The following is a 144179-nucleotide window of genomic DNA, read 5'->3' on the forward strand; positions in this document are numbered from 1 at the left end:
TTTGGCTGTCAACATTAAATGAGTTATATTTTTAATGTTTACCATCAAATATGAATTTATTTATTTTTTATCAAAAATCGTGAACCAGTCCCTTTAAGGTGACTCCATACTCGCAGTTTTATCTGATACAAGTTTGAAAAGTGTATTTGACTTAAAAATATATCGCATAATAGACTTGATAAATAAATCAATAGAAACAGAGTTATTGCCCTTGGATTCAATATTTTGACATGTATCATTGATTATTCCTCTATAACTTAGACTTTTGAAATAGTTTATTTCTAACAAGATTTTTTACATTAAGTATCGGAAAATACTCCAACAAAATTTATGTTCCTATCATGCATAAATCTAAAGAAATAATTGATTTGGCAAAATCTGATGACATCACCGGAGGGTGGAATTACTTTAAAGACCCAACTTTAAGTTAACGCCCCCAAATTTTACCTGCGTCGCGATCAATGATAAGCCGCTGGTCAATCAAACTTTTAACAATAGAGCTTAGATTGATTGACGTTTGCAGAGACCGTGGTCTACAGCTACCTGAGAAAGATGTTTTGATAACAATCATGGCTAATGATGATCGGTAGTCTTCAGATCTCGAGGAAAGCCCCAGTATACCTGAGTTTTGATAGCATTGACTCGCACCTAGAATATTTTAATTTCTAACGTCCCCTATACAATGCAATTTATCATCGTATTTTCTCTCCATCTTTATACATGTATTATAGATTAAACAATCAGAAATCAAACAATAATAATAATAATAAAAAAAAACACCCAAACAAACATAAGTTATTGGAATATTTTCTATTAATGATTTATTGTGGCTTTATATTTATAAAAACATGAACAATTCTTTATTGGCGCAGCCCATCAACATGTATAATGGTTATATTGCCCATGCGTAAAACTGTTACAGTAGTTTAAAAAATGCTTCTGTTTGAGATACCACATGGATTATAAATTACACAATCAGAAATCAAACAACAGTGATAAAGCATAAATAAGTTATTGAGATATTTCTATTTATAATTTATCACGGCTTTATATTGAGAGAGAGAGAGAGTGTGAGAGAGAGAGTTACTGAGATATTTCTATTTATAATTTATCACGGCTTTATATTTATATATAGAGAGAGAGTTATTTCTATTTATAATTTATCACGGTTTTATATCTATAAAGATAAAGAGAGAGAGAGAGAGAGAGAGTTAGTTGTTGAGCTATTTATAATTTATCACGGTTTTATGTTTATAAAGAGAGAGAGAGAGAGAGAGATGTGTAAAACTGTAGCAATAATATAGATGAAATAATATGGCATGGCAATAGTGTTGCATACGTATGACAATAATTACTCATTTAGTCAATGATTGAGAGTAAGGGAGAAAGAGAGAGAGAGAGAGAAAGGGGGGGGTAGACTAGCTACGTGTCAGCTTTTGTTTGGGATACCATCGTTACACAAACACTACGTCCACAGAAACCCTAAAGAGAGAGAGAGGAGGGGGTGTATACTTCGTGTCAGCTTCTGTTTGGGATGCCATCGTTACACAAACACTACGTCCACAGAACCCCTAGAGAGAGAGAGAGAGAGAGAAAGAGAGAGAGAGAGAGAGAGAGAGAGAGAGAGAGAGAGAGAGAGAGAGAGAGAGAGGAGGGGGGGGAGACTTCGTGTCAGCTTCTCTGTTTGGGATACCACCATTACGCAAACACTACAGCTACAGAAACCCTACAGACAGCCCATATTTAGGGGTATCTTGACCATTCTTCATTTGGTTGTACATGTACACAGATCTACTTGGATTTATTCATTCTCTCGAAACATGGATATTTTACGTACTACACCCACGACACCGCGAACTCCCAGGACACGCCGGGTAATATTATATTTAGGAAATTATTTATATACGATATATAACAATTTAATTAGAAGTTTTAAAAAGCAAATGTTTAGAAATGGGTTAAACCTGTCATTTGCAATGCATAAATATGACCAAGTTTGAAGGTTTACGGGAAATAGAAATGCGGTATGCATGTAGGTAGAACTTTTAATTATTTTTTTTGCACAAATCAAGACACTAAGCATAATTTGTAATAACCTGAGAAATTTCCTGTGTATATCATAAAAATATACACAACAACTGATCTCTTGGCCAGGTAAATTCCAGGTAAATAACATTGACCATGGATAAGCTCCGCCCACATTCAGTCATCCGTGGAGCAACCGTACGGTGGTTTTTTTTGGGTCTTTAAAGGCAAAATCAACTTTTCTAGGCATCGAATGGTCGAGGTGCATGAATTTACGTTGTCCGAGACGAGAAGCTTCGTTTTCATTCTGCAACACGTGGAGCCGAGATACAGACGCCATGCTCGAGAGTGCATGTTCATACCGTGATGCGTCTAACAGTTTCAGTGGTTCGGTTTTTACAGTTATTAGCTTTGAAACTTTCTAAATAATGCTTTTTAAATATATTCGATCAGTGCATACTATCTATTCAAGATATATTACTGGATTCAGGTACTCTTCACACAATTGCTCTGAAAAAAATATAGTTCCATTCATGATCAGCAGACAAATGTATAGAATATCGATGTGTATGTAATACGTGGGAGAAAACAAAATTAAAGTCAAATGTTATTAAGAAAAATCACTTTCCCCCCAGAAATGTATATAAGAAGTGTTCATATTCCTACGCTAGCTGCCTCCTCAGTGTATTGCACGAAAATATATAGGTCATTCTTCGATTGAAAATCTTTTCACGATTGATTATACTATTGCAACAATTATATTACTTTGATGAATATTGTTCGTTAAATATCATACAATTTCTTCTGAGAGAGACTGTTAATCAGTAATTTATGTGGGGTTTTCCCGTTGTTTAATGACGGAATGCGTATACAACACTCAACACCTGGATTCGGACCACGATTAAAAGGTGAAGGTCACCAGTCTGAAGATATTTGCAATGTATTCAGTGTGACATATGCATGTATATTTATTTTTTAAGGGTTTCTTTGCTGTTAAGGTTATACCATACACAAAATTTGGAGAAAGTGTAGATTACATCAATCCTTCTTGTTTTTGTCATTCTAAAGTTCACATTAATTTGTTACATGGTAAAAATTAGAGTACAATTGTATTTATTCCGAGAGATTTCAATTTTTTCATGTCTTTGCTTTGAATTTCCATACAGATATTAAAGGAAAAATTTGGGAAGAATGATGAAATAAGACTGGTTTGATAGGGAAATTTTGTGATAAAAATTATAATTTTTAGCAAAAATTAAGCCTGCACAAAGTATATGCCCCAATAAGTTGAATTAATAGGTATACACATTCTCATGTAGTATTTTTAAAGCTATACTTTTCTGCTGTATTTTAATAAATTTGCTAATCCCCAACTTCCTTGATTTCCTTCTTTATCATTCGACAAAAAAGCATAAATATCTTTGTACCGTATTTGTGCCATCTATCCATTTTTTCATATGTCTTGCAAGCACCGGTGTATGCACTGTTTGCTAGTGACAAAAGACTGGTGACGGTATTTGCTACGGACATGAAGGACTATACACCAGTTTCATAACAAGTGCAGTCTTTTCTTAGAGATCAGCTGAGCATAATGAAAATTCAAGTAAATTAAAAGTCGAATATCTTGGATATGGGGTAACCCATATCTATTCTTGTTATTAAAGGATTAAAAGTAAATTTAAATATTTGCATATGAATAACGAGAATATCGAATATAAATCAAGATTTTCGTGTATAAATCAAGATTTGTATAATGTTGCAACGTTGTACACGCCATAGCCGATTTAAATAATGTATCCAAAGGCACCTGAAGTGTGGACACTATTACTACCCCCCCCTTCTGATTTTTTTTTTTTGCAGCGAACATTTCTCCGAAATATGTGGATTCTCTGTCTATCTCATCCCAATTTCGATTTATGTAATCGGTTTTATGCTTTTTGTAAGCTTTAGAGATTGGCCTTCTACTGGTATTTATAAAATAAACCGATAGAAGGCCATGACTGTTCAAATTATAGGAGAATTAAAAAGTCTTAGAAAAGGGGATAAAAAGTCGTAATAAAATATAAACAGTCGTAATAAAATATAAACAGTCTTAATACATGTAAAACAGTTTAATTAAACATACATATTGAGTAGATTCCGAGGACCACAGGTCCACCCCTGTCAGCTGCAGATCTACGTCTCTCTGAGAAAATATTAAGACATATCAGAGTCTCTGGTCTGTCTCATTATTTCCCCCTGAGAGCTACAGATCTGCAGATACAATAGTATAAGAGAGTGCAACACATTAAACGGGGCACGGTTCACCGAACGATATTGTGCGTGGAATATTAAACGGCACTTTTCAGTACGCATCTGTCTCGAAATAAGTTTAAAAATAAATTTTCCTCATTGCGGTTAAAAATAATTTTAACGGAAATAATTGTCTGTGACATCAATAGATCTGTGATAACAATGAGATACGTATATCATCACCGTGTTAAAGAAGATTCTATATAATATTGAAATGAAACCAGCTGGTTTTTGGCCCATCCCCCGTCCTAAGGACCCTTACACTGCAATTCCTATATCCCTACCTAAATATTTGGACGTCTGTTGTTGCTTTTACGAGAAATTTAAAGGAGCGAATCTACATTTTACATTTGACAAATTGTAGTTTTGATGTTCTTGATGAGAATTGAAGAATGTTTTAGATTTTCCCTGTATATACACATACACGTATTACGTAATATAATGCTTTGTACTTTTGTTAAGTCTTAAAGATATTCTGGGGTCATGATTTGGAGAGAAAAACAACAAAACAATTTCAACGATTGAATAATGTTTGTGCATTGTTTTTCTACAATTTGTTGTGACTAATATTGCTCTTGGTAAGATTTTGAAAGACTTTTTCAATTCAAATTCATGAAAAATATCAACAACTTGGAGGTCCTGTTGTAACCCCATTTCCCGTAAAGACGTGAATAAATTTGTATCTCCTCTATCTAAGAAGCTGGGACACACGAGTAGTTCTTAACGAATTTAAACGGTCATGGACACGAATCTGAATGTCAGTAGTCAAGGTACATGGGAGATAGGGAGGTCACAAGTCCTTGTTATGTAAACAAGGATCGTACCATGTTTTTGTTTACATGTACATAGGTTAAATAAACTAATAAAAGTTTCAATTAAAGCAGATTTTTTCAATTTATAAGTGTATTCTTAACACAATTAAATAGTTTCTAGTGTTTGGCTCATCTCATTTTGTTTTAAACACTCTATTTTCTATTAAACAGACTAATGTAAACGAAAACACGGCACGAGCCTTGTTTACATCACAAAGAATTGTGAGTGCTGCATCTCACTTATAACAACTGATATTCAAAGTTTGGTTGACCATTCTAGAAATACTTTAATTAAGCATTGTAATGGAACAATAAAAATGGAAAAATAAAATTTGAAAAATTTCAGCTCAAATCGTGTCCATGCCCCTTTAAGGTTTCCAATTTGGTCCTGCCTTGTTTTACTACTTCCTAATTATCTCCCTTTGACGATGACGGACAAATTTTTCTTTATCCTCCATGTACCTACGACTCAGATGAGCTAAACAAGCTAAAACCAAATCAAACCAACAAAAACAAAAAAGGGCGGTAACCTAAAAAAGACAGACAACAACATATATAGAGGGCGGTGACTTCAAAACAGACAACAAAAAACAAAATATAGAGGGCGATAACCTAAAAAACACAGACAACAAAAACAAAATATAGAGGGCGATAACCTAAAAACACAGACAACAAAAACAAAATATAGAGGGCGATAACCCACAAAACCACAGGCAATCAAAACAAAATATAGAGGGCGGTAACACCCAGAAACACAGACAACAAAAACTAAATATAGAGGGCGATAACCTAAAAAACACAGACAACAAAAACAAAATATAGAGGGCGATAACCTAAAAACACAGACAACAAAAACAAAACATAGAGGGCGATAACCCACAAAACCACAGGCAATCAAAACAAAATATAGAGGGCGGTAACTTCAAACAGACGACAAAAACTAAATATAGAGGGCGATAACCTAAAAACACAGACAACAAAAACAAAACATAGAGGGCGATAACCTAAAAAACACAGACAACAAAAACAAAATATATATAGAGGGCGGTAACCCAGAAAAACACAGACAACAAAAACAAAATATAGAGGGCGGTAACCCAAAAAAACCACAGGCAATCAAAACAAAATATAGAGGGCGGTAACCCACAAAAACACAGGCAACAAAAACAAAATATAGAGGGCGGTAACCCATAAAACACAGGCAACAAAAACAAAATGTAGATGGTTGTAAATCCAAAACAGACAACATAAACGAAACATTATGGAGGGTTGTAACTTCACAACAAACAACAAAAACAAAATATTATAGAGGTTTGTAACCTCAAAACATAGACAGATAAAACAACAAAATGCAGAGGGTGGTAACCCAAAACACAATCAACAAAACCTAAATAAAGACGGTGATAACCTTAAAACAGACAACAAAAATCAATATACAGGGCGGTCTCCTCCAAAACACAGACAACAAAAACCAATATACAGGGCGGTCTCCTCCAAAACACAGACAACAAAAACCAATATACAGAGCGGTCTCCTCCAAAACACAGACAACAAAAACCAATATACAGAGCGGTCTCCTCCAAAACACAGACAACAAAAACCAATATACAGGGCGGTCTCCTCCAATACACAGACAACAAAAACCAATATACAGGGCGGTCTCCTCCAATACACAGACAACAAAAACCAATATACAGGGCGGTCCCCTCCAATACACAGACAACAAAAACCAATATACAGGGCGGTGTATGGAGAATGGTAACCCAAACAAAAAACTTTTTGCGACAATTATAGTACAATTTCATAAGAAAACACATGTACGTGGTATCAATCATTGAAAGTTTACCATATTCTCTAACAAAGTGTGTTTACAGTGGTAAAAGTACTGGTAATAATATTAGATGTTTTTGTAGTTAATTTTCAAAGGCCACACAGGAAAAGGGGATTTGCAAGGAACATGGTAGAAACCAAACTTCTACCATCCGGTAATTCAGCTGATTAAAAATCACCAAAATGTATAAGATTTACTTAGAAAACTTTTGCAATCCCAATTCATAACGAAATTATAATATTGTCATTGTCTGGTCAAGTCATCATTTACAAGCTCCAATATAGAACAACAACAGACATCAGAATTCCTGATATGACAAGCATGCATTTTATTCATTTAAAAAAAATGGTGTCAGAATATCATCTTGAAAAGTGCACTAGTTGCATTTTTGAAATGTTTTCTTCTGTTAGCAGTAAACTCTTGAGAGCACAGCCTACACTCCCGCGAACGTAGGTACCTCTCGTAACTGTCATGTGTTTGACAGGACTTAATTAATTCCTTACAGATGGTAATTACAAGTAATAATCACTTCTTTTGAACAAGCGAGAAAATACGTCGTCCCACAAGATGTATACAGGAAACGACGGTTTACTGGAAATACATCAGCGCTCACGTAGAGGCGACCCCTCACCAAAATTAATACACAGATTGACATTGTAGACACGAAATGATCTCCTAATTAATAATTATTCAATGAAAAAGCGTGCGTCTTGTTTTTGATCAGATTGGACACTAATCAATGTATGCACTTTGTCAACATATTAATAATCAGTTGTGTATTATCAATCAATTATTGCAGACGGTATGCACATTGTGTGTTTTCAGCTCCGGTTCTGCAAACAATTTCTTTTTACCAAAAAAAAAAATCGCCTGTTTGCTCTCAATATATTTAAATGATCTGGAACACTTTTTTTTGGATATCAAATGTTTAGAAAGTATCTAAGACACTGGATAAATATGTTTCTTAAATTCTGTCGTACGCTGGTGATACTGTGCGTGCAAACCTCAGAATCAGAATTTGATCTTCAGAAAACAGCTGTCCGTCTTGTGCATGGTTAAACCAGACTGTATAAACGTAATCGGTACTGACTAAAACCCGGTCTCGGTCCCGGTCTTCGGTCTCGGTCCCGTGACTAAAACCCGGTCTTCGGTCCCGGTCCCATCTACTTTTATTCAATAAAAATAGAATATATCAGGATATTTGAGCCCCATTTCTCAATAACTTAGGTATGACATCTCATGCCTGCATTCTGATAGTAAATTGATCATATTATTTTCTTCTTTTGTAAAATAATATGTGAAAACTCCGGGACCGGTGGGACCGAGAAATAAAAACAATGCTAAAAGCCGGTCCCGGTCTCGACATTTTTCCTCAATAGCCGCTTTAATCTACCTTTTCATAAAAAATATAAGGACGTGATACTCAATGGCATCCCTTTGTATACATATATTTCTGATTTATTGTGTGTGTAGGTTTTTTATTCCAATATTCTCTATACATGTATTTATGTCAGAATCGAACTCCACTACATGTACGTGGCATTTTCTCCCAAATGATCGCGTTACACTACCTTTTCATTAGAAGATAAGGATGCAGAAGGAAATAATATATATGTACTTATCCTGGTGTATTTGTTTGTAATTTACAGTTAGTTTATTTGTTCATTTATTTTATTTCTTCCATTCCTGTCAAAAGATTCATGTTTGGTATTCCGAACCCGATCTATTCATATGGGTATAGTTGTATATAACCAATAAATAATAACTATAAAATATTTCTTCCTTTCTTATTTCATACTTAGTTTTCTTTTTTTCAGTTGTGGTTCTTTTAGATACAATGCTTTAAAAAAAAGTCCACCTAATATATTTATAGTATCTATAAAAGTGTGTCATACATAGAGCACATGCTCACCAAAAATTCTCAGATTATGTATACTTATACAGAAGATACCCTCTGACTTTAGATGATCTTCAAATAACCTATGGTATGTTTTACTGTAATATTATGTTGTAACTATATTTATTGTGAATAGTTATATACGTATATGTGCAAACACATGTATTAATTATGCTGCACAAAAACTGTTGGTTTCCTATTTTCAAAATATCTTATATTTCAAAGTGCATAAATTTGACATAAACTGATAAATTTACAAACAATGAAATCTACATTTATAAATATGCAAGACATACATGTAAATTTATTTAAGAAATAAATTTCAGTTTTGAAAATACAAATAGGCCTACGGTACTGTTAGCGCTTCATGAAAAGTATACCTGCGTGAAGCATTTTAAATACCCTCGTGTAATTTTACTAACCATTCAAGATTTATGGCTAAAGTTAAATATTTTCAAAAGTAGGTCAAATTTGAAAGGTGAAGAACTGCATGTAAAGAAAGGTCTTGTCACAAGGAGTACACATGTGAAATATGAAAACCCTATCAACATGCATTCAAAAGTTATGCCGAAGGTTCAAGTTTTTGCTGACAAACAGACGGATGGACCAAAAACTATATAAAGGCGCCCCGAATATCCGATTACGGGGTATAACATTTGCTTTTCAAAAGCATCATTCTTGTATTCAGAATCTTTCTGGAAAGGGGCGGGCGAGAGGTTGTTGACTAGAGTGCACATTAATTTTGTTTCGCTATCAACAACAATTATTCATCATGTTTTGATAATCATAATAAAATTTAAGGACATTTTTTTTTTTTTCCATTTCACTAATGAACATAATTTTTTAAAGTACTTCATACATCGTACATTCTGGACTCATATTTTGCACGTATTATTCTAATATTTACATAAAGGTTTTTCTTCCCTGATTAAAACAACTAATATTACATCATAATTTAACAAATTAATGCGATTCTCACGATACACTCGTAAATGGAGAGAGAGAGAGAGAGAGAGAGAGAGAGAGAGAGAGAGAGAGAGAGAGAGAGCAGTAACCCGCGTATACATGTACATATACAGAGACCCGGTTCGGAATATACCAACATTGAATTTGAAAATTTTATCAATCGTGTGGTCAGGTGTTTGACCTAAATGAAATATAAAAAAGACTTAATTTTGTAAATACTACATCCAACAGTAAATTACAAACAAATACACTAGGATAAATGCATATATATTATTTCTCTTCTACATCCTTATCTTTTTATGAAAATGTATTGTAATGCGTTCATTTGGGAGAGAAAAAATCACGTAGTTGAGTTCGATTTTGACATTAAAAAGGAAAATTGGAATAAAACACAAACATACAATAAATCAGAAACATACATGTGCATACAAAGGAATGTCATTGAATATAACACTCTTATCTTTTTCTCATAAAAAAGTAGATTAAAGCGGCTATTTAGAAATATAAAAAAACATCGAGACCGGGACCGGCTTTTAGCACTGTTTTTACTTCTCGGTCCCACCGGTCCCGGAGTTTTCACATATTATTTTACAAAAGAAGAAAATAATATGATCAATTTACTATCAGAATGCAGGCATGAGATGTCATACCTAAGTTATTGAGAAATGGGGCTCAAATATCCTGATATATTCTATTTTTATTGAATAAAAGTATATGGGACCGGGACCGAAGACCGGGTTTTAGTCACGGGACCGAGACCGAGACCGGGTTTTAGTCAGTACCAACGTAATCGATTCAACTCTTTGTTAAAGATATGCTTTTGGATCAGTTTAAGCAAAAATGGCATTCTTAAATGATTCCTGTCATAGGATAAATTGCATAATGTTTATAAGCTCTTCAGAATTTGATAAATCAGATGATAGTTTTCAAACACCTGTAGATTTCGTACAACTAATCACCTTCCCGTTATAGATTTCGTACAACTAATCACCTCCCCGTTACAGATTTCGTACAACTAATCACCGTCTCCCCGTTATAGATTTCGTACAACTAATCACCTTCCCGTTACAGATTTTGTACAACTAATCACCTCCCCGTTACAGATTTTGTACAACTAATCACCTCCCCGTTAAAATTGGAAGGTGGGAAATCATTGAGAGATTTGAACGTTATGCAGAGATACTCTTCGCCAATATCCGCAAACCTGAAACGTTGCTTTTAAAATATTTAGAAATATCACATGTAACAAAGTCTTAAATGAATTATTTCCTTTCATTCGCATTATATAGATAAAGTTCTGTTCTACTAAGGTACACTGTATATACAGTACAATACATGTACGTAGGTAGGTATGTATATAGTACGTGTACTGTGTTAACCATTGGTTTGTAGTTTTAAGCTATTACTGTCATCACTTCATTATCATCTATCCATCATATCTCTGTACTAATGTTTGTGTTAATAAACATACACCGTTCTTAGAAGGACTGTGGTAAAATAATTAAACTTTGGATCAATTTACAGCGCGAAACTGATCAGCCTTCGAACCACGTGTGAAAATTTGACCCTCGGTAAAAGCTGATCAATTACCGTAGCTGGGTCGAGACTCATTAGATAATGCCACTCCTGCTTATTACCTGAAAATCCTACAGAACAGATTTCTCCCCATGTTAACACCCCCGTTATAATGCCATATGCCACTCGTTTTTAAACAAATGGTCAAATTTTATGGGTTTTACCCTCGATAATAATACCAATATCCCAACACCCACCAATAATCACACCTTTACTTTGAGAACAGTGCAGTAAAGTGTGGCAGTCAGGACAAGGTAGTCAGGTGTTAAGGTTAATTACAAATAATTGCTGAATCAAACTAAAGATTATCTAAATGTTTATACAGATTGGAGCCCAAATTTTACAGAATCGAATTTCTTTTGACTGCTAAGTAAATCATCTGTAACGGTAAATTCGTTATATTGCCACCCCCGCTTTATTGCCAAAATTGGTCTTGAACAAAAGTTGGCAATATATCGAGGGAGTACTGTATGATCATTTTACTCTCGTTTACTAGTAATCTAAAGTCTGCCATTTTTTTCAGCACCATTCTGTATTGTTCTTTTATAATGTTACAAGCATTAGAAACAAAGCATTTTCAATTTATGAACAATAAAGTCCTGTCTTATCACCATAACCGACACAGGGGCATGGCTCAACGCTTCAAGCTCCTTGGGTGCAGCGACCATGAAATTTAATTTTTTTTAGTTTCCCTTACCCAAATATGCATACCAAAAATTGGCCATTTTAAAAGTTAATAATGCTCACATATACTAACACAGGTCAACGGACAACCAATTGCAATAGGTCACTTTAGTGACTCAGATGACATACAAAAAAGATGGAAAGGTGGTGATAATCTTCCTATTTCGATAATCTACCTAGAGGAATGTTTAACCGGACACAAGGGTTTGATTTCCATCCGACTCCCTCTTAGTGGTGGGGCCATCAGACACAACTGCATTTAAAACCTTAATTCAATCACACAGATTTCCAGTAATCATATTATAGAGTACATTGAAATAGAATAAAAGGGGCCCAACTGCTATATAATATAATCAAAGAAATCCAGGCAATGCAACATATGCTATATAACATCTCTGATCAAGATATAGGGCTCACGGCGGGTGTGACAGGTCGACAAGGGATGCTTGCTCCTCCTAAGCACCTGATTCCACCTCTGGTATGTCCAGGAGTCTGTGTTTACAAAACTCTTAATTTTGTTATCTTGTAGGAGTTAAGTGATTGATCACTGTTCGTTATCTTCACCTTTTCATCCAAGTTCCTTACAGTGACAGACGTCCAGGTATGCCATTTTACCGTTTTATTAACAATATACGAAGTAATGAATACACACAGTTTATGTGAAGTAAGATATACAGAATTCATGTGAAATAATGACTACATACATTTAGGACTGAGTTTGTGTTTTCATTTCAGCCTCCTATTTACTTTTTACATAAATGACCCTTCACATAACTGACCTTTCACATAAATGACCTTTTAGATGACTGACCTTTAAATGATCACCAATATGCAGTTCAGTGCAGTAGTTGGTGCCTTACAGTGTACAACATAGTACATATAGATCTGTACACAGTAGTATACTTGTATATAGGTCATCACAAATACGTACACAACATGTGTATAACGAAGTTTAACATTGCAACAACACAACAATGAAATGGGACTAGAAATGTCAGAACAAGCAGCATTACTTTTAAAAATGTCTCCATTTCATATGTACACTCTCATCATCAATTGCTTTCTGCAATTATACACCCAAGAATTCCTGACTGAGGTTTCTACAGACCTGTAGCTCTACTGGCCAAATCACATGTGCTGTTGCCTATTCAAAATATAATAATAAAGTGATATTGAACACATAGATACAAATCAACATCTTTCAAAGGTTTAAAAGACGTATGTATGTATTTGCCAAATGTCATTTAGAAACAGGTATTGATACACGGCAAATTAAAATGTTTGATCCAACTTTAACGAGTGTTGTCCTTTACAAGAATAAGTCAGATGAGACATATGAAACAAAGACATAAAAGGACAAAGAGTTATATCATGTATACTTCAATAGCAACACTGTCATAATTATTACACATATGCATTTAATTATCTAATTAAAAATGAAAACACGATGGACAACATTAACAGTTAACAAATGACATCCCAACCATAAATCTTTGATAAAACACTAAAAAAAAAAAACCTCTCAACTCTTTCACCAAACATTCCAAGCAAGACTTATAAACATACAGGTAATGAAATAAATATGTCTGATGATTTAACATTTACAAACACCCAATTACTAGATAACTCTGGATTTACTTTACAATGCAAGGCAAATATAAGGAATAAGTAGTGGAAGACAGCAAATTAATCACAAGGGACAGTTTCAAAAGTGCGTATCAGGATTCAACATTATAATTTCAGCAAAATATAGTGTTAATTTTCTTACTTATTGCATGGATTAACTTGAAATACACGTATATGCATTGGGGTTTTTTTTTGAGCTTAGAAAAATGCATTTCAAGTGAAACTGCAGAATCATACTTACATTTATTTTGACATATTTGTGTGCAGTGTGTGTGTGTGTGAGTACAGTGTGTTTGATTCATCATCAGTAGTTTAGAGATTATCATCTGGGGAATCATAGACTGTAAAGCTTCACAAGTTTTCTTTGTTCTGTGATGATCTTCTTTTGATGATCGGTATTTTTCTGTGTTTTGAGATGGCCTTCATCTGATGATTGATATTTTTCTGTATTTTGAGATGGCTTTCATTTGATGATCGATATTTTTCTATGTTTTGAGATGGCCTTCATCTGATGATTGATATTTTTTTGTGTTTTGAGATGGCCTTCATCTGATGATCAATATTTTTCTACGTTTTGAGATGGCCTTCATCAGATGATGAAAAACTGCAAAGCTTTATGTGGTTTCCTTTGTTTTGAGAGGACCTTCCTCTAGTGATTGATATTTTTCTGTCTTTCGAGATGACCTTCATCTAATGATTGGAGGTGGTAAAGTTTTTAATGTGTTTTTATTAAAAAAAAATTCTTGCAAAAATAATGGATAAGCCAGGCTATTCTCTACAACACATTAATCCTGATGTTCTGGGTATTTTACATAAACATTTTTTTTTTTGTGTTTATTTTTTCTTCACAACCAGATGGCTCTATGATAAGAATTATAATACATAATGAGAGACTATTCCTCGACCCAATGACGTTTCCTATAATTTGATAGTGTAAGATGATGTGACAGTGTTTCCCAATGAGTAGGGGGTAATACATATTATGTTGAACACACTCCTGCACCAATATTACATTTTATCACTACAAGAGCATACTTATTGGTTCTAAAAACTTCTCCAAAGAAGTCAGGAGGATTCAAAGACTAAAATTATGCTTAATAATAAAATAACTTTCTTAAAATTACTGATTAGGAAGTGAAAATGCAAATATTGGTTGTAATTATTTTCATTAAATTCATCACAGATTTCCAAAATACAATACATAAAGTGTCACCGTGTAGGTAAAAAAAAAAAGTCAATAAGATAAAGTATTTTCACTTCATCTTATCTCAATTCAATGATTTACATCTACCAGGTACATAAACTTCTTTAATCACTCTTGTGTGTCATAGGGGGAAATTCATTATCATCGTCCAGTCGTAAATGACCGAGTCCTGATCCATTCCCCTCCTGATCTGTAGTTCCTTGCTCAAGTTCTTGGTATGGTTGTGATTCTGAAAGAGAAAAATATTGATAGTTAATCTGGAATGTTCAAAGATCCACACCATGTATCTTAAATCTGAATTGTCAAAAAATCCACACAATGTTTATATTCTTCATATTGTCCTTTTCTGCACTGGCAAAACAAAAAGTCTTCTCTTTTAAAAGTCTAACTTTGAATAATATTGACTAAAATTTTGGAGTAAAGAAATTACAAATTTTTAGGTGAATGTTTTTTGGGGATCGTTCTTCATATACCGGGTCGATGATCTCCGAGGGTAGGTCAAATTGGCATCTGGTGACATGACTGCAATAAACAGATTCCACAAAGGTCACCTTTAACATAGTTTAGTTAGTACTGTATTGATCAAGGTCATATTAAAAAAAATATCACTAATGACAAACCATTTGGATGCTTACTTAATGATAAACCATTTGGATGCTTCCTTCAATTTGTAGGAAAATTAACTTCCATTAAATTTAACACATTTCATACATTCACTATCTAGAAGATGACAACTCTCCTGGTACCATACTGTCCTTCATTCAAGATCCTAAAATGTCCTCTTTCCGGTACTAAATTCTTTATCATCAATTGATATAATGTAAGTATTGATAATGAAAATGCTCTCCTTACAGTACTAAATTCTTTATCATCAGTGTTAATAATCAAAATGCCCTCATTCTGTACTAATGTTTTTATTATTGTTATAATGTAAACATTGATAATTAAAATAAAAATTTACAGGCAGCGCATACATGTATACATGTATATGTATGTTAATTTATAATAATTATATTATAGAAAAGATATACACGATTTACAATCTTTAATCACTGTTAGTTTCCATATAATGTGTGAATTAGACTGAATAAATACAAATTACTTTCACTGACACTTTTATTAGCATTTATAGGTCAATGTATGGCTAAAATTCCACAAACTTCCAAACTTTTGAAAATATTTTGTACATGACAAGAATTACATAACACACAAAAAAAACACCCCATGCTGAATGAAAATGTGTGATGCATGACTATCTTCCACTTTGAACCATGAAGCGTGAAATGTAATTAGTTTTTCTGTGGATAGAAATGGGAACACTTCATCATTTCTTTTGATTTAGGTTATAACAATCATTGTGAAAAAAACCCCATTATCTTAAAAATCTGTCTGCATGTCAGTGAAGTCTGCTGACTTATTTAGGTGTACATACTCTAGAGGATAATGGCTGTGCAGTCAACTGCAGAACTGAGCTCTCTGTTGCCAAGAAAATATTGGGACAGATCAGGGATTTTTCTCAGAGAGTACAGTTCTGCAGCTACACATCTACTGCATTGCAAGAAAGATGAAGATTTTTAAATATAAATTGTAATAGTCTATCATATACTGTGGAGAAAAATCACTGTATGCAAATTATTGCATTGCTAAAGGCTGTTGTACTGAAATATGATTTGAAAATATCTAAATTGATGAGTAAAAAAAAAAACACCCTACATGCAATGAACATTAAAAAAGTTATTTTCCATTACATTGTGTGGTAAACAATAAATAGAAATATATTCTTGACATCTTTAGATACTACTAAATATTTATCTTTGCAACCATATACTTTAAATTTAGTCCATTTATGGTCACTTTATCATCTATAGAAATAATGTTTAAATTATACTTCTTTTTGTTAACAATGCCTTCCGGGGCCCTTCATTGGTCAGTAAAATATCTTGTATCTTGTATATGTATCACAATTTTAGTGAAATAAATCAGGTTTGTTGTCCATAAAATGATAAAATTTAAAGCATATCATTAATTTTATCAATATTTCTTTCCTTAAGACATTTTCCCTCTAACATTTACATACCTGGTATTTATTCTTCAAGTAAATGGTTTTTAAAAAACATTCATAATTTTGATGTGCATAAAATGATACATGCAAAAATTAGCCTCAGAATTCTGAATGTCAATGATGCTGTACAGTGTATAGCTTAAGGGAAAAAAAATCTGAAGCAGTAACTCAAGGAGACTTCTTACAAAAGTTGATACCATGGAACTGATTCCCCCACCGGTGCTGTTACCATTAGCTGTTATTCCAGAGATATGACATGGTCCCTATGTATCATATAAGTTTGTTTGCGAGTATATGAATTTGGTAACATTTATAAAATACATTTGTTTTGTACTATGTGTTGTACTTTTCATGAATATTCATCAAATTAGAACAGTCAGAATCTCGGTAAAATTTTCTATATAAAGTTACATGCACTAAACCGCTGTTATATTTTAAACTTTACATATCAAGCTTTTATCATCAACATGTCTAAAACCTTAAAATTTCAAAATAAGCATTGTATTGACCTCAAAAATGTCAGTAATTGTTTAATATTGCCTCTCTACTGTAAACATCACACATATGATACATATATCCATGCCTCTCTATGCAGGAAGGTTCCGAAGGCTAATGTTGTCTACAAGATGCAGGTGTAAAACTCTGGTATTCTCTTTAGCGGACATAAAAAAAATCGCACAAAAAAATCATTACCTGGGTCATACAATATCGCATCAATTTCACAAGAGGGGCTGAGTGGCTCACTGACTTCCTGTGGGCCCCCTTTCCTCTTCAACACCGCCGCATAGCTCCCAATCACATGACCTGGGGCCACACAGACGGGGGAAGGTGGTGCCCCCTGGTTGCTGGACTCCCAAGCCTTACCTGGTGGTACAACTGAAGACTCAGGCTTCTTGACTGATGAGGCATAACTGGGGCCGGTTGAGGGATGGGTCAAAGGTCGATCATGGGAAGTGACGTCTGGTACAGGGCTGTCTCCTGCTCTGCCGTCTAGCCTGAATGCAACATGAACACAAATACATGTACATGTATTTACATCTAGCCTGAATGTAACATCAACACAAATACATGTATTTACATGTATATCAAATAAAGCTAAACAAAATATAATCCGATCACCAACGTATCAACACAAATACATGTACACCCTGCATATCTATATCAGATAAAGCTAGACAAAAAATAAATAAACCGATCACTAACAAATCGCAAGAATGCACAAAAAACATTTATCAACAAAATAGATTTACTTGGTGCGTTATAACAATGCGTGGTAATCTGTTTATATGTTTTAGTTTACAACTTTAGATCCAGACCCTATTGAATACCACCTGGTATCCACTCGTGAGAATCTACGAAATGTTTAACCTTAAGGTGCTGGTTTCCAGCTAAGACTTTGCAAAATATCAATACTCAAATTATGGAATTAAACACATTTATTTCAGCAAATGAAAGAAAAGAAAAAGAGAGACAACTCTAACAAGATTGGCTGGTGTAACCCAAATGATTTTACCTGTGTTGTCTTAATAGCATGCACTCTCCCCCTTCATTTGGATCCAAGTTATAGATGTACAGGTAACCATCTTCAGAAACAACCAGCTGTCTTGGTACTTTCTGTATCCTGTAAATTTCAAGTTCATTTTCTGCTCAACCTCGACTAGTCAAGTTGAAAACCGATATTCAAAAGATCTGACAACTCATCAATCATAATAATATGTGCATTACTTTGTTTTGATGAAAGATTATTTTCATGAGATGTACAAAAAAGCTTGCAAAATCATTATATCTTATCTTGATGCCACAAGAAAGGAGAAGATAAAATCTGTATATTATAACCTGTAAATGATAATCTGTAAACAATAATCTGTTAATGATAATCTGTAAATGATAATCTGAAAACGATAATCTGAAAACGATAATCTGAAAATGATAATCTGTAAATAATAATCTGACTTACGTGGCTAGAGCACAGACGTTGTGCATTCCTGAGTTTGGTAAGCGGGCAGTGGCAAAAGCTCGGCCCTGGTTGAACATCTCGGTCATCTGACTAGGTAAGTAAGTGGCAGAGGACTTCAGAGCTTGACCGAAGTAGCCCATCCAGCCCTGAGGTTCCTGTTCAGCAGGCCTAAGGAGGTAAAATATGTATACTATCATGAAAAAGAAAAATTCCCCAACTCTGGAACTCTAGTAATAATTTATATCTGGGATGCCACCCCAAAAAAAGCAACACAAAATAATGCTCATTTAAAAATGACAGCAAATTACAACTACTGTGAGAGACTTCACTGGATTTAGCAGACTGAGCAATTGAATTCAAGCCAAATTTACACAAATATTGGATTTCTTCATTATATATGGAAACGATTATTCACAAAAGCTTATGTTCATAACAAGTTTTCCCGTGAAATTTCGCGAAAATAAAGTTCTTGTGAATAGAGTGATTTATAGTCTCACATTTCCGATGATAATCAATTTGTAACACAGAAAGTTGTGAAGATTTAAATTGTATGCAGAGCTGGTGAATCATTTTGTGCATGATTGTCTGAAACAATAATCAAAGCATCTGTCACACATCAATTTCATTACATTTTATTTCTGAATCTGAAAGAGAACTGCAGTGTGTCGTACCTGTCTTTGGGGACCTCTAATTTAAATATGTGAACAGTCTCTGTATTACTGGAGGCAGAGAGGAAGAGGGAGTCCGTACTGAAGGCCAGGGAATAAATACTTGCACACCTACAGACAAAAATCAAATGTTTTACACATATTATAAAGACAGCAAACACACAACTTGTATAAAAACAACAGTTCACACTGTCCAATGCACCCAATAGTAGTAATCAAAGAAAAGGATTAACATTCAAATAAACCATTATTTAGTCACAAAATGACTCTAGAAGTGTTCTCTCAACACTTTTGCTGATATTGGAGAATAATAATAAAATGATAGTTCTTAGACAGCTTTGTTAAACATCAAATTGAAAAATTATTTCAGTTTAATAAAATATGAGGCAAGAAGCAAAATGATTACATTTCGATATACATGTATATCACACACAACGGAGAACATGTACTACAAATCTGATGAGTCTTTTTAGTACTGTTATCCATGAAAGTATGACCTTGAGAAATATCACCATGGAAACATCATCGCAAGCCACGTCTATTGTTTCTGTTTACGCGCACTACTGGACTCAGTAACCGTGACTAGCGATGATGGGAAAAAGTGTGTAGCAGCTATGTTTATCTTTGCCTTATCAGCATTGTTTTTTACCTCCCACATTGTGCTGAAGAACAAGACAACAAACAGATACACAGACAACTGAAGCATATCTGACCCACACCCACTTATGATTGATGAATATGTATATCAATTATTATCATTTTTGCCTTAGTAGTACTGTTTCTACAGTCAAACCTTGTTCTTTTGATCTCAATGGGACCGAGAAAGATATCCAAGTGTTTGAGATATTGAGGTTAAAATACATAAAGAAAATGTAGTTGGGACTTCCAACTCACTCAGACATATCCATGTTATTCGAGATATCAAAGTTCCACTGTATCTTGTTTTGAGACTATAAAATTATTCATATAAATTTATCCTTGACCTTCGATTTATGACCTTTTTTCTCTTATCATAAGGAACATTATACCAAGTTTGAAGATCCTGGTTGTATTAAGTCTTGTTTTGTTTGGCCAACAATGAGCTGAGAGACGGACAGATGCACTGTGCTATAATATAATACGACCTACCTACGACAGGAATAAAAAAAAGTCTTGTTGAATTACTTGCAAATCAATTCTGATTTGACAAAAAGATAAAAAGGAAAAAGTTTTTGATGTACTAAGTTTGCATGTCCATACTTACCTTTTCACGCCCCTTCTGAACTCAAAGAGTTTCTGTCCATCGGGGATTGAAAATACCCTTATCACTGTACCCTACAATCAAGGTAAAACAAAGTTTGATACAAAGTCTCATCAAATGCTCTTCAATATTCAGAACAAAGTCAACAAAAGTAATGATCTGATGTAAATTTTAGAGGATGAATTCCTGTGACTGACCTTTTCTGAAGCAGTGGCTAGTTTGGTTCCTTGAGCATTGAAAGCGAGTGATGCCAGAGGGTTATCATGTGCTGGTATCATGGTCACCGCCCTCTGAAAAGAAATTCAAGGACATCCTTCACTAAAATGTCAAAACAATAAAATCTTATGTAATTCTATTATACAGCTGTAATTACAATCCATATAAATAGATTTTGTTTCCCACACCTAATATCATAATTTGTACTTCTGCACACTGAAAAGATTATCATTCAATTCAAACAGCTAACTAACTGAATATAATATATACAAAAATATTTAGAAAAAAAGAGACCCATGGGCACAATGCTGACCTGAGCCCTGGTGTTTTTCAGATGAAAATTATTTTCCATGTACAATTTTGACCCCATATTATGAACCTAAAGCTAGCCCATGATGTCATGATTTATCCGAACTTGAATCCACACAACATCGAGATGCTTCAATATCAATACTAGTGACACAGCTTTCCTGGTCTGAAGAATATTTTTGAATTCCTACATTCACATATTATGTGTAGGGTCCACACAGCTTTGAAATGTTTACATATCAATAAGATTTGATGTCACTCTTGTGAAGATTTTTTTTTTGATTTCCTGTATATTGCTATGTAATACTTTAGCCCCACCCTAGCCCCAGACTAGAGGCCATGATTTGATTAAATATGAATCTGCACTACTTTGGAATTCTTGCATGTTGATATGGCTAATCATGACCAGTGATTCATAAGGAGGTTTTTTAAGTACTGATCAACAGTCCATGTAAAATTTTGGCCCCACCCTACCTCCCAGAACCATGATTCAAAAAACTTGAATCTACACTATCTTAATCTTGGTTCAGATTCATCTCGGCTGGATACCAGTATTTGGATTGAAACCGTCAGGCCCCAAGTCCAAATATCCAGCTGAGCCAAATCTCACTCAAGATTAGCACTACCTGAGAATGATTGCAAGACTAATCAAGACCCTGTTCTTCAAGAGAAGGTTTTTTATTTTTCTTCCCATAAACTTCGAATCCATATTATGGCCCATACCCACCCCTGGGGCATTGATTTGAACAAACTTGAATCACGATCCTGCTGTTCTATGTTTTATGCAAAACTTTGATCCTTTATGGCCCCACCTTGCCCCCCCCCCCTCCCCCCCCCCCCCCCCCTCCTGAGTAACAACATGAATAGACCTGCACTATCTGAGGTCGCTTGCATATTAATATGACTAATCATAGCCCTGCTATTTTTGAGAGGGTTTTTCCAACAAAATACCATGTAAAACTTTGATCATCTATTGAGACCCAATCTTACCCCCAAGCCATGGTTTGACAATCTTGAATCTGCACTACCTAGAAATGCTTACATATTATGTTGACTAGTCATGTTCCTGCTGTTCTTAAGAAGATATTTAATGATTATTCCCTAGGCCTCACCCTAACACTCTGGGGTCATGATTTGAAGAAACTTGAATCTGCACTACCCGAGAATGCTTGCATATCTAATAGACTAATTATGGGCTGGCTGTTGTCGAGAATATGACTTTGAAAATTATTTTCTGTATATTTTATGAAAAAATTTGACCCCCTATCATGGCCCCATCCTTTCCCCTGTGCCATCATTTGAACAATTATATATGTATCAAGGTCTTTTATGAGTTTCATATTTTCTAGCCCAGTGGTTCTTCAGGGCTTGAAACTAACTTTTTATGTCACCAGTCCAGCCGGACTGATGGAGTATAATTTCAACCAGTCTGCAGAAAAAATTACCAGTCCAACAGAGTTTTCCAGAAATAATTAAACATATTTCGTTAATGTTATCAAAATGAAATTTAACTCAATATGCCTCAGACAATATCGTAACACTAATGTTGGATTTATAATTTACGAATCAAATTTGTCTGATATCTACAGATCGAAGCATGTCAAATGTGTGTATAAGATTTCATAAGTATATTTTCCAAAATGATGCTTTAGAAAATTAACCAGTCCTATCAGACTAACAAAAACAAATGTCACTCAGTTTGCCAGACTTTTGACCAGTCACAGACTGACGGGCATATACTACTTGCGAGCCTTGTTCTTGTGAGCAAGATGCACTCTATTTTTTTTTCTTGATCATCTTCTTTTAGAAGGGGACATGACTCTTCATTTGAACAATTTTGAATCGCCTTTACCCAGGGAAGTTCTGTACAAAATTTGGAAACCCAGTGGTTTTAGAGAAGAATGTAAGAATTTACAAATATCAAGTAATCAGAAAAACTCACTTGAACTTTGAGCTAAAAACAATGAAATATCTTACCAGGTTGATTGTGTCAAATATCTGCACTTCCCCTATCTGGTTACTACCGGGGTAGGCCAAGAAGCAGTTGTCATTGTTGATGGACAGTGCACACAAACCATGGTGGTTAGGAGGCGTGTCTCGGATCGTGTGAAGGACCTTCATGTCTCGTATATTGTGGATGTATAAACTCTCTTCTAAACATACTATCAGCCGCTGTAATAAGACAAATGGATTCTTATAGTCTACACAATGTCACTGTGAAAGTATAATAAGTGCCTTTGATTTCTCTACAAATTGTAATGATAACCCACAGTGGCTAACCCCGTTTTGGGCCCAAACTCTGTGATACCAAAAATCTATATTAATGGTATCACAGAGTTAGGGCCCAAAACAGGCTTAGCCCCTGTGTGATAACCATTTTCTCATGAATGCATAGCTGCAATAATGTAACCCTATCCATTTTTTTTATTCTGATGTTTTCACTGAAAAAAAATATCTGAGAGGGCTACATTATTGCAGCTAATGAATGCATTGCAGTTGTAAGCAACGTGAGTGTGAATACATATAAATATAGTACACGAAAGGTGAAGATAACAAACAGTGATCAATCTCATAACTCCTATAAGGAATACAAACTAAAGAGTTAAGCAAGCACGGACGTCTGGACATACCGCCAGGTGCCTAGTAGGAGTAAGCATCCCCTGTCGACCAGTCACACCCGCCGTGACTATTTTAATGGCTGGGAATTCCAACAGCAATGAAAGAATGTAATTATAAGAAACAAACTTCTGTTTTGAAAATACATGAGGGTATGAACTGTGACGCTTCATGCCAGCATACTTTTCATGAAGCGTTAATACATCACAGTTTGTACCATCTTGTTCTTTTCAAAATGAAATTGATCTCTTCAATAACAAACAGAATACAGACAAAACAATTCTTGCATGCTTTACTCTGCACTAAACTCGATCTCGGATTGCTTTACTCTGCACTAAACTCGATCTCGGATTGCTTTACTCTGCACTAAACTCGATCTCGGATGCATTTGCAGATTACGTAAATGTATTGATATTTGTGTTTGCTGCCTGATTGGTTATCAGCTGATCTTTAGAAATCGTAGTGTGAGCTAAAGACAAATTAACAACATTCTTTCAGTATTACAACACTGTTATTTTCACATCTGATCTATTGCTGACATTGTTGAAAAATATTGATTGTAGTCTGGTGCATTATAATTAATGATGAGTGAGCTTTCATTTACAAGGACAAATCAAGCTGCCAAACTTTGCACATGTTGCTATTTTCTATGCATATAGAGAAACTTATCAAGCAATATTCTATAGACATTTTTGTAAGAGAATAAAACTCCCAAGGTTGTGGAATACTCATAATCATCATCATCCATTTTTATTAATTATCCATGCCTTTTATCAATCCTTGCAAGGGTGAGGTTATATGCATTCATCTACATTAATACAGACACACAGTTATGCAGGTAACAATAAAAAAATATTTTCCCTAACAATGCAACCATTATGTAAACTGTAGGAAATATACAAGACCACTATCAAGCCCATTCAATACATTTTCTCGATATTTCAATTGCAAGTGTTTCTGACATGTCTAATGCAGCAAAAGAATTAAGCAATATGTTTTTAATTGAATCTTGGTGAATAAATTTCAGCAGCGCTTCAGTAAAGAATTTTTAAATTATCTGTCTGTATATGGAGTGATGTTTATCACACATATTGCTTCTATTTTATACTTTAAATGTCTGCATGTATTAATTCACACTAGCTCACACACACACACACTGCTCATATCAATATTTGAAACCATTCAATATTATCAACATACATGTTCCTTGTGTTTCAACATTATCATAAGTACATATTGCCTTAACAAAGCTGGCTCACTGCATATGATATCATTTGATCGTCTTGGTTACTGGGAGTACAAGACCAACAGTCTGGTACCATAATTTATTACCAGACTGTTAACAGGCACTGTCCCTTGGTGCCCCTGTAATCAAGTCAACAATTCATACTTTCTTTAACACTTCGTACAATTGTTTTCATTTATATGATTATTTTATTCTAACCTCCCTGCTTTAGTATAACGCATTCAGAACAACTGGATCCTGCATGTACATGTGTTTTATACTTGCATACTGTACTTACTATAGTATAATTATACCGATTTGATTACAATTTTATATATATTCACACAACATTATCATTATCCGCTGTCTCTGAAACTGGCACTGTCCTTAGATGTGTGAAGCAGTTGGGTTATTTTATTGTATATATCATGTTGTTGATTTAAATGTTGTCTGCAATCAGTATTTCGTATATAATTATAAATGTGTGCAGTGCAGAAATATGAACTCTGACAGTATTAGTACTTCTGAATGATTGTTATTTTCATTGTTATAATTAATTGCTTGTTAACCTGCACATGCTCCCTGAGGGCCCTTGATTGGTGAATAAACAATAAACATGTTATTTATTGCTCCCTGGGGTATCAGTTTAAATTCAGACCTTACTTTCACATTGTTTTGTCAAAAGTGAAAGTAGTATCTAAATTTAATGTGAAAGGGAGGATTTAAATTTAATTAGTTTGTCAAGAGTATTTACTGGTCTCTAAATATATTGGTCCTTTTTTTCACCAGAAGAGGAAAACTTTTAAGGACCACTGAATAAACATATACAAACCAACCTTAATTTAAATGGCCTTTATCATGATGTAGCTGCAGCACAGTAGCTTTCTTGGAAAAATTGCATTGACCCAAAGAACTACATCTAATTATAAAAACAATTGCAACTTTTATGCCCATGATTTAGGCATTATATATATAAATCTGTATTTTTTTAAAATAGCAACTTCTAAAATTTAGCATCAACCAGTGTTTTTCATATATTATTCAGGCAGTTTCCTCTCACAAAAATTACCAAACATTTCCCAAGGAGGTTATATGATTAAAGTTTTATTGTAACTTAATGGAAATATCAGACAAATTTTGCCTGTTTCCATAGCATAAATACAGAAGTTGAGCTGTAAATCAGATACAGCTCTCTGGTCTATCCCAATTTTTCCCAAGATATCGCAGTGATATTTTTCAACGAGAGGATGCACGACGGAGTATCTCACCTGTCTGTTTAAACGTACGGCCAAAATAGAGTTGGAGTAGCTGTAGTTGCATATTTCAGTTCCCTTTTTGAAGTGGCACACTTTCAATTTCCTTGGTGATGATAAGCTAACTATTGCTACTAGACTACTGGAGAAAAGTCTCTCCACAATACAAATGTCTTCACTCTCTGAAATGTAATATTTATTCTTATGAAATTCTAGTATATCAAATTTAAATCAATTAGGGAAAAGATTTAGACATGTGGTGGTCTGTATATGAAGAATTGTAACACAAAAGATCGGCCATGCATGTTTAATAGGGTAAACAATTGTCCATTGGTCAGGTGACCTAAATTTAGTAATGACCTAATATGATAATAAACTGTATCTCAAATAGTTAAAAATGAATATACAATACAAAATGAATTCTAATTTCTTCTTTTTTAATCTACATGCTGCACGGTTGTAAAGATGTGACAAGACTCTATTGTTATTGTTTACAAAACCAGTGTTTGTACATTATCTTACCATTATCGTAAATTTGTTCTAACTTATCGACAGAACTCAAAGAAAATAATTTGTATCCGGTCCTCGTTCCAACTGCTAGGGATCTGACGGAAAAAAAGAAACGTCAACTTAATGATAATATATCATGATTAGTCAGCTGATATCATTTATAAGTGACAGACGATGTAAATTTCATTGTGGCTTTTGTGTAGTTTACTTACGTGCAATCTTGGTTAAAATTCACAAACAGGAGGTCAGACTGTTCGTCCCCGGCTTTAGTTGCGAGGTTCATGAGGCCAGTAACACTGTTGGCCACACCAGAATAAAGGTAATCCGTCCTGAAAGTGTAAATGTAGTAACTTCTTATTCAGGAAAATGACGTTTATGTCGCCATTTGTTTTGTATTTACAACTTGTAACGGCGAATTTCATTGGTTAAGGTAATAGTTGAATTTTTGTATGACTCTTGAGGAGTTCCGAATGGATATTGCGCGAAAATTTCAAATTACAGGCTTAATTTTAAAATAAATAGCACACTACTTTACAGCTTTCAAAAACCCTTCGTTTATCTTTTCCATGTCACGTCTTGAATCTAATATGTATACGGTGTGACCGTTGGACCGAGCGAAGCATGTATGTAACTCCGTGTCCCGAATGGTAATCATAATTCCGTTAAGTACGGTAGATTGTGATTCATTTAAAAAAATATATTTTGAATGAAATTTCCTTGCCCTAAACACCCAGTAACATCTCAATATTAAAGGAGTTTATATGGGGACAACAGTTTTACATGATCCGCCTATTCATTGAACGCGGGAAATAGAACGCAAGGCGACGTAAACTGTGCATTTTGACGTCACATTTAGCCTCGACTTTTTTCTCTTTTTCAAAGCAAACAATTATAAACAACAATAATACATTCCGTATGCAATGAAAAAGGCCGTTAAAACTAAACAAATTTAACCAATAAATTCAAAATGGTAAAAAAGTAACCGTAATTTTATCGTATACTCTTATTCACAGAAACTCATGAACTCGTTCATCTATTTAGTCGTATTACGGTTTTATATGTATTTATTTGCTAAAACCTGTTACAATGATAATTATACTATTCACTTTGAACAAAATGAGTGCTTAAATTACGAATTGCACGTTAGAGACTTATATTATTGGCATTCAAAATAAAACACGAATAACTGTTGAAGCAGGTAATGAAAAAATAAATGGCGGCGCCCATATGGATCACGAAAATTTCACTGAACGTATATAGAGATTATCTCTTTTCTTTTGCTGATTTTGACTTTTTTCTTTTACATACGTGTTACCTTTAGAGCCTTGCTTCGCGGACGGGCCTTCGGCCCGTCCGAGCTTCGCTCGGTATTAAAGGTTTATCTATTTCAATCTAATTAAGCTACCAAAAGAAAAAGAACGGGGTAAAAAAAAAAAAAGGAGGGGGGGGGTTACAATCGTATAAAATCTTTCCAAGTTAATACGCCGGTTTCGAGATACGTCCGAGTTATTTCCCTTTGGAGAACTCTCGTACATAGTAAGGCGCTAAAGAATTTGTTCACACGCGGGAGTGGGACAGATATTCATCACAACGTAAGTGAATGTACTCCGTAAGTTTCTCATACGCTGTTTGATAACCCGAATTCGACTAATACACAATCGAAGTAAGTGACAAGTATTTAGGAAGTAGGATGTCTGATCATAAGTGTTTAATTTTTTCTTTGATTGTAAATGAAAACCTTAGAGGTCCAGGATACTGGAAATTTAACACATCTTTAATTGAAAATGAAACTTTCACGAACGAAATGAATGCATTCCTAAAAAACTATAATTTTGATATAGAAAATGCACTAGATTCATGGGAAAATTTGAAAAGGAATATAAAAACAAAATGTATAAATTTATCGAAAAATATATCTAAATCTTACAAAAAACAAAATAAATTCTATTCAAGGAGAAATAAGTAAGATAGAAGACTTGCCATATGAAAAAATAGATATGAATAGAAAAAGAAAATTAGAAAATGAATTGACAGAATTAATAAACAAAAAGGCAAAAGGAGCACAGGTAAGATCAAGGACAAAATGGATTGAAGAGGGATAAAGAAATACCTCTTATCTTTTAAATTTAGAAAAGAAACGACAAATATCAAATGTGATAAAATCATTAAAAAATGAAAAAGGTACAGTTTTTGATGAAGATGAAATATTAGATTCTGCATGCAATTTTTATGAAAAATTGTATACATCAAATAATGAAAATGATAATAAAGTGAATGAATATTTAAGTAATACGTATTACGGAAGTTCCGAGTTCCCCAAGAGTTATTTCCCTTTGTCGAACTCTTCCGTAAAGTATGACGTCAAATATGATGACAGTGGGTACATTTGCTAATTACTATCGTCGTATTATTTCTTAAAAGATGATATCCAGAGTTTCTGAGACCATCCTATCTCAGGGAAAAGGCAACTTTAGTGAGTTTATGAGTATTGGATAACAAAATGGCTCAAACAAATATTGTTAATTGCCATCTTTCTTTGATAAAAGCGTCACTCATGTAGAAGAGGAAACGAATAATGATTCAATAGCCAATTTGATGATCTTATTCAAACAAATTATGCTTGATATGGCCAGAATATGCATACCAGTGATTGATATAAACTAAAGTTACGCTTTTATTACATTAATCGTACGTAATCGTTATGTACAATGCCAGTCTACGATACAATGTATACATTGTGTACCACCATACGTCATAAAATGCGAAAGAGTTCGACAAAGGGAAATAACTTTTGGGTAACTCGGAACTTGCGTATATATAGTCTAAATGATGAAGAAAAAAATTAATAAGACACCCTTCCCTCACTATCAGAATGTATGGAAACAATATTCATTATGAAAAAAAAATAAATCACCCGGATCTGATGGATTACCCTGTGAATTCTATCAAACTTTCTGGGAAAACATAAAAGAATTTTATTATTGCACTCTTCAAGAGATCTTCCAAAAAAATACAATGACACATTCACAAAAACTATCTCTAATTACTCTCTTATTTAAAAAAAGAGACCCTCAGAGTCTTAACAATTATAGGCCTATTAGTCTTATAAATACTTATTATAAAATAATAGCTTTCATTTTAGCTAATAGACTACAAAAAGTGTTGGATAAAGCAATACATGTTAATCAATCAGCTTATATAAAAGGGAGAAATATAGCTATGAATGCAAGGTTAATTATTGATATTTTTGAATATTGTGAAGAAAATGATATAGAATCAATAATGTTATTTCTTGATTTCCAAAAAGCGTTCGACTCTGTGACGAAATAAATAAATACTTTATGACGAAAGTTCTTAAAAAATATAACTTTGGAGAAAACTTTCTCAAATGGGTCAACATATTATACAATAAACCTGTATTGAAAATAAAAAATAATGGATGGATGTCCAAAACATGCAACATACAGAGAGGTATAAGACAAGGATGTCCCATCTCTGCAATATTATTTCTTTTTGTTATAGAAATATTAGCGATAACTATTAGATCGAATTCAAATATTAATGGATTTCAAAAACCAGGAATGACTAAACAATATTAAGATTATACAACATGCAGATGATTGTACTCTTCCTCTTAAAGATGAAACCTCTCTAGAACATTCCTTAAAAGTTATAGCAAAATTCAGCAATTTTTCGGGTATGTATTTAAATACATGTATGTCGAAAACAGAATGTATCTTAATGGGTCCTCATAAATATCATTATAAACAAATTAGAAATGTTAACGTAAACAATCATAGCATAAAAACTCTTGGAATTTATATAGGACACAACAAAGAAATATGTTATTAAAAAAAATTGGACAAAAATTGTAGATGACTTAGAAAAACTGTTTAAATCATGGAAAAAAAGAAATTTTTTGGTAAAGTTTGTGTCATCAATAGCCTAGCAATATCAAAGATTATATATGTTGGATCAATTCTGAACTTTCCAAATGAAGACGTAGTTAAGAAATTTCAAAGTCTGTTATATAACTTTATATGGAACAAAAGAGATAGAATTAAAAGAAATACACAGATTGGAAGTGTCCTAAAGGGAGGCATAGGAATTGTCGATGTATCTTTGAAATTAAAATCCATAAAAGCATCTTGCATAAACAGGATTTCAAGCGAGAGAAACTCTCTATTCAGGGCCGTAAATTACATGGAGGCGGAGGAGGCAGCTGCCTCCTACAACTTTTGAGCCAAAAAAATTAAAATTTAAAGTTCATTAGAATTTATGTTGTTTCCAATAACTAAGAACATGATACCTCCCTTAAAAAGCATTCCAAATCTTTGTTTTAGAATGAGTTAGTCAAGTAACATCTTAGAAGGCCCTAGAATCAAAGATTTTGCACGAAACGTGTTCAGTGTGCACAAAATGTGCTCAGCGTCTGGGGGCCTGGGCGGCCCCCAGACCCCCGCCTAATTTCCTACCTCATCCAAATTGAAGGTTAATTTACGGCCCTGTTATTCCTTTTTGTAGATAGTTTGTGCAAAGAAAGATACTTTGATTTTGAATATTTATGTAAAGCAAATATTACCAAATCAAATGATTATCAAATAATGGAACATTTTCATCTATTCTACAAGGAAATGCTTGTATTTTTCAACGAATGTAAAAGAAATAAAAAACAATTTTATCTGAATACATTATTGAAAGAACCGTTATGGTGTAATAAGAATTTTATGTACAAAAACAAGCCAATATTTTTTCATAATTGGCTGAAGAGCGGTTTTAAATATTTGAATGATATTGTAAATGAAAATGGCATGAAACCTTTGGAATGGTTTGATGACAAACTTATATGTAAAAAAAAACCTGGATTTGTGAATATATGATTATAAAAACACTTATAACAAAAACCTTCAAAAGTTATGAATTTTCAAATATACGATACGAAAACATTTTTCATGGGAATACATCATACGATTTATTATGTAAAGGACATGTTAAAGTGTGTGATATCAATTCAAAGTTGATTTACTAAATTCTTTGCCATGAAAAATTTATGCATATTACGGAAACGCTTTCGAAATTCCAAAAACGGCTTGGAAATCTATTTATGAACAAAAACTCTTATCCATAAGAGACAGAAGTATATCAGAATTTAATTATAAATTGTTAAATAACCTATTGTGTAACAGAGAATTGCTGAAGAAATGGAAAATAGTAGAAAATGATTTTTGTGTCTTTTGCAGAGATGTTAAAGAAAACAATGAACATCTTATCTTAAATTGTAAAAATGTTTCTCATATATGGGGCATTGTTAAACAAGTTTTAAAATTTGATATATCATGGAAAATAATTGTGATAGGATTTTACTATGAAAACAATGAAAAGACAATCTTTTTGAATAGCATAATATCTCTTATTGCCTGTAAAATATACAAGTATAAAATGTACTGTAGATTAGATAACAAAGACGAAAAACCTCAAGAAATATGTAAATTGAATTTTTATACAGAAATGTACACAAAAATTCAGGATAAAAAATATGCTAAGGTTATGAAAGCAATTAAAGACAAATTGTAATTTATACACTTTTGCAGGTATGACTTTTTCTAATATGAAACCTCTAAAAAATATCCGCATATGCACATTTTTAATATTGTTTTCGATGTGAGTTTATTTTGAACAATTTGAATTGATTACAATCAACTATATTTCTAAATCAAATAAAATTTTGTAATAAACCTTTTATTTACTGGTACTTTGCAAGACGTTCCCACTATGAGGAGGGGTCCTGTCCTCCTGTAGTGCTGCCATGGGGGTTGTGTTATGAACTTTTGAATTGGTTAACCCCTCATATGGCAGTTTCAGGTTCTTTATGTACATATTGTTGTGTTGTTGGGTTTTTTTCCTCGTAAAAATAACAACCTTTTTTGCTATAACATGTTAATGAATTTTGTTATAGAACAGATGCATATATTGTATGTGTGTGTGTGTTTGTATAAGTATGAGTATGTATATATGTTTGTGTTTGTATATGTAGATATCTATATGTATCAATTTATATATATGTATATGTATGCCTATATACATCTAATCCAGGGGGCCCCTGGCACCCTAGGTAAAGATTATAAGGGGGTCTCTGCGGAGACTTTACCCCGAAATATTAATGTATTTTGAAATTAAAGACTGGTATAGAATTTTTTTTTAATGTAATTATGATATCGATAATTTCAAAAGTAATTTGTAAAAACAACAGTCACTTGGAAATATAAAAGCATGGTGAAAGCATGTGATAATATAAATATAACCAGACACGTAGTGCTCATCGTGAGTTTCATAGGGTGTGGAGGAGATCGAGTTATATAACTTAATTCACAATATTGTATGAAAATAGGATAATGAAAACAATTAGGACTTTAGTTAAGGTCGAAATTAATCATGTAATTTGTCTAGATAAAAAAAAAAAGATGCATTCATATCAAAGGCCGCACAGTACTATTGAAAAAATGCCTGGGACGTTTAGTACCACAAATGTAGGCGAACAGTACATGTAGGCGAACCGTACGTCTAGGGTGAAACGTCCCATCATCATCATTTGGACGATACCTATCTACTCCTGGTATAGACTCTATATTATACAAACTCGGTGAATTCCGCACTTATAAAATAAAAGAACTATTGACGTGTTAAATATCATTTTTGTATAATATGAATTCACACATGCATAAACTAAGACAATCTAATTAAAATTAGATGTTAAATCCGCTCTTACATCTAATTCTAATTAGGCCTAGATTGAAACTAAGATTGCATAACAAATATTGGTAAAGTTTTCAATTGAAGGAAACAATAATTATAGAGATGAAAATGCTTACCTATTGCGGTATGTTCTGTTTTAATACATTTCCACTACAATCACTCCCATTTATAAATTTGGAGACTCTCGTGTGACCCCTCAAACGACACAGGATTACGCGTCACTCGCTGTTTGAGTAAACTTCTTAATTGGCTTCAACAACACCTTCCAATTGCGTATTTAATTGGCTTCTACAATACCGTCTAATTTTGTACTTGACACGACTGAGAAATTGTCAATTTGGATGGAGGAGAAGCCATCGCACGGCAGATGATATCTTTAAATAAAACTCTGATCAACAAATACGAAACAAGAAATGAACTATATCTGAGCATGATTTGTTGATTTTGCAATTTAGCTTTCGATAGTATATAGCACATTGTCACACTATACAAAAAGTGGACAAGTGACAAATTTATAATCTTATAAAACATATATATTCAAACAATAAATATTGTTGTAAATATGGATTTTGCAATGTTGAACATGCAAGTCATTTTTTAGCTACGAGTTGCGTTAAGCAAGATGACAATCTCTCTTTTAGATATATTTATAGACGATTTTTACTCACAACTTGTAGCTTATAACACAAACCCCACAAGGACTTTTGAATATTTAGGCTACCGGGTAGTAGTAAGTTATTTTTTGCAGATGACCTACTATTCTCCGTTGAACTACAAAAGAAAGTCTTCAAGACTAAATAGACAGTCTTTCAGAATATTGCATGAAATCCAAATGAACTGTTATTAATAGAGTTAATGCAAGGGTCCTCTCAAAAGAAGAAACTTGACACAGCTCAATATCATTTTTATTACATAATCATTCAATAATTCCTCTTACACACGAATATAAAGAATATAGATATATGGGAATAATATTTTTCTTCTAAAGGTAAACTTAAACATGCAGCTGAACAGCTAGCTGACCATGCATGAAAAGGTTATTTTTTACACTATGAAACGGTTCTGAGATAAGGATTTCGGATTTTGCTATTAATGTCAACAATATTGGGCATATTTAAAAACATTTAGGGTTACAGAGTAAAACATATAAGTACGAGCTCGTAACATTCGAAATTGTTTTAAAGCTGTCCATTCTATGTTTAAATATTACAAAAGGCAACAAGAGTACCGCAAACGGTACAATAGACGTCCGTCAGATAGTGAAATTCAACCTGATCTATTTAAGCACTTTCTTAGGGAAAATCCTAATTGTGACTTGTGTCAAAATAGTCCTGAAACCACACTTAACTTTTTTCTGAAGTGTCCAAAATATCGTACACAAAGACAAATACTGGTACAAAGTTTTAATGGTCTACAATTACAATATACCTTTATCCTTAGAACTTATTTTGTATGGTGACAATAATCTCAGTTATAACCAAAATGTTACAATTTTCAAAATTGTGCATGAATATCTTGTCTACAAATAGATTTAAAATTTTCCATTTTCAAACCACAGAACCAACTTGTTTATATCTTTTTCCTGTGTAGTTTCTATATCCATACCTAAATTATATTTGTCAGTCATACATCAAGCTGTAACTTATCATAGAAATGGAAACTGTTAAACATATCAATGTATTTTAAAATATTATATTGCTTCATTATCATTATATTATGGCAAGCCCTTTTTCTATTTATTCATAAAATAAGATATCTCTTTAAATAAGAGAGATATCTTTATTGGTTAAAAGATATCTCTGTAAGTTAGATATATATCTTTTTACGCTAGGGAGATATCTCTTTTGTTTAAAGAGATATCTCTTTAAGCAAATGAGATATCTCTTTACGCTTGGGAGATATCTCTTTCTCTTTGAGAGATATTTCTCAAAGCTAGAGAGAAAGATATATCTCTCTAGCGTAAAGAGATATCTCTCCATCGATGTAAAAAGAGATATCTCTTTAAGTTAGAGAGATACCTCTTTAAATTTTCAAAAAGAGATATCTCTTTAATATAAAGAGATATCTCTTTAGATTTTTTCCCCCGGTAATCATAATGACTTCTCCCTGTTGCATTGTCAATGAAATGATGTAACCTTATTTTTCAACTAAGCAAAATACTTCTAGCCTACAAATGGCGGGAAAGGTTGAAGAGGTGGTTGGGGTAATATTGTCAAGTTGCCGAGAGGCGAAATCTAGTCTAGCTCGCATATTTCATCAATTTATTGTCTTTGTTTTTTGTTACTTGTACATGTATACATTTCACATGCGGTAAAAAGCAAAATCTTCCCACGGGATTGCAGCCATCAGGGTGTTGCTAAAACGCGGAACGGAAAACGAAACAGAACAGAATTTAAGAATTGGAATGATTAGTGTACATGTAGATAAGATAACGGTAAAAATCGGGGGAGGGGGATGGGGGTCCATTTTGATTAAAATCAACAATTTGGGAATTGTTTACAAGCGATAAAACAACTTTATCTTAAAATTTTGCATTATAAATTGATTAATCGAATTTAGTTAAACGTTAGTATAAGAATTTACAAGGCATTTTACAAGAATTTCGAAATTTCGGCAATGACAGAGGTGTTAGCGAGCAGTGACACCTAACCTATGGGTAGAGAATGAAAAGAACACACGTGGTTTATCCCCCCCCCCCGTGGCAAAACGTCATTAACGCACATGTACACGTATTTACACATAACACCGTGTATGTGTGTACTTACAACAAGGAGTGTGATATGTATAAAACAATAATAATTCATGATCTTATTTAGTCAACAAGTTAAACATCTTTTGTCTGATTTATCATTTTTTAACTAACAGGAGACTTAGTAACCGCAACACTCCAATCTTAAATAGTGAGGACTTCTGGCAGTTAATTTTTAAACTAAATACTTGTATAGCTTAACATTTGGATTAATAATGAGATGACTTTTAATTCCATTCTAGCATAAATTCTGTGTTAGGTTTTTAGCTACTTCATATATTATGAAATAAATCTGTTAATTCCTCTTACTATTGGTCGTAAACTTCACCCTAGTTAACATTGGTTTTGTTTCAATCTTTCTTTCCTGCTGTATCTCTTAAGTTTCAACACTAATCCGCAGGATATCGGTAAATGTACGAACTTTCACATAGATTCATCCCAAAATGAGGCAAAACCTTTTTCTTCACCGGACTCGTTCGCTTTAAAATTTGATTCGATACATAAATGTATATTATACCAGGTGTAGAACTAAATTCAAATTCAGTTATCTTAAACATATGTAGTTCGATTAAAAGCACGTTCGATTTAAAAAGGCTATGTTTAGGGGAAATTGTTCAAAGAATTATTTTATCTTTTACAATGTTGTTTTCGGGGGAGGGGGGGGGGTGTACCTTTTATTCATTAGATGGGCTCATAAAATCTTTTCTTACCATACCAGCCAGAATAAAGTAATGAATTATAATTCAAGTCTTTTTCAGTATGTTACCTTATTTATTTTTTCTTCATTTGTGAAACAACATACTGTCAAAATCGGGGGGGGGGGGGGGGGGGGTGACAAAGCCGGGAAAAAAGATGGTGCCAATAGGCGCTTGCTTAATGTTTTTATTAAAACTTACTATATGCAAAATATTAAGTAAGCGCCTGTTGATACATTCATCCGCAAAACACACCGTGTAAAAATACATAATAATGCTTTAGTATGAGGTATCAATATGAAATGGTGGATTCTGAGGATGACTTCCTGTTCTCTCTGTAATTTCTGCATTCCTTGTTCAAAATAAGCCTTTTGATTTTGCAAAATGTTGACCTCCTCATGACATTATTGCATATATTTTCCGTTTTCCGTTCCATTTTCCGTTCCGTGTTTTAGCAACACCCCAGCCATCATGGTAAGATTTGCTTTGGCGGGCTTCCGTTTTAGGGAGTACTTTTAAGTATTCAAACTAATAAAAATATTGGAAAGAGATATCTCTTTCTCTTTGAGAGATATATCTTTTTCAACGATTAAAGAGATATCTCTAATTCTTTGAGAGATATCTCTCTAGGAATTCTTAGAGAGATATCTCTTTAAGTGAAGGAGATATCTCTCAAAATAAAAGAGATATCTCTCAGAGTAAAAGAGATATCTCTTTAAGTGAAAGAGATATCTCTCTAAGTGAAAGAGATATCTTTTAAAGTATAAGAGATATCTTTTTACATGAAAGAGATATCTCTTAAAGTGAAAGAGATATCTCTTTAAGTGTGAGAGATATCTCTAAAAGTAAAAGAGATATCTCTCTTGGTGAAAGAGATATCTCTCTAGATGAAAGAGATATCTCTCTAAATGAAAGAGATATATCTCTAAGTGAAAGAGATATCTGTTATTTAGAGAGATATCTCTTGAGATAAAGAGATATCTCTCATTTTAAAGAGATATCTCTTTAAAATAAGAGATATCTCTTTAATTCAAAGAGATATCTTATTTTTCGAATAAATAGTAAAAGGGCTTGCCATATTATATAATAACTATATCTGTATGACCTTGACCATGTATTTGTATGGAGAGGGCTTATATAGGCAACGCCTGTTGTCCAATCCTTTCATGTATTATACATAATAAAATATTGTTAATCAAATTCAACCTGAAAGCATATTATGCACTCTGAATTGATACCACGCACATTTTGAACAGAAAAGCCTTAAAGTAAATCATGGTGCACCCAATCCATCTGACATATGAACTGAGGGCAATATCTGTACCATAATGAAAAAGTCCGGAAAACTTTTGACCTATTTTTAGCCCAAAAGTAGGTCAACAACAGACTAATTCAGCTGAAAATACAAACTGAACTTGTATTCCTCTGAGACTTGTGACTAAATTTCAGGGCAATATCTGTATCCGTAATGAAAAATAGGCGGAAAACTGTTACTGTTTGACCTACTTTTAGTCTGAAAGGAGGTCAAGGGCAGACTAATCCAGCTGAAATGCAAACTGAACTTGTATGTCTCTGAGAGGAAACTTGTGATTAAACCTCAGAGCAATATCTGTATCCGTAAAGAAAAAAAGTCTGAAAACTGTTTGGCCTATTTTAGCTCGGAAGTCGGTCGAGGACGGACAAATCCAGCTGAAATGCAAACTGAACTTGTATTCAAGAGGAAGCCTGTGACTAGATTTCAGGGCAATATCTGTATCCATAAGGAGAAAAGTTCGGAAAACTGTTTTACCTACTTTTAGCTCTAATGTAGATCACGGACGGAAGGGCCAATCCAGCTGCAATGCAAACTGAACATGTATTCTGCGAGGAAGCTTATGACTAAATTTCAGGGCAATATTTGTATCCATAACGACAAAAAGCCCGGAAAACTGTTTGACCTACAATTCTAGCCCTAAAGTAGGCCATGGTGCACCAATCCATCCGAAATGCAAACTTACTTTTAAGTTCTTAAGGGGGAATTTATGACCAAAGTTTAAAGCCGTACATGCATCCGTTACGGAAAAAAGTTCGGAAACACGACCTTGGACGGACAATAAGCCAGTCAGCCAGACAGACGCACGGACAGCACTATAACATAATACGCCCCGTCTAACGACGAGAGTATAAAAAGATGTGAAATTGGGAATGGAATTAAACATCCAAATTCTTCTGGTAGCTGAATTAGTAGATGGTAAACATGTATTTGACATACTCCTTATGAATTAGAAAAATACAGTCTACTAGTATAATGGCGGATTTAGAGGGGGACACAGCCGGCGCCCCCCCCCCCCCCCCCCCTAAATTTTGCAAATTTAAGGTAAATCGCGGTATCTTGTTTCGGAAAATGTACTAAACGATAAAAGAAGCAATAATTTCTTCCACTCCCGGAGAAATAAATGACAAAATCTTTTGATTTCTTGAATTACTTTATTGGGAGAACTTAATTTTTTCCAGAAAAACCTTAAAATTTGGGTCATTTTATTAATTTCACCTTATCCAAATGATAGAAAATAGTACAAATGACTAAATAGGAGAAATATTTCAAGCCCCATAAAATCTGTAAAATCCAGGAGCTTCCGGGGGCATCGTCCCCTGGACCCCCACCAGGGCTTCGCCCTGGACCCACTGCCTCATAAACTGGCGCCCCCCGTAACCGCAATTCCTGGATCCGCCCCTGTACTAGTACGTGATTTCCACAATATAAACGAAAAGCACTTTTTATTACAAGTAAAAACAAAGGCTGAAAGGCGTGACTGTGCAAGAAATAAATGGATTTTTGAAAATTCATCAAAATTTAAATGATGGATTTCCATTACAGTTGTATTTAACAAATACATTTGTACAATATATCAGTAAATATCGTATGTCATCGCATAAACTAGAGGATGAATGAGATAGACTATAATGTTTCAGGAAATGAACGAATTTGTAAAATGTATTCAAATACAGAATTAAATAGAAGACGAATTTCACTTTTTGGGGAGGGGGTGCCCACTTTATGATAATTTCAGGGCTGCAAAAATAATTTCAGAAAAATGTATAATGTTAAGAAATGTTGTGATTACAAAGAAAACTCTATACTTATAAACTAATTCATTTGTTATCCACAGAAAAAGTCACAAACTTATGTAAACTAGGAAAATATTTTTATAAATGTTAAAAAATAAGAACAAAAATGCATACATAATGCTGAAGTTATCCTCAATTTTACCATATTATATTTTATATTCATTATATTACAAACACTACCTCATAATAGACATCAACTATCTATACATTGAAGTGTGTCCCTTTACTTAACCTGCATTGGATTCACTTAAGTATAACTTGTTTATATTTATTTTTATTTTCTATATATATATATATATATATATATATATATATACACACAAAGAAAATTCCAGATTTAAGTATACAAAGAAAATCTAAAGAAGTACTATGACAAAATTATCACAAAGCCGATTGAGTACGTATACTCAACCAGTTTCTTTATGTATTTCAATTTCGACAAGACATTAACATTTTTGCTGGTTATTAGAAATACCTTAGTTAAGCATTGTAAATATTAAGAATGGTAAAATAAAATATTTCAGCTCGATCAGTTCGTGCTCATGCCCCTTTAAAGTTAAAAGACGGATTATACAACGTCACGTGTTGAGGTGAATGAGGATTACTTTCAGGGAATACGATTAATGCAAATCGTTAATTACTTTCAATTGTACTGGCTAGGTGTCACTTATTAACGAAAAATCAACACATTTCATGAAGAACACATGTCTGATAATGTGTTTTACTGTATAACCAATTATTTTTGTTAGGTTTTGTTGTTTGTTTGCTTCGCGTTCTCAGACCTAACGTGCCAAAGCTTGCTCTGACACGGGACCTCGTTTTAAGGTCTCATTCAGAAAACCCACGACTTTCACATCTGAATGCCGAACGTTTTACGTATAGGTTAATGTCCGAGTACCTCCTTCGAAATAAATGACAAAATCTTTTGATTTCTTTAATTACCTTACTGGGAGAACTTTTCCCCCAAAATGCTTAAAATTTGCGTCATTTTACTAATTTCACCTTATCAAAAATGATAGAAAATAGTACATATGACTTAAACAGGAGACATATTTCAAGCGCTATAAAATCTGTAAAATCCTGGACCCACTGGGAGCCTCAAGGCAGTTCCCAGACCCCCTGCCTCATAAAGTGGCGCCCCTCCCCCCCCCCCCATAACCGCAATTCCTGGATCCGCCCCTGAGCGAAGGGCTGCAAAATTTAGGCCTATGTTCGGCGCTTATGGCCTTTGAGCATGGAGGATTTTTATCGTGTCACACTTGCTGTGACACGGGGCCTCGATTTTTGCGGTCTCATCCGAAAGACCGCCCCATTTGGTCGTCTTTTACAACAAGCAAGGTATACTGAGAACCTTTTCTAACCCTGATCACCACGGGACAACTAATTTTAGAGAATTCTTTCAATAAATTATAAAAGTACTATTATATAAATATCATGACTATATGAAATATCTATTGTTTAATTTTTCCCAATTAAGGTTGCCATTGTCCTCAGGAAATAGAACTTCTGACTTTCATGTGAAAGGTCCTGGGAACAACTCCAACCTATTCCTTTGGATTTTAATTTGAAAATTACCATGCAATTTGTTAAAACTTAAAGCTCCTTAGAGACGGAGGGGATTTAGAGGAAACTTGTTTATAAAAATCAAAGTTAACCCAACAGAACATTGCTAAGTATTTGCCTGAAACTTTCCATTCATTATGAATTATGATGTAGCGCTTAAACAATAGAATGACACCAAAAATGGATTTTAAAACGCAAGGCACTCTCCTTTTACGTCTAATGCGGCCATTTGGCACCAGCGGGACTCGAATCCACGAGCTCCTGGTCATGAAGCGAACCAAGACAGGACACTGAAGCAAATTAATATAATCAAACTCTGAAACCAAACCGGAATTTTGTATCACAAGTACAAGACATTTCACATTTCAAAAATCACAGAAAACAGTCCCATTTCAGACTATATTTCAACTAGGCCGTACATAAGGAACATGTTACATAAGAACCGTTTTTGTATGGAGGACAAGGAAGAGTTCCACAGACAGTAACAACGGGATAAAATAACTTCCCATTCTGGTTTTCTCTGGATCTTTCAACAAAATCGGGATTGTCATCCAGGCAGAGATATTCCGATTTTTGTTCTGAATACGAATTTGACGTCAGAAATCCTTGATACTGCTTCACGAAACCGACAGGACATACCAACTTTCCGGGGATCATTAAAGCGGATGTTGCACCGGTCACACGACAGACGGCACACGGAACATCGTCCTGGTACCCTACATTCTTCAGGCTAAACTGGTACTCTCCCCCGTATAGATGAGCGCTTCCCCCGTCGGGATGGATCGGAAAGTGGTCATCAATGGAATCCGGATCATGTGGAAGACACAGTGTGTTCGCTCCATTTCCCGTCTCTGTGTAGAAACTGCCACCAACAACACCTGCAAAATAAAATAAATGAAACTTTGAACACCTTTAATTTCAAAACAGCAAAGGTACCTCTCCGAGAAACTCTGGTCAGCAAGTGGTTTTGATATATCGTTAGCATCTGCCGTAAATTTGGGTAACCCAAAAGTTAGAAAGCATTTAGTACGACAGGTTTGCCATTCTGAAGAGACGTATCGTCATTCTGGCAATAGATGCAGTGTGTGTGTTGTTATTATTTATATAGATACAGTGTATGTGTTGTTATTATTTATATAGATACAGTATATGTGTTGTACTTGGTTATATAGATACAGTGTATGTGTTGTACTTAGTTATATAGATACAGTGTATGTGTTGTACTTAGTTATATAGATACAGTGTATGTGTTGTTATTATTTATATAGATACAGTGTATGGGTTGTTATTATTTATATAGATACACTGTATGGGTTGTACTTAGTTATATAGATACAGTGTGTGGGTTGTACTTAGTTATATAGATACAGTGTGTGGGTGAGGAAGATAAGATTTCACTGTGATTGTACTGATTATGTCATTTTGATTGATTGATTGAATATTGCTCGAGAATATTTCACTCATATTGAGAAGTCACCAATGCCGGTGAAGGGCTACAAAATTTAGGCCTGTGTTCGGCGCTTACAACCTTTGAGCAGGGAGGGGTCTTTATCGTGCCATACCTGCTGTGACACGGGGTCTCAGTTTTTATGGTCATATCCGATTACCCCCCACCCCCCCCCACCCCCGCCCCATTTATAATTATAGTCGCCACTTACAACAAACAAGGGGTACTAAGGACCTATTGTAACCCGGGTCCCCACGGGATATGTCATTTTGAATACTGATTTACGAATAATGAATTGTGAATAATGGGCACCATTACATTAAAAACAACAATTTTCTCTTGCAGTAGTAAAGTTTTGTAATTTCACTACTTTATCATTTGCAAGAACATTGTCTAAATTATTAATATACAGAGAAAATAACAATTGACATAGATTTGTCTCCCTAGCAGACTACGACATTACAAAAAAAAACAACCCACCAAAACACCCCAGTTTTTTTATTCAGGTTTTTGAGATACTGGATTCCTCGATACATATTTCAAAAATTTACCATTGATGCCAAACATTAAAAGTTTACTCCACAGACCACTCTCTAAACAATGTCAACAGTTTATTGTAAGGCAATAAAAGCACAAAAACTTTTCTCTTATATTTCATCAACGTGTTGGATAAATAAAAATAGTAAAGTAAGGATATGATCTAAAGCATAGAAAGGTAGAGGTTTAGGAAACATAATTCTGAGGTGAGAGGAGACAGTTGAAAATAGCTATTGACACGAGGTACAAAATTGAGCGCCAAAACGACTAGAGGGACCATAATTACAAAGGAATTGAGAAAATACATGTAAATATTCATACAAATATACAATATGATGACCATCAAAAGTGTGAAATACGGGTAGATAATTGATTAAATGTTTTGATAAGATATGATTGAGTTCCTGGGCTCCCCCTGGCGCTGTCCCTTTGTAGCCTGTCCAACAATAAAGCTTCACTCAGCAATTAGTCATTAATCTCATTGATGCCTGATCGATTTCAGAAAATAAGCATCGACAAAGTTTGGAGAAAAATATTGTGAAAATATAATTCATAGCTAATCCAAAATGCTTAGCAAATGAACTGTGCATTATATGATAAAGATATTTGACAAGTAGTTTGTTGAAAAAACCAAAATACATATATGTGAAATAGAAATTTATAACATTATTTAGTTTTGTTTTCAATCATACAAAAATGTACAGGTAATGCAGGTAACACAGATAACACCCTGTGTATTTGGGACGGTATAGGGTTTCCTCTGGCTCGGGGCTTCACACCTGCCTTAAATTGTCTCCGCCCCTGAGGAAAACCGACCAGTTGAAAACATCGGCCTTTAAAAATTTCATTTATATTTTACTATAAATATTTTATAGAGCATTCATAAAAATACTTTGTTGTTACAGAAGGTGCACATCATAGTTGCAGGTGCAAATGTAGAGAATTGTTGTATGTATGAAAATAAATTATATATATATATATATATATATAATCTTGAGTAAATCCCTGAATAGATATAATATATATATATATATATATATATATATATATATATATATATATATATTATATCTATTCAGGGATTTACTCCAAGATTACTGAAAACAGTGCACGCTGTTCTTGGAATTGAGCATCTGAGAAGTAGGCGTGGTCAAATCTGAATAGGTGTTACCTAAATCTTTACCAAAGAATTATGTAATTAGCACATAGGGAGTAGTGCCAGCAATAATTACCCGATGAGCAGGGAACGATTCATCCACTACCGACATTATGTGTTTGACTCTATTACCAGGGTGTCAACTAATTTGATTATAATTATGGCACAAATCGTGGTTCTCATTTGAAAATCATTGTAGTCGATCACAGGTTTATGAAAGGGGTAAATATACTCACGTTTAGGTGAGGTGTCATAGTTCACGTTTCTGAACAATTATTAAAAACAAACATAACAAGAATAAACACACCAGGGCGACACCTCGCGGTGTCTTTCAAAGATTTTTCTATTTTATAAAGATATCGTGGAACAATGCCAGCAATAATTACCCGATGAGCAGGGAACGATTCATCCACTACCGACATTATGTATTTGTTATGTAAATTATTATTATTAATATATTATGTATTCGGGGGGAGTTTAGGAACTCAATCATATCTTATCAAAACATTTAATAAATTATCTACCCGTATTTCACGCTTTTAATGGTCATCATAATATGTTATCGCTAATTTGATAGAGTATCCCATCCTAATTCTTTATACAGCACTAATCTGGGAGAAGTTATGATTTGAACATACCTTATTCCATAAATATACAAATAGGGGATTGGTTACAAGTTCTAGCAACTTAGAAAACCTTTCCCGTATACAAAATATTAATTATGTTATACATGTACAAATCAAGATGACTTGGAGAGGCAAGAAGTATTTTTTACGATGAAGATCATTATATAGAATGCAAGAATATCTTGATATGGTAAGAATAGTAATAAGATATCGCTTATCATAGGAATAATTTAAAGGTGATTTCGAGGGCGTTGTTTTAATTTATCAATTGAAGTCATCCCCCTAAGCTACCCCCCCCCCTTTTCTGACTGTATCGGAAATAAATGATTTTTCATATACTTCAAATCTAAATCGTAAGAATTGTGAGTATTATATTCTGATAAATTCCTGCGGATATTTGGACAAATTTCTTTCAAATATTGGGGAACTAATTAAAATCATTGTGAATTTTTAACATATTTGTTAATTTAGCTGTTTGTCTTCTATTAGAAGCTATCGTAATGTCAGCGTTTATTCTTTCTGCAGAAACTTGCAAATCATCTCCTATAATTTGGGATTCTTGTTCCATACGGTATTGCCATATTTCAAGAACAAGACAATGACTTTTCACTAGGAATCCACACAGTAGAGTGTGTTTCTGATAGAGGATGTGAGATAATCGAGAACATTATTGAATTATCAATTCCAGCTGCTTTATGAGTTGGTTAACGACTCCCCATATATCCGAACAATACAACAAAATAAACTTGATCGTACAATGAAAAACATGTACCCGGTATACAATTTTGTACTTAGCGGATATTTATTTTGCATAATTTGTGGTATGCTATGAGAACCTTGTTGTATAATTTGTTTTGGGTAAACGAACAAAAATCAGAATCAGAAGCACTCAATTTTCTGCTTAAGTACATTATTTACATCATTGCCTTTTTTTTAAAAAAAAAATTCAGATTGGTTTTAACAGGAAAAAATATACGCCTTTGTTAGATATTAGAACTTTTTCTTAGTAGGATTAACTTTCAAACACTAATCCTTACAGCAGTTGCTTAATTAAGTTTTATATGGATTTCTTTTGCTGTCGTAGACAAAAGAAATATCACCAGCATGCAATAAGAAGTATTAAAACAAGTGAGTCAGAAATGTCAATAGATATCTTAAAATAAGTATGGACCCAGAGCATCACCTTGTTTAACTCCAACTTTAGGTTAAAACTTCATACGAACATAAGATTTGTTCTGGTCATATATACTCTTAACAATGTTATAAAGATTAGTGATTATTTCAATATTCAGTATTTAAGTTTTGATCCTATAGTGTATTACAATATGAAAGACTTTGTGAAAATCCTGTTATGTCTTGAGGATGAAGATTTGATAAGATGTACATTACCCTTAGGAATACTCAGTGTTTGGCTTTCATGCTTAATGGCTTAAAATCATAATTAATGTCCACAAATTCCCAATGTTCCAAATGAATTATAAGGTGAACAATAAAATGCTTTATTTCAATTTCATATTGCCGTTAAACCAGCCATGTACTCGTGATGCATATACTGTAATATACAGCCCTCGATATGGAGTCATACCTAGCGGCAACTTGAAAGGTTAGGGCGTCGGTATGGGTCACTGTAAAAACACACATATCCCGCGGTTGGCAGGTAGTGCTTGGACCCTCACGTCATCTAATTAGGGGCTATCATCTTCTTATTGATTGACAGGTATCATATGATCAATCTCAAGAGAACTGGATTTTGTGGGCGTTAACCAAAAAAATTAGATCTTTAAATATCGCCCGAGAAGCCATTTACAAAACACATGCTCTGTAAATCCACTGACCGTTAGAATCAGACAAAGGGACGTTAAAATTGTTAATGAAGATGAATATTGTTATGAACGACCAGTCTCAGGATGGCCCGAGCAGGTCAAAACAAAGTAAGATCGTGAGAGACCCGGCCTATTATTGTGCAAAAGACATGACTATCCAGATCGGAACAGCAAATTCGTTAGCACAGACAGGGTGGTATTACGAACATTTCACACGTAAGGACGCAGTACGTTTACTACAGAAGGAACCAGAAGGGACTTTTCTAATCAGGGACAGCTCCGATTCTAGGTATTTATATTCTCTAAGTGTCAAAACAGGTAGGGATGCTACCAGTGCGAGGATTCTTTACCACAAAGGCAAGTTTCAGATGGATTGTAACGAAAATATTCGTGCAAAGATGCCGACATTCGACAGTGCAGTTGGTTTGGTGGACTTCTACGCTCGTATGACACAGATGGGGAAAAGTAATGCAGGTAGATGGCTAGAAAACTCGGGGAAAAGTGACTTACCGATAGTATTGCAGAAACCCAAGCTGAATTGCGTCTCGGATCTAAGACATCTGTGTCGTTTGTCAATAAACAGAAATCTACCGAAAACCCTGAGCAAGACAAAAGTATTGAACAGCATGGATAAGTTACCCATCCCTAGGCCCCTCAAAAGCTACCTGAAGGAATATCCGTACATTAATTAACTTCTGGTGTCCAAACACCGCATATTCCCAATGTGAAAACTACCTCATATCTGGGATTGACATAGTGAAAACGACCTCATATTTGGGATTGACATTGTGAAAACGAACTCATATCTGGGATTGACATTGTGAAAACGAACTCATATCTGGGATTGACATTGTGAAAACGAACTCATATCTGGGATGGACAGAATGTTAACTACCTCACTTTGGGGGTCAATGTTTATCATGTATACCCATGTAAAAAAAAACCTCTTGTTTAGTATGTGTTGCTTTACTACTATTTTCAATTTGAATTAATGCTTGAAATGGAATAATAAAAATGTTTTTCTTATTTAAGTTTCGTTAGACCTTTCTTTATACAATGATTTTGACTATGGATTACTGCGTTAAATTTACCTGATCAAGATATAGGGCTGGCTCACGGCGGCTTCCCAGGCACCTGATCCGTGTTTCACTCTGTTTTTGTCCAACTTTTAATTTTGTATTTCTTATAAGAGTTATGATATTGATCACGGTTCTTTATTTTCACCTTTTCACATTAGAAGGTACTATGATTCAAGTTTTGTTTTTTCAAAAAAGAACAACCCAATAATCCGTGGTCTTCTACAAAATAACAGATAAAATGTAGATACAGGAAGAAATCCGTCGTTTATCTTCATAACTAACGGCCTTCAAGACAGACAAGCCCACTCTATAAGGGGAAATGAAACTTAGGTCAAAAGTGAGCTGGTCCTACACATTAACAAAATTTATCTTGATTTATAGCCATTGATACATGTATAATATTTAGATTCTATCATATACATGTATATAGTGTGGATGTCAGATGTAAAAGATGTAAAAGATTATACATTTCTAGTATGTTTTTTGCCTTTGCCGTCCCCTAGACCGATTCGGCCCATTTTGCTTAGTCGCCTCCATTTTTTTTAAATCAAAGATACAATAAATGATGAAAAGGGAAGTTTTTGCATATATATTGCAGTTATAGTTAACTGCCTAAATCAGACGTGTAAATAAAATAAAAATAAGGATTTATAATTGTTGTTTGAAGTGAGATGGTTATGAAAATGTGTCCCATGTCCACTGATCATTGTGAAAACACCTGAGTGAAAACAGTTTTTATAACTGCATTGTTGTGCAACCTTTGATCATTTTAATTACAAGCTTACAGTAACCTACATTTTTTTTAAACTCCAGAAGTTCAAAGAATTGCTCATGATTTGGAAATAGAATGTGTCAGGTATAGAAATATTCCAAGAAATGACAGAGTATGTAAATTTTGTCTTTGTATTGAAAATTAAGCCCACTTTATCGAATATTGTTGTGTATAATGATCTTAGAAAAAGCTGTCAAATATCAAAACATCTCTTCTTTTTGGGAAATACTGAAATCAGAAAGCTTATTTCAATATGGAGGAACAAATACAAATACCTTAAATACTTTGGCAAAGTATGTTTTTATTGCTTTTAAAAGAAGAGATATTTGTTATGATAAACAGTCTCAAGAAGATTAATATACATTACGTTTGATCAAGGTTAATTAGTCTGCAATCAAGCCATAAATACCATAGAGCATATTAAAGGATGACTACCTGATGGCAGAAGATATCAGCGGCACACACACCATGAAGATGAAATACGCAGATGAATTATATCAATTCAGTACTGTAAATAGCGCTTGAAAAAATATTATTTTTTTCTGGGCCGGATCGACTAGGGGACGTATTAACTATGGGACGGATAGTATATAGTCTAGGGACGGATCGACTAAGGGACGGATTGATTATGGGACGCGTTATCATGTTACAGAGGATCGTGTTGTGGAGGATCGTGTTGTGGTAATCATATTACAGAGGATCGTGTTGCGGTAATCACGTTACAGAGGATCATGTTACAGAGGATCGTGTTGCGGTAATCATATTACAGAGGATCGTGTTGCGGAGGATCGTGTTGTGGTAATCATGTTACAGAGGATCGTGTTGCGGAGGATCGTGTTGTGGTAATCATGTTACAAAGGATCGTGTTGCGGTAATCATGTTACAGAGATTCGTGTTGCGGTAATCATGTTACAGAGGATCGTGTTGTGGTAATCATGTTACAGAGGATTGTGTTGCAGAGGATCGTGTTGCGGTAATCATGTTACAGAGGATCGTGTTGTGGTAATCATGTTACAGAGGATCGTGTTGCGGTAATCATGTTACAGAGGATCGTGTTGTGGTAATCATGTTACAGAGATTCGTGTTGCGGTAATCATGTTACAGAGGATCGTGTTGTGGTAATCATGTTACAGAGATTCGTGTTGCGGTAATCATGTTACAGAGGATCGTGTTGTGGTAATCATGTTACAGAGGATTGTGTTGTAGTAATCATGTTACAGAGGATCGTGTTGCGGTAATCATGTTACAGAGGATCGTGTTGTGGTAATCATGTTACAGAGGATCGTGTTGCGGTAATCATGTTATATTGGATCGTGTTGCGGTACTCATGTTATAGTGGATCGTGTTGCGGAGGATTGTGTTGTGGTAATCATGTTACAGAGGATCATGTTGCGGAGGATTGTGTTGTGGTAATCATATTACAGAGGATTGTGTTGTGGTAATCATATTACAGAGGATCATGTTGCGGTAATCATGTTACAGAGAATCGTGTTGTGGTAATCTTGTTACAGAGGATCGTGTTGTGGTAATCATGTTAACGGAGGATCGTGCTGTGTGTTGCGGAGCGATGCAAGTTGTTTCGGCCTTTTTACAGTTCGGCCCTAGGTTTGTTCGGCCTCAAGTTTTTTCGGCCTCTTGTCGTTTCGGCCTTAGATACCTAATCGTTTCGGCCCAAGTTTCGTAAGGGACAAAAAACCGACAATGTGATGTTGTTTATTTTAATATAGATGTGTATTGAATTTATGCTGTTGTTGTTTGTTATGGACGCTGTTCGAGTGTAAGCTTTTGAGACTTTAATGAAGAGAAGATTTTGTATGATGAGGAAATAATTGGAGGTAGGCCTAGTGTTAGAAAAGATTATGAAATATATGCAAAATTGTTCAAATTTTCTTTTCCATGATGCTAAGCAAATTGTGATACCATGATAATTGAGAATAGTTTTTGAAATCATCAAGGCAAACTTTTTAACCTCGAAACATAATGATTTCTTAACTTTGAGTCGTAAAATTTCAATTTAGCATTTGACATGTGATTTCACCGCAAAACCTATAGATATTAAAAATCACTTTGAAATCATGTGAAGAAACTACAAACAATTGTGTATATTTTGTTAGTATATCTATAAAAATTAGCTACACTAAACTTATTCAAAAAGGCATTTTTTCAATGAAATATATTTTGTGAAAAAATACACAATTATGACTCATGGCCAGGTACTGTACGCTGTAAACTGATATATTATTTGCGTAGTTAATGTATGTTAGGTTCAGTTAGTAATTTTACGGGTGAATACAATAATGTTGATAATAAAATCTACAGTAGATCGAGACCACGAGTATTCCCCCAACACACGGTGTAAAATGGTCCGTGGACACGGCATGGCACGGTGTATGTGTATTTCGAATACACAAGAAGACTGCCTTGTCTAAAAAGTTAGTCCCTGATACCCACCATGAGATCAGTGACGGAATTTAAGGTAATTTTCAAATTTAAGGTAAATCGTGATATATTGTTTAGAAAAAATGTAATAAACGATTGAAAAAGCAATAATTTCTTTCTTTCCCGGAGAAATAAATGGCAAAATCTTTTGATTTCTTGAATTACTTTATTGGGAGAACTTACTTTTTTTTCCAAAAACCCTTAAAATTTGCGTCATTTTAACAATTTTACCTAATATAAAAAAATATAGAAAATAGTACAAATGACTATAAATAGGAGACATATTTCAAGCCCTATAAAATCTGTAAAATCCAGGAGCTTTCGGGGGCTTCGCCCCCTGGGCCCCCACCAGAGCTTCGCCCCCGGCTCACTGGGGGCCTCAAGGCGGCCCCAGACCCCCTGCCTCATAAAGTGGCGTCCCCCGTAACCGCAATTCCTGGATCCGCCTGTGGAGATCGTATAATCAAAGTACTGAAAAGCCCTAAGCTGACTTCATGAATTCTGTCTGTAATATTAATGAGCAGGAACAACAGTAAAAAAAATGTTCATGCGTTATTCTTTATTTTCGCACAACTAAATAATACATTTCCTGTAAGGAAATAACAAATATGGATTGGAAACAATGTCCTGAAACTTTTCAACATGTTCAAAAATGAACTTTATATGATGTTGTAAAAAACAATGGTCACCATAATAATTTTGGTCCCACCCGGAACTAAAACCCTATCCCTGGATCATGAAATTACAATTTTGGTAAATTACACCTGCTCTTTTTTTAAATATCTATAGTCAGAATTTAGTATCAATAGTATTACCACCGCTGAGGTGGTCTAGAGGTAGAGTGTTCGCACCCTGTATGCGGACAGCCAGGGTTCGAATCCGGGCCGCGACAGACCTAGGTCGTTAAAACAGGTAGTGACAATTCCATCGCCAAACCCTCGGCATCAGGTGTGAATGTCACGGGTCCTCGGAGATGACCTCAAAAACGGATGACCCGTGTCACAGTAGGTGTGGTACGCTAATTCAACAAAATATGATTAATCATTTGATTTAAAAACTGACAATACGCAGAACAAGCTCTTGCGTATCGAATCAGTTTATAGATATAAACACCATATGCAGGTGATAATGGAATATTGCTACATAAATAGGGGAAGTTGACGATGGAGAAGCTGAAATCATCCCGTTTGTCATAAAGTTGAGTTGTTAATTTGCCGTTAATATCTACTTTCAATAAAATATCTAAGTATGAAGCAGAAGTGGACGACTCTGTGGTATCTTAATAAATGTAACAGATTTTGAATAGTCTGTTCGGCGGATAATTTAATTTGATTTAGTCCTATCAGATTTATTTAGTGTGTAACTTTATAGAGGGAGAACTCGCATTCAAGTTGTATATTCTTTTGTGTATTTACACAATAAGATGTGTTCTAGAACGATGCAAGAATGGCGAAACCTTCCACACAGTTATAATTTTCACGAAGCGCGATAGATTAAATTTTGTTTATCTATTAATCAGAAAAATATTTTATGACATGCACCTGTTGGCCATCGTCGGAGTTTTGTAGAACGAGGTACAATGTATGATCACCCGCGGGTAAACATTTCCTATTGGCTCCTATAATGGATTATGACGTTATGGATTATGACGTTATCAATTATGACGTTGCAGAGTTACAGCTTGTTTCCAACGCATTCTTACGGAGGAAACAGGCACGTAAAAAAAGCTGTGCAATACTAGTATATATTAGGGAAGAAAATTTCTACTGAGATGAAAAATTCAGGAAACAAGAGGGTAAATATTCCACGATGTGAACGATATATATCGCTAAGAATTTCCTTTTGTTATGTTTTAACCAAAATACTCTAGGTTAATCGTCTTTGAAATAGCTGTAGACAATACACGTATCAACACTTCGCGAAAGTTACGTCCCTTGTCCGCCATCTCCCGGATAAAAATCGTATTTCCCTACGTTGGCCTTTGTAATTTTCCTATCTGTAGCTTTGACATCAGTTATTTTTCCAACCATTGCAGTCAACTACAATAATGCCCCAGATTGGGGCAACCCATTAACTTGTATGAAAACTTGGTAATTGGCTAAAATTCAAAGTAATAACATCTTACATTTGGTAAGGTAAAGAAGGAAAACTTGGTTTTTCACCGATTGACCTTTGGTTGACCCCGCAAAGGGACGTAACTCGCGGCGAAGTGTTGATACGTGTATTATTAACCAGTCTTAATTCATAAAATGTCTGTAACAGTTCACTTTCGTGATAAAATTCTTAATGAGATATCTTTAGAGCATCACACACTCCAAAGTAAAGTTTTACTCCTGTTTTCTCTCACTATCGGAAGTCTCGGTTTTGATCAGGACCTATTTCCGAGTCCATGATTTAAACACAGTAATGTGTACTGAAGAATGTTTTCCCTTTTCAGAAATTTGATGAAGCAAATATCGAAGATGCCACATCAGCTCTTCGGAACCTCTCTCTGTCGTCAAACGAGGTTCGATCATTTAATTACTACAATAATTATGTTGAAGCAGGTTCTAAATTTTTATAGAGTTTCATAAAATATTGAAATTTCATGTTCTTTCTATATCATGTAGGTTGCCACACAGAATTATAAAAGAAGTAACAAAAGTAGATCCCGACAAACAAAGGTAAAACATATAAATTCATGCACAATACAGGTATGTGAATGTACATTTGTGTATGCTGCAAGATAATTAGTTTGGGGGGTGGATCATGGTAATTATGGAAATCGGAACGAACCAAAAACTGCCTAAAGATATGTCGATAGGAAGTATGATCCGATTTAACTACTCGATTTATACACTCATAGACGCAGTCTCAGATTCGCCGGCGAGGCTCCTCTAGTGGAGAGCATCACAAAAGTCATCCAAAGGTCTGTTGTTTTCTAATTCTTTTTTCTTTTATTTTGATGATTTGATATATCCTAGTTTTATGCATATATACATGTTAGGTCACAGATGGTTTAATCTTTTAGGATCTGTCTTTGTGGACCAGTATAGAGCAAAATGTATCAGCAATGCTGACGTCTATACGAGAGTCCGTAAGTAATTACTGCATGTAATACTACAGTTATTGATATAACCCTCTCCGAAGAAAACAAGTCTCCCCGTGACATTTTCGCCAAACTATATTCCTCCATATGGAGGAGATACGTAGAATATGAACGTGTTTTTGTTTTACCTGGACCATGTCTTCAGGATTACATCATATATACACTTATTTAATCTAGGTATTCAAAGTTTATACCGGTGAGCCACCCCCCCCCCCCCCCCCCCGAAACTAGGAAATCCTCTCTGAAAGGTTTACTACATAGAATCCATTGGAACAATTTCTATAAAGATTCTCTACATATGTATAGTGAACATCTCCCCCAACTGTATACAATATTACCAGAAGGTTTTATACGCATATGTGCTGTATATCTTATACATAGCATGAATTCATATAGCTGCAGAACTATAGCTCTGTGACAAAATATTGGAACAGTCCCAATAGTTTCTCAGAGAGCTACAGATCTGCAGCTAGAATTCATGTAAATGAAGTCATTTAAAAAGCGAATCAGAGAATTTGCAAAATTGTCTCCTTTGCCAATTGGACTGACTATATGGGTAGGAATTTCCCAGAAAACATTGGGTTTGGGAGGGGGTTAGGAGTGATGAATTATGGGGAATTAATTCTGTGGCATGTTAGGGACGCTTGAGTTATTACCTTCAGTTTCATTGCAGAGAATCATCTGCTGTTTTTAACAGGCTCGACAATATACATGATGTCATCTATCAATGAAATTCATATTATCTAGTTTTGTGTCCCTAGCCCCAGTAAATTAAGAAAAGTACACTTAAAGTTGTGCAAAATGTCATGCTCGGTTTTTACGTTTATTTTCAAATCACTAAGTACACTTTGAAGTTTATCACATAATTTATATACTATTAAATTTCAATGAAAATGATTACATTAACAATGGCTGTATATACACGTATATATCTGTTATAAACAGATGTCCAAGAAGGGGAGTAAATCAGCGGGAGCTCAGTCTCATAAGGAAACTAAGGCAGAAAAAGTAAGTACATGTATTATGATAAAAAAAAAGGTTTAACATGACGCAAACTTTTCAAATGTACGTAAAAGACCGTGTTTATTTATTAAATTTATCTCTTCAGAAATCTCGTAAAAGACAAAGATTCACCGACCCAGTTGAGACATCGAAGAGGACAAAACCTGAATGCAACACTCGTTCTAACCTAGTGGATGAGCTTGTCCTTCGATTTTCTAGGATAACACTAAAACCCTGAGGATGACTCTTGTTTTGACGGATCTGGACTCTTGTTCTGATGGTTCTGGACACTTGTTTTGATGGATCTGGACTCTTGTTTTGATGGATCTGGACTCTTATTTAATATTTAGTTAAATTCATCGTCAGAATATTTTTTCAGTATTTTTTTTAAATAAAAGAATAAATATCAATGTACTTTTAATGTTTTTCCTGTGATTGCTCGGATCTTTTTTTCTGGTATGTCATAATTTCATACTGATTTTCAAAATTCTTAATTGCGGCAGTTTTGGACCCCAATTCTACCACAACCTCCGAAGAGGGATTTGAATGTATAATTTAACTGTTTACATCGCCAAGCGTCGCATCTTCTGGGTAGTTTTTGCTGACTGGAACCCAAGAAATTGGAAAACGAAATTGAAATATTTACCTAACCAGAACTTTAAAAACCAGAAGTTCTTCGCCTGGATATAAAGCAAATACCACAATTGAATAAATTCATTTTTGTAGGAGAGAATAAAAATGTCTAATCGATGTTACATTTTATAAAGACCATTTTAAACTTGTGAATGATCTACGTAAGATTTCAGAATTTAATACAATATATAATTGTCTAACACAATTGACCAATGCAGTAATGAGTATACACATGTATAAGCTGCCTGTTTGTTTGGGGATATCAAAGAAATGGAAGTGGAAATAATCCAGTATTGTAATAAATAAATCTGACCTTGAACTTGTTGAATATGACCTACGGACAAGGGGATTCTAATTTACCCCACCCCACCCCCACCCCACCCCAAATTCGTTTGCAAGGGATAATCCGATGTAATAAGACAGACAAACTGACACACTGATTCCATTATACTCTATCCTAAACTTATTTTGTTGTCTCAGTGAGAGAACAGGTCATTACAAAAGTTCATTCAGCTGAAGAAACACCTGGAAAAAGAAGGGGGGGGGGTGATTTAATGTTTTCCGTCACACTCAACAATTTTTCAGTTATATGGTGGTGCCCAGTTTTTATTAGTGGAAGAGAGAACCCAGATACAATGTACCTGGGAAGAGACCACCGACCTTCCGAAAGTAAACTGGGAAACTCTCTCACTTACCAGCGCGAGCGGGTTTCGAACCTGCGCCGACAGAGGTGAGAGAAGGGGGGGGGGGGGGTTGTCAAATCAAAATGTCAATGTGAAATGTACATGTACATCTTGATATGGTGAGTAAAGGGTGTACAACTTTTCAGAAAAATCCATGCATTAGTCTATGAGAGCAAGTCTTTAACAAGAGGTCTATGGGCCACATCGCTCATCTAAGCATTAGTTCCTAGCAAGAAACAAGCTTGAGCAAAAATATCATTATACACGCAGCTTGGTTCAGGAAAAAAACTTTTCAAAAATTACGACTAAAAATTCATTAATTATTAAACTTTAAAATTATTAAACTTGACTACAAATTCATTTAAAATTATCATATGCCCTTGCAGATGGGTATGACTTTTCATATCTAAGGATGCTTTGTGCCAAGTTTGGTTCCCTATACATTCGCATGTAAAACTTTGATCCCCTATTGTGGTCCCACCCTACCCAGGGGTCATGATTTTTAGAAAAAAAACTTGAATCTCCACTTTGTCCGAAAGATTCCTTGTAAATTTCAGCTTTTCTGGCCCAGTAGTTCTTGAGAAGCTTTTTAAATGCCCCCCCCCCCCCCATTTTAGCATTTTTGTGATTATCTCCCCTTTGGAGGGGGCATGACGCTTCATTTGAACAAACTTGAATTTCCTTTTACCCAAGGATGCTTTGTACCAAGTTTGGTTGAAATTGACCCTGTGGTTCTGGAGAAGATGAAAATGTAAAAAGTTTACGACGACGACGACAGACAACGGACAAAAGAAAAGCTCACCTGAGCCTTCGGCTCAAGTGAGTTAAAACGGCAACCAGAAATGAAACATTTTGAAAACTCAAAATTTAAGATAAATGATTATCATAGGAAATGGGTTTTTTGTCTTCAAATTTTTAATTTTACATAATTAAAGTAAATCTATATTACACTTGTACGAAGATGAAAATGTGAAAAGTTTACGACAGACAGACAGACAACGGACAAATTTCGATCAGAAATGCTTACTTGGGCCTTCGGCTCAGGTGAGCTGAAACGGCAATCATAAATGAAACTTTTAAAAAACCCAAAATTTATAATAAAATAATGATCATAGAAAATAGATTTTTTATTGTACATGTATAACACAACTCCATTAATGAGAGGTGAAGATAACGAACAGTGATCAATCTCTTAACTCCTATAAGCAATACAAAATAGAGAGTTGGGCAAACACGGACCTCGGGACACACCAGGGATGAAATCAGGTGCCTATGACGAGTAAGCACCCCCTGTCGACCGGTCACACCCGCCGTGAGCTCTATAATTTGATCAGGTAAACGGAGTTATCCGTAGTTAAAACCAGTGTGCCAAGAACGACCTAGCACTCGGTATGAAACACGCCAGACATCATTTGACCCAATGATAAGTTGTAATGGCCTTAAAAACGGATGTCCCGTGTCATAGTAGGTGTGGCACGCTAATGATAAACGATAAATCCCACACTGAAGTGTTGTAAAATCTTATTTACAAGTTTATTAATGACTCAAGTATCATGGAAAATTATTTAACCATACTAAACTGACTTGGAGAACTAAAGATTGTAATATACGAGGTCCCTGCTTGAAATTCGGTCACGGCCTCCCGGGAAGCTGAGTTAACACTTTTACGCATGTAAATGTGTTGCAAAATTGTTGTACATATACAGTGTATCTCCAATTCTTCCGTTTTGTAAATTAGTTATTGACCACACAATTAGCTGTGCGTCAATTTTCAATTCAAGGACATAGGATACCCAACAACATTTGCTGTGAAAATATTCAATGATCTCTCTCTCTCTCTCTCTCTCTCTCTCTCTCTCTCCTCCTTTCTAGCCGACCAAACCTATTAAGTGAGGACGTCCTCACAATGTGTAGAAGATAATACACAGATATTATTCCAAAGGCAAACATTTACTATGTTAGGTATAGTTATAGGGATACCTATAAACGTTTATGTAATACTCTCTTTCGAATTATAAAAAAGAATTTGAGAGAGAATATTAGTAAGGACATGTCCTCACACCACTTGTCCTCACTAAGCTAATATTCTGTATCTACATCTTTCATATGCTGTAGGTCACATTTTTATGAGGACGTAATTGTGAGGACATTTGGGGGGGGGGGGGGGGTCTCATGGTGCAATTTTGTCCTCACAACTTCTGCCCATTGGTTGAAATTTGTCCTCACTTTATACCTTTTACTGTCCCCCCCCCCCCCCTCTCTCTCTCTCTCTCTCTCTCTCTCTCTCTCTCTCTCTCTCTCTCTCGCGCGCGCGCTGCATCTAAATTAAAAATGATTCAATATAGAAATTAGAAAAATGTTAATGATCGATATCGTTTATGAAACCATCGTCGCAAACCACGGGTTATTGTTTCATTCTATTTCACAAACGTTTGTGAAATAGAATAAAACAATAACCCGTGGTTTGCGATGATGATATGAAACAAATAAAATGCAAACTACCAAGTTAAGTTTTGTCTTAAAAAGAATCTTGAGAGAGAGAGAGAGAGAGAGAGAGAGAGAGAGAGAGTCATTAAAATATTTGTGCCTTAAAAATAGCTGCATCATATGGTACCGGTTTATAATTTAATCAGCATCATAATGTGCTATGTTCATAACAAATATATTATATTTGTTTTGGCATTTTTGCTTTTAAAATACAAGCTTATCTAATCTGTAAATGGCATATCATTTTCTTTGATGGTGTGGACTTCCTTGTTTACACCATAGACATATATAACAGTTTACACAACAAAGAAATATCAATTTTGATATAGTAAGATGAGAAAAAAGACTTAATTTTTTGGTATTACAAAGGTATTTAAAAGTGAGGCCGAAACGACTAGGGCCGAAACTACTAACGGCCGAAAAAACTTGGGGCCGAACTGAAAAAAGGCCGAAACGACCAGAAATCGTTGCGGAGGGGCCATGCTGCGGAAGATTTCGTAAGTGAAACCAACGCTCACTTCTCATAGGACACTGTTGCTGGAAGCAACACTAAATTAATCCGCTGGAGAGATATATATTATTACTACAGTAACTTGATCCGAAGAGTCGGATTACGTCGAGTTGACAGGCGCGGATCATCAGATCACACGAGACGCGAAGCGTCGAGTTTGATCTGATGACCCGCGCCTGTCAACGAGAAGTGATCCAACATTAAAATAATGGTATTTTCATATTACAGATATTTTAAATTGAAATTTTTCAAAATATAAAATGAAACAAGTCAAACATGTAATCATTTAATGAGATTAACAAAAAGGCGATCACGGCCTCCATTGAAAATGGTATTGGAAACGTACAAGAATTCCAAATATTCATTCGCATTAAATAATTCAGCATTTAACCACAGCTAAATATTCTCTACAAACCTTACCCCCTCCCCCTTCCCATCTATTGCGGCCGGTGTTGTAGAGTGAGCCTTCCCCCATAATGAGACCCCCCCCCCCGGAAACCTGGCTCTAGAGTGAACCTTCCCCAGGAAGCCTGGCTCTAGAGTGAGCCTCCCCCCTGGGGGAAGGCTCTCTCTAGAGCAGGAGAACCCCCGGGGAAGTCTCACTCTTGAGCTAGACTTTCCGTGGGAAGACCTACTCTATCACTAGCATTCTCTCACCAGAGGGCGCGTTACGCAAGCTGTATGCGAGGAGCGCACGGAACTCTGGGTAGAGAATGTATCACTAGTTGTAGAATCAGACTCCCCCCATTGAAGCATTTACCATTGATGCCAAACATTAAAAGTTTACTCCACAGACCACTCTCCAAACAATGTCAACGGTTTATTTTAAGGCAATAAAAGCACAAAAAACTTTTCTCTTATATTTCATCAACGTGTTGGATAAATAAAAATAGTAAAGTAAGGATATGATCTAAAGAATGTAGGACAGAAAGTCACAGGACAAAAAGTCACGGACAAAATGACCATGGACAAAAAGTCACAATCAGAAATTTTATGAAAGTAGGACAAAATGTCACAGGACAAAAAAGTCACAGTTTATAAGAAAGTCAGAAAATAATGAATTTGATATATATTTGAAAACATATCTGTTCTTTTTGTAAAGTTTAAGAATATATATGTAAAATTTATATTTTCTATGACAATCTATATCAATTTCAAACTTTAGATTTTGATAATAATTATTATGATATTGTTAATCCTTTAATCATATTTATTGTAAAAATATATTAATTCGATTTTTATAAAGAGAGATATTTTTATTGATATAAAATAAAAATAAGCTTTGTGATCATTTGGTTTACTATACTACATATTAATGGTTGTCAAAACAAAATCTGATGGCAGAATTATGGTTGGCTTCCTTTCACTCCAGATTATTGTCAAAACAAGAGGGAAGTGAACTGTCATTAAAATTGCTATTTAAACAAATTAAGGATTTTTTGTTTCTTATTAGTTAATGATGAACTGAAAGTACTATATGTGTCAAACCAAATAACAATAAGAATGATGACATACATTCCTTTCTACCTCCCATCCACTGTAAGAAATATCAGGTGTCTGAACAATGGCTTTAGTGAGCATTTGGGTACCATCAGGTGAAAAAACCAACTTCATTATCTGTGGATATTAAATAAATGGTGAAGTCTGAGGTAAAAAAAAAAAAAAACAAACAGAAAAACACCATTTTATTTATGCACAAAATACAAATATTGTTATGAATATCCGCATTCTATATTTGATAACAGAATGGGTGTATATATATAATTCTGCTTTTTAATCAAAAGTAATGTTTGTGACTTTTTGTCCTGTGACTCTTTGTACTGTGTCTTTTTGTCCTGTGACTTTTTGTCCTATCTGATTTAAAATCATCATTGTGACTTTTTGTCCTGTGATTTTTTGTCCTACCGATTTTGTGACTTTTGGTCCTGTGTCTTTTTGTCCTGTGACTTTCTGTCCGTATACCGATCTAAAGCATAGAAAGGTAGAGGTTTAGGAAACATAATTCTGAGGTGAGAGGAGATAGTTGAAAATAACAATTGACACGAGGTACAAAATTGAGCGCCAAAACGACTAGAGGGACCATAATTACAAAGGAATTGAGAAAATACATGTAAATATTCATACAAATATACAATATGATGACCATTAAAAGTGTGAAATACGGGTAGATAATGGATTAAATGTTTTGATAAGATATGATTGAGTTCCTAGGCTCCCCCTGGCGCTGTTCCTTTGTAGCCTGTCCAACAATAAAGCTTCACTCAGCAATTAGTCATTAATCTCATTGATGCCTGATCGATTTCAGAAAATAAGCATCGACAAAGTTTGGAGAAAAATATTCCGAAAATATAATTCATAGCTAATCCAAAATGCTTAGCAAATGAACTGTGCATTATATGATAAAGATATTTGACAAGTAGTTTGATGAAAAAACCAAAATACCTATATGTGAAATAGAAATTTAAAATATTATTTAGTTTTGTTTTCAATAATACAAAAATGTACAGGTAATGCTGGTAACACAGATAACATCCTGTGTATTTGGGACGGTATATACAAGCTAGCAGGGTTTCCTCTGGCTCAGGGCTTCACACCTGCCTTAAATTGTCTCCGCCCCTCGCTTAACTTACCTGTGGAAAACCGGAAAACCTCGGCCTTTAAAAATTTCATTTATATCTTACTATAAATATTTTATAGAGCATTCATAAAAATACTTTGTTGTTACAGAAGGTGCACATCATAGTTGCAGGTGCAAATGTAGAGAATTGTTGTATGTATGAAAATAAATTATATATATATATATATATATATATATTATATCTATTCAGGGAATTACTCGAGATTACTGAAAACTGTGCACGCTGTTCTTGGAATTGAGCATCTGAGAAGTAGGCGTGGTCAAATCTGAATAGGTGTTACTTAAATCTTAACCAAAGAATTATGTAATTAGCACATAGGGAGTAGTGCCAGCAATAATTACCCGACGAGCAGGGAACGATTCATCCACTACCGACATTATGTGTTTGACTCTATTACCAGGGTGTAAACTAATTTGATTATAATTATGGCACAAATCGTGGTTCTCATTTGAAAATCATTGTAGTCGATCACAGGTTTATGAAAGGGGTAAATATACTCACGTTTATGTGAGGTGTCATAGTTCACGTTTCTGAACAATTAGTAAAAACAAACATAACAAGAATAAACACACCATGGCGACACCTCACGGTGTCTTTCTCTTCCGTGGAGTGTCTCCATGGACTATCAAAGATGGAACAAATAAAGTTATTTCTATTTTATAAAGATATCGTGGAACAATGCCAAATGAATATGTTATCGCTAATTTAATAGAGTATCAGATCCTAATTCTTTATACAGCACTAATCTGGGAGAAGTTATGATTTGAACATACCTTATTCCATAAATATACAAAGGGATTGGTTACAAGTTCTAGCAACTTAGACAACCTCTCCCGTATACAAAATATTAATTATGTTATACATGTACAAATCAAGATGACTTGGAGAGGCAAAAAGTGTTTTTTACGATAAAGATCATTATTTAGAATGCAAGAATATCTTGATATGGTAAGAATAGTAATAAGATATCGCTTATCATAGGAATAATTTAAAGGTGATTTCGAGGGCGTTGTTTTAATTTATCAATTGAAGTCATCCCCCTAAGCTACCCCCCCCCCCTTTTCTGACTGTATCGGAAATAAATGATTTTTCATATACATGTACTTCAAATCTAAATCGTAAGAATTGTGAGTATTATAGTCTGATAAATTCCTGCGGATATTTGGACAAATTTCTTTCAAATATTGGGGAACTAATTAAAATCATTGTGAATTTTTAACATATTTGTTAATTTAGCTGTTTGTCTTCTATTAGAAGCTATCGTAATGCCAGCGTTTATTCTTTCTGCAGAAACTTTTGCAAATCATCTCCTATAATTTGGGATTCTTGTTCCATACGGTATTGCCATATTTCAAGAACAGGACAATGACTTTTCACTAGGAATCCACAGTAGTGTGTGTTTCTGATAGAGGATGTGAGATAATCGAGAACATTATTGAATTATCAATTCCAGCTGCTTTATGAGTTGGTTAACGACTCCCCATATATCCGAACAATACAACAAAATAGACTTGATCGTACAATGAAAAACATGTACCCGGTATACAATTTTGTACTTAGCGGAGATTTATTTTGCATAATTCGTGGTATGCTATGAGAACCTTGTTGTATAATTTGTTTTGGGTAAACGAACAAAAATCAGAATCAGAAGCACTCAATTTTATGCTTAAGTACATTATTTACATCATTGCCTTTTTAAAAAAAAAAAAAATCAGATTGGTTTTAACAGGAAAAAATATACGCCTTTGTTAGATATTAGAACTTTTTCTTAGTAGGATTAACTTTCAAACACTAATCCTTACAGCAGTTGCTTAATTAAGTTTTATATGGATTTCTTTTGCTGTCGTAGACAAAAGAAATATCACCAGCATGCAATAAGAAGTATTAAAACAAGTGAGTCAGAAATGTCAATAGATATCTTAAAATAAGTATGGACCCAGAGCATCACCTTGTTTAACTCCAACTTTAGGTTTTAAAACTTCATACGAACATAAGATTTGTTCTGGTCATATATACTCTTAACAATGTTATAAAAATTAGTGATTACTTCAATGTTCAGTATTTAAGTTTTGATCCTATAGTGTATTACAATATGAAAGACTTTGTGAAAATCCTGTTATGTCTTGAGGATGAAGATTTGATAAGATGTACATTACCCTTAGGAATACTCAGTGTTTGGCTTTCATGCTTAATGGCTTAAAATCATAATTAATGTCCACAAATTCCCAATGTTCCAAATGAATTATAAGGTGAACAATAAAATGCTTTATTTCAATTTCATATTGCCGTTAAACCAGCCATGTACTCGTGATGCATGTACTGTAATATACAGCCCTCGATATGGAGTCATACCTAGCGGCACTTGAAAGGTTAGGGCGTCGGTATGGGTCACTGTAAAAACACACATATCCCGCGGTTGGCAGGTAGTGCTTGGACCCTCACGTCATCTAATTAGGGGCTATCATCTTCTTATTGATTGACAGGTATCATATGATCAATCTCAAGAGAACTGGATTTTGTGGGCGTTAACCAAAAAAATTAGATCTTTAAATATCGCCCGAGAAGCCATTTACAAAACACATGCTCTGTAAATCCACTCAGCGTTAGAATCAGACAAAGGGACGTTAAAATTGTTAATGAAGATGAATATTGTTATGAACGACCAGTCTCAGGATGGCCCGAGCAGGTCAAAACAAAGTAAGATCGTGAGAGACCCGGCCTATTATTGTGCAAAAGACAAGACTATCCAGATCGGAACAGCAAATTCGTTAGCACAGACAGGGTGGTATTACGAACATTTCACACGTAAGGACGCAGTACGTTTACTACAGAAGGAACCAGAAGGGACTTTTCTAATCAGGGACAGCTCCGATTCTAGGTATTTATATTCTCTAAGTGTCAAAACAGGTAGGGATGCTACCAGTGCGAGGATTCTTTACCACAAAGGCAAGTTTCAGATGGATTGTAACGAAAATATTCGTGCAAAGATGCCGACATTCGACAGTGCAGTTGGTTTGGTGGACTTCTACGCTCGTATGACACAGATGGGGAAAAGTAATGCAGGTAGATGGCTAGAAAACTCGGGGAAAAGTGACTTACCGATAGTATTGCAGAAACCCAAGCTGAATTGCGTCTCGGATCTAAGACATCTGTGTCGTTTGTCAATAAACAGAAATCTACCGAAAACCCTGAGCAGGACAAAAGTATTGAACAGCATGGATAAGTTACCCATCCCTAGGCCCCTCAAAAGCTACCTGAAGGAATATCCGTACATTAATTAACTTCTGGTGTCCAAACACCGCATATTCCCAATGTGAAAACTACATCATATTTGGGATTGACATTGTGAAAACGACCTCATATTTGGGATTGACATTGTGAAAACGAACTCATATTTGGGATTGACATTGTGAAAACGAACTCATATCTGGGATGGACAGAATGTTAACTACCTCACTTTGGGGGTCAATGTTTATCATGTATACCCATGTAAAAAAAAACCTCTTGTTTAGTATGTGTTGCTTTACTACTATTTTCAATTTGAATTAATGCTTGAAATGGAATAATAAAATTGTTTTTCTTATTTAAGTTTCGTTAGACCTTTCTTTATACAATGATTTTGACTATGGATTACTGCGTTAAATTTACCTGATCAAGATATAGGGCTGGCTCACGGCGGCTTCCCAGGCACCTGATCCGTGTTTCACTTCGTTTTTGTCCAACTTTTAATTTTGTATTTCTTATAAGAGTTATGATATTGATCACGGTTCTTTATTTTCACCTTTTCACATTAGAAGGTACTATGATTCAAGTTTTGTTTTTTCAAAAAAGAACAACCTAATAATCCGTGGTCTTCTACAAAATAACAGATAAAATGTAGATACAGGAAGAAATCCGTCGTTAGGGGATACTTTTGTACCCAATTGCAAGGTTTAATAGCAATGTTATATAAAAGGTACACTAATCAACTCGGCACCAGATAAACTCGGCACTTTGTGAATTCGGCACCTAGTAGCTCGGCACCTGTTTATGAATTTTGAATGATAATATGAGTAATGCAAAATATTTCTAGATCTTTATCTTCATAACTAACGGCCTTCAAGATAGACAGGCCCACTCTATAAGGGGAAATGAAACTTAGGTCAAAACTGAGCTGGTCTTACCTTTATGACCCTGGAGCCTACACATTAACAAAATTTATCTTGATTTATAGTCATTGATATAATATTTAGATTCTATCATATACATGTATATAGAGTGTTGATGTCAGATGTGTAAAAGACATACACATCTATTTCACATGTTCAGTATGTTTTTTTTTTTTTTTTATACCTTTGCCACTCAACAATTTAAGGAGGTATATTACATCGTCATAATGGCGGATTTCCTTTTGAAATTTTAATAAAAATATTAATAACTATTGTAACTTGAATAAAAATCAACACATACTTGATAGAGCGGGTAAACAGGAATAAAATGATTCCTTATTATCATAATTTTTTAAAATTATTATCATGATTAAATGATTCATTAACACTACCGGAGATTAAATGATTCATTAACACTACCGGATTATTATCATGATTAAATGATTCATTAACACTACCGGATTATTATCATGATTAAATGATTCATTAACACTACCGGAGATTAAATGATTCATTAACACTACCGGATTATTATCATGATTAAATGATTCATTAACACTACCGGATTATTATCATGATTAAATGATTCATTAACACTACCGGAGATTAAATGATTCATTAACACTACCGGATTATTATCATGATTAAATGATTCATTAACACTACCGGATTATTATCATGATTAAATGATTCATTAACACTACCGGATGGCAGATACTGTCTTGTTTGTCTATGCTAGACGATCCTGTGTGCAAATAGACGAAATATGGTGATGTATTTTTTTTATAAACATGATTTGTCGTTTTTTAAAGTTTTAAAATATACACAAATATTCCCAATAAGACGCTGATACACAGGTCATTTACAATGTGCCGAAGTTCGATAACTTTGCTAACATATTTAGATTTTCTATACCAAACATCCTTCAATTATTGTATAAAAATCCAAAAATGACCTAAACTTAATAAATGTAATTCATGCTTTATATAGATTGTCCAGCTGTCATTATTCTCAACTGTGTAGTCATAACAAGATTGTAATTATTCGATTTTTGATAAAAATGTTTTTCATTTTTGATGTTAAACATTAAAAATATAACTCATTTAATGCAAAATTTTGACCTTCTGAATGCAAGAATGAAAGCAATATTTTAGCCTTAAATCTGTATTATGTAAACAAAGACTCGAGTCTTTTTATGTAAACAAACAAACAAATGAAACATTGATTTTGTAATATGATTCATCTTAATTTTGCAGTCACAAATTTTAACTTTTAGATGACACATTTTACCCTTGAAATGTGAAAGATATAATAAACTTAGATCGATATCCATTTCTTTTGAAAATTTCAATTAATAACCTTAATTTTATTTGAAATCTTTCAAACACTTTAGACAGTAGATTTTGATCATTAAAAGTGAAAATTTTGGATAAAATCGTGAATCAGTCCCTTTAAGTCAGTATTTTTAAATTCATAATGATCTTGTAATACACCAAGGGAATCTACCAAGCTCTATACACACCATATTGTTGCATACAAATTCGTTAACACCAAGGCTTGTTTTTGATTTTCAAATGAACCTTTTCGACATTTCAGCAACATTTGTGAATACACTATTACAGTTAGTATAAAAAATCATAATGTTTCCACGTTGGGATCCGGGTTAGAATAGGTCTTGAGTATCCCGTGCTTGTCATCAGAGGCGACTAAATGAGGCGGTCCTTCGGATGAGACCGCAGAAACCGAGGCCCCATGTCACAGAAGGTGTGGCACGTTAAAGAACCCTCCCTGCTCAAAGGCTGTAAGCGCCGAGCATAGGGTAAGGCGTGAATTTTACAGCCCTTTACCGACAGTGGTGACGTCTACATATGCGAGAAAGGGGGACGTAAAAGAATATACAACCAACCAATTAATCGCACAGTGTTTAAGAAAGAAATTCAATTAAAAAGACGTTCCGGATGGCATGCTGCCGTCAAAAATATGCTAAGCACCACCTAAAATTTGTTTTGCCTCGGACTAGAATCACGCTCAATCTTCCGCCAGAGTACGTTTACTCACAAACGATATCTAAATATGGCCTCGACGAGGAGTTTGGAATGACGCTGTGTTATTGGATGAAACACGTCCCGTGACTTTCTTTACAGGGCAGCCGTTATATCTTTTTAGTATCAGGGGCGGATCCAGGAATTGCGGTTACGGGGGGGGGGGGGGGGGGGGGGGGCGCGCCACTTTATGAGGCAGTGGGTCTAGGACGAAGCCCTGGTGGGGGCCCAGGAGGTGAAGCCCCCGGAAACTCCTGGATTTTACAGATTTTATAGGGCTTGAAATATGTCTCCTATTTAGTCATTTGTATTATTTTCTATCATTTTTTATAACGTGAATTAATAAAATGACGCAAATATTAAGGGTTTTTGGAAAAAATTAAGTTTTCCCAACAAAGTAATTCAAGAAATCAAAAGATTTTGTCATTTATTTCTCCGGGGGTGGAAGAAATTATTGCTTCTTATATCGTTTAATACATTTTTCTAAAGAAGATACCACGATTTACCTTAAATTCGAAAATTTTTGGGGGCGCTAGCTGAGCCCCCCCCCCCCCCCCCCCCCCCCTAAATCCGCCACTGAGTATTGACACTAACTTTTACCAATTGCTCTGTTACCATAAATAACTTTACCAGTAACCAAAAAGTAAGCTACGGAAGCCGATAGGTGCCAGGGTATAGAATTAATATTTATTTAACTGGCGGCCGCCACTTAATTTGCCAATTGCAAAAACAATGTAATTCGTATCACTGAGTGATTATTTTGGAAAGATTTAGAATAGTATGCAAACACGCAGCATCGTTTTTCAAAGTGTATAAGGACAGTCGGAGAAGAAATTGTCTTCTATAATTGTTGACAAGCAGAAAAGGAACCTAAAATGTCCCTTTTGTCCAAACTTCGTATTCCTAAATTGGAGGGAGGGGGTTCCGTTCATCCTTGAATTGATCAGTTCATTCATTATTACATTTTTACCATTCATTACTACCACCAACAGAGTGGGATGGGGGCCAATCCGCCAATTAATCTTATTTCACAAGTGAAAATAATTTAGTTTGCATGTAAAAATAACAGAAATTGAACGTTAAAAAAAATGGAGGGTCAGCCCCGTGGTTCTACGTATTTAACAGTGCAATCGAAAAACAATAATTTAATCCTCTTAATTGTATGTATATATGTATATCACATATATATTACTAAGCATTGGACAGGGATTGCACCCCTTTCATTTTGAGAGAGAGAAAGAGAGAAATTGAAAAACTGGTGACAGCCATATAAATGATTTAAATTGAATGACGGCCGCCAGTTAATTTATGTGGCGGCCGCCAGTTAATTTATGTGGCGGCCGACATATAATTAATTGGCGGCCGCCACATAAATACGGAAGTTCCGAGTTCCCCAAGAGTTATTTCCCTTTGTCGAACTCTTCCGTAAATTATGACGTAAAATATTATGACAGTGGGTACATTTGCTAATTACTATCGTTGTATTATTTCTTAAAAGATGATATCCAGAGTTTCTGAGACCATCCTATCTCAGGGAAAAGGCAACTTTAGTGAGTTTATGAGTATTGGATAACAAAATGGCTCAAACAAATATTGTTAATTGCCATTCTTTCTTTGATAAAAGCGTCACTCACAGGGCCGTAACTGCCGATGAGGCAGACGAGGCAACTGCCTCGTCTGATTTTTTGGCAAAAAAGAAAATAAAATTATATAAATGTTATATTATAGGATATATGTTTAAAATGAAGACAAGCACCTTTGTCTTTGACACCATATTACGATTCTTTACATAGTACAAATGAAACACAAACATGATAAATTGGGATTTAAAAAGTGTCATTTTCAGTCGTAAAGTCAATCGGCGGCCCCCAATCCCCTGCCTCCCCTGATTTAGAACCCTACTTACGGCCCTGACTCATGTAGAAGAGGAAACGAATAATGATTCAATAGCCAATTTGATGATCTTATTCAAACAAATTATGCTTGATATGGCCAGAATATGCATACCAGTGATTGATATAAACAAAAGTTACGCTTTTATTACATTAATCGTACGTAATCGTTATGTACAATGCCAGTCTACGATATAATCTAATAATGTATACATTGTGTACCCACCATACGTCATAAAATGCAAAAGAGTTCGACAAAGGGAAATAACTTTTGGGTAACTCGGAACTTGCGTATTAAGTGGTGGCTGCCAGATAAGTGGCGGCCGCCATTTAAATTAAGTGGCGGCCGCCAGTTAAATTTATATTAATTCTATACCCTGGCACCTAACAGCTTCCGTAGTAAGGGGTTATTGTTGTCCCACTTGAATATTGAAATGAAAATATTGAAATTTAAAAAAAAAAAAAGAGATAAATTTATTAAACATTATGTTCATATATGATGAAATTATTTCAATTCAGTTCTTGTTGACTGTTAAGGTAACTTCAAACTCGCAGTTTTATCTGATACAAGTTTGAAAAAACGTATTTATCTATATCTATTAGAGTTAAAACTGAAAAATTATCAAATAAAATATATAGGTCATCACACTTTTTCAGATGCGAGACATACATAAACAGAATCATATATCACCGTCAGAAAATTGCAATTTTCCTTCAACAGCATTATCAAACCTATCATTTAGTAGACTAGGTCAGTCGGATGTGTCTTAGTATCAAACACTGCAGGGCAATGAATTCATGTGTCAAAAAGTAGAAAAAAAATTCCATCTTATCTTAACGATAGGACGATTGCAAACTTTGAGCACCGAACGGAAGAATAATGGCAAAGAGTACTACCTTTACAACTGTTTGATGTTCGATACATTTCACCATTCGAAATACGCCATGCACCGCTTAGGTATATTCATATTGCCTAAACCAACAATACGCATTTACACAGGCTGGCGAGATGACAGAAAATCAACAATACGCATGTACACTGGTTATCGAGATGACAGAAAATCAACAATACGCATTTACACAGGCAGGCGAGATGACAGAAAATCAACAATACGCATTTACACTGGTTAGCGAGAAGACAGAAAATCAACAATACGCATTTACACAGGCTGGCGAGATGACAGAAAATCAACAATACGCATTTACACTGGTTAGCGAGAAGACAGAAAATCAACAATACGCATTTACACAGGCTGGCGAGAAGACAGAAAATCAACAATACGCATTTACACAGGCTGGCGAGATAAAAGAAAGGAAATGACAAGAAGCCGTTAATATTAAGAGGAATTGTAGCGGTTGCTGTAAGTTCCAGGGTTAAAGAAATAGAGGCCATAAAGAGTAATATATCCTGATGGAAATACGTACAGTATCGCATTCAACCATCACAAGAAAAATGATTTGCCGTCGAGACATTCTAAACTCCAAAAGATCAAAGGATCATGTTAGGGAGAATCATGTTGTGTTATCATGTTTCGGAGGATCGTGTTGCGGAGATCATGACATTGTGTTAATCATGTTACGGAGGATCATGTTGCGATAATAATGTTTCGGAGGATCGTGTTGCGGAGGGTTGTGTTGCAGATATCATGACATTGTGATAATCATGTTACGGAGGATTGTGATGTGGTAATCATGTTACAGAGGATCGTGGTAATCATGTTACAGAGGATCGTGGTAATCATGTTACAGAGGATCGTGTTGCAGTAATCATATTACGGAGGATCGTGTTGCGGTAATCATGTTACGGAGGATCGTGTTGCGGTAATCATGTTACGGAGGATCGTGTTGTGGCAATCATGATAACGGAGGATCGTGCTGTGTGTTGCGGAGGGGCATGCTGCGGAAGATTTCGTAAGTGAAACCAACGCTCACTTCTCATAGGACACTGTTGCTGGAAGCAATACTGAATTAATCCGCTGGAGATAAATCGGTTATCGCTGGAGAGGAAAGCGATAATCGCTGGAGAGGAAAGCGATAATCGCTGGACATGAGGCAGGAGGATGCTGTTTCAGAAAAAAAATAGGAAAGGAAACTTTGGGCGTACACTACTAAGACGTTTAATATCTAAACACTGCGTGAAATGATTCAACGTATAAAATTTACATGCCTTCATCACGTGTCTCCATTATTATACCTCAATTCTTCTGCACGTTTATCTTGTCATATCCTCTTCAAGACTTGAAGATATACTTTCAAGCACGTCATTAAGTTAACATAAACAAATACATATACTCGTTTTTAATCAAATAAACACGGTTTAGTTAGGAAATAAGATTTTACACGAACTACTGTTTCGTTAACTTCTCATTTGATCAATCTTACCGCTATACAGAGTTTTCGTATCATTCAGCTGAGGGCACGATTTCTTTCCCCATATTACGAACGTGGTTCCTAAGCAACGAAATAAAAAAAAATCTTCAGATTTAGAAAACAACCAATACCATGATGCATTCTTTAAAAAACAAGAGGCCCATGGGCCACATCGCTCACCTGAGTCACCTTGGCTCAAATCTAAAGATTTTCCCTACTATATAACGGCTTATAAAATTTTGATCCCTATTATGGCCCCAACCTACTCCCGGGGGCCATGATTTTACTAAACTTGAATCTGCACTATGTCAGGAAGCTTTCATGTAAATGTAAACTTTTCTGGCCCAGTGATTCTTCAGAAGATTTTTAATGATTTTCCATATATATTTGTATGTAAAAACTTTGATCCCCTTCTGTGGCCCCATCTTACCCCCGAAGACCATGATTTTTACAAAATTGAATCTGCACTATGTCAGGAAGCTCTCGTGCAAATGTACTTCTTTGGCCCAATGGTTCTTAAGGAGAAGATTTAAAAAAAAAAAAAATCTATTTATTGGTATGTAAAACTTTGATCCCCTATTGTGGCCCCATCCTACTCCCGGGGGCCATGATTTTAAAAAATATGAATCTGCATTATGTACGGAAGCTTTCATGTAAATTTCAGCTCTTCCGGCCTTATAGTTCTTGAGAAGATTTTTAAATGACCCTACCATATTTTTGATTTTTTGTGATTATCTCCCCTTTGAAGGGGGCATGGCCCTTCATTTGAAGAAACTTGAAAGCCTTTTACCCAAGGATGCTTTTGACCAAGTTTGGTTATAATTGGCCCAGTGGTTCTGGAGAAGTCGAAAATGTAAAAAGTTTACAGATAGACGTACAGACGACGGACAACAGGCGATCAGAAAAGCTCACTTGAGCTTTCAGCTCAGGTGAGCTAAAAATGCTTAGAAAAATTGAAATTACCGTACTGGCTTTTCTGCATACGAACTTGCGTCAATTCATCTTTTAAGATCTGAACCTGCCTCTGAAGATCGTTGATTTGGGTTTCCATCATCTGTGGGTCATTTAAAAGGATACGCTTCTCTTCGTGGTTGGCATGGTAACCACCAAAAAGACAAACTACTAAAACGACCGCTACTCTCATCTGTACAGCTTGACTAAACAGCTAGTATGATTCCACCTTTCTTATCTTGACCTTAGTATATTGGTATCTGATATGTACAATTTTGTTCTAGTAGTACAATAAATGGTCCGTTCAATTTGCATTTATGCGCAAAATATTTTAACTTATTGTTTACATCGATATATTTCATAAATACTTTGATATGTATCTAAATAAGTAAAATTTTCTCTCTATTCTGGTGAGACTTGGTTGCACGAAGATTAATTAGATATATAAATATATAGCGTCTCGTGTGATCTGATGATCCGCGCCTGTCAACGAGACGTGATCCAACTCTTCGGATCAAGTTACTGTAGTAATGATAAATTTATTATATACCCCCTTCTGCATTTTAAATTCACATTTATAAGATGATAAATGTAATCCAAATTATCAAAAACACAGACATACCATGAAATTATGTTTTGTGTACGTAGTTTTGTTTTGTGACGCGGTCAATATTTTCCACAAATAACGTTGCGTTGATGCATTGTGACGGCATCAGTTTCAGAGGATACTGATACGGAATCAGAAAACCACAGTGTGGTGATCCGGAAAACCGGATCACACGCTGTGAAATCCACAGTATTAAAGAACAATACATTGATAGGTATATAATAAATGTAATAGACAGTTAATTTGTTATTGAATCCTACATTCATTATGGCTCAGACTTCATTAATTGTCCTGAAAATCATAAAATCATCCTTTGGCGAGTGTAGAGTACCAACTTGAGTTTGGCGAAAGGGACTTCCGGAAATGACCTCAGAACAAAGGTCCCTTTTCATGGTATGCATTGGCACGATAAAGAATTCTCAGTGCTTTTCACAGTATGCATTGGCACGATAAAGAATCCTGAGTGCTACGGCCCAGTGCACCATGCATAGGTTAGACTTTGTGGCACTTTGAACACCTACAGGTGCTGACGTCACTTAATTACAGCTGTGACGTCTGAGTGAATAATTCTCGAATTGGGAGTAAAACAATATACAGGCAAACAAAAATAGAATCGTAGTATAGATCTCTTTTGACTTGTCTGTCTAGTAAATCATTAGCATACACAAAAATATTTACACAAGAGTGTTTCAGCGTTTGTGAATCAGTTTTTATTTTCAGAAAGTCGTGTTACCTTTTCATATTCTATATATAGAAGCTTTTCATCGCATGCTCTTGCCTACCACAGTATAAGCTTGTTTGAGAGCAAACTAGAATACGATTTCTGTATAATTCTTGTCAAATGTTTCAGTTTATATACATTTTCTACAAACGCAATGTAACTTCTCAATACTTCGATGGCGAATTTCCCAACCTCTCATACTCTGTCTGTTTCTAGCAGTTCAGTAAAAGGTTCATTGTGATATAAAACGTTTTTATTTTACCCGTTTTCAAATTAGCCCGAGAAAGATGCATTTCATATTAACTCCAGTATGACGTGTAAAACATTGCAATATTACAACAAATATTGATTTATAGATGTATATGCGAAATATTTCATTAATATTCGATAATCTTGTTTCACATTAACTCGAGAACGATACATTTTACATTACTCGGGAAAGATACATTAAAGAAAAATACTAGAAGTGCTGAAAGTTTTATGCATAACGTACAAGTGTTTAAAACCTGGTCAATACCGAACAACATATGCTCCATATTCTTTATACAAATGTACATTCCAGCCACAGGAAACATTCAAATGTTTGTTGTTTTAAATACATAAACCAACGGATGCAAATGCCACTAGATGCGTAATAGATAAAACAATTTTTGTGATCAGATTACTTAAAAAGTTAATGAATATGCGATACAGAAATTTGTATACACTATACAACAAATTATACCTACATATATGTATTATTAGCGAAGTATAATCAGTACCATATCAAATATTACTAGTATATCATTCACCATCAGTGCTTATATCGCTACGTCTATATCATGTCTTATCAACATACATTGTATTTTATGCACAGCAATTTATACGATACCGTAGTTTGAATTTTTGATACTTTGTGAATTATTTCAAGGAGCACACCACACAAGAAATCAATGTGGAGTTTTTGTAAGGTGGACAGGGGAGACTACCGCACACTGATTTAACAGGATATAGAAACAGCCCGGCAATATTTTCACGCGAACGTTCGATGTAGTCCGGATTTTCATCAAGACAGAGGTATTCATTTTTACCGTAGTCATAGTAATTTGACCCCAAAAAACCACTGTACTGTTTAATCCACGAAGGTGGACAAGTCCGTTTGGCGGGAAACATTAAGGTGGTAGCTGACATTTTTGCAAGACATACAGCACAGGGCACGTCATCATGAATGACCACTTTATTGAAGCTGAAGTGGTACTCGGCCCCAAAAAGATGGCCATAATTGGCGGTTGCCTGTACGAGAGGAATCACGTGGTCCGGAAGTGCTTCTGGGTCATGTGGAAGACAGAGCGTGTTGACACCATTTCCAGGTTCAGAAGAACTACTTCCGCCAATTAGTCCTTTCAATGAAATTTGAAAATGAAATAATTTTTTGATTTCTTAACAAACGTATATGCGGAAATATGTTTGTTGCTGCTGCTTTATTTATTTATTTTTTTATTTTGGTTTTTCATTTTTCAAAAAAAAATAAATATCATTTTGGTTATTATGCTAGAAAGTTCTTTCTGTGTTATTTTGAATTACAACGTTTCATTATTGATGTTATATGCAGCGTTAAAATTTTTGCTTTATAATACATACCGCTGTAGATAATATCCGTACCATTTCTGTTGGGACAAGTACGTTTTCCCCAAGTTGTATATACAGAACCTTTGATAAGACACAAACAGATACAAGCTTATTTACATTTTCACAAATGTTTATATCAAGAAACTTAATTTATAAGGAAGAATGCTACACCAGAGAAATTTGATATTCATAAAAAGTGGAGGATATGTACAATATTTTGAAATTGAAATTTTTCAAAATTTAGCTCATTCAGTCAAAATATGCAGAAAGTAATTTTAAAAAGTGATTTTAAAAAACCCTGCTGGACTCGAACCCGCGATTTACAGTTCAACATTCGGCATGCTAACCCACTGAGCTCCTCAAATAGGCGATTACATCTAAAATGAATAGACCAAATTGCTGATATTTATGTTTTCAATCATGTTTTTTAAGGAAGTCGGCCGTTATGACGATGTAGAGTACATCCTTAATATTACTCACCAGATTTGAGTAGTACGCCTTCCATGTCGTCAAATGCACGTTTGAAATTGCCATTCTGAGATTGAAGAGAAGCAACTTCGTGTGTAAGATTTAAATTTTTAGCCTGTACAGCTTTTAGTTCATTTGTAAGAGATGCGACTTCTTGTCTCTTGGTTTCCACAGAAGATTTTAAATCCTGCAAATCCCGCTGCAAGGCGCGAACCTCAGATTGTAGTAGATTTGGATCGTTTAGAAGAATACGTTTTTTCATCTGTTAAGTCTGATTCGGATATGAAGGTCGAAATAAAGAAAATGATGAAAAATGTAACGAACGTCATTCTGAGACCTTTTCAAACGAGATGTGTACAAACTTGATAATGAAATATACAGGTGTTACATGACCTACTGTGACGAATTGGGATCGGGCACGGGATGTATTATTATCTATAAATAGAGCTGATGTGATCCGGACTTTATCGTAGGACAATACGATATGACCCAAGGCATAACGAATGCCGGGTAGTATAAATACGGCTGTTTTGCGAGAGACAGGGTCATTCTGAAGTAGACGCTGGCAAGGAGTTATCGAAGGTACGGTGAATAAAGAAACTAACAGTATACGGTGTCTAGTATACTATTAGGGAAGCTTTTAAAGGTGGGAACGTTCACCTGGTGTTTATTTTATTTTGTTTGATCAGTCCTTCGACAAAAGGGATCTGTCCGGTATAAGGACACATCTCCCGTACTCCCGGATCTGTCACATCCAGATCTATAGTCTCTTTATGATAAAGATAGGAAATCTTGCACATATCTGTATATATTGACTCGTACATTTGTTTTTATAAAGATAGGAAATCTTGCACATATCTGTATATATTGACTCGTATATTTCCTAATCATTTGTTTAAGATCAATATCAATAAGTATAGGGACTCATCCAAATCTTCGAACCCTAACACGTTACAAAATTGGTGGCAGCTCAGAGGGATTTGGTTTGGGTCCTATTCGTGATTTTTTTTTTATTCATCTGATTAGTTAATTTTTGTATGATAAAATGTCTGGGTTACGTGCCGATCTGTCTTACATAGATCATCAAATTGTTTGCCTATCTAGGGAGATAGATGAATCTCTTAGGTCCTTAGGTCTCCGTCAACAGCTTGGGGATGTATCCGGTGTCTCTAGATCGAGACATGTGACAAGTACCCCGGATACAAGACATAATGCTGGGGATGCAATTAGTAGGGATATGTGCGGGAATGCTGATAGGAATATATCTAACGATTCCCCGCCAATAAGATTGCATCCTGCATACAACCGAGGTATGCATCCGGAAACGGATGGAAACCATGTTCAGGCTGGGTCAAAGCATAGAAACTTTGTTAAGCCTGCAACATATGACGGATCTAGCCAGTGGAATGACTATCTGTCTCATTTTGAATCAGTTAGTTTACTTAATGAGTGGACCGAGACAGAGAAGGGTCTATATTTAGCTTCCTCTCTTAGAGGCCTGGCACAAGGTGTACTTGGTAATCAGCCCAAGGGAGAAAGACAGAACTATGCAAAGTTGGTTAAAGCTTTGCAGGATAGATTTTCACCACTGAACCAGACAGAGCTGTATCGGACTCAGCTCAGAGAAAGAAAGCAAAGAGCTTCAGAGAGTCTACCAGAGATGGGGCAAGACATACGAAGGCTTGTAAACCTAGCCTATCCAACTGCACCGGACGACGTCCGGGAAATCTTAGCTATGGAACAGTTTTTAGATGGGCTTTACAATTCGGAGATGCGGCTTAAGGTTAAGCAGACTAGACCAAGCAGTCTTAATGAAGCTATACAGAGAGCAGTTGAATTAGAGGCTTATTATAAAGCTGAGAGCCGCCGCACAGAGAATATCAGAAGCATGGAGCAACAAGGTTACAGCTCGAAAGTCTAAAGAAATATGTCCTGTATGTTTTCATGAAGTCGACGGGAAGGAAATCTGGATCGAACATGTTATGAAGTGTACACGGAACTTGTTGGTGTGTGAGAAATGCCATGTGTCTTTCAAGAAGAAGGAATATTTCCTGAAACACATGAAGATGAAGCATCCTGATGTGGGTCCATCTGAAAAAACAGATAAAGACGCACCTAGTATCAGTACAATGCGAAAAGATTCCACAGATTATGATAGTGAATGGGATGAAGATCCAGAAATCCAGTTGGGAGATGATCCCGCAGAACGGAGCATCGAATCTCTTCCCAGCACTAGTGACCTGGTTGTTGGGCGTATGGTGAGGAAACGAACGGCACCTAGCCCTGTGCACACATCAAGAAAGGTGATGAACAGAACAGAAGTTCGATCTGTTTCAACAGGGGTGTCCATCGGAACTCAGACAGAAGGTCGTATGATGATACATCAGTACACCCAGACTGAAGGTACCAAGAAAAGGATGAAGGAGGTTACTATCACAAAGTATCTTGAAAATGGACGAAGCATAAAGAAAATCACCGAGAGTGAAGTGTGTTTTGACATATAAATTGTATATGACTTTAGTCCAAGAACACAGTAACAAAGAGTTACACATATGTACTGTTTTGTACTATTGTTAAGCATATAGGATTATGGATAAGGCATATCTATTTCACATCATGTTCATTTTTACATTACTCATCATTGGTCTACATTTTCATGTTTTCTTCTCATTAAATGTTTTTGTTGATGATACCCAAGTTTTCGTTTCATGCGCGGACGCATGTGAAATAGAGGCGTGGGTAATGTGACGAATTGGGATCGGGCACGGGATGTATTATTATCTATAAATAGAGCTGATGTGATCCGGACTTTATCGTAGGACAATACGATATGACCCAAGGCATAACGAATGCCGGGTAGTATAAATACGGCTGTTTTGCGAGAGACAGGGTCATTCTGAAGTAGACGCTGGCAAGGAGTTATCGAAGGTACGGTGAATAAAGAAACTAACAGTATACGGTGTCTAGTATACTAGTAGGGAAGCTTTTAAAGGTGGGAACGTTCACCTGGTGTTTATTTTATTTTGTTTGATCAGTCCTTCGACAAAAGGGATCTGTCCGGTATAAGGACACATCTCCCGTACTCCCGGATCTGTCACATCCAGATCTATAGTCTCTTTATGATAAAGATAGGAAATCTTGCACATATCTGTATATATTGACTCGTACATTTGTTTTTATAAAGATAGGAAATCTTGCACATATCTGTATATATTGACTCGTATATTTCCTAATCATTTGTTTAAGATCAATATCAATAAGTATAGGGACTCATCCAAATCTTCGAACCCTAACACGTTACACTACTGATAATCGGTCAAATTTCTCAATAAACTACATGTGTTAGAAACGTTTTCATCGCGGAATAAGGAAATGATAGACGTTTTCAATATGCTAAAACTAAATATTTACATTTCTGATGTTTTACCTCTACCGAGGCCCCGTCCCAGCAGGCGTGGCACGATAAAGATCCCTACTGCTCAAAGGCCGTAAGCGCCGAGCATACTTGCCTAAATTTTGCAGCCCTTCACCGTCAATGGTGACGCCTACATATGAGTGAAGAATTCTCGAGCAGCACGTTAAACAATATACAACCAACCCACCTTACAAATCTGAACAACGTGCGTATGAATCTTGATAAATATACACTGTGGTATAACTATTTTAACGACTGGGAATACCGACAGAAATGAAAGTGAAATGTAAAATGAATTTTTTCTGTCTCAAGGTATTGAGTGACAATGAAAGTGTATTACACGTGAATTAAAGGTCTTCCGTGACCTTTGATCTCGTGACTATAAAATCTACAAAAAGTCTTTCTATATTCATGAACTATCTTTATGTTTCCTCATGCTGCACAAACTCACCGCAGCTCCGTTTTTGCTGAGTTTAGATCAATAACATCAACACCACTGTAGAGATGAAATATGTCATTTATTCAAAGGACGCAAATAAGGGAAAATATATACATAATATAATAAGGGGATCAGACCAAAAACTATTCACACAATACATAATGACATATCAATCTGCTGATCCCCTAAATTTACGGAAGAACAATATATGCAAAAATTATAAAATTGATTAGGTCTACAGCAAAAAGATGACACATCAAAAATACAAAGGCCACCAAATGTGAGCGGCCAAACAGAATTTGGCACTCACATTGAAGTCGATGTTGAAAACTCTTAAACTTAAAGGGAAAGGCAAACCAATATTTGTTTAATGATAAATGATAGGATTGATTAAATATGACAATCATTTGTCATACTATACTGTTGATATACAGCCTAGATAAGCTTCAGTACTAATTTGAAAACTTTACTTTGTGAATAAAATATAGTTTAAATAAATACTTGAAATGAAAGTAGTTACTTTTCTCAAACACTCGTGTTTATCGAGTACCTATGAAAATTCGCACGGATGTTTGCTTCATGAGCTAAATTCAAGGTTTGAAATAATTTGAGAAAGAACCATTATAAGGTGTCACAAGAATATAAAAAAGACATTCAATTTCTTACTAAATTGGGGTTCATAATAGTCTTTATTTTGACAAACTGCTTGAAAATGGAAATAACGCAGGGTGAAAAGATGGAAGATGTAGCGTTATCAAGGTGAAAAGATATCAAAGATTCCCATATTGATTAATATCATCCAGTAAATTCACAATTTTAAGTTTTTCTGTCACATATTATATTCTGATTTATGGATGAATCTATTTTTGTTTTCGTAGCGCATGATACATAAGTTTCCGTTCCATTATGAATTATAAATAATTGCTACCAATAAGATGAATTGTTGGTACATGTATGATGTGCAAGTACATCTTTTAGAGGATGTCAAGGTGCGATTTATTTTCTTTAATCTTAGTCATACTTTAAATCAGACAGAAATCCAATATACAATAACTTCTAGGAGCTTAGCTGTACTATAATTTCCACGGAACCATACTACAACTTCCAAACCATGAACAAAGAAAAGCAACAAATTTGTAACATTCATTCAATGATGAAAACATAAGAAATGCAACATATAAGTAACTCAAACATAATTGATGTGTCAAATTCAGAGGCAGATCAAAGATTACCGACAGGGGGAGGTTCACATATTAGCTAAAAATACTCAGCCACTTTGGATGTTAAATCTTGGGTTTTCATCTATATATACCAGTATATTTGTGGCAAACAGTGGGGGGGGGGGGGGGGGGGGGGGGGGGGGGGGGGGGGAGGGGTATCGGTATGATACTACTTACGGGTGTATAATTTAAACGATATATTAATTGCCGAAACGTGTCGGTATCTTTATCAAAACTACTTCAATGAAGGTTTTCAAGAGGATTCATCTTTTCCTTTTTTTTCACAATCCGGAAGACAAGCCCCTGTGACTAAAACTACCTCATTTTTGCCCAAACTGCAATTTCTTAAATCTTGATTTGGGGGGGGGGGGATAACTTAAAGATTACTTTCTTCCCATCCGCCACTACTACTATAAAAATGGATGGTGGGGACAGTCAAACAATATGACCCCTCCTTGAGTCTTTGAGGGGAAAGTTCTCAAAGACACATAACTAATTTTTCAATACGGCGACAACAAAGGGAAAGACTACCGAAAATAAATACTCGGTTGATTAACAACGATTATACATAGGGCATGGAATTAAAGGGTCGAAAAAATGTCGAAAGATATTTTAAGATACTCACAGCCCAAAGAGGTTCGATTCGGAAATATATAGATATATGTGAAACTTAGCTGCAATAGTAGCCCTATCCGATTTTTTTATTCTGACGTTTTCGGGATAGGGCTACAATTCCATAGGATCTCTGTAATGGTGCAAAATAATTTTATCAATAACCGATAATAAGCTCCGTGTATTAGTCCCAAATGTTGTTAACACCAAAAGGAGTACCAACTTTGTGCTTGGGCATGTCTAAAAATGGTGTTTTTCATTAAACATTATGTACAGCATGCAAAATTCTTCGTCTGCTCCGCCATGTTTGTTATCGCGAGATCTCGTAGGCATAAACATTGACAATCTAGTTACTCAAGCAAGCCACTACGACAAAGAAAGGAAAATCATATGGTTGCAGAAAGAATTTACACTCTGCTGTTCGTTTTTTAACTCGATATTAGATCTAGACCTTTTCAATACCGACGAAATAGCTTTCTCCTCCGTACTTGTCAACACTACTTTACATGTATATGGCATATGCAAATAACTTGACAATCGGAAGTTGAAACTCCAGTACATCAAACATGGCGCACAAACATGAATCGAGAAATTAGAATAGAATACAATATTTATTCAACCAATTTGGGCCCCCAGAGGAGCATAATGATGTACATTGATAAAGTCCAAAATATCGAAATTGTTGAAAACGGTAGAATAGAGCCTCACAAATCGTAAGTTGCAGGTTGTAAATGTATACATGTATACTGACTAAAGCCCCGTTCACATGCGCTTATTTACTCACGGGGTGCAAATTTTGCATATATGCAAGAATTGCACCCGTGTGTAAAAGTGTATTTGCTAAGCGTTCACAAGGTACTTAACAAATTAGGGTAAAATGGCAATGATTCTCGAAGTTAGTTAAAAATGGCGGATTATTTTTGATTGAGGAGGATTTTTCCCTTACTGTGTAGGCTTCGGTGACAAATTTGATTGATCAAGATATGTCTACGACACTCTATGCAATATAATGTTTGCAGAAAGACGGTGTATTTTATGAGAAAAAGAGATATGATATTCGGTGATACTGCGTTTGCTCCTCTTCGGAGCCGATCCCTCGTGATCCACAGTGACGACTCCTCGAGTGTGACGTTGTATACGGTGTGTGCGTTCACATGACGAAAAATACACTAGGAGTAAATATACACATATGCAAAAGTAAATTTGCATCTGGTCTGAGTAGGTGCAGATTTACACCCGGATGTATATTTGAACATACAGTTGTATATATATTTAATTTTGAATATATGCAATTGCGTTCACATGCTCAAATTTACACCCGGGTGCAGATTTTGCACAAGTGCAGAATTTGCATCCCGTGAGTAAATCAGGTCATGTGAAACTAAAGCCCCGTTCACATGCGCTTATTTACTCACGGGGTGCAAATTTTGCATGTATGCAAAATTTGCACCCGTGTGTAAAAGTATATTTGTTAAGCGTTCACATGGTACTTAACAAATTAGGGTCAAATGGCAATGATTCTCGAAATTTGATAAAGATGGCGGATTATTTTCGATTGAGAAGGAGGATTTTCCCTTTATGTGTAGTCTGCGGTGACAAATTTGATTGATCAAGATATATCTATGACACTCTATGCAATATGATGTTTGCAGAAATACGGTGTATTTTATGAGAAAACCGATCTCATACTCGGTGATACTGCGTTTGCTCTGCTTCGGAGTCGAGCCCTCGTGATCCTCGAGTGTGACGTTGTATACGGTGTGTGCGTTCACATGACGAAAAATACACTAGGAGTAAATATACACATATGCAAAAGTAAATTTGCATCTGGTCTGAGTAGGTGCAGATTTACACCAGGCCTGGAGGTTATAAAACTTTTTTGAGCACGTTTTCAAACTCAAACTCAAATCCGTACACTAAATCATACTCATACTCAAATGTGAAGGTTATAAAACATTTATAAAATCATTCTCACACTCAAATAGAGTACATGCTCAAGATTTTTCGAGTATGTTTTGAAGCTTGCTCAGAGTTGTTCTCAAAACAATCAAGGCTTAGTTTGAGTATGAGTACAATAAAAGTTTTATAACCTCCAGGCCTGGTGTATATTTGCACATATGTATATTTACTTTTGCATATATGTAATTGCGTTCACATGCTCAAATTTACACCCGGGTTCAGATTTTACATATATGCAGAATTTGCATCCCATGAGTAAATCAGGGCATATAGAATATCATTTTATTTACGTAAAGAAAGTCAGCAAATGTTTAGAATGATTGAAAATGTTGCGGGAGTGATTCACTCCCACCGGAGTAAATCACTCCCGCATTTGCACCATTACGGAGATCCTAAGGAGTTGTAGCCCCCCCCCCCCCCCCCCCCCCCAATCGGAGAGGGCTACGTTATTGCAGCTATGTGAAAATCTGTATCGCGGGTGGGGGTGTAACGTTCTGACCTTGAATCAACTACATATAACACTTCATTGCTCAAAATGACCTGTTATTGGTATAAATTTCCAACGAGAAAAGCGGTGTAAACTCCGATTTCGCACATGAGAATAATTTGATATTTCTCAAGAGATCTCCAATCGGGGATAAGGAAACACTTGATAGACATATCATTCAAAGGTAAGTTGAATATCATTTAAGGACGGCAACTTACAGTGTAGATAGTGTAGCTATCCGGATTACCGGTGTGCTTGAACCTCCTACATATCGTGAGCTTGGAGGTTTCAAATAACAAACAAAAGTGTAGTCTAGAACAAACTTCCTCCCTGTCAGACGATGACTCAAAGAAGAGTATTGAACGAATGGGTCCTAAGTAAGAAAAGGTACCGAGGTACAGGCAGATTTACCTTTAACTACAGTTAACTATATGGTTTCCATATCATTTAATTTTTGAATAGATTTCAGTCATTCTAGAGCTTGTTTGTAAATGATAAATGATAAGGATGTTTTTGGTTGGATAGAGGTATATCGCGAAAAAATGGAAGGAACACTTGTACATGTATCATGCGCTACGAAAAGAAAAATAAATTCATTTCATAAATCAGAATATATTATGTGACAGAAAAACTTAAAATTGTGAATTTACTAGGTCTTTATAACGATCTAGTTCGTCAACACAACCTATCATTGGGTCAGATGCCGACTGACACGTTTCATAACGATTGTAAGGCCATTCTTGGCACACTGATTTTGACTACGAATAACTCCGTTTACCTGATCAGGATATAGGGCTCAAGGCGGGTGTGACCGATCGACAGGGGATGCTTACTCCTCCTAGGCACCTGATCCCATCTCTGGTGTGTCCAGGGGTCTGTGTTTGCCCAACTATCTATTTTATATTACTTATAGGAGTTGTGTTCACCTTTCATTAATCAATATGGGAATCTTTGATATCTTTTCACCTTGGTAACGCTACATCTTCCATCTTTTCACCCTGCGTTATTTTCATTTTCAAGCATTTCGTCAAAATAAAGACTACTATGAACCCCAATTTAGTAAGAAATTGAATGTCTTTTTTTATATTCTTGTGACACATTATAATGGTTCTCAAATTATTTCAAACCTTGAATTCAGCTCAAACATCCGTGCGAATTTTCTTAGGTACTCGACATTAAACACGAGTGTTTGAGAAAAGTAACTACTTTCATTCAAAGTATGGACATATTCTGTTTCTTAATACAGCTATGCCTTCCGTGCGATATATTTTAGACAAAGAAAACTCTCATTTATGTTGTTTTTTGAGAAAAATAAATAGACCGATGGCTTCAACAATCTGGGGCCCATGCGTTACTGAATCTTTTCACCATGGTCACTATGGTCCACGGTGTACATGTACATGTTAAAAGTCTTAGGGTTGATTAGTTTCAAAGCGAGAGCGCCCTAAACATCAGATGTGAGTGGTCCTATCTCTGGTAAATAATATCATTATGAAACATTACACGCAATTCATTCCTCGTCTACATTGTTTCATGCATATTCTTTCAACTTGAAATAATGAAGTGCATAATCAATTTATTGCCAAAAACAAAATTTCAATAGCAATTGTTATGTGAAGTTCAACATTCATCGTTATGTGAAGTCCAAAATTCATTGTTTGCTAGTTCAACATTCATTGTTATGTGAAGTTCAAAATTCATTATGCTACTTCAACGTTCATTGTTATGTAAAGTTCAACATTCATTGTTAATTCAACATTCATTCTCATGTAAATTTCAACATTCATTGTCATGTGAAGTTCAACATTCATTGTCATGTAAATTTTAACATACATTGTTAAGTTCAACACTCATTGTTATGTGAAGTTCAAAATTCATTGTAATGCAAAGTTCAACATTCGTTGTTATGTGAAGTTCAAAATTCATTGTAATGCAAAGTTCAACATTCGTTGTTATGTGAAGTTCAACATTCATTGTTATATATTTACATTTGCCAATGCACTTCTATATATGACAGTACTAATGAAATCAATGTTCAATTTCGTGTAACATGAATGTGGTCACGTGATCAGTTTGTTCTTGCGTATGAATACAATCAACGCTTCAAAAGTCAGTTCCTGTACTTTCACCTGGCTCCTTACTTATGCCCTTCGGGCGTTATAGGATTTGATCACGTGACCAAATTCATGCCATATCCCAGTAACATTAAAAAATGATATCTTATTTTTTAAGTGAAGTTCAAAATTCATTGTTATGTGAAGTTCAACATCCATTGTTATGTGAAGTTCAACATTCATTGTTATGTGGTGAAGTTCAAAATTCATATGCAAAGTTCAACATTCATTGTTAAGTTCAACACTCATTGTTATGCAAAGTTGAACATTCATTGTTAAGTTCAACATTCATTGTCATGTGAAGTTCAACATTCATTGTCATGTGAAGTTCAGCACTCCTTGTCATGTGAAGTTCGGCACTCATTTCTATGTGAATCGCCGAGGTATACATATACTCCGAGTTGAGTTGTAGCTTTTTTAAATCCTATCCGAAACTGCTTTGACATATATAATCCATGGAGAATTTGTATTTTCCAGTTAAAGATACATCCACAGACGTTGAGTTTTCCTCTCTCAATAGCCAATTCTCTCCTGCAAAACCATTTAGATAATCATAACTGGTTGAAGACATATGGATATAGTTTATTAGTCAGAGCGATAGAATAATTGATTGATTGTATATTGTTTAACATCCCGCTCGAGAATATTTCATATAAAGACGTCACCATTGCCGGTGAAGGGCTGAAAAATGTATGCCTATGCTCGACGCTCACGGCCTTTGAGCAGGGAGAGATCTTTATCGTGCCACGCCTGCTGTGACACGTGGCCTCGGTTTTGCGGTCAAGAGAGAGAGAAATAGAGAGAGAGAGAGAGAGAGAGAGAGAGTGGTCGTGAACATGGTTGCAATGCGTAATTCTCAGAAAAAATAGAAAGAGCCATACAAGCAAGAACATAAAATACCGAAAGATGTTCGTGAATTTTGAACATTCTAGAGGATTTGTAGACATATTTTTCAAACATCTTTTCCGTGAAGAACAGGTGATTTTGCCCAAAATATTTTTTTAAAAATCCGATATACTATCCGTAATATTTATAGTAACCAAACTAAAGATAGGGTATCCATGCTGGTTTTCAAGAGACAGAACAAATTTTTGGAAATTCAGATTTTACAAAGTAAAAGATAAAACAAGTATAAAGTCTTGAGCTACGAATTGAAACCACTCCCACAGGCTAGGAATTGAAGCCACTCCCACAAGCTAGGAATGGGATCCACTCCCACAAGCTAAGGATTGAATTCACTCCCACAAGCTAGGAATGGGATCCACTCCCACAAGCTAGGAATTGACACCACTTCCACAAGCTGGGGATTGAAGCCACTCCCATAACCTAGGGATTAAACCCACTCTCACAAGCTAGGGATTGAAGCCACTCCCACAGCTAGGAATTGAAGCCACTCTAACAAGCTAGGGATTAAACCCACTCTCACAGGCTAGGGATTGAAGCCACTCCCACAGCTAGGAATTGAAGCCACTCTAACAAGCTAGGGATTAAACCCACTCTCACAGGCTAGGGATTGAAGCCACTCCCACAGCTAGGAATTCAAGCCACTCTAACAAGCTAGGGATTAAACCCACTCTCACAAGCTAGGGATTGAAGCCACTCCCACAGCTAGGAATTCAAGCCACTCTAACAAGCTAGGGATTAAACCCACTCTCACAAGCTAGGGATTGAAGCCACTCCCACAGCTAGGAATTGAAGCCACTCTAACAAGCTAGGGATTAAACCCACTCTCACAAGCTAGGGATTGAAGTAACTCCTACAGCTAGGAATTCAAGCCACTCCCACAAGCTAGGAATTAAAGACACTCCCACAAGCTAGAAATTTCTAGCACTACTGTTCTGGTTGGTAACAACTTTAATACCCATGCGTATATCCAAAATACATTCATGAAACAAACACTATAAAACAATAATTAGGAACAGGCCTCTCAAACTTTTGTTTGAAAATGATCACAGTTAAAGCGTCGGAAAACTAAGCATAGAAAAAACGAAATTTAAGTGAAATTGACAAAAATGGAGTGAAATTAAGCAACTTGTGATAATGACGCTCGTTTCCGTACAGGCAATGTTTATGAGCTTTCAGTGTGTTGTAGCATCCTTCTGAAATGATTAAGTGTTGACATTTGGGAAAACACAAGCTTTTACTGCCCTGGTTCTTTTAAGTATATCTTACCAGGTCTTCTCCACCAATAGTTGTCTGCACGCTTTTCGATTGATATTGGGCGTTGACAGTATAGCTCTCGAGTTTACCAGTAATTGCTGGCAAGTCATTTCGTCGTTTCACTTCAACTTTCATGTAAACAGCATGAATCTGGTAATGAGATGTAAAAGCATAATTTTGTTGTATACAGTAAAAACTGTCTTCTAATCCGACACCCGTGTAATCCGCTTCCCTGGACATTTCGATCCTTATTTTTATTCTCAATTTAATATTTTCATTGTTTTGTACACGGTTTATTCAGATGCGTGTATTCCGAGTGCCTGTCAGATTTGCCAGGTTGCACTGTACTATAAAATGTACTGTATCAATACACCTTCCATTATTCCCTTCAACATATTTGGGTGATGGATTCGATTATTTCTGTAGTTCTTTCTTGGTGGTGGGTTGTGTTTTGTTTGTTTATGGGTTTTGTTGTTGTTGTTTTAAATCTATTTTTTTTATTATCTTATTATAGCTGTATGACCCGATGTTCATGTATTATTTTTGTACATTATTACTTTAAAGCAGATTAATTACTTTATAAAGTTTTTAACTTTCCCTTAATTACATGCTTGAAAACATCTGCATGTAAAAGAAAACAGTGAGAATATTATTTAGTAAGTAAATATAGTGTGGTTCATATATAAATCATCCCATAATAGACGTCTATAAATAGACCCACGCGCGTCAGAGGAATCCCAACATGATGTATTAACTCATACGCAACTGTCTAATTTTAAGGCTGAAAGAGCGTAAAACAACAAATTACTGAGAGGTATTTGATATTTTTATTTCTATTAAACTTATGGCACGGTACTGTTGTAACAAAATACACAGATAAGACCACCGATGATCTGAAAGTTTGAACTGGTCACGTGACTTTCACTTGAAATGGCAGAGTGACGCGTTTATTTGTAAACATCGATTTAAAATCAAGTAATTCGTGATAAAACAGGTGAAATAATGTATGATATGTCATACAGCCTCATAACTACATATGTGCGATGATTTAATAGCGTTTTTACGAGATGGAAAATAATATTGTAATTCGGACCATACAGCTTTAATCAAATCAACATTATCAAAATGTATTGTTCAAAATAATTTCAAGACTTTCATGTATTTTTAAAACAAATAATGCTTTTTGCGACGGGTCTAAGGAAAAGGAAATATTTCATACAGCTATTGATAGAACATTTTCTAAGCGATTTGAGTTACCTTGGGAACAAATATCAGCACCATCGTCATGGTGACGATAACTTGACAATTCAGAAAGGTCAAGAAATAGATCAAATCTGGACCGCCTGATTCAGCAATAAAATGTCTGGAAATAAAAAAAGACACATACTGTATAATGTGGTGTGAACTTGCTAAATAAAATTCATATTCTATACGAATTCAAAATCACAGAAGATATAAAAACTCTTGTCTAAAATTACTAACTCTTTTTAAATGGGTCCATATATTCATATAGTAGCAATGATATATTTCAAATAAAAAATATTATTTTTTCATTTACCTTCTACAAACAAACACTCTAAGAATTTGTGCATTAATTGGTTGAGTAAAATACTCCAAATTATCAGAATTTCGGAAACCCCAGCACAGACTCTTACTTGATCAGCAGGATAAAACTGCTGAGGATGATAGCGTTGTACAGTGCCCATGAAATGTGTCTACTTTCGTTAAAGGACGCCGGGGCTTTGCGTACCGTAAAACATAGATATACTCCGAACAGCAGCACGAGAATTTCCACTGTTAATACAGAAGATGTAAAACATGGATATACTCCGAACAGCAGCACGAGAATTTCCACTGTTAGCATACAAAAGATGTTTCACAATACATTCATTACCAAAATGCTATGAGTGATTACATGATATACAAAATTCACACTATTTCTCTCATACAACATACTGGTATTCATTTCCAAAAAGCCATTTTAGCGCGAATATGAAATACAAACTCACTTCCATATGATGAATATTGCCAAAGATTATTTGAGCACATTACGAATTTCAGGCCCGATGAAGTTTGTCGGATTTCTGAATGTTCGTCATTAGCTGCGGTCCATGCTATCAGATATCCAGACGAGGTAGCTAGCATCATAGCCATGCGACGTAACAAAGTCTTGTCAGGTAAATGGACTCTTCTCACCTGTCCTACCCGGAATATTATTGATATTCTGTAAAAAAAAAAAAAAAAAAAAAAAAAAAAAAAAAAAAAATCAAATCAATAATTGTCATGTGAAGTTCAACATTCATTGAAAATATCTATCTACGTAGTCTTCCGTGCTCAGGTCTTCCAACAGTCTGTTGGAATTCCCATGGGCACGAATTATGTTCCATTATTAGCTGACCTGTTTTTGTAATCTTATGAGGCAGAATTTTTTCAAAAACTTCTAAATGAGAAAAAATTCGCTGTGGCCTTCAACTCGACATTTAGATACATCGACGTTCTATTAACAATATAAATTTTCATTCACATGTCGATTCAATACATCCCGTTGAACTCGAAATAAAAGGCACCACAGAGTCTTCCATATCTGTTCCATATTTGGATATTTCATTGAACACAGATGTTAATGACAAACTATCAACTCAACTTTATGATGAACGGAATGACTTCAGTTTCTCAATCTGTCAACTTCCAACATTCATGTACATTTTAGCAATATTCCAATATCTCCTGCATATGGTGTTTATGTAACTCAACTGATTCGATACGTAAGAAAATGTTCTGCGTTTGATCAGTTTTTATATCGAAGCAGGATACTGACAAATACTATTAAGTTGTTACGGAAATCTCAACAGTCTCGTTTAAAGTAAGCATTTCTCAAAGTATATGGTTCATGTAGTTATAATGATCTAATTTGCAAATACTGTCTGTTATCATGCCGGATGCTGTCTGGCGTGTTTCATACCATTTTTTGTTAGGTCATTCTTTACATACTGATTTTGACTAAGGATTATCCAGTTTACCTAATCAAGATACAGGGCTTACGGCGGTGTGACCTGTCAACAAGGGATGTTTACTCCTCCTAGGCACCTGATCCCACCTCTAGTGTGTCCAGGGGTCCGTGTTTGCCCTACTTTAAATTTTGTATTCTTTATAGGATTTATGAGATTGATCACTGGTCGTTAACTTCACTTTTTCATTCACAAAATAATGATTTTTTTTTCAATATAAAGTTTGCAATGTCTGACCAAGCTTTCCTAGTTATTGAGTTTACCGTTCAATGATCTAAAGGGCAGAAATTAAATATAAAATTTGTTCATGAACACAAACCTCCATGTTTTCAAAAGGAGAGCTCCAAACATTAAAACAAATCCTAAATGGTATGGCCAAGGCGATACCATGCACAAGAAGTCGTTAGCTTCGGGAAATGTGACGAACATCTAAAAACAAAATTTGAAAAAAATAAGTCTTGCAAATCAAGTTGAGATTCTTTTGCACCTTTTTTTCTTGCCTTACGTATATAGATCTGTAAGATAGTTATCATGAAATTAATTATTAGACCCTAATAATTATGAATATAGAAAATTGTGAAAAGACTGGGGGTGGGGGTCTTTCTTACATCACATTACCTGCAGACATATCAGTACACCACCAGCGCACATCAGCAATAGGAATATTGGACTCCCACTCTTAATGATCTGAAATAGCGAAAGCAATCTTGTAATCACACTTCATACACCATGTCATGTTTTGTGCCTGTTCAGAATTCCGTTATTTAAAAAGATAAATTCTAATAGATCAGAACCAAAGATTCAGCAGTCCTTGTCTGTGATTCCGTCTATAAAACTCTCCCAATTTTCACTGTATCATTTTGAACAGACATTATAACCGAGTTTACTTAGGATTTAGGGCCACGACTCATTTGAAGTAAGGACTATTGAGAACAAAGGATCTCTAGATTGATTGATTGTCTATTGTTTAACGTCCCGCTCTTAAATTTTTCACTCATATGGAGACATTACCATTGCCGGTGAAGGGTTGCAATATTTAGGCCGATGCTCGGTACTTATGGCTTTTGAGCAGGGAATGATCTTTATCGCGCCATACCTGCTGTGACACAGGGCTCGGTTTTTGCGGTCTCATCCGAAGGACCCCTAGAAATTAGCCAGATCTTTATAATTTTTTTGGTTATCAGTGATAGAGTATTTCTCTAATACAACATACGTTCAAACCATAAGGAAAGCAAAATAAACAGACTACTACTCAGTACATGTTCATGTGTAAAAATACCAGTCAGTATTTTGCTTCACTTACGCCGAATTGTAATAAAAATAAAATGTTCAAACTTGATTGGTTCTTGTAATACATTGAAGTACCTTACTTTCCTTCAAACGGAATACAAATCCCGATGCTATCAAAATCAGGATTATTGTAATAATCGTCAGAATAAGAAAAGGCGTCCGAATGAAAATGTTCCTTTTGAAAAGACACGGTGATGAATCTGTGCAGACGTCACATCCGGATGCGCAAGGAGTACACCTATACTGATATGTTGAAGTAATGTTGCCGCTAGTGAAGTCATCTTCGATATCGTATCCTTTAAAGAATTTATGTTTGGCGGAGGTGTCTGGGAAGAAATATCCCTTGGCGCATGTACAAATGTATGATCCCCGACGAAACCCGTGACCGGATGTAAAAACACACTGAAATAAATAACAGCAAATAAGGTACAGGTGTGTGTGTGTGTGTGTGTGTGTGTGTGTGTGTGTGTGTTATAATTCAGTAGTTCAATATAAAAAAAGAAGACAATACCAATTGGTGGATATGTAATTTACAACCCGAAAAAAACTATATAAGTTAACAATCACCTCTGTCGATGGCTCGCATAAGTGAGTCCCTCTGAAGATATCGAATGTCCCACTCAGATTTACGGCTCTGTCGACATCGCACTGGTTTATATCTATATTGGTCAGTTCTATATCAATAGTCGCCACGCCTCTAAATAATCATAGAAGCATTATAAAGTTCTATATCAATAGTCGCCACGCCTCTAAATAATCATAGAAGCATTATAAAGTTCTATATCAATAGTCGCCACGCCTCTAAATTACCATAGAAGCATTATAAAGTTCTATATCAATAGTCGCCACGCCTCTAAATAATCATAGAAGCATTATAAAGTTCTATATCAATAGTCGCCACGCCTCTAAATAATCATAGTTAAGAAATAAGGTATCATTTAAAAATATTTATCGGGATATAAATACGGGTTGGTCACGTGATCAAATTCCATAAAGCCCGAAGGGCTTTATGGAAAATTTGATCATGTACCAACCCGTATTTATATCCCGATAAATATTTTTAAATGATACCTTATTACTTATATTTATATTTTTGGTTGGTAACATTGCTGAATTGTGTTAACAACACGTTTCCATACATTTCAAATTGTTGACGTCCACAACGAAGCGTCATAGATGTTCAAAATGACGACAACACAAAACAAAGTTCTATAAAATGAAGAACTGTTTTAATTATTAAGACGCTAGAAAGGAAGTATATCAACATATACTTATACATTAACTCGGGAGTATATAATGGAAAACTCTTCCATATGTCTAATTTTAGGGGGTGGGGGAATTATGATTTAAACGGGGATGCGCAGTGTTACACTTAGAGTTGTGATGCGCTTTGACTTTTGAAAAGTGAAGACGTTGAAGACCGACTTTGAAAGATATTCTGTGGATATTGCGGAGTTAACAGAAGACTGAGATGGAGGAACATGAAGAACAGGGCGGCAGTCGTCAGGTGTAGGCAAATCTTTTATAGACAGGACAGAGGACGCAGCTCAGATGAATCTCCGGAAAGAACTGAACATCGCAGAGAATGTGGAACTGCACGAAGGTAAGGGACGGTTTGGATTTGGATATGTAATTGTTGATAAACATGAGCTCACTGAACGCTTCTTTTGACTCGATAATTTTTTGTAATAGGTTTTTAACGACGCCTCGCTTCGATGTCCCGACATAAACTTGGAAACCGACATCAAGCACTATGGCTGCTGTGGCACGGAAGCAGTGTGGTGTGTAGGTCTTAATGCACTTTGACGACTTATCGGCCATACATCCTGTGAATGACCTTTTTGCTAAAGCCTAATGTCATCGTCTAGCAGTAAGTACAATTCCGCATCACCGAGGACCAGGGTGAAGTTGTAGCAGACGAAATTTTAGACATACATTAGGCCTAGTAGGCTAGTAACTAAAGACATTGTTTACAGAAATGTTTTTATCAATTATTGATGAAAGTTCACTGCTTGGAATACAAATAAAACCGTAAATACATATTGTGATGTTGATTTCATCTATTGAAAGATTTCTGTAGTAAGTGAGAGCGATTGCTAGATGTGTATTGCCTTAGTAAAAGTAGTACCTGTTACCTACTTTTAACAAATGTTCATACGCACAGCCGTGACCTCTGTTGACCCCGTAGTAGATTTATCCAGAAATAAATACGTATTGCTCGTAATAGTGTTATGTAGGAGAAAACAGTTGCAAATGTAAATATAAGCATTATAAAGTTCTATATCAATAGTCGCCACGCCTCTAAATTGCCATAGAAGCATTATAAAGTTCTATATCAATAATCGTCACACCTCTAAATTACCATAGAAGCATTATAAAGAATAGTCGCCACGCCTCTAAATTACCACAGAAGCATTATAAAGTTCTATATCAATAGTCGCCACGCCTCTAGAAGCATTATAAAGTTCTATATCAATAGTCGCCACGCCTCTAAATTACCATAGAAGCCCCTCCCTCCTTTCCGGGTTTCTTGTTCCGTTCGTTGTCTTAACGACAATAGTTATCTGAGAATACTGCTTACCAATCCATAGGATAGTAATGTTAATCCGCGGAAATCTGAATCCAGATAGTGAATGATCAATCCGGGAGACAGGTGCTCAATCTGAGGAAACGGATTTGCAAACGGAAGGAACGGATTCCAAGTCCGAGCAAACGGACTGTCAGTTCGAGAAAACGGATTATTCATTAGAGGATTTTGTTGTTGTTGCGATTGTCCGCTCATAGTTGCTGTACGGATTTGAACTGTACACTGGTTAAGAATGCAAAGAAAACATTACCTTAAAGGGACATGGACACGATTTGAGCTGAATATTTTCAAATTTTGTTTTTTGATTTTTAATGTTCAGAATGCGTAACTAAGGTATTACTAATCATCAGTTGTTGAGGTACATGGGAGATACAAGGTCACAAGTCCTTGTAATGTAAACAAGGCTCGTGCCATGTTTTTGTTTATATAGGTTAAATAAACTTTAAAAGCATATTTTTTTTTTCAATTTACAGGTGAATTCTTAACACATTTAAATAGTTTCTAGTGTTTGACACATCTCATTTTGTTTTAAATACGCTATTTTCTATTAAATAGTCTAATGTAAACAAAAACATGGCACGAGCCTTGTTTACATAACAAAGAATTGCGAGTATTATATCTCACTTATAACTCAACAATTGGTATTAAAATTTTGGTTGACCATTAGAAATACTTTAGTTAAGCATTGTAAACAATAAAAATAGATAAATAAAATTTGAACATTTTCAGCTCAAATCGTGTTCATGCCCCTTTAAACACTCTATCAGTTCATTGTTCTCCGATAGATACCTGAAAATGACAGACTTTTTGTCCTGTTCCAGTGCAAATATCGGGGACGAGTAGGTCACCATCCAAATGTTCCCCCCTCCACAGTCGAAATAAGGTTTCGTCCAGTGACCGTCCGCTAGATCCGCCACAGGCTGCAGGATCTCAACAGCTGGAAGAAGAGAGTCGTCAGATCTACGGAAAGATAAATATCGTTCTGATTAGCACATTGATTAATCACATACAAATTTTACAACAATTCTCGCTAAAACTTTCTCTTTCGTGTAAGATAAAATAAATTTTAAAATAACTTGAAAATTTATTGAAATTCTACATATCTGTATATTACCATAAAACAAAAGCCGTTTGTTCGACTGTTGTAGTTTTGTAAACATTGAGATATGATATAATAATGTTAAAATTTTCCTAACCTGAAATAAACTGTATCTGTCTCCATGGAGATGTTACTAAAGTCCTTATACCTGAGCACTTGGTAGTACTCCGTTTTCGGATCTGTATAGTTGTATTCAACAGCGAGGTCCTTCGAGAGAACGACGGTCTTGTTTTCGTCTCTGAATGCATACGGACAAAACAAGGGATACCGCAAGGACTCGTGAGGCTCAAACGGGATCCCGGAACCGAATATGACAGACTTAAGATGGACATTGTTCCGTACCAGAGCGAACAGGACTTCATCGGAGAGGGAGGACATGCTGTTGTTGTTACTGGTGATTATTTTGGAAATAAAGTTGGCCAATCGGACCGCAGTGAGAGCATACAGATCCCAGACGCTGTGATCATACAACAAGTCCAGCGATTCGCCAGTTCCCAAACTGCAGTTGTCAAGTTTCTCCACATAGGCCACGTAATCAAGGGCCTGACGAGCTGTCTGTCCTTAGAATAGAGAATCAATTACATCGTAAACCTCCCATCTTGATCTGCTGAGTATAAAGAAACCTATTAGAGGTGATGTAAGGCACCTCTAACGACTGGAGGAGTCTGTGGAAAGGATTATAAGGAGGTATACTAAATCGTTATATAATGACTTACTTCTTTTCAAAACATGAATGATATAAATATCAGCAATATATTTGTATATTCCGTTTAAGTTTGATTGCCTAGCTGGATAGCTCAGTCGGTTAACGTGTCGGCTGCTTATCTGTAGATCGCGGGTTCGAGTCCTGCAGGGGTTGTAATTTCTCCCGATAACTTTCTGCTAAAACTGTATCATTTGACTAAATAGAAGTAAATTTGAAAGTTTCCAATTTCAAAATATTATTGTACATATCCTCCACTTTTCATCCATATATCCAATTTCCCTGGTGTGTTAATTCACCTTAAAAAAACCCATTGCACTGAAAGAATTTGAGGATGAGGTTTTTGTCTGCGTGATGGAGGAGGTGGCGTGTTACGCTATGAAAGTTGTGACGTGGTATCATTAACGACAGTGTGACTCCGCAGATCATATCTGACTTGCAGAGAGAACAATAATTAATTATTAAGCATCAGTTGGATTAATGGTAATGCTTATTTAATGTCTTCATCTCTTTGAGATTTTGTGTAAATTTGACAGGAAACGGAAATAAAATGGAGATCATTACATAAAATCGCTCGAACAATTCAATATTTCATTCGCTTCAGAAACAATTTCCATGAGCAGAATTTTCCCCCGCAAAAATCATTATAGAAATGATACAGTTTTCCTTCCAGGTAAATGACCAAACTATACCGAGTAAACATCAAGAAAGCATGACATTTATTGAAACGCTAATATAACTGAGAAAAAGTACTGTTTGTATACAAATTCAAGTCCAGCGATCAACCAGACAAGTAGTCCCGTGCAAAAGGAGTTCAATCGACCAAGGACACAGAATAATTTATAGTTTAAGGATGAATGACACATCGTCATAATGGCTGACTTCCTTTTGAAATATGAATGAAAATATAAATATCAGTGATACTTGTATATTCCTAATTGTCTAGCTGGGTAGCTCAGAAGGTTAGCATGTCGACTACTGATCTGGAGATCGCGGAGTCAAGTCTTGCAGGGGTTTTAATTTGTTGTAAGGTTTGTATTTTACAGATTAATTTCTTATGAAACTGTATGCTCCAACTAGATAAGGTAAATTTGAAAGTTTTCAATTTCAAAATATTAGCGTACATATCCTCCACTTTCTATCCATATCAGATTTCTCAGTTTTGTTATTCTTCCTTAAATGTTAAAAGATTTTGAAATATTTACAACTTTCTGTTATCGGATTCAGTAAAGGCTCATTAGTGTCTTTCAAAGGACACGCGGAGAGCCTTAACGCTAGCAACAGCACAAGATAGATAAAATGTTAATTAAAGGTAAAATGTTGCATTAGTGTGTAAAATTAAACCATCAATATGTGAAAACCAATAATTATCTCCTCTCATTCAAGGTTTTCCTCTTTCTTGATTATAATTAAAGTCCTCAAGATGATTTCCCACAAAGGCTCAAGATGATTTCCCTCAAAACAACCCAAGAGGTGTACCTGGATCTAAGATTCTATTGTAATACTATATAGGTAAAATACAACAGAGGGGATTTAATATTTAGATAAAAACAAAACAGAGGAGGGAATTGTAATACTATATTAAAACATTACAGAGAAGGAGGAAATTGTAATATCTAAATAAAACAAAACAGGGGAGGGAATTATAATACTATAGGTAAAAGAAAACTGTAATACTATTGGGGAGGAATTCGTAAGGGTAACTGAAAATCAATGTAGTTGTAACATACATGTATTTGGAAAGTATGATAAGTAATATATTATGCATTGTATATATATAATCCAAATAGAAAGAGTTAATATCACACAGTCAAAATAATTAAATAAAAAAGCAGGAAAATATGCAGTTCCAAAATATATTCATATGAATATATTTTGGAACAACATGTTTTCCTGCTTTTTTATTTAATTATATATATATATATATATATATATATATATATATATATATATATATATATATATATATATAAGCACTAAATAATCACAACTAGGTACTGACAATCTTGCTAGGCGGTGGGTGCCGTACGTCGCTGGTTCGACCCCGGGCTGGGGCAAAAATTTTCAGTACCTAGTTGTGATTATTTAGTGCTTTATATATTAATTAATTGATTATCACATGTATCGTTTAGATCCTAGAGGTAGACGTAAGGTTGGGTGTTATAATTGTTTGTTTGTTTGTGTTTCGCTCCTTTATTTGTATATATATATATATATATAGAAGTTTCCCATTTAAAACTGTAAATCTCCATTCTGAGCCTACTCAGGAAACAGGGTCAGAGTTCGAAGAGATTTGAATCTATGCTACCAGAGGATGCTTGCACACTGATGACACATGGAAAATTTCTTTCTGAACATTTCTGTGTAAAAGTTTAGACTTCTAGTGTGACCTTCACCCTGACTACTAAGGTCATGGCGTATATTCGTAAGAATACATGTGTTATAAAAATTTATGTATGGAAATTTTCGCTCCTTTTAATTCTCACCCTTTTTTGCCATTATTCTAAGTTGGTCCAAATCGCATTTCAATGCATGGGAGTGGAAATCGCATGACTCAAAATATTCTGTATACATGTCCATGAATATAGTATCAATTTGGACAACTGTAGTCGTTATGTATTGGAAGATGAATTTTTCACCTTCAGATCCCTATGTACAATACAATACCAAAAAAAAAAAAAAAAAAATGCATGTTGAAATAAAAAAATATATGAAAAAGATTTTGAGAGTTCCATTTAGTGATGCCATACAAATGTGTTTCAAAAGAAAAATGCACATCCGTCCGTATTTTGAAGACGGAAACTGATCACATGTTTCACCATTATATACATAGTACGATATAGATATACTATTAATATAGATTCTCTTTATCATTAACTGTTCAATTGGATGATTTGTCCTCTAAAACTGCTAGTTTGTTCACTTTCCTTATTTTGTAGTTTTTGATATTTAACTTATTTCTAGTTTTCTTCCTTCTTATTTCGTTCTTGTGTATATCTAACTTCTTTTTTATACCATCTCCTGTCTAGCCTTTTCCGTATATAATATATATTTTTCAAATATTCCCCTTCCTATTTCGTTCTTTTTCACATTTAACGTCTTTCAACTTTTTCTTATTACTTTATTTTAATTTAGATACAGTGATGAAGTGACGGAACTTTCTTTTTTAAGGAAAGTCCGTGCTTTTACGTATCCGGTTTTAAATTTTAAACACCGACTAGAAAGTTCCAGTTATAACTTCTTTGTCCGATGTTTGTAGTTTACGAAAACTGTACGAGTCAAATTTAGCATTCAAATGTGAATCTTAGATATATTTACCATGAATTATTATAGTATCAAGTCCGCACTAGTTCCAATGGTACAAAGCAATGTAATATCTACATTGATCTCTAAAAGGCTCATAGCTTGCAATCTAAGCCTGAACAAGTTAAAAATCATACATAGGCGTGACCCTGACAGTGGAATTCAAACTGTTTTTAGTGAGTTTGTGTTTGGTTCAAAGAAACCCAGAATTATAAATCCTCAGAAAATCATCAGCAAAGCTGTTGAATATTTGAACTCTTCTTCACAAGTACTTTCAAGAAACAAAATTATTTGTACATGAGCTGTAGTTGCTAGAATCTACACATATGTTACACTATATTCATTTTTTCTATAAGTATGAGATAACATGTAGGTATTTTTATGTATGATATGATTGATAGCCAAACAAAAAAAGAATAACACACACACCAAAAAGAAATTGTGAGAAAAAGGAAGGGGTGGGGGAGCCCCCCCCCCCCCCATTCTTGTGTTCTAATTGTCTGGTAGGACACAAATTTCAGTATGTTTTACATATATATATATATATATATATATATATATATATATATTGTCATATTCTGTTAATCTTGATTTTAAGACTGTATTTGCTGTTACAATTTACTATTTTCAAAGTGTGCAAAGAATAATTGTAAAACTTAAATTTAAAAATGGGGGTTTACGTACTTAAGAGACCATTTTGCGAAATATCTCTGGTCAACTATGGTAAAATATGTTTTTTGTTAACCTTAGATATAATGCTACATATTTTTAAAGAAAAACTGGCATGTAAACAATTTAGATTTTGAGAATTTTTCAAAATTGCGATATTCTGTGATTTTTTTCTGAAGGATGTGAGCAGATTAAACAGCAATTGTGTATGTTTTCAATTGAATATCTTTAAAAATTCTCTCAGTAAATGAATAGCTATTGGTTTTTATATATTATAGCTTAATATGATGTGCTTTGGTGCATATTTTTAATAAAACATGAGATCATGCATTCTTGTGTTAAAATTTGGCTTTTGCATTTGGGGGTATATGTGCTCTGTAGCACGTAGTATAAAAATAAACCCGCAAAGGTATGTCTAATATGGGTGTTTTAGTTAGTTTATGAGTTGTTAAAGTTATTTAAATGGAAAAAAAAATTGATTGACAGAAATTTCTAATAGTATTTACCTACCTTAAAGTATATTTTTTAAAACGTATATCTTTATCATCCTTAATATGAATTTTGTTGTTCTTGTGGTAATGCATTGCAAAGCTTAGAGACATCGTAGCAGAAGACAAAACTATACATGTGCACGCCACGTATTTAAATAATAAAGGTACATACCAAAACTTCTCCAATTTTATTCCTATGTTGTCGTTTTAACAAATACAACTTGTAGTATTTTGTAACTATTTTATTTATTTTTGTATTTTTGAATTAACAAGTTTGACATTTGAAATATTTTGTTCGAATTTTAAGTAGCATTTTCGCAATACAGGTCTCTCTTGTTGCTTTGTGGAGAAAGATGAAAAAGAACATTAAGTTTATGTTTTCTTCATATTACCGATATAAATTTACACTAAATTAATCAGGAATTTTACGATGACATCTTATTTCATCATACTTACCTGGAAAGGAATTGGCTAGAATATAAATTTCCAAAGTATGCAGCAACAGACAATAGACGAGAAACTCCGTCAGCGCCATTCTCGATGTCAGTGATTTCCCGTCACTCGTCAGATTGACTTTCCACAGTTGTGTGGAGGAAGTTTTTTCGAGCTAAATCAATTTTTAGAAACCTCCTAATGGGAGTATTGTATCGGTCCAATACATTGAGCGTGGATTTATACAACACCTGAACATTCTTTATTGAGCGTGGGTTTATACAACACCTGAACATTCTTTATTGAGCGTGGGTTTATACAACACCTGAACATTCTTTCCACGAGGTGAATTCTGTTAATTAACAGTGTTTATTAGGCACCTGATCCCACCTCTGGTGTGTCCAGGGGGGGGGGGGGGGGGTCCGTGTTTGGCCTATTTTTAATTTTGTATTTTTTTTTAAATTTATGAGATTGATCATTGTTCTTCAAGAAAGTATTATAAGCCTGAGGTGCTCTACGATATAGAGAAATACATGTACATATATATTGAACTTGTAAACTTTGCCAGCTGTGCGTATAAAAAAACCCAGACACTATGTACTCGATAAAATATATACATACAAAAAATTAAACATATAACCAATGATTTTACTTGAAGTGTACTAAATAAATCTTGATGGATATTTAATATTTTAAATCTTGATGTATATTTAATATTTTAAATCTTAATGTATACCTAATAAATCTTTATGTATATTCAATAAATCTTGATATATATTTAATAAACCTTGATGCATATTCAATAAATCTTGATATACATTTGATGATCTTCTTGTCTATATGCAAAAATCTCGCATTGTAAATTTCAATAAGATTATCACTGTAAATGTTAGGTTCATCATCTCGCACTGTAAATATCAGATAGATTATCTCGCACTGTAAATATCAGATAGATTATCTCACACTGTAAATTTCAATAAGATTATCACAGTAAATGTTAGGTTCATCATCTCGCACTGTAAATATCAGTTAGATTATCTCGCACTGTAAATATCAGATAGATTATCTCGCACTGTAAATTTCAGATAGATTATCTCACACTGTAAATATCAGATAGATTATCTCGCACTGTAAATATCAGATAGATTATCTCACACTGTAAATATCAGATAGATTATCTCGCACTGTAAATATCAGATAGATTATCTCGCACTGTAAATATCAGATATATTATCTCGCTCTGTAAATATCAGATAGATCATCTCGCACGTTAAATATCAGAAAAATCATCTCGTTCTGTAAATATCACATAGGTTATCTGAGTTATCTCACACTGTAAATATCAGATATATCATCTCGCACTGTAAATTTCAGATAGATCATCTCGCACTGTAAATATCAGAAAGATCATCTCGCTCTGTAAATATCACATAGGTTATCTGAGTTTTCTCACACTGTAAATATCAGATATATCATCTCGCACTGTAAATTTCAGATAGATCATCTCGCACTGTAAATATCAGAAAGATCATCTCGCTCTGTAAATATAAAATAGGTTATCTGAGTTATCTCACACTGTAAATATCAGAAAGATCATCTCGCTCTGTAAATATCACATAGGTTATCTGAGTTTTCTCACACTGTAAATATCAGATACATCATCTCGCTCTGTAAATTTCAGATAGATCATCTCGCACTGTAAATATCAGAAAGATCATCTCGTTCTGTAAATATCACATAGGTTATCTGAGTTATCTCACACTGTAAATATCAGATAGATCATCTCGCTCTGTAAATATAAAATAGGTTATCTGAGTTATCTCACACTGTAAATATCAGATAGATCATCTCGCTCTGTAAGTTTCAGATAGATCATCTCGCACTGTAAATATCAGAAAGATCATCTCGCTCTGTAAATATCACATAGGTTATATGAGTTATCTCACACTGTAAATATCAGATAGATCATTTTGCACTGTAAATTTCAGATAGATAATCTCGCACTGTAAATATCAGAAAGATCATCTCGCTCTGTAAATATAAAATAGGTTATCTGATTTATATCGCACTGTAAATATCAGATAGATTATCTCGCACTGTAAATATCAGATAGATTATCTCACACTGAAAATATCAGATAGATTATCTCACACTGTAAATATCAGATAGATCATCTCGCACGTTAAATATCAGAAAGATCATCTCGTTCTGTAAATATCACAAAGGTTATCTGAGTTATCTCACACTGTAAATATCAGATAGATCATCTCGCTCTGTAAATATAAAATAGGTTATCTGAGTTATCTCACACTGTAAATATCAGATAGATCATCTCGCTCTGTAAATTTCAGATAGATCATCTCGCACTGTAAATATCAGAAAGATCATCTCGCTCTGTAAATATCACATAGGTTATCTGAGTTATCTCACACTGTAAATATCAGATAGATCATTTTGCACTGTAAATTTCAGATAGATAATCTCGCACTGTAGATATCAGAAAGATCATCTCGCTCTGTAAATATAAAATAGGTTATCTGATTTATATCGCACTGTAAATATCAGATAGATTATCTCGCACTGTAAATATCAGATAGATTATCTCACACTGAAAATATCAGATAGATTATCTCACACTGTAAATATCAGATAGATCATCTCGCACTGTAAATATCAGAAAGATCATCTCGTTCTGTAAATATCACATAGGTTATCTGAGTTATCTCACACTGTAAATATCAGATATATCATCTCGGACTGTAAATTTCAGATAGATCATCTCGCACTGTAAATATCAGAAAGATCATCTCGCTCTGTAAATATCACATAGGTTATCTGAGTTATCTCACACTGCAAATATCAGATAGATAATCTCGCACTGTAAATATCAGAAAGATCATCTCGCTCTGTAAATATCACATAGGTTATCTGATTTATATCGCACTGTAAATATCAGATAGATTATCTCGCACTGTAAATTTCAGATAGATTATCTCACACTGAAAATATCAGATAGATTATCTCACACTGTAAATATCAGATAGATTATCTCGCACTGTAAATATCAGATAGATTATCTCGCACTGTAAATATCAGATAGATTATCTCACACTGTAAATATCAGATATATTATCTCGCTCTGTAAATATCAGATAGATCATCTCGCACGTTAAATATCAGAAAGATCATCTCGTTCTGTAAATATCACATAGGTTATCTGAGTTATCTCACACTGTAAATATCAGATATATCATCTCGGACTGTAAATTTCAGATAGATCATCTCGCACTGTAAATATCAGAAAGATCATCTCGCTCTGTAAACATAAAATAGGTTATCTGAGTTATCTCACACTGTAAATATCAGATATATCATCTCGCACTGTAAATTTCAGATAGATCATCTCGCACTGTAAATATCAGAAAGATCATCTCGCTCTGTAAATATAAAATAGGTTATCTGAGTTATCTCACACTGTATATATCAGAAAGATCATCTCGCTCTGTAAATATCACATAGGTTATCTGAGTTATCTCACACTGTAAATATCAGATAGATCATCTCGCACTGTAAATTTCAGATAGATCATCTCGCACTGTAAATATCAGAAAGATCATCTCGCTCTGTAAATATAAAATAGGTTATCTGAGTTATCTCACACTGTAAATATCAGATAGATCATCTCGTACTGTAAATATTACATAGGTTATCTGAGTTATCTCACACTGTAAATATCAGATATATCATCTCGGACTGTAAATATCAGATAGATCATCTCGCTCTGTAAATTTCAGATAGATCATCTCGCACTGTAAATATCAGAAAGATCATCTCGCTCTGTAAATATCACATAGGTTATCTGAGTTATCTCACACTGTAAATATCAGATAGATCATTTTGCACTGTAAATTTCAGATAGATAATCTCGCACTGTAAATATCAGAAAGATCATCTCGCTCTGTAAATATAAAATAGGTTATCTGATTTATATCGCACTGTAAATATCAGATAGATTATCTCGCACTGTAAATATCAGATAGATTATCTCACACTGAAAATATCAGATAGATTATCTCACACTGTAAATATCAGATAGATCATCTCGCACGTTAAATATCAGAAAGATCATCTCGTTCTGTAAATATCACAAAGGTTATCTGAGTTATCTCACACTGTAAATATCAGATATATCATCTCGTACTGTAAATTTCAGATAGATCATCTCGCACTGTAAATATCAGAAAGATCATCTCGCTCTGTAAATATCACATAGGTTATCTGAGTTATCTCACACTGTAAATATCAGATATATCATCTTGCACTGTAAATTTCAGATAGATCATCTCGCACTGTAAATATCAGAAAGATCATCTCGCTCTGTAAATATAAAATAGGTTATCTGAGTTATCTCACACTGTAAATATCAGAAAGATCATCTCGCTCTGTAAATATCACATAGGTTATCTGAGTTATCTCACACTGTAAATATCAGATATATCATCTCGGACTGTAAATTTCAGATAGATCATCTCGCCCTGTAAATATCAGAAAGATCATCTCGCTCTGTAAATATAAAATAGGTTATCTGAGTTATCTCACACTGTAAATATCAGAAAGATCATCTCGCTCTGTAAATATCACATAGGTTATCTGAGTTATCTCACACTGTAAATATCAGATAGATCATCTCGCTCTGTAAATTTCAGATAGATCATCTCGCACTGTAAATATCAGAAAGATCATCTCGCTCTGTAAATATCACATAGGTTATCTGAGTTATCCCACACTGTAAATATCAGATATATCATCTCGCTCTGTAAATTTCAGATAGATCATCTCGCACTGTAAATATCAGAAAGATCATCTCGCTCTGTAAATATCACATAGGTTATCTGAGTTATCTCACACTGCAAATATCAGATAGATCATTTTGCACTGTAAATTTCAGATAGATAATCTCGCACTGTAAATATCAGATATATTATCTCGCTCTGTAAATATCAGATAGATCATCTCGCACGTTAAATATCAGAAAGATCATCTCGTTCTGTAAATATCACATAGGTTATCTGAGTTATCTCACACTGTAAATATCAGATATATCATCTCGGACTGTAAATTTCAGATAGATCATCTCGCACTGTAAATATCAGAAAGATCATCTCGCTCTGTAAACATAAAATAGGTTATCTGAGTTATCTCACACTGTAAATATCAGATATATCATCTCGCACTGTAAATTTCAGATAGATCATCTCGCACTGTAAATATCAGAAAGATCATCTCGCTCTGTAAATATAAAATAGGTTATCTGAGTTATCTCACACTGTAAATATCAGAAAGATCATCTCGCTCTGTAAATATCACATAGGTTATCTGAGTTATCTCACACTGTAAATTTCAGATAGATCATCTCGCACTGTAAATATCAGAAAGATCATCTCGCTCTGTAAACATAAAATAGGTTATCTGAGTTATCTCACACTGTAAATATCAGATATATCATCTCGCACTGTAAATTTCAGATAGATCATCTCGCACTGTAAATATCAGAAAGATCATCTCGCTCTGTAAATATAAAATAGGTTATCTGAGTTATCTCACACTGTAAATATCAGAAAGATCATCTCGCTCTGTAAATATCACATAGGTTATCTGAGTTATCTCACACTGTAAATATCAGATAGATCATCTCGCACTGTAAATTTCAGATAGACCATCTCGCACTGTAAATATCAGAAAGATCATCTCGCTCTGTAAATATCACATAGGTTATCTGAGTTATCTCACACTGTAAATATCAGATATATCATCTCGCTCTGTAAATTTCAGATAGATCATCTCGCACTGTAAATATCAGAAAGATCATCTCGTTCTGTAAATATCACATAGGTTATCTGAGTTATCTCACACTGTAAATATCAGATAGATCATCTCGCTCTGTAAATATAAAATAGGTTATCTGAGTTATCTCACACTGTAAATATCAGATAGATCATCTCGCTCTGTAAATTTCAGATAGATCATCTCGCACTGTAAATATCAGAAAGATCATCTCGCTCTGTAAATATCACATAGGTTATCTGAGTTATCTCACACTGCAAATATCAGATAGATCATTTTGCACTGTAAATTTCAGATAGATCATCTCGCACTGTAAATATCAGAAAGATCATCTCGCTCTGTAAATATAAAATAGGTTATCTGATTTATATCGCACTGTAAATATCAGATAGATTATCTCGCATTGTAAATATCAGATAGATTATCTCACACTGAAAATATCAGATAGATTATCTTACACTGTAAATTTCAGATAGATTATCTCGCACTGTAAATATCAGATAGATTATCTAGCACTGTAGTTAGATTATCTCATACTGTAAATTTCAGATAGAGTATCACAAAGTGTAAATTTTAGTTAGACCACCTTGCACTATAAATTTCAGATAGATTGTCTCAAACTGTAAATATCAGATATATCATTTCGCACAGTAAATTTTAGATAAATTATCCAGCACTGAAAATATCACATAGATATTATCGCATGGTAAATATCAGATAGATCATCTCGCACTGTAAATTTCATATAGATCATGAAAAAGTGGTGAACAGTGATCAATCTCACACATTCCAAAAAGAATATGAATTGAAGAGTATGGCAAACACGGACCCGTGGACACACTAGAGGTGAGATCGAGTACCTAGAAGGAGTAAGCACCCCATGTTGGTCGGTCATAACCGCCGTGAGCCCTTTATCTTGATCAGGAAAACAGAGTAATCCGTTGTCGAAATCATTATGTAAAGATGGGCCAAATAATTAGTATGGAACACACCAGACAGCATTTGGCCCAATGACAGGTTGTATTGCAAATAAGATCATTATAAACGACCGTAGAATGGGTTAAATCTGACTTCAAATGAAACTGTTGAAACTCCTGTAACATCAACTTATTTGTCAGTAGCTTGCCTCGATTTAAAAATTTATCATACGTAGAACATGCTCTTGTGTGTCGAATCAGTGAGTTAAGAGAAATAAACACCATATGCAAGTGTATACTTTGTTTTATTTTTATTTACAGAAAATGACTTGTTTGAGTAAATTAGACTCATTTGAAATATTTCAAACAAAGCGACCTTTACTATCCCTGTAATACTTAAGGACATAATAGTTCAAGGTATCTATTTATGTAGAACCCCCCCCCCCCCAGATTTAAGGGGTTTATGCTAACTTTTGGGTAATCAAGTGGAGGTGGGGTCTAACATAGAACTCTGACAGAAATTAATTTCATATTTCAAAATATATTGAGAAATATCTAGATGCAATCTTAGAATTTTCAGCAATGATAAGGGAATGATGGCAACTGCAAACTTGTATTGAGACCAACTAACTCCCGTGACAGCGACTTCTAACCTTGATTATATAAACCAATGTCAGAACCAGGGCATATAGAATCATGGGAACTTCAATAATGAGGATTTATTGATGAGATCTACAAATGAGTATCAAGGTCAAACGACTCCAATTATCTTGACGTCTGACCTTGATAATAAAAACCGGTCAAACTTCCAAACCTGTACTGATAGAGACATGGGATCTTCAACAATGATGATTGGATAATGGCACCTACAAGTTACTCCAGTAACCTTGACATTTGACCTTCATCATAGTATAACTTTGTCAATTCTATACACGGACCGATAGAGAGATGGAAATTTTCAACAATGATGATTAAATGATTGTTTCTACAAATTGATTTACACAGCGAAGTGGTACATATTTCATAAAGATAACTCTGAGCCAGTACTTTATTTGAGAGCTTTATAATCGGCAGATTAAATCATATCGTGTTCTATTTCTTCTCGTGGTCTTGATCCGCAATCGTAGCTTTACGCTACAAGCCCGTAATTTTGATTTTGAGAAAGCACGGCTCCGACTTCACCATACTAGAATTGAGTCTAATATGAATGATTTCTTGAAATCGGGAGACGCGAGAACATGTCAGTTCATCTTTCGATTCCTGAAATGCAAGGTCATGTGAGAAATCTTAATGGAATGGTTCCGGGTTTTCCGGATATCCACGTAATAAAACGATACACAGATGCAGCGACTGCCGCAGAGCAACATATTAAGCCCCTGTAATCGTTGGTTAGCCCCAAAATTTCTATGAAACGGAGCGAATTTTATGTTCCCCAAACAGTATTGGGAACATTTTACTGTTTTCCCCCTTCTTTTTCTCTGGTACTTTTGTTTCCGGAAGTGTTATCAAAAAAGATTCGATGGGTCAAGGTAGAAACTACACGGTGACAGGTGGGGACTCTGAACTGATATGTTTTTCATCACTGACACGCAAGATTGATTGATTGTATAGTGCTTAACGTCCCTTTTGAGAATTTTTCACTCATATGCACTATGTACGAGCTGACGACTGTAGTATATCATCAGAAAATTGCAACTGACCTCATCGGTAAGAATTTTATAATCACGATTTCAAACAACTGATTATTCATTTACATCATTTTACGATAATTATCAAGTATCTAGTGGAGTATTCTTAGTGTTAGTCACTGTAGTTTTCTCCAAAGCAAGCTTATTTATCAATAAGATACATCCAAGTTTTGTAGCATGATGACCGTGACAAACAATGTTTATCGTTATGACCGTAAATTATGAATTTGATGACCGCATACTGCACATCGAATTTACTTGTTGAGTATTAAGATAGCCTTAAGCTTGGTTTTGCATCATGACTACCCCGCGAAGTAAACCAGCAACGGTGCCTTTTTCGTACGAGTCATTAGAAGGGCTACTTTCACTTCTTGAATCCTAATTCAAAATCTGAGTATATGGTCAGCAACTCATCATAAATATTTGTTACGTTCATGTAGTATGATGATTTCAATTAATTCTGAATGAAGATGTCATTAATTATTTAAAGAGATTTTTAATTGAATTGTTGCGCGCATCAAATGAATTATGATATCTTCAAATAATCTTAAAAAGATATCTTCAATTATTTGAGTTTATATTGATTTTGCGTTCCATAGAAATGTCCTTGGTACTGAAATTGGCAACTTGGATTGGCATTTTACCTAGAGGACAGGCTAGTGTTTCATAGAGTTATCGCAAGGGAAATTCTTTCAGGAAGTTGGTTTTTACAATTTTATGTATTCTTTTTTTTATTTATACAATTGAATTTCAAACAAGGCGAATGAAAGAAAGTGCAAGGGTGAAGGGGAGAAAGTGCGAGGGTGAAGAAAAGAAAGTGCAAGGGTGAAGGGGAGAAAGTGCGAGGGCGAAGGAGAGAAAGTGTACGGGCGAAGGAGAGAAAGTGCGAGGGCGAAGGAGAGAAAGTGTGAGGGCGAAGGAGAGAAAGTGTGAGAGTGAAGAAGAGAAAGTGTAAGGGCAAAGGATAGAAAGTGTTCGGGTGAAGGAGAGAAAGTGCGAGGGCGAAGGAGAGAAAGTGCAAGGGTGAAGGGGAGAAAGTGCGAGGGCGAAGGAGAGAAAGTGCAAGGGTGAAGGATATAAAGTGCGAGGGCGAAGGAGAGAAAGTGCGAGGGCGAAGGAGAGAAAGTGCGAGGGCGAAGGAGAGAAAGTGTGAGAGTGAAGAAGAGAAAGTGTAAGGGCGAAGGATAGAAAGTGCGAGGGTGAAGGAGAGAAAGTGCGAGGGCGGAGGAGAGAAAGTGTGAGGGTGAAGAAGAGAAAGTGTAAGGGCGAAGTGTAGAATTAAGTGTGAGGGCAAAGGAGAGAAAGTGCGAGGGCAAAGGAGAGAAAATGTGAAGGTGAAGGAGAGAAAATGTGAGGGCGAAGGAGAGAAAGTGTGAGGGTGAAGAAGAGAAAGTGTACGGGTGAAGGATAGAAAGTGCGAGGGCGAAGGAGAGAAAGTGCAAGGGTGAAGGATAGAAAGTGTAAGGATGAAGAAGAGAAAGTGTTCGGGTGAAGGAGAGAAAGTGCGAGGGCGAAGGAGAGAAAGTGCAAGGGTGAAGGATAGAAAGTGTGAGGATGAAGGAGAGAAAGTGCGAGGGCGAAGGAGAGAAAGTGTGAGGGTGAAGAAGAGAAAGTGTAAGAGCAAAGAGTAGAATTAAGTGTGAGGGCAAAGGAGAGAAAATGTGAGGGCAAAGGAGAGAAAATGTGAGGGTGAAGGAAAGAAAGTGTGAGGGTGACGAAACGAAAGTGCGAAGTTACGAGGACGAAGGAGTGAAACTACCAAGCTATAAGGCGACAGAGCATACAAATATCGCTCCTTTGCTCCGCACTTTCGCTCCGCACTTTCGCTTCTTTGCTCCGCACTTTCGCTCCTTTGCTCCACACTATCGCTGCTTTGCCTCCGCACTTTCGCTCCTTTGCTCCGTACTTTCGCTCCTTTGCTCCGCACTATCGCTGCTTTGCCTCTGCACTTTCGCCTCTTCACAATGAATTTGTGTGATACTGTGTGCGGATTTACACGAAGTTTACGTGGAGAAACCTAGATTTCGATCACCCTAAACTTTTTATCTGCAGCTGCACTAGATAATTGATGTATGAAATGTTGACTGATTAAAGTACATTGAATCAATATTGACTTACAATCGCTGTATGAATTTTTAACCAAGCTTTCAACCTTCAGTCATTAATTGTATAAAATCATTTGACAAAGTGTTCAAACAAGATTGGGGCTTATTATCCGATTAAAACATCTTTCATGTTTAAGATTGTTTATGATTTAAGTCTATCAGATCAATTTTATCCAAAATTCATTTGAGAGAAATATTTCCTCTTGTTTTTGAACTTTTAGAACAAAGCAATACATAAAACTCGAGTGCTGAATAATAAATCTTAGACATAAAAAGATGTTTAATTCGATAACAAGCTTCAACATCTTGTTTGTCAAGCACTACTCTACAGTTTATGGTTGGGGTATTTTATTATTCAATCACTAATGTAAACAGTTGTCATTATTCCACTGTTATATAAAGAGGTCAAAGGTCGTGACGATATATGCTGGTCGAAGAAAGGACATCATACGACCCAGGTGCAACAAGAATTTAGCAGTAGTCACTTTTACAAATTTTAGAACGATAATAGAACCAGTCACTTTTGTGAAATATTTACAGAAATAATATAAATTTTTTAAAGTTTATTACAGTGATTTAAAAATTTGATACATAGAGAAATGGGAATATTTATATACATTAGATAGGAGACGCCATTTTGGTATTTGTGATATAACTTAAGAGCGGTAAAGTTGGCTACTAGTAACCAGCTACTTGAACCAGGAAAAGTTAGCTACTAGTAGCCAGTTACTAGTAGCCAGCTACTAAAGGTAAGAAAAGTTAGCTACTCGTACCCAGCTACTACAAAATATAAAAGTTATAATTACTGATAGCTCGCTACCAGATAAAGGTTAATGAGTTTGAAAATTATTATCTATCAGATTTATTTCTAAAGAGGACGAGGAGTCGTATGATATTTCATGCTCAATTGTGCCCAGTTACATTGCAATGCAAAATACGAATAAACTTTTTCAACTGAGTGTTTACTTTAAAAGTGATACAGATTGAATTCAGACGTTCAATCATTTGATATACATCCATTTTGAGATATCTGCTACTTTTACAATTTGATTCGAGTTACCCTGAAATTTCAACATAAGTGTGAATACCGTAAGAAACTTTATGTTTGTATTAGATATCTGACGAATTTACGACTATACATATGGCAAGAAGTGATACATGGTGTTTTGGTACGCCACGAATTTTCAGATATCGCTCTTTAGGAAATCAGTTACTTATACATTTTGATTATCGGTACAATGAAATTTCAAGATCCGTGTGAATACCATAAGGAACTCCGTGTTTATATCATATATTTAACTAACTTACTACGATACGTATGGCGAGTAGTGATATTGGATATCGTGACATGTCATCAATTTTCAGATATCACGCTTAAGGAAGTCAGCTACATGTACCTTCTGATGGCAGGTAAACTGAAATTTCAAGTTTTTCGCAAATATCTTAAGGAACTCTGAGTTTGTATTAGATATCTGACTAATTTACAATTATCAAAGTGAAGAAGAGTGATATTAGGTATTTTGACATGCCATAAATTTCCAGATATCATGCTTAAGGAAGTCAGCTACTTATACCTTTTGATTCCTGGAAAGCTGAAATTTCAAGTTTTTCATAAATATCTTAAAGAACTCTGTATTTGTATTAGATATCTGACTAATTTACAACTGTCTACGTGAAGAAGTATGATATTGGGTATCTTGATATGCCAACAATTTTCGGATATCATACTTAACGAAGTCAGCTACTTATACCTTTTGATTCCAGGTAACCTGAAATTTCAAGTTTTTCATAAATATCTTAAAGAACTCCTTGCTTGTATTAGATATCTGACTAATTTACAACTATCCATGTGAAGTGGAGTGGTATCAGGTATCTTGATATGCCATCAATTTTCAGATATCACCCTTAAGGAAGTCAGCTACTTAAACCTTTTGATTGCAAGTAACATGAAATTTCAAGTTTTTGATAAATATCTCAAGGAACTCTGTGTTTGTACTAGATATCTGACTAATTCACAATTATCCACGTGAAGAAGACTGATATTAGGGATCTTGATATACCATCAATTTTCAGATATCGTGTTTAAGGAAGTTGGCTACTTATACCTTTTCATTGCAGGTAAACTGAAATTTCAAGTTTTATCAAATATTTTAAGGAACTCCGTGTTTGTTTTAGATATCTGATTAATTTCTCAATCCACATATGACAAGATGTGCTATTAGGCATCTTGATATGCCATCAATTTTCAAGTTAGCTACTTATACCCTTTCAATCCTAGTAATCTAAAATTTCAAGTTTTCCGTACATTTCTTAAGGAACTCTGCGTTTATAATAGATATATCATTCATTTACCATCTCATATATGACAAGGAGTGATATTATGTATCTTAATATGCCATCAATTTTCAGATATCACGTTTAAGGAAGTCAGCTACTTATACCTTTTGATTCCAGGTAACCTGAAATTTCAAGCTTTTCATAAATATCTTAAGGAACTCTGTGTTTGTATTAGATATCTGACTAATTTACAAATATCCACGTGAATAGGAATAGTAGGTATATTGATATGCCATCAATTTTCAGATATCGACCAAAAGGAAGTCAGCTACTTATACCCTTTGATTCCGTGTAGCCTAAAATTTCAGGCTTTTCGCAAATATCTTAAGGAACTCTGTCTTTGTTTTATAAATCTCATTAATTTACCATCTTACATACGACAAGGAGTGAGATTAAGTATCTTAATATACCACCAATTTTCAGATATCACGCTTAAGAAAGTTAGCTACTTATACCTTTTGATTGCAGGTAGCATAAAATTTAAAGGTTTTAGCAAATATTCTAAGGAAGCCTGTGTTTGTATTAGATATCGTATTAATATACCAGTAAACATATGACAAGGAGTTACATTAGGTATCTTGATATGCCATCAATTTTGAGATATCACGCTTAAGGAAGTCAGCTACTTATACCTTTTGATTGCAAGTAACCTAAAATTTCAAGTTTTTCGTTAATATCTTAAGGAACTCTGCGTTTGTATTCGATATCTGACTAAGTTCCAACTATTCACGTGAAGAGGAGTGATATTAGGGATCTTGATATGCCATGAATTTTCAGATATCACAATTTAGGAAGTCAGCTACTTATACCTTTTAATTCCTCGACACCTGAAATTTTAACTTTTTCATAAATATCTTAAGTAATTCTGTTTTTGTATTAGATATCTGACTAACATACAACTATCCACATAAAGAAGAGTGATATTACATTTCTTGATATACAATTAATTTTCAGATATCACCCTTAAGGAAGTCAGCTACTTATACTTTTTGATTCTAAGTAACCTGAAATTTGAAGTTTTCCGTAAATATCTTGAGGAACTCTGCATTTGTATGAGATATCTGACTAACTTACAACCATCTACGTGATGAGGAGTGATATTAGGTATCTTGATACCTATTATCATACCTCTTCACGTGGAAAGTAGTTTACTAGTCAGATATCTAACAGAAACACAGAGTTCCTTAAGCTATATACAAAACACATTAAATTTCAGGATGTCTGGAATAAAAAGCTATCAATAGTTGACTTCGTCGAACATGATATCTGAAAATTGATTGCATATCAAGACACTTCATATAAAGCCCTGTAATATCGCCAAAGATACATTAGTCAGATATCTAACATATCTATCTGAAAATTGATGGCATATCAAGATACCTAATATCAGTCTTCTTCATGTGGATAGTTGTAAATTAGTCAGATATATAATACAAACAAGGAGCTCCTTAAAATATTGGTAGAAAACTTGAAATTTCATGTTACTTGCAATCAAAAGGTATAAGTAGCTGACTTCCTTAAGGGTGATATCTGAAAATTGATGGCATATCAAGATACCAAATACCACTCCACTTCACATGGATAGTTGTAAATTAGTCAGATATCTAATACAAACTCAAAGTTCTTTAAGATATTTATGAAAAACTTGAAATTTCAGGTCAGCTGGAATCAAAAGGTATAAGTAGCTGACTTCCTTAAGGGTGATATCTGAAAATTGATGGCATATCAAGGTACCTAATACCATTCCACTTCACATGGATAGTTGTAAATTAGTCAGATATCTAATACAAACAAGGAGATCTTTAAGATATTTATGAAAAACTTGAAATTTCAGGTCAGCTGGAATCAAAAGGTATAAGTAGCTGACTTCCTTAAGGGTGATATCTGGAAATTGATGGCATATCAAGATACCTAATACCATTCCACTTCACATGGAGAGTTGTAAATTAGTCAGATATCTAATACAAACAAGGGGATCTTTAAGATATTTATGAAAAACTTGAAATTTCAGGTTACCTGGAATCAAAAGGTATAAGTAGCTGACTTCCTTAAGGGTGATATCTGGAAACTTATGGCATGTCAAGATACCTAATATCACTCTTCTTCACTTTGATAGTTGTAAACTAGTCAGATATCTAATACAAACTCAGAGTTCTTTAATATATTTGCAAAAAACTTGAAATTTCAGGTTACCTACAATCAAAAGGTATAAGTAGCTGACTTCCTTAAGGGTGATATCTGAAAATTGATGGCATATCAAGATACCTGATACCACTCCACTTCACATGGATAGTTGTAAATTAGTCAGATATCTAGTACAAACTCAAAGTTCTTTAAGATATTTATGAAAAACTTGAAATTTCAGGTCAGCTGGAATCAAAAGGTATAAGTAGCTGACTTCCTTAAGGGTGATATCTGAAAATTGATGGCATATCAAGGTACCTAATACCATTCCACTTCACATGGATAGTTGTAAATTAGTCAGATATCTAATACAAACAAGGAGATCTTTAAGATATTTATGAAAAACTTGAAATTTCAGGTCAGCTGGAATCAAAAGGTATAAGTAGCTGACTTCCTTAAGGGTGATATCTGGAAATTGATGGCATATCAAGATACCTAATACCATTCCACTTCACATGGAGAGTTGTAAATTAGTCAGATATCTAATACAAACAAGGGGATCTTTAAGATATTTATGAAAAACTTGAAATTTCAGGTTACCTGGAATCAAAAGGTATAAGTAGCTGACTTCCTTAAGGGTGATATCTGGAAACTTATGGCATGTCAAGATACCTAATATCACTCTTCTTCACTTTGATAGTTGTAAACTAGTCAGATATCTAATACAAACTCAGAGTTCTTTAATATATTTGCAAAAAACTTGAAATTTCAGGTTACCTACAATCAAAAGGTATAAGTAGCTGACTTCCTTAAGGGTGATATCTGAAAATTGATGGCATATCAAGATACCTGATACCACTCCACTTCACATGGATAGTTGTAAATTAGTCAGATATCTAGTACAAACTCAAAGTTCTTTAAGATATTTATGAAAAACTTGAAATTTCAGGTTACCTACAATCAAAAGGTATAAGTAGCTGACTTCCTTAAGGGAGATATTTGAAAATTGATGGCATATCAAGATACCTTGTACCACTCCATTTCACGTAGATAGTTGTAAATTAGTCAGATATCTAATAAAAACACAGAGTTCTTTAAGATATTTATGAAAAACTTAAAATTTCAGGATACCAGAAATCAAAAGGTATAAGTAGCTGACTTCCTTAAACGTGATATATGGAAATTTATGGCATGTCAAAATACCTAATATCACTCTTCTTCACTTTGATAATTGTAAATTAGTCAGATATCTAATACAAACTCAGAGTTCCTTAAGATATTTGCGAAAAACTTGAAATTTCAGTTTACCTGCCATCAGAAGGTATATGTAGCTGACTTCCTTAAGCGTGATATCTGAAAATTGATGACATGTCACGATACCCAATATCACTACTCGCCATACGTATCGTAGTAAGTTAGTTAAATATATGATATAAACACGGAGTTCCTTATGGTATTCACACGGATCTTGAAATTTCATTGTACCGATAATCAAAATGTATAAGTAACTGATTTCCTAAAGAGCGATATCTGAAAATTCGTGGCGTACCAAAACACCATGTATCAATTCTTGCCATATGTATAGTCGTAAATTCGTCAGATATCTAATACGAACATAAAGTCAAACATAAACTTTCTTACGGTATTCACACTTATGTTGAAATTTCAGGGTAACTCGAATCAAATTGTGAAAGTAGCAGATATCTCAAAATGGATGGTATATCAAATGATTGAACGTCTGAATTCAATCTGTATCACTTTTAAAGTAAACACTCAGTTGAAAAAGTTTATTCGTATTTTGCATTGCAATGTAACTGGGCACAATTGAGCATGAAATATCATACGACTCCTCGTCCTCTTTAGAAATAAATCTGATAGATAATAATTTTCATACTCATTAACCTTTATCTGGTATCGAGCTTTCAGTAATTATAACTTTTATATTTTGTAGTCGCTGGCTACGAGTAGCTAACTTTTCTTACTTTTAGTAGCTGGCTACTAGTAACTGGCTACTAGTAGCTAACTTTTCCTGGTTCAAGTTTTTTTAAAAGTAGCCAGTTACTAGTAGCTGGTTACTAGTAGCCAACTTTACCGATCTTATAACTTATTCAATTTTAAAAGTGGTATCACCTAAACAAGTAAGTAATATTCACAAATTTTTCATAGTGGTACTCCATTGTGTACACACAGGTCACGTGCTACATGATGACGCGACCTCTAATTATAGAATGGGTGGTACTCTTCTTTCGGGAAAAAGATCCAATTAGATTTCATACGTCATGCTGTGACGAATACATGACGAATGCAGTATTCGATTAGCTCGGGAATGCGGTTCAGTTCTAGCCCCAGGGGCGGATCCAGGAATTGCGGTTACGGGGGGTGCCACTTTATGAGGCAGTGGGTCCAGGGCGAAGCCCTGGTGGGGGTCCAGGGGGCGAAACCCCCGGGAGCTCCTGGATTTTACAGATTTTATGGGGCTTGAAATATTTCTCCTATTTAGTCGTTGGTACTATTTTCTATCATTTGGATAAGGTGAAATTAATAAAATGACACAAATTTTAAGGTTTTTTTTTGGAAAAAATAAAGTTCTCCCAATAAAGTAATCAAGAAATCAAAAGATTTTGTCATTTATTTCTCCTGGAGTGGAAAAAATTAGGGGGGGGGGGGGGGCTGCGCCCCCTCTAAATCCGCCACTGAGCCTGTCCACCTACCTAACATGGAGAAGCATACCTACTATTTCTTTTTATTATGTTGAAAATTTTATTCACCGCTCCAAGAAATGATTTTAGAATGAAAAATTTACATATGAGATACGCATGTTTTATGGAAATAACTCAATCAGTACCACTGTACAGATGTTCGTTTTTGAGTTAATATTATACCTTATTGCGACTAGCTACTTTGTATGACATTGTACTACATGTACATGCATTATTATGTATATGAAATTATATTTTTGTACATGTATATATGCTGATATAATTTAATTCATCATATATATATATATATATATATTTAAAAAATATGAAAAGAAAACACAGAAATCCTCCGTAAAGCTTTATGACGTCAGACCATTTCAAAACTATTTTAGAATGTACCGCCTGAGGATTATAAAATGAAAGCGCTTGCGTTAAATTTTTAACTTTGTGTACTGTTTATTCTATTTCTTTTAATATTTTATACCGGACACTGTGATTTTTTTAAAAACACAATTTGGATACATGTATATATATATATATATATATATATATATATATATATATATATATATATAATCCAAATAGAAAGAGTTGATATCACACAGTCAAATTAATTCAATAAAAAAAGCAGGAAAATATACAGTTCCAAAATATATTTTGGAACTGTATATTTTCCTGCTTTTTTTATTGAATTATATATATATATATATATATATATATATATATATATATGGCCGAGAATTTTCAGTACCTAGTTGTGATTATTTAGTGCTTTATATATATATATATATTATATATTTATATCAGAATGAATGTTGCCTAGCTTCCCCTAGGTATAACTCAGTGTTGTTTTGTTGGTTTTACGTAAAGGATATAAGCCAAAAACCGTCCATTCTGTGAGAGAAAGAACTGATCGAGGCCCGTAGTGACCAGTTCTTACACTCACAGAATGGACAGTTTGAGGCTTATATCCTACTTGAAACATTACATCCTTTGTTCTAAGAATGGACAGGCTCAGGTAAACCCATTGACAATGATAATTATGAATAAAGCTATTTTTGAATAGTCTGACAATATAACCAGTCTTGCATAGAAGTCTGTTTCTTTTGTTCACTTATTGGACAGTGTCAGGTAAGTAGTCTTGTACTGCAGGTTTTATATTCACTCACTCTGTAGTACTGAGCCATATCAACATGTCGTCCTCTGATGGGGAAAGCATTTCCATTCCACAATCAAAATTTAAGGATTTTGATGAAAGTACTGCGAATATTATATCTTATAATGAGTTTTATTTTCTGGATATGGAGGGTGAGAAAGTTATGGAGCCAAATTTTGATCTGAAAAGCATTGTGTTTTCGAATATTTGGATGAGGAAATAATTAATGCCAGCCAAAAGAACCCATTACGCCCATCTCGTGAAATGAAATTATATATGAAAGCGGAAATAATAATTCAGAATTAGGATATGCTAATAAAGAAAAGATAAGAAAAAGCGTTGTGAAGGAGTTTCGGAATGTGCCTCTGGATCCAGCGAAATTCAAAGACAGCATGGGAATATGTCCTTCAAATTTAAGTTTTGATGCGATATAATAATGCCATTATGGCCAATGGAATTAAAAGATTGTGAATCTTAAAGTTGAAGCAGAGAATTCTACTAAGGGGAAATACCGTTTTTTAAGTGTTTCAGTGATTTTTTCGATATCTGTGTTGATTCTCACTTGTAGGGAACTTAAATTGACAAATGTATTGTCTTTCTCTTATTTTCAGCTTACCTGTAGACGTCTAATAAAGTTATTGGGTTTACCTGGCACTGTCCAATAAGTTGACAATTACTGTCCATTATTTTAAGAACGGACAATATCTGTCCATTCTTAAAAATAATGGACAGCAATTGTCAACTTATTGGACACCTACAGGTAACCTTTTCACTACAGGTGGACTTTCTCCTATATAAAAGCCTAAAAAGACAAAGGATTGCGTAACAAAAATGTTTTAAAATATCCTTATTTAGTCCCCCTAATTATCCCCCCCCAATTTTTTCTATACTCCATTGCCAGATTGGATATTTATTTTTCGATTTGATCTTTTCCTATTACTTTATAATTTTTATAATTTATTTTATTTTCCATCACAGTTCAACACTAGTTATACAGCTTTACACCTCCAGGTACGAAATGCTCATTATAAGCCGTCATTAGAACGAGTTAACATACCGCTTAAGGATACTGATTAGTTAACTCGTTCTTTGTTTTTGACTTGATCCAGGGTAGGTGATCAGTTCAGATCTGTCTTAACGTTGCAGTTTTAGTTTCCTTTTCTATTTAGTTTTCTTTTCTATGTAAATATTCTATCATCCTGAGGAAGGGACAGGTTGTCCTGATAATTTGACAATGCACTGTTGTTTGTGTCGCTGGTCATTTTTAGTGCTTTTTATATCCTATTTTATTTGACCTCGTATCTACTATTAGATCCGACACTTTGGATGTTGAGTTGTTGGATATATATATATATATATATATATATATATATATATATAGAGAGAGAGAGAGAGAGAGAGAGAGAGAGATAATAGTTACTTTTCGCAATGATCGGTAAAAGTATAGGTAAAAAATAAAAATGAAACACGAAGACGTTTAGTAAAGCTTTAGCGCTTTCATTTCAAATCTTCAGAAGCTTCTGAAGATTTGAAATGAAAGCGCTAAAGCTTTACTAAACGTCTTCGTGTTTCATTTTTATTTTTTTACCTATATATATATATTATATATATATGCTTTATATTAGCAAATTAACTTTTGACCTTTGATACCTTTGTGTTAAATTTCTGAAACATTATTTTGTGTCATCAATTGTCATATAGGAGAGAACGTTCTAAGAAGTTTAAAAAAAAAAGAAAAAAGAAAAGAACTTGTACCCAATCCTTTTGTTATGACATTCGGACGATAAAATATGGTCAAATCAAATGCATCAAATAGTGGGTCACAGGAAGGTCGGGTTAAGTTTAAGTTAAGACTTTTATTTGCTGAGAAGTTAAAGAAGCTGTAGATTGCATTCAAAATCAAACAATCAACAGCCTATGTTGTACATGTAGCAAGGATATACCAAAATTTCTTTGGGAATCGCATAGAGAGAACTTTATAAGCTGGTCAAAGTAGAAGACAATGCTTTGATACTTTAAAGTTCAAAAGGCTCGGAAACGATGTCCAGTATTGCGAACATTTCAAACCCAATTCGCGGCCAATATAAGTTCAATGACTTTATACCATATTAACCTTGGAATGTTACGTACGTCATAAAAAGAATGCTGAAGAACCACATAGAAAGACATCACCAATTTCCACAACAGCTGTCTCAGAAAGCCCAGACATACCAACCTCTCTAAACAGGAAATGTTGGAAATAGATTAGTCATGTCAAACAGAAACCAGCCAATGACAGGACCAGTTGCATTCCAAAAAAAAAAAAAAAAAAAAAAAAACCCACCAAAAAACTCAAGAGGGCGGAGTGAAGGGCTGTAGACATTGCCTTGTGTACCCTCAGGGCGGAGTGAGAGGCTCTAGAAACATCTCATGGCGGAGTGAAAGGCTCTAGAGACATTGCCTCATGTACTCTCAGGGCAGAGTGAAAGGCTCTAGAGTTATTGCCCCATGTACTCTCAGGACAGAGTGAAAGGCTCTAGAGACATTGCCCCATGTACTCTCAGGACAGAGTGAAAGGCTCTAGAGACATTGCCCCATGTACTCTCAGGACAGAGTGAAAGGCTCTAGAGTTATTAACCCATGTACTCTCAGGGTGGAGTGAAAAGTTCTAGAGTTATTGCCCCATGTACTCTCAGGACAGAGTGAAAGGCTCTAGAGACATTGCCCCATGTACTCTCAGGACAGAGTGAAAGGCTGTAGAGACATTTCCTCATGTACTCTCAGGTCAGAGTGAAAGGCTCTAGAGACATTACCTTATGTACTCTCAGGGCGGAGTGAAAGGCTCTAGAAACATTGCCTCATGTACTCTCTGGGCGGAGTGAAAGGCTCTAGAGACATTGTCCCATGTACTCTCATGATGGAGTGAAAGGCTCTAGAGACATTTCCTCATGTACTCTCAGGGCGGAGTGAAAGGCTCTAGAAACATTGCATCATGTACTCTCAGGGCGGAGTGAAAGGTTCTAGAGACACTGCCCCATGTACTCTCTGGGCAGAATGAAAGGCTTTAGAGACACTACCCTATATACACCCAGGGTGGAGTGAAAGGCTCTAGAGGCATTACCTTATCTACTCTCAGGGCAGAGTGAAAGGCTCTAAAGACATTGCCTCATGTACTCTCAGGGCGGAGTGAAAGATTCTAGAGACTATGTCTCATGTACTCTCAGGGTGGAGTGAAAGGTTCTAGAGACATTGCCCAATGTACAGCATAGCAAGGACCAGACAGACCCTGCACATACATTTCAATTCAGAATCATCTTGCTTTAACTTTTCATAATGCTTTCTCACATTTTAAGAGTTTTGTTTAACTAATCCCATTAGTATTAATACGTGATTAAGAAATGCGTACCATGTCAGTAACTGTTTAGTTAAATGTCATATAGATCTTGCATATTAAAACTGTGTTTTTCTACCTATAGCTGCTATCAAAAGTTCACAGGCGGCAAAATCTACAACAGTCGTCTGCTGGCACCAGAAGTGGGTATCCCTTGCGTAGTTGCAGTGTTTATTTCAAGAGATCCATTGTCGCATTACACATTACACAATTCCGGACTTTTCTCCCAATGATTTATTATGAGATAGAAATAAACATATTTGGCATTCATAAATGCGGAATGTTTCCAATATAACAGCAAAAATATTCTTTAATATCAGTACAATTCTAAAATTACAAAAAAATAGTACTTTTCTTGTTTGAATGACATTAAAAACTGTCACATGATTATTGAGCTCAAATGTGCAATGTACTCATAAAACATGACACCTACTCGCAGAATCCAATTGCATATTTCAATACGACACTTGTCATAATTTATTCAAATTATAAAATGCATGATTTTCAGTGTGAAGTTGGGATTAGCAGAAGAACTGTATAGCTCACTAGGGAAAAATTGAGATAGACCAAAGTTGATCAACTTAACATATACAGATTTGTTTATGAAATAGAGCAAAAATCTTGAAACATAAACTGGGTTTGAACTACCTATGGCAACCTAGCATGGCTATTTGTAAACAGGCAAACTTTAAGGAAGCTCTGAGCTTTCTGGATGAATGGAACTTTAATATTAAGACTTAAGGTATTTCCACTCCTCTAGAATTATAGATTCAATCTTATATTTGATTGTTGATTCTTCAAATAATATATCTTAGTAACAAGTAAAAATTATAAAATAAGTATGTTATGTTCTTAATAAATTTTTTATCAGTTTGCACACGTCAGAAAATTGCAATTTTCCATAAACAGCATTCATTATCAAAATTTCAAAAAGACTGTTTAAAATGATATACATGTAATAGTATTCATATTAACAATTTCATGAAAAAATATACAAAATGTTTGTGAAAAATAAAGGAAATCTTTCGCATAACGGACTTGATAAATAATTTAATGAAAGCAGAGTTATTGCCCCTGGATTCAATATTTTAAAACATGATTGATTATTCAAATATAACTTAGACTTTTGAAATAATTTATGGTTAACAAGATTTTTTACAATAACTTGAAAAAGACTCCAACAAAATTTAAGTTTCTGTCATACATAAATCTTATTAAATCATTTTTGCGAAATCTTGATGTCGCAGGAGGGTTGAACTATGTTAACATAAATATGTTATGAATTTCTTGAAATGAAATTTTCAGGCGGCTTTGTAAAGACACAGAAAAATAAGACCTGAATCATGTACAGACAAAGTTGTGCTGTAAAATGAAGGTTTTTATGATGGGTTGGACCTGCAGCTCTCTGGTCTATCCCAATTTTTTTCCTGATGAGCTACAATTCTACTGCTATGCTGTGACATAAAATCGTGGTCTTGTGTATAATAAGGAATTTGAATCTTCAACTGTTACTTTTACATGATGATAGATTGTTAGAGTAGTGACGGCATTTAGAAATTGAACCACCACCATCAATAATGATCACATGGTATGTATACATCACTCTCTGCATTTGTACATATTCTAACTGGGATTCATTTTTAACCAGATTCATATTTCAATTGGATTTACTTTTGAACCAGATTCATATTTCAATTATTTAGATTCATTTTGAACCAGATTTATATTACAACCGAATTCATTTTTGAACCAGATTCATATTTCAACCTGATTCTTTTTGTAATCAGATTCATATCTTTTTGCAACCAGATTAATATTTTAGTGCCTTTGAATTCATTTTAATGTTGGTTAATATCATACAGAAAAATGGCAAAAATCTCTATCAAAGAAAACATGAAATTAGTCAAAATACCCGACACAGAATTTCCCATCAACTTCTACATGTAATCTGGAATACATAATGAAAATCAACACATGACACTCTACAGAAATTCATCCCAGAAACCTTATCATTCAGTGATTTTAAAACCCATCAAAGGCTGACCATTCTTAAACTATCATATAACAAAGTTTTAGTGAAATCATGAAGAAAGGAATTCAGTTAGTCACCAAATTGCCACAGTCATGAGTTTCTCAGTAATACATGTATAACATTTGCTTTATGTCTGTATAAACTGCTAAGCAAAAAACATCAATAAAACATAAAAACATTCATTCTACATGTAGATGTAAAAGTGCATTCATTCATCTCAATAAAAATGATGTACAGTGTCATAAATACAATAAAGTAAATACACGTATTACATTAGTATCACAATAAAACTTACTTATAGTGAAATGCTTTGGGGGGAGGGGCAACGATTTTGATTCGCTATCAAATTAATTCATTATATCCAATGACTTCATAATGTGTTGTTTTAAAACTGCAGGAAATGAAAATCGTTTCACTATAAGTGTGAATTCATTATAGGCATGTTCACTGTAACTCTGTTTTACAGTACAAGGCATTCATACAGTATGTTCTACCAAAGATAAAATAAGTCACAGAAGTCAATAAATAAAAGTCAGTCAAAGTGCTCTGTAAATGAATGATAACCACTGGTGGTCCACTTTGTGTATACAGGTACTTGTTACATGTACATCACTCAGGGAACAAATCTTGTATTGGTTTACTGCTACAGTTTGTGCTCATACAAATTAAGGAGGAATAACACATATCAAACTGTCTGAATGAAAACTGTAGGATATTGTGGCATTGGAGACTTTAAATGCCCAATGTGGCCAAAAAAAGTACAAACTCAATAAGAATTTTTTTTTCTAAAACACAATCTTTTGATTGCCAGTCTATGCCTTAAGGAGGAATAACACATCATCATAATGGCCGACTTCCTTTTGATACATGAATTAATTTATAAATATCAGCAAATTTGAAATCAAATTGCCTTGCTGGATGGTTCAGTAGGTTAACAAGTAAACATATCAATTGCTGATCTGTAGATCATGGGTTTGAGTCTAGCACGGCTTAAGTTTTTCCAGATTACTTTCTTGAACACTGTATTTTTAAACTAAATAAACTAAATCTAAAAGTTACAATTTCAAAACATTATTGTACATATTCTCCACTTTCCATCTATATAAGATTTCTCAGGTGTGTTATTTCTCCTTATTAAATCCACGGAGTTGACCAGACAGGTGATAGATTTAAAAACAGTCCTCCTTAATAACAGCACTGTGCTATTCATCCTTAATAACAGCACTGTGCTATTCATCCTTAATAACAGCACTGTGCTATTCCTCCTTAATAACAGCACAGTGTCATTCATCCTTAATATAAACAGCACTGCGGTATAAAAAACAACTGGTATTGCACAACCTTTGATTTAAGTCCTAATCTTGCCAATACATGTATATAACAATGAATTCTATTACCCATAATATGTAACAATAAAATTGAGTTAATAAATATTTGACAAATATAAAAAATAAGTTAAGAGCATTCACTCAGAATAAACATATGTATAACTTTTTATCAAATGAAGTCTCGATGACACTGCTGTCAAACTATAACCAAGAAAATTCTCTAGAACAATTTACAAGCATTTTGGTCTGAAAATTTCATCCATAAAATTTGAAATGTTTTACAAAATCTTCTTTAAGTTAGAAACCCATCATTAAACCAGAGAAATCTGATTCTTGCATGCTGGACATTTGAACAAATTTACCAGTCCATACAAAGAATTGTTCTGACACTTCATACGGGTCTGAGGTGATTTTTGGTGGACAAAATCTGTGGACCAAGTTTTAAAAAACTCTGATAAATGATAAAAAAAATAAACAACTTCATGACTAATTATCAATCAGCTACGCTATCATGCTAGTTTCTATCGAAACCATGAATAGTAACGTGTTTCTTGCATATCATTATATTAAGAGTATTAATTATAGCGACAATAATGAAATAATTACCGTGACAGACGGTACTAACGGAGAGCACCAACAGTCCATGACTTGCGATCTTATCCAGCTTTTAAATGTTACTAACCACTTCATATTTAATTTTTTTTTTGAGGATTCCAGTGTGAACTCCCAAAGAGGAGTTTGCCTTTGAGAAAAATACAGAATGATAAAATATATAAAAAGGATTTTGTGAAACTTCATATACTGTACAATCATATATTTGGGATTCAGGAGTTTTGTACAGTTGAAGGGAATTTTTCACATGCGAAAGATGAAATTTCATTTTTTGTGTCAAAATGGGAATTTATTGGTACATGTAGCAAAAAGAGTTTTGATAAAATCCCTGTCAAATAAGTACATAACACATCAGTACATGTGCAAAGTTTGAGGTTTTAAGCACTTTACAAATACACTTACAATAATGACCAAGTCCCCTACGGAAAACCTAACCCATCCTTAAACTGAAAACCAATTTTTTTCTTGAGCATCTTTAAAACAAAAGACCGTTTTCTTAACAGCTAATAATAGAACGGGTTCTAAGTGTATATACTTGTACTGACGCTGTTTTATTCATTGTCTGGAAACTTAATTCATTTATTTTCTGATGGGATTTTTTTAAAAATATTCAGATGGGAAATCTTATTTTCCAATTGGGTTTTTCAAAATTTTTAGATGGGAAATCTCATTTTCTGATTGGAGTTTTAAAATTTTCAGAGGAAATTTTCGACACTCTCTAGCAAGGAGTTAGAGGAGAAAATTATGGTATTTGATCCATTGATATACTTTTTATTACATAATCTCTTTAAGATTATCTATTCTAGCCACATTTATAGGAAGTATATTTCCTTAGGGGAGATAACTTTGTCTGGAATTTTAACCTCAGACATTTTAAAGCTATGAAAATAAATGATTTCTATATTAAGAAATCAAGCCTCACTCATTACTTCTGAAAGTACTAAATCAAATGAAGTATATAAATACTACAATAATATGCATTGTTACTTACATAATGTTGATTACAAATATCAGTCTAGTTGTTATCGAGAAAATTGTAAATTCAACTGAATTATTTTGTTAATTCTGAATAAAAAAAATTAACAACTGAATTATTTTGTCAATTCTGAATAAAAAAAATTAACAACTGAATTATTTTGTTAATTCTGAATAAAAAAAATTAACAACTGAATTATTTTGTTAATTCTGAATAAAAAAAATTAACAACAGTGCTAGAGAAAATGACAGATCAGCCGAGTAGTGGATAACGTTCAGTGGATGACATTTAAATCGTGGTGTTTTTCACCAGCTGTACTATGACGGAGTATAGACTGACAACACTACACATGAACCCTAAGACGATGATGATGACATCTTTGATGTAGATGAACCACGACAGGTCTCTGTGACATAGTCTTAGATGAAATAAACATGGCAATATGTAAGCCAACAAGGAACTTCCAATGGCACCTGAAAGTAACAGATAAAAAACCATTTTCATTGTGCTTTATGTCCATATTACATTATATGCCTTTTATTGAATAAGATAGATAATTTTGGTGGAGATATTGTATACAAGTATGTGATGACTTCATCACAAACACAGCATTGTTACATGTTCGCTGATACTCGTGGTGGCACCAGGTATTAGGGTGACATAACAAGATTCAGAAAACACCTGAGATTGTGAGCAACTCACCTGTGAATGCGGCTACTAGAGCAAAACTATTTCTAAAAATAACAGCCAGTCCAGTTGATGTCAACACAATCAGCATTCGTAAGACATTTCTCCTCCATGTTGGTACCTGATAGTAAACATCAAAAATTGTAATAAACATCAATAATTAGGGTAAAATCGGAATAGACATCAATAATCACAATAACATAGGGATAAACATCATTAATTAGGATAAAATTAAAATAAACATCATTAATTTGGATAAAATTGGAAAAAACATCATTAATTTGGATAAATCAGAATAAACATCATTAATTTGGATAAAATCGAAACAAACATCATTAATTAGGATAAAATCGTAAAAAAAAAAACCCCATTAATTTGGATAAAATTGAAACAAAGTCATTCATTTGGATAAAATCATAAAATTTAAAATCATTCAATTCAATGAAGAAAGAATTGGAACAAACATCATTAATCAAGATAAAATCAGACTGACATTAAACTGCCTTTACAATTATTCTTTACATTGTTGCAGAGGGGCTAAACCCATTTTGGTCCCAAACTCTATCAAAGAGTTTGAGATCAGGCCCAAAATGGGCTTAGCCCCTATGCATTGTTGTAATACTTGGATTTACAATATGCAATGTCTGTGTTTTATAACAGTTCAACTTTCTACAATAAAACAAGACATGTGCCCCTTGTGGCAATATTGAAAAGGATCAACTTTTCATTTAGAATGTCTGTAGTGAAAGTGAAAAATATGGGTTATAAACTAGTCAGGGTAACTATAATAAATTTCCATATAACTAGTCATTCGAGCCATGAACTTAAATCCAATGGGGGCCATCTACTCTTTATGGGGGCGCCGATGTACCAAGTTTGATGTCTGTTAAGGTAATGGTTCTCAAGATATTGAGTGGACAATTTATCATGTCCAGTTTCACCCGTGACCTTCAACTTTGTGATTTTAAAATTGATACATGTCATTTACTCCTTAGGTAGAACCAGTGTACAAAGTTTAGATGTCTGTCAAACAAAGTTGTCTCAAGATATTAAGCAGACAATATCTTACCAAGTCCAGTTGGACCCTTGACCTTGTGACCTCAAAAGCAATAGGAGTCATCTACTCTCTAGGGGCAACCACTGTATCAAGTTTGGTAACTATCAAGCAAGGGTTCTATAGATATTGAACAGGCAAAATGCGACCTACTGATTTACCCTTGACCTTGTGACCTGAAAATAAATTGGGGTCATCTACTTTCTAGGGGCAACTACTGTACAAAGTTTGGTAATTGTCAAGCAAAGGATTCTTTAAATATTGAGCAGACAAGACTTTTGTCTACAGACAGACTGACTGGACAGGTGCAAACCAATACGCCCCCTGTTTCAAAGGGGGGGGGGGGGGGGGGGGGGTATAATAAACAATAATAAACAATCATCATACTTAACATGTACACAATATGGTGATGAATTTTTTTTTCCTTTAGAATTTTTCTGTTAAACCCTTCAAGCTTCAGCATTCATGGCTAAATATTTACATTTAATAACCTTTTGTTGACAATAAACCTATGCTGTTTCAAAGTATTTTGTTTCTCAGTTAAAGCAACAACCTTCCAACTTGACAAATCAATCCATACATTACAAAATACAAATGTCAAGGTTGCCTGAACATGAATGATGGAGGATTTATAACAATGGACACACGTCGGTCATTTCTCAACAATTACCTGGTAATTTCTGGACAATTACCTGGTAATTTCTGGATGATTACCTGGTAATTTCTGGATGATTACTGTAGAATCATTTAAATTCGTGGGGGCCAATTTTCGTGTATTGCTGAATTTTTACGGGTTCATGGGGACGTAATTTCCTGGATTTATATATTTGTAAGAAAGATAACTCTGGAATGTAATTATGATTCTTTATTCGTTGAGGATGTAAATTTGTGGGTGAGGGGTACCCACGAATTCCATGAAAATTGAGCCATCACGAATTCTAATGATTCCACAGTACCCAGTAATTTCTGGACGTTTACCTGGTAATTTCTAGACAATTATCCGGTAATTTCTGGATTATTACCCTATACTCCCATAATGGATTTAATCTCATAATCAAAACAACCTTGACATTCCTTCCTCAGATAAAGTGTTGCAAAGGCCCAAGAAAAGTTTCAAGATTTTAACGGTAAAGTAAAAACATGTGTTCATGCAAGAGTTTTGAAACTGACAAAAGCATAACATTCTTACTCTTTTCTTGGCAATTTGTACACACTAAAGAACCTGAAGTCAAATATAGAATGTTTAAAGGTGGCTCACTACACCCTGAAATAGTTTCTCAAATCGATATGAATTGATTTAATCATAAAAGATATGATGATACATAATAAGTATATAGGCCAAAAAGGCAAAAATATGCAAATTTGGATAAAAACATGATTTTCAAAAAAAAAATTTCAACACATATGAACAAAAGACTGGCGGATTTGAACTCGAGATCTGCGGTTCACCAGCTCAATGCTTTAACCACTAAGCCACAATGATAGACAAATGAATCGATCGATACAAATAATTTCACAAAACTTTTAAATTGCCATCTTGTGACATAGTGTCATAAAGAGTATAAACTTTAGTGTTGTGAGCTACCTTAAATAGTAATGCCCACTCATTAGACAGAGAATATAGTACATATATGAAGAAGTACACCATGATAATATTTCATTTCCCTCTCTTATCTAACTTACCCATATAGCAAACTACATGAAATGAGCAAGGAAAGGCAACACATATGTGACACATATGAGGATGAAACAGAAATTGTCTACATTAATCACAGTATTTTATCAATTCAAAGAAAAAGCTAACAGTGTTAATGCTTGAGCAAAATATTCCTCTGAAACCTTTTATGTGAAAACATAATGTGAAAAGAGTTCTAATGTTATAGAATGAGTGATGAAAACAGCAGGTAATAGATTTTGATTTGTCGTCTGCATTCTTACCGACTTGGGTATGTGGGCTGCTACCGAGACCGGCAGAGCTGCGGAAGTTTTCTCCATGGAGTCGGGGAGGAGAGATTCCTTACCCTCCGACTCCTCGTCGTCCTCGTCCAGCAGAGACGACGTTTTCTTAGGACCGCATATAGCACCTGAGTAAAATGTGAAAACAAGCTTTACCACTGCCTTAGTGTAAACAGAAAACACAAATAAGTGTACAGTGTGAACATCAAAATGTCAGAACTTCAGAATCTTACAAACTGACACAAAAGATTAATTTTCATCACAAAAGACAATATAGCAAGTATTGTATGGCACAATATGCATACAATAAAAAATGTGTAAGTTACAAGTCTTATCATATAACTGCAGTAGTGTTCTACTAATAAATGGTAGATATATTTTATTACATCACCGCAGTAATGGTCTACCAATGATATATATACTGTATATATCTTTTATCATATAACTTAAATGTTCAACCACTGCTATATCTTTTATCATATAACTTCATTAATGTTCCACCAATGATAAATCTTTTATTATATAACTTCATTAATGTTCAACCAATGATATATCTTTTACTATATAACTTCAGTAATGTTCAACCAATGATATATCTTTTATAATATAACTTCAGTAATGTTCCACCAATGACATATCTTGTATTATATAACTTCAGTAAAGTTCCACCAATGATATATCTTTTATTATATAACCTCAATAATGTTCCACCAATGACATATCTTGTATTATATAACTTCAGTAATGTTCTGCTTTTTGTATGTATTTGTCTTGTTTTCATCAATATCCTCTATATAGTGTCCATCAGCATAATTTGATGATTTTTTTCAAATACATGTATACAGAACGAAGCTTATCTCTAGTAATTGAAAACTTTTTTTTTTTTTTTTTTTTAGCAATTATGCAAATCACTGCATGTTTCCATTGCCTTCATAGCCCTATAATACAAACACACCAGACAGTTATTCCTTAAAGGTCATAGGAGACGATTTTCAAAAAAAATTTGTTTTGCACGAAAATGTGTTCTTCTTTAATTGCTTAACATATATAAAGAAGTCATTAAGAAAAAATCGTAAGGTAACAGGCGCTACAGACCGTCAAATGTTGCCGTGGTGTGAAGTATCAAAATAGTAAGATGACTTATCTCCCTTGCTTGATGACGTCAAAAGAGACCAGCCTGACGCAAATGTGTATTTGTTTATACTAACAACTGCGGGTTTTAGCCGTCAAAATGTTCAATGTGCTTACATTCAACTGTAATGTAGCAAGTCAGGTATTTCTATATACTTTTGTCTAAATGATCCAACGTTCAGAAAGACTTGGGTGTGAAATCTACACCGAGAACACAGAACTCGAAGTTGTTTGACAATCATTTTACGCGATTACGGGGGTTGATGAGGATCAGTTTCGTTATTGTATTCATTCTACTTTGGCAAAAACTAATGGGTTTATGAAATTAAATCTTCGACCAGATGCAGTTCTAACTATTTTCGACTAGGCTACAAACCAACGGCAAGCACGGCGAAGACGAGAAAATCGTGCAAAACGTTGACTGTACTGTAGGCCTATATAATGACGGTAGACTACATGTACACTGTAGTACAGATATTCATAATTTAGTATAAACATGATCTGATTTGTTTAGAAATGAAATTTGACTATGAAATAGTTATATGAAGCTTTTCTGATCAGAATTTCTCTCTCTGAATACATAAGTAAATAAATTGAAGGTGAATAGGTCTAACTTTATATGTTGAAAGTTGCATTATCAGACACCCCCCCCCCTCTCTTTTCTGTTTGAAAAAGAATGTTCAAAGCAAATGGTGGAGCATATTGAAATTACAAGTTTTTATACCAGGTGAAATAAACCAATTTTTATGGTCATGCAAGAGTTGGGGGATGATTTTTTTTCTTTAAATGAAGCATTAATTTGCACGTTGGTTTCCTTATTAGGGTAAAAATTTTAAACAAAAAATAACGTTAAAGGCCGAGGATTTTGAACAACCGGTCGGTTGAATGAATCAACATGTAAGAATTAAAGCTCGATAATTTATTTTGTATAAATGAGAACGTGAGCCATTGATAAATTAGGCAGATTATTCTTTTTTCTACGTTTTCTTGTATCCATTTGACTGCCTTCGTCGGATATCCTATGTCCGACGATGTATGACAGCCAAACATACAGTTTTCGATGGGAGTTCCTGCATACTGTGCAGATTTTCTGGCTATATATGTACAACTTATGAACCGATCATCGTCCCACACCCCACGATGACTCAACATATTCCAAAATTGTTTAGAAAGTTTTATTCTGTTTGAATTAGTTTTTCTGGACTGCACACCAGAAATTCTTTGGCTACCTAAAGTTGTCTGTGTGACTCGTCCATAACGCATGGCCTACAAAAACAATCAGGACATTCAGATTTTTCGACAGTTCCTTCAATAACTGGTCCAGACGAAGAAATCGTTCTTCCTCTGGCTTCCAGTTCCAACCATTATACGCAAGAAAGAGCCCTTATAGAGGCTAATGTGATGGTAAATTATTCTTCATATAGGCCCTAATGTTGCAAATTTTATTGTAAAAGAATGTTGAAGCCATTTATATTTATTAGATTCACCTGTTAAACTAAATAACTGTACACGATACTTGTATAAAACTCCTATGAAAATAAATTCAAAAAATGGCGCTCACGATGTGTGTAAAGGAAATTTCGATCTGGCTATAAAATATATCCGAGTCAGGGTGGAACTTGGGCACATAAAACCAAAGGGGGATGAGAGGGTGCCCACCTTTTTTGTCAGTCAACCTTCACCCCCCCCCCCCCCATGAAAAAAAAGATGATGCGTCGCTGTGTCTGCATGGGGTTAGAAAGCGCAAGAATAACTATCTATATTTCTCTTATTGTCATCAGAGAATGTACTCTGAAATTATCATACATTTATCATTAACCAGTCAGTATTGTTTCAACCGATTTGAAATAATAAGGATCTTGATCGATCTTCTTGTTCGTCCTCCGATGAAAAATCGTAGATGTGGCTGGCATTTGCATTAATTATGAGTTCAAAGTGATATCCTTGTATAACAAACTATGGTTCCCCATTCAAAAACTCCTCCAGTTGCGAATAAATCGTCTATGGATGTGCCTTTGTTTTGATTCGCAAATCTGAGTGTGGTCTCTTATGACGTCACAAATTCAGGAAATCAGGAACGATAATCGGGTAACAATTTTCTATTCCGACTACCTTTGCACTTCAATTTCTTCGAGTTAATATTGTTTTTAATCTTAAAAAAGTATTTTTATGAGGAGTCTATGAAACAAAGTTGATAATTATGGAGAGAAAACGTATTGTTAAAAACCGTCTCCTATGACCTTTAAAGAAACTGTAAACGTACCTTCTGTAAACAAATAGATTTCACAAATTTCGATCACAGGGTAAATCTGCAGTGGAAATGTCAACAGCACTGATAAGATTGCACAGATATTAACGGCCATTGATACCCAACTCGAGGCCGGAATGTTCGTATTCAACATCTGGTTCAGGTCTTCACCAAACCGGAGATAACCCAAAACACCAAATCCACCCAAAATTACAGTCAGAACACCAAGAGCACCGTGCAGAAAGGCACCGAAGTTGTGCCGATTTCCTTCCATGCTGGATTCTACTGGTATAATCTGGAATGTTAGAGTGAAATATGCAGGAGAAATTCATGTAAACATATGTATTCCTTAATTAATTTAAATATATCTTAATATATATAACATAATTGGATTTCACAACAAGCAGTGCCTATACCCTTCACCTGAAGAAGAACAGCCTTGAACTTCAATGGTATTGCCTTTACAGCTAGAGCATGATATTGTGATAATTCAATATCATTACATATACCACTACATGTATATAGACAGTAGTGGTTGAGAGTAACATTGAGCATGCTATTGTGATAATTCAATATCATTATATATACCACTACATGTATATAGACAGTAGTGGTTGAGAGTAACATTGAGCATGATATTGTGATAATTCAATATCATTACATATACCACTACATGTATATAGACAGTAGTGGTTGAGAGTAACATTGAGCATGCTATTGTGATAATTCAATATCATTATATATACCACTACATGTATATAGACAATAGTGGTTGAGAGTAACATTGAGCATGATATTGTGATAATTCAATATCATTACATATACCACTACATGTATATAAATAGTAGTGGTTGAGAGTAACATTGATCATGATATTGTGATAATTCAATATCATTACATATACCACTACATGTATATAAATAGTAGTGGTTGAGAGTAACATTGATCATGATATTGTGATAATTCAATATCATTACATATACCACTACATGTATATAGACAGTAGTGGTTGAGAGTAACATTGAGCATGCTATTGTGATAATTCAATATCATTACATATACCACTACATGTATATAAATATTATAGTAGTGGTTGAGAATAACATTGAGCATGATATTGCAGTGCTCCAAGTTGCGAGTAAAACGGTCGCATTTGCGACCAGAAAATCGATTTTGCGACTAGAGATTATATTTAAGTCGTATTTTTGCGAGTGGAAAAAATTGGGCATCCAGTAAAATTTTGTAATCGGGATCGGAAGTCTGAATGAATATTTTTCAGTCTCAGTCGAAACAGTGTTTGAAAGCAATCAAGATGGCGGTAAAACAAGGGTTAAAGCACTTTAGACTTAGTAAAAAAAAAATAGAAGCCTCGACCTAATACATGTAACCAAGAAATTCAAGAATCACACGGAGAAAGTTCTGCATTTCAAGATGACGTAGCTGTGTCTAAAGAAAAATGCAAAAGGAAGAACCTCAGTCTTGATAAGGAATTTTCGTGGTTGATATACAGAGATTGCAAAATGTTTTGAAGAATTTGTGAGGCCAATCAACCAGCAACGTCCACCATTTCTGGACACCCACTGTCCGATTTCACCACGACCTGGTGTACATCTTTTAAATATGGAAGTGTGACTATTCACGGTAACAGTAAGAGACACGTCTTATTATTATTGCATTATTATTATTATTACTTATTATTATTGTTATTATTATTACTGCATTATTAGCAGTAAGTCAAGCGGGGCAACTGTTGCACTAATTTTCCAAACTCGGGATGTAGTGTTCTTATTGATGCTGGTACTGATTGTTCAGTAAAATATCCAACAAAAGTAGAAGCTCTTATTCGCATAAGCAGTGAAGGCCCATTTATTGAGGACTTTAAAGCAAATCCTTGTTTGGAACGCTAGGTTTTCTTCCCCAGAAGCGTACTGTAAAATATACAGGATGGCCCAATGCAATACAACTTTTGCCAGAGTAAATACTTGACTTGTTAGCATCCAGCATGTTTCACAGCACATTTCTATTCAGTTTAAAAATAAAACAAATCGCATTCATGGGTGTTAATTTTTTTTTTGAAAGATATTAAAATTAAAAAAAAAAACTTGTAGGTCTTATTTACAAAATCTTTTACCATGGCGAGTAGAAATTTTGAACATGGCGACTAGAAATATGAAAATGGCGACCAGAAATTTTTCTAGGTCGCCATTTTGCGACCTGATAGTAGATGTGACTTGGAGCACTGTATTGTGATAATTCAATATCATTACATATACCACTATATAGATAGCAGTGGTTGAGAGTAACATTGAAAGTTTTCACCTCATGAAAACCATTGTTAACCGATGTACAGCCAGGGTTGACAATGGTTTTCTTGGGGAAAAAATTCTCCATGTTACCCTCAACTACATGCAATATTTGTTTTATTACACTAAATATCATGTTTACTATATCAAATGTCATGTTTATTACACTAAATGTCATGTTTATTACACTAGATATCATGTTTATTGTATTAAATGTCATGTTTATTACATTAAATGTCATGTTTATTACATTAAATGTCATGTTTATTACATTAAATGTCATGTTTATTACACTAAATGTCATGTTTATTACACTACATGTCATGTTTATTACACTAAATGTCATGTTTATTACACTAAATGTCATGTTTATTACACTACATGTCATGTTTATTATATTAAATGTCATGTTTATTACACTAAATGTCATGTTTATTATATTAAATGTCATGTTTATTACACTAAATGTCATGTTTATTACATTAAATGTCATGTTTATTACATTAAATGCCATGCATCTATTAGATGTATACAATAAAACAAAACACTAAGGTTTGAGGCAGTTAAACGAATATTAATGAGATGTGTATGTAAAGCTTCAATTGTGACATCAGAATAGATGACGCGAAAACATTTAAATGTTAAGCATAAACATTTCGTAATGTATTTCATAAAACAACAAGAGGCCCAGGGGCCTTATAGGTCACCTGAGTATCATGTAACAACCTTCCAATGTTTGAATTAGGTTTGTGTTTAAATATAAGAATTTTACTTTTGGATGGAAGAAACAATGAATAGCTATGTGGTCAGCCCCGCCTTTGCACCAGAACCCCTGACCCAGGGGCCATAAATTTCAGTTTTGAAAGAAGCATCCTTGATCATCATTATCATACTATTAGTTTGTCTACTTAATACCCAGCAGCAAAGGAGAAGATTTTCAAAGAAATAAAATGCATTTTCACTATATGATCAATAGGGCCCCACCCTAATACCAGAACCCCTGACCCAGGGGCCATGAATTTCACAATTTTGAAAGAGGCATACTTGCTCATCATAACCATGCTATTGGTTTGTCTACTTAATACCCAAGGACAGAGAAGAAGATTTTCAAAGAAATAATGCATTTTCACTATATGACTTATAGAGCCCCACCCTAGCACCAGAACCCCTGATCCAGGGGCCATGAATTTCACAATTTTTAACAAGAGGTACTGTGAGAAATGCTCACTAAGAATACCCCCCGCTTACCCCAGTCTCCCAAAGGGTGTTGGTAATAGGTATAAACTACCTCTTTTCTGAGTGTTGCTACTTCGATGTCCAGTGCGCATGACCTTTGACCTTTTGACCCCAAAATCGATAGGGATCATCTTCATCCCATGAGTAGTCCTTATATATGATATGGTGACTGTAGGTGGAAAGGATAACGCTTTAGAGCCCGGAAACCATATTGCTACTTCAATGTCCAGTGCGCTTGACCTATAACCTTTTGACCCCAAAATCGATAGGGAACATCTTCATCCTATGGGTAGTCCATATGTATGATATGGTGACTGTAGGTGGAAAGGATAACACTTTAGAGCCCGGAAACCATATTGCTACTTCGATGTCCAGTGTGCTTGACCTTTGACCTTTTGACCCCAAAATCGATAGGGAACATCTTCATCCCATGGGTAGTCCAGATATATGATATGGTGACTGTAGGTGGAAAGGATAATGCTTTAGAGCCCGGAAACCATTGCGTCTACAGACAGACGGACGGACAGACGGACAACCCAATTCCAGTATACCCCCCCACAACTTGTTGCGGGGGGTATAAAGAGGCATCCTTGCTCATCATTACCATGCTATTAGTTTGTCTACTTAATACCCAGAGACAGAGAAGATTTTCAAAGAATTTCTACATTTTCACTATATGACCAATAGAGCCCCACCCTAACACAAGAACCCCTGCCCCAGGGGCCATGAATTTCACAATTTTGGTAGAGGGCTCAACGCTCATTATAATTATGCCCACAGTTTGGGTTCTTGATGTCCAGGAGTAAAGAAGATTTTTTAAAATTACACTCATTTTGATGGTTTTTGCCCCACCCCTCAGGTCCCAGAGGGGCAGGGACCACGAATTTCACAATTTTTGTTCCCCTCCACCCACAGATGCTATATGCCAAAATTGGTTCAGGGGTTTCAGAGAAGAAGCTGAAAATGTTCAAATGTTAACGCACGACGACGGACAAAAACAGATAGCAATAGGTCACCTGAATGAATTCAGGTGACCTAAAAAAGCAAAACTCAATGAAATAGGATGTAAACATTACGCGGAATTACATTAGAATGGGAATATCTATCTTTTCTCATTTGTTATTTGTGACCGTTGATGTTGATTTCACAATCGTAAACATCTGTTTTACCATCTATGTTGTTTGCAAATACACGGTATAATGACTAACTAACACATAAAATGATAATCATATATTTTCCTTAACCACAGTCATTGTGGTAAGTACTTCATATTGTTATTTTGCTATTCCAACAATACTCCTGTTGATTTGCTACTGGGGGCATAAATATACACACGATACTCTAATATCATTACACACAAACTTATAAAAGTATACATATACAATTATTGCTTACCAAGCCAATTCCTTCAAATGCAGCAGTCACCATTCCAAAAAATATAGGCAGTCCTTCCCATCTCACCCATACTACCGAGTCATGAATGTGGAAATCTGAAGTCAAATACAGGTTCAATGTTTAGTATTAGTGAGCAACATTAATAGACGATTTCTACATTGTTATCATTCAGCGATATAAACTGCAACATTATACCAAAATTTGATATCCAACAATTTCAACACATTTTTTTTATTTATGCGCAACTTACCAACTACCAAATAAAGGAAGACGGATGCACTGCCTACGAAAACAGATATGTTGGCTATAACACTAATAAAGCCCATCTTTCTAACGTTTCTGAAGAGTGCAAACAACAGAAAAATGGGAAGCGGAGCCAACACGAGCAGCTTCAAGCTCGGGGCAGTGGACTGGATCACACTCCCTGTCACATTGGCCATGGTCCAGGATGTTACATTGGAATATGGCATCTCTGTCGTCAAGGAAACATTTGATATGGTACCAGTCACTAGCTCTGTTAAATTTCCTGACGATAAATCTGTTGTCATTAATAATGACGACAATGTTGTATTCTCTCCAAACTGGACTTGGTAAGAAGAATTTGTAAGAGCACCAACTGATCTTTTGGAATGTTTGATATTGGAACTTGGCAGTTGACCAAGATGATGAAGTTCACAATTCGATTCCACACTGGCAACTAAACTAACATTATCTACATTTGCAATAGCATTATTGCATACTTCAGAAGGGAATAATGAATAAATGGTATTCCCTAAAAATATGGAGTATCCAACACAAAAACAGAACTGTGTCACTCCGATACAGATGTTGACAATGACCCGACCTACTTTCCCCATGCTGACTTGACCTACATCTCCGTAGGACATGTGTTTCAACATATGTTGTTCCATCATGGATACTTCGTCCACGTCATAAACAACAAATTCTTCATCTTCGTCCGTGGAAAACATTTCAGAACCACTGTTTCTGGCAGCAGAAGATGAACTGGCGGAGGATTTTTTGTTGGCCTTATACAGTTTGATTACGTGTTCGATGGCATGGTACTTGGTCTTTACGATCAAGTGACAACAATGATCAGTCAACGAAGCTATCAATAAAAGTCCACCAAACCCGAGCTGTAATGACATTGAAAAATCTTTATCATTCAAACCGTTTCTCAAAATCCGTACAAGAACGAAAAATATTATGTACCGGTATTACAAATTTCTACTATCATGGTTACTGTAAGAATCAAAGAATGCCAGTTTTATCACAATAAACTTCAATGCCAGGTCAACATAAGTAGAAATATCAATAGTCTTACTTTGATCTCAATTCAGACAATAATAATTTATCAGATTTGTTAACATTCTTCTGGTCTGAGGAAATTTCAGTAGATTTTAAACCCAGAGACCATTAACAGTTTCA

At 34.7% G+C, this 144179-nt stretch overlaps 6 protein-coding genes and 2 long non-coding RNA genes across 15 annotated transcripts in view; 3 read left to right on the plus strand and 5 right to left on the minus strand.

Annotated features, from left to right (window-relative positions):
• Nucleotides 1-12686: 12686 nt before the first annotated feature.
• Nucleotides 12687-27376, minus strand: LOC125670070 (WD repeat domain phosphoinositide-interacting protein 2-like). Of its 5 annotated transcripts, none has more exons than XM_048905009.2 (12): nt 27181-27376; nt 26981-27063; nt 26474-26640; nt 23342-23536; nt 21037-21129; nt 20843-20913; nt 19603-19710; nt 18932-19099; nt 18488-18595; nt 17839-17969; nt 15386-15434; nt 12687-15141 (listed from the first exon to the last, which is right to left on the minus strand). In XM_048905009.2, the coding sequence occupies exons 1-12, from the start codon at nt 27249-27251 to the stop codon at nt 15117-15119; spliced, it is 1269 nt and encodes a 422-aa protein (XP_048760966.1). In that variant the 5' UTR covers nt 27252-27376; the 3' UTR covers nt 12687-15116. The 5 variants fall into 5 exon arrangements, with proteins under 5 accessions (XP_048760966.1, XP_048760965.1, XP_056018224.1 ...); XM_048905008.2 differs by having other exon boundaries at nt 15343-15434; XM_056162249.1 differs by having other exon boundaries at nt 17668-17969.
• Nucleotides 27377-42221: 14845 nt separating this feature from the next.
• On the minus strand, nt 42222-74416 carry LOC125670077 (short-chain collagen C4-like). Its single transcript, XM_056162251.1, has 3 exons — nt 74174-74416; nt 73223-73291; nt 42222-42714 (listed from the first exon to the last, which is right to left on the minus strand). Exons 1-3 carry the CDS (start codon nt 74352-74354, stop codon nt 42245-42247), a joined length of 720 nt encoding a protein of 239 aa, XP_056018226.1. The 5' UTR covers nt 74355-74416; the 3' UTR covers nt 42222-42244.
• LOC130054042 (suppressor of cytokine signaling 2-like) lies at nt 47486-48117 on the plus strand. Its single transcript, XM_056162252.1, has one exon. The coding sequence runs from the start codon at nt 47491-47493 to the stop codon at nt 48115-48117; it is 627 nt and encodes a 208-aa protein (XP_056018227.1). The 5' UTR covers nt 47486-47490.
• On the plus strand, nt 54138-54998 carry LOC130054043 (uncharacterized). The gene is made up of 3 exons (XR_008802304.1): nt 54138-54221; nt 54325-54378; nt 54561-54998. It is a non-coding gene; the product is annotated as an uncharacterized LOC130054043 (long non-coding RNA).
• A 1534-nt stretch (nt 74417-75950) lies between the features above and the next one.
• Nucleotides 75951-81312, minus strand: LOC125670076 (short-chain collagen C4-like). Of its 3 annotated transcripts, none has more exons than XM_056162253.1 (4): nt 80993-81312; nt 77578-77836; nt 77110-77178; nt 75951-76868 (listed from the first exon to the last, which is right to left on the minus strand). In XM_056162253.1, exons 2-4 carry the CDS (start codon nt 77825-77827, stop codon nt 76390-76392), a joined length of 798 nt encoding a protein of 265 aa, XP_056018228.1. In that variant the 5' UTR covers nt 77828-77836; nt 80993-81312; the 3' UTR covers nt 75951-76389. The 3 variants fall into 3 exon arrangements, with proteins under 3 accessions (XP_056018228.1, XP_056018230.1, XP_056018229.1); XM_056162255.1 differs by having other exon boundaries at nt 80977-81312; XM_056162254.1 differs by lacking the exon at nt 80993-81312 and having other exon boundaries at nt 77578-77919.
• A 5946-nt stretch (nt 81313-87258) lies between these two features.
• LOC125668904 (probable G-protein coupled receptor CG31760) lies at nt 87259-103656 on the minus strand. The gene is made up of 12 exons (XM_056161323.1): nt 103578-103656; nt 98053-98515; nt 97646-97816; nt 94837-94966; nt 94345-94671; nt 93598-93666; nt 93299-93408; nt 91981-92195; nt 91627-91765; nt 91229-91334; nt 89984-90121; nt 87259-88342 (listed from the first exon to the last, which is right to left on the minus strand). Exons 1-12 carry the CDS (start codon nt 103654-103656, stop codon nt 88325-88327), a joined length of 1965 nt encoding a protein of 654 aa, XP_056017298.1. The 3' UTR covers nt 87259-88324.
• On the plus strand, nt 95251-96311 carry LOC130054044 (uncharacterized). Its single transcript, XR_008802305.1, has 2 exons — nt 95251-95872; nt 95962-96311. It is a non-coding gene; the product is annotated as an uncharacterized LOC130054044 (long non-coding RNA).
• Nucleotides 103657-126012: 22356 nt separating the features above from the next.
• The window catches only part of LOC125670059 (uncharacterized), a 24382-nt gene continuing 6215 nt past the window's right edge, over nt 126013-144179 (minus strand). The window contains exons 3-9 of one of the 2 annotated variants that reach the window (XR_008802306.1): nt 143002-143887; nt 142752-142846; nt 137833-138112; nt 134421-134566; nt 133672-133704; nt 131444-131549; nt 131194-131214 (exon numbers count right to left, since the gene is read on the minus strand). Coding sequence is in view for 1 of the 2 variants with exons in the window: in XM_048904989.2 (XP_048760946.1) it covers nt 131030-131214; nt 131444-131549; nt 134421-134566; nt 137833-138112; nt 142752-142846; nt 143002-143887 (1698 nt within the window). In the remaining variant the exon portion in view is untranslated. Of the gene's footprint in view, nt 131215-131443; nt 131550-133671; nt 133705-134420; nt 134567-137832; nt 138113-142751; nt 142847-143001; nt 143888-144179 lie in introns of both variants that reach the window. The other variant, XM_048904989.2, reaches the window with a different exon arrangement.

This window comes from Ostrea edulis, chromosome 4, assembly GCF_947568905.1.
Source record: "Ostrea edulis chromosome 4, xbOstEdul1.1, whole genome shotgun sequence".
NCBI lineage: Eukaryota > Metazoa > Mollusca > Bivalvia > Ostreida > Ostreidae > Ostrea > Ostrea edulis.

What these genes read in the sequence shown, in the direction of transcription:
- LOC125670070 (XM_056162248.1), bottom strand. Translation starts at nt 27,251, where the DNA reads ATGAACCTCGCAACTAAAGCCGGGGACGAACAGTCTGACCTCCTGTTT. An exon ending in TTCAGAAGGGGCGTGAAAAG is followed by an intron (nt 19,711 to 20,842) that starts GTAAGTATGGAC and finishes TTTTGTCTGTAG; the next exon opens with GTGTGCAAGTATTTATTCCC. An exon ending in TGCGATATTGTATGACCCAG is followed by an intron (nt 15,142 to 17,667) that starts GTAATGATTTTT and finishes TTTCTCTTTCAG; the next exon opens with AATCACAACCATACCAAGAA.
- LOC130054042 (XM_056162252.1), top strand. Translation starts at nt 47,491, where the DNA reads ATGAACGACCAGTCTCAGGATGGCCCGAGCAGGTCAAAACAAAGTAAG.
- LOC125670077 (XM_056162251.1), bottom strand. Translation starts at nt 74,354, where the DNA reads ATGAGAGTAGCGGTCGTTTTAGTAGTTTGTCTTTTTGGTGGTTACCAT. An exon ending in TATGCAGAAAAGCCAGTACG is followed by an intron (nt 73,292 to 74,173) that starts GTAATTTCAATT and finishes TTCGTTGCTTAG; the next exon opens with GAACCACGTTCGTAATATGG. An exon ending in TACGAAAACTCTGTATAGCG is followed by an intron (nt 42,715 to 73,222) that starts GTAAGATTGATC and finishes TTTATTTTGCAG; the next exon opens with GTGTTGTTGGTGGCAGTTTC.
- LOC125670076 (XM_056162253.1), bottom strand. Translation starts at nt 77,827, where the DNA reads ATGAAAAAACGTATTCTTCTAAACGATCCAAATCTACTACAATCTGAG. An exon ending in AGGCGTACTACTCAAATCTG is followed by an intron (nt 77,179 to 77,577) that starts GTGAGTAATATT and finishes GTCTTATCAAAG; the next exon opens with GTTCTGTATATACAACTTGG. An exon ending in TACGGATATTATCTACAGCG is followed by an intron (nt 76,869 to 77,109) that starts GTATGTATTATA and finishes TTTCATTGAAAG; the next exon opens with GACTAATTGGCGGAAGTAGT.
- LOC125668904 (XM_056161323.1), bottom strand. Translation starts at nt 103,656, where the DNA reads ATGGCGCTGACGGAGTTTCTCGTCTATTGTCTGTTGCTGCATACTTTG. An exon ending in CTCCTTTTGAAAACATGGAG is followed by an intron (nt 92,196 to 93,298) that starts GTTTGTGTTCAT and finishes TTTTTTTTACAG; the next exon opens with AATATCAATAATATTCCGGG. An exon ending in TGCTGATATTTGTTCCCAAG is followed by an intron (nt 90,122 to 91,228) that starts GTAACTCAAATC and finishes TCTCATTACCAG; the next exon opens with ATTCATGCTGTTTACATGAA.